The sequence below is a fragment of the Sarcophilus harrisii genome, chromosome 2, assembly GCF_902635505.1.
Source record: "Sarcophilus harrisii chromosome 2, mSarHar1.11, whole genome shotgun sequence".
In the NCBI taxonomy this organism is placed as follows: Eukaryota; Metazoa; Chordata; class Mammalia; order Dasyuromorphia; family Dasyuridae; genus Sarcophilus; species Sarcophilus harrisii.
Genome location: NC_045427.1, coordinates 594,289,146 through 594,433,324, shown reverse-complemented (window position 1 = coordinate 594,433,324; position 144,179 = coordinate 594,289,146). Strand labels below are relative to the sequence as shown.

General features: G+C 36.5%; 2 protein-coding genes across 2 annotated transcripts; both read left to right on the top strand.

Annotated features, from left to right (window-relative positions):
- The first annotated feature begins 32,097 nt into the window (after positions 1 to 32,097).
- On the top strand, positions 32,098 to 35,018 carry SLC18A3 (solute carrier family 18 member A3). The gene has a single exon (XM_003759273.3). The coding sequence runs from the start codon at positions 32,666 to 32,668 to the stop codon at positions 34,301 to 34,303; it is 1,638 nt and encodes a 545-aa protein (XP_003759321.2). The 5' UTR covers positions 32,098 to 32,665; the 3' UTR covers positions 34,304 to 35,018.
- A 3,070-nt stretch (positions 35,019 to 38,088) lies between these two features.
- CHAT (choline O-acetyltransferase) lies at positions 38,089 to 143,064 on the top strand. Its single transcript, XM_031956270.1, has 15 exons — positions 38,089 to 38,297; positions 43,353 to 43,488; positions 58,173 to 58,364; positions 64,439 to 64,557; positions 81,284 to 81,337; positions 82,936 to 83,116; positions 84,284 to 84,461; positions 106,494 to 106,663; positions 109,766 to 109,866; positions 120,853 to 120,981; positions 128,517 to 128,639; positions 135,033 to 135,174; positions 135,351 to 135,413; positions 138,077 to 138,214; positions 142,771 to 143,064. The coding sequence occupies exons 2-15, from the start codon at positions 43,426 to 43,428 to the stop codon at positions 143,038 to 143,040; spliced, it is 1,923 nt and encodes a 640-aa protein (XP_031812130.1). The 5' UTR covers positions 38,089 to 38,297; positions 43,353 to 43,425; the 3' UTR covers positions 143,041 to 143,064.
- The last annotated feature ends 1,115 nt before the right edge of the window (positions 143,065 to 144,179 follow it).

Genomic DNA, 144,179 nt, shown 5'->3' with positions numbered 1-144,179 from the left:
AGCTAGCCTTTTTTTACAGCTTTAAGATTTGTAAGGCATCTTATTTATTTTAATTCATTTTTTTCTCACAACAATCCTATGACACAAGCAATCAAGAGTAACAGAGTACAAACTTTTGGCCAGGTTTCAGGAAGACCTGATTCCTTCTGAACTTTGTCTTTCTTTCTCTTAAAATTCTGAAATAGATACTTCAGATAGAAAAATGATTCCATCCTCTTCATAATTATCAATGCTTTTTTGCAAGTAAAATCCTTAATCTAATTTTGAAAAATATGTTACATCTCCCTTTAAATCCTCCTCATATTATTCTGAAAGAATCAGATACTTCAAGAATTTAATCTTAGAAACATAAATATATAACTATTAAAAAGGCAGGATGGTGATGGTGGCAAGATTAGGAAGTTATCAAATTCAAAATGGGAAAAAACACTTTTATTCAGTCATACTTGCATTCCATTATAATAATCCAGAAGTTTTAGGACTACTAATTGATTGTGGGTCCTAAATATTTAGGACATAGCTCCAATTGAAATGCTTTAACTGGCAGAGACTTCCAATTTTCTAGGACTTAATTGTAAAAATTTGCTATGAAAGAAACAGGAAGGGAATAGTTATGATGATATGAAGAAGTCACAGCAGGAGAAAAACTGCCTTAGCTTATCTACCATAAGGGATAATGAGAAGCTCTAATCAAAGCTCCACATTGTTCATTAGGTATCAAAAGTTTGGCTCAAAAATATCTAGGTGGGAAATTTACCTGTTGAGAAAGGAAGTAACTGGTGGGAAACCAAGTCAAGAGAACTTTACCTTCATCTTCAAAAAGTTGCTCTCTCAACTTTCCTTCAACAAAGGATTATAAAACATGGCAGGTCCTAGAATAGTGGATTATTGGCTTTGCAATTTTATAAGTATATCTGAAATAAAATACTCACAACTATATTAAAGTCCCAAAATATTCCATCTTAAAGAGCAAAACTTCATTAATCATATGTTAGAGCAGGATATATTTATTGTGTTCCTGTGACAATAAACGTTAATGGTATTGCTTCAAGTCAAATAATCTTAACTAATAAAGTTTTCTTATATTCAATATAGTTGTTGGAGACAAAATTTTCCATATGCACATATGTTTTTTGTTTTGTTTTGTTTTGCTGAGGCAATTGGGATTAAGTGACTTGCTTAGCATCACACAGCTAGGAAGTGTTAAGTGTCTGAGATCAAATTTGAACTCAAGTCCTCCTCACTTCAGGGCTGGTGCTCTATCCACTGCACCACCTAGCTACCCTCATATATTCTTTTTTTTTTATTTTAATACATTTTATTTTTTCCCCAATGACATGCCAAAAACAATTTCTTAACATTTAGTTTTGGGGAGTTATTAGAGGTTTTTTTTCAAATTTAAATTTATTTATTTGAAATTTTGAGGGCCAAAAACTATCCCTTCTTTCTTCCCTTTCCTCCCCATTCCCTGAGATGGTAAGCAATCAAATATGGGTTATACAGCACATTAATTATAAAGTATAAATATAAAAATACATGCTAGGTTTTAATATTTAGATATTCAACTTCCCTCTTGGACTGCCCTGTAGATAGAAGTCATATATACCTGGTCATTTTAGGTGAGACAATTAGTTTTAAGCTTTAACCTTTTGAGTAAGTTGAAAGGAGGCTTCATAGTGACTAGAAATCAACAGAGAGATGTTCACTTGAAGTATAAGGTGAAGGACAACTACCATAAGAAATGGTGGACAGGCAAAATGATTAAATGTTTGATAAGTTGAATGACCAGTACATATACATATCCCACATTCTCTAGTTTTACAGCATGCTCTCATTAGGACTGTAAGATCCCTTAACTTAGCTCAGGTAGGAAGTTCTAAAGAATTTTAGAGGCAAAGATCTCTTCAGAGCATTTTACTATGCTTTTCTCCCAACAGCAAGTCATTATTATTATTATTTACTAATTTAAAACAAAGTATAACCTGTTAAACAATTATTAGTTTTCAAACATATTGTAATATTGCATAATAAATACATTTATAATCTAACATTCAGATTAAAAGAGGAAGTAACTTATCTTAACATCTTTTTTTCAGCTTTTATGCTGCAAGAAAAAATTTTATATGCCCAATATCATAAATTTAAATCATGAAAGTTAATACTAGTCAGAAGACAATAATTCAGTGGAATTCATTTTTAATTATCTTACAGAAAACATTCATGCTATCTTCTTTGGTATTTTACTGATCACATTCAATGACATCTAAAATCTAATATGGAACTATTCAGTATGGAGTAATTAAAGTCAATTAAAGAAGTAATACTAGTTCATTTATACAGTGTTTGCCACATGTGGAGTTTTTTTTTTTTATTCCTCAAAGATTACTTTAAAGGATTTCAAAGGCTTGCTTTCTGTAGTACTTTAGAATGCTTAGGGTTTTTTTTTATTTTTCAGTTATTATTTGAATCACTTCTTAACTTATATTACAAGGTAGTTATAAGTCTTAAGACTGAAATATTTTTCTTTAGGAGATTAGTTTGGAGAAAAAGACAATAATTGGCTATTTAACAATTTTTTTAAATCTTGCTGTCAACAATCCAATTCATAAGAAATAAAGCTTATTTAGCCAAATAACGTCAGTTTAATTGATTCCAAAGTAGTCATTGACTGTTTTAAACTTTTACAAAAATTCTTTCACAGAGTCAACAAGATATTATAATTTTCCTCAAGCAGTTAAAAATTTAGATCACTATTTTGGTAGGAGAGGTCCTCAAATCTCTTATTAAATTATAAGAATTCTACATTTTAAGACGAGGTACTACTTCATTGTTACAGCTTTTTCCCAAAAATTTTTGTCACATTTATTGTATTAACCCAATAGGGAAATGGCCCTTCTAATATCATTTCACAATAATTTAGAAAATTTTCACATAACAGCATGTAATTAAAAGAATATTCTCCTAATTAAAAGAGAATTTACATTTCTGTTTTTAAAGGTCTACCAGGCCTTTTTTATTTAAAGTTTTGAGCTCCAAATTCAATTCTTACCTCCCTTCTTCTCCTATCCCTTCCCTGACATGGTAAGTAGATAAGGGTCATATATATGCAATTATATTAAATGTTTCCATATTAGTCATTTTCTTCACAAAGACTGAAATAAAAGAAAAAAATGAAAGAAAGTGAAAAATAGTATTCTTTAATCTATATTTAGTCAATATCAATTCTTTCTCTGTAAGTAGATAATATGTTTTAGCTTTAGTCTTTTAGGATTGTCTTATTGTATTGCTAACAGCTAAGTCATAAATAGTTCTTTTAACAATATTGCTGTTAACATGTACAACATTTTTCTGATTCAGTTCACTTTGCTATTATGCATCAGTTCATAAAAGTCTTTCTAGGTTTTTTCTGAAATTATCTTGCTTGTCATTTCTTTCTTTCTTTTATTTATTTCTTTTTTTAAAAAAATCTATTCATTTATTTAAAACAAATACAAAATAAAAAAAAAAAAAAAGAAAATGTTTCTTGCAAACAACATATTATAGGATTCTGCTGTCCATTTCTGTTTTATGGTTGAGTTCATCCCAGTCACATTTATATATATATATATATATATATATATATATATATAATAACTATGTATTTTATTCCATGTTATTCTCTCTCTCTCTCTCTCTTCTCTCTCTCTCTCTCTCTCTCTCTCTCTCTCTCTCTCTCTCTCTCTCTCTCTCTCTCTTTCTTTCTCTCACATAGGTTTCCCTTCTGGCTCATCCTGGGGAGTGGAGCCTCCTGTTGACTTCCACTGGCTATGGGGTTCAGCAGCTGGCCTACCCCAAGGTTGGGACCTTGCTATTGGGTTACTATGGTCCTGGACCAGGGATGTTATTGCTGGTCTACCCCAGGGATGGGCCCTGCTGCTGGGCCACTGTAGAAACAGGGTTTTTTTTGCTGATTGAGACTCCAGGGGCGAAGTCTCATTCTACTCCTGATCAGCAATGGGGTCATGGCTTCGCTAGTGCCTTATGGTGGGTGTGGAGTGTCTAGGGTGAAGCCTTATTGCATTGCACAGACTACTCACTTGCCTAGGGTGCTACTTTGCAGGAGGAGGAAACCTCTCTGATGGATTGCCCCAGGCTGAGAGCCTTGCTGAAGATCCCCTGCTCTGAGGCTGGCTGCCGGGCTACTGCTACTCTTGGACATTGCTCCCTTCCCAGCGAGGCAGACTTTTGCTGATGAGGTAGTAAGTAATTTCTCTGCTTGTAGATCAATTCTGAGGTTGTTTTCTATTTATCTGGAAGGGAATTTGGGAAGGCTTCAGAGAGTTCTTTCCTCATACCACCACCTTGCCACCAAAAGTCCAAAATTCACATTTCTAATGGCATGCCTTACTGTCTTCCACATTCCATAATACAAGAAAAACTGAAAGAATATCATTTCAAAAAAAAAAAAAGAAAGAAAGAAACCAGACTTCTCTAAGTCCTCTCAAGTCAAATGTCATCAGTGCAGGTAGACAAAATCTTACCTTATCCTTCTTAGAAAATCACTCATGTAAGTAACTTTAGGATGTCATTTAATTAAAAACCCAATAGTCAACATTAATACATAAGCTAAGCACTTTAGAATCATGTTATTCCTCCAATGAACCTCGGAAGCAGGTACAATTATTTATTAATCTCTTTTATATATAAAGAAATGGGCAAAATTCTCTGATACATCACAATTATAATGGAATTTCAAAACAAAATTTTTACAAGATCAAATCCAGGTTTATAATCCCTAGAGATAATAGTTGTCTCATTCCTTTCTAAGAACCAACTGTTTTCAACTAATTTCCATTTTACTTCATTCTCTGAAATGCCTGGCTTTAAAACAGTAAAGATTTTCTATATTAAGATTTTCTATATAGTTCTTTTATAGTTTATTGCATAGTTCTCCTGTGTACTCTTGTCACATCTTCTTTTTCTGTTAAGTCCCTACCATTTCTGTCTTTTATCAAGGTGTTTTTTTTTTCAAAGAGATCTCTTGTTTATTTCATTCTGTTGTTTTCTTCTATTTCTTTGTATTGCTCATTTAAGAAAATCTTATCTCCCTTTTTAGTTTCTGGAATTCTGCATTCAGTTGAGTATAACTTTCCCTGTTTCTTTTTCTTTTCTCTTTCCAAACCTCATCAGACAGACATTTTGTCTACTTGCTCTTCTTTTTGGGGGGGGGGGGTAGTTGCTGCCTCCTATGCAATAGTGCAAACTTCTGTCCATAGTTCTTTAGACACTCTATCTAGAAGATCTAGTCCCTTAAATGTATGCATCACTTTCCCTTCCTATTCTTTAGGAATGTTAGGTCTTACAAAGGTGGTCAGATAGTTTTCCTTATTTTCTTCAATTTAAATCCAAATTTTTCAACAAGAGGCTCGTTATCTGAGCTTCAAATCTTGTTTTAATATGGAGTTTCTCCACCTTTAGCTTGAAATAGAATGAATCTGATTTCAATACTGACTATCAGTAATGTCCATGTATAGAATTACCTTTTAGATTGCTGAAAAAGAGTGCTTGCTATGCTAACAAGTTATCTCCACAAAACTCTATTAGTCTCTGCCGTGTTTCAAACTTGCCTCTTATTCCAATTTTCTTTTGATTTCCTACTTTAGCATTCCAATCTCCGATAATGAGTGTGACATCTTTGGGGGAGTGTTATTTTTAGTAGACATTGTAGGTCTTCATAGAACCAATCCTCTTTGGTATCAGTGATTGAAACACAGACTTGTAATATCATTCTGTCATTTTTGAGATTATACTCCAGCTGACATATATGCAAATTCTTTGATGTTTAAAAAGACCATTAGATCAATTTCACTAGCTCTTTGATAGTGAAGCAAATTATTATCCTTTCTGAGGCACAATTAAATTTTATCAAGCGCTCAACAATGATTTTTACTAACCTAATTTCATTTTATAAAATGTCAATTTGTTTTAGTATCCAAGAAAATGAGGCAAGGGGTATCCAGAAATAATATATAAATTTTTTTTTTGCTCTTAAAGCTTCTGTATTGCATGCTAATATTTATAAGCATTATAATACTAATGGGTAATATTTATAACCCATTAGTATTTACAACCCACATACTCTTTCCATGTTTTGTAAAAATGACTATCCTCCCTGAAAGCTGAGTTCACTTTAATTGACTTTTTATAAGTTCCTAAAATGCTATGTTCTTGTTTAATTCTATTTTCAATTATTCTTATACTAACTTATAGTCTTACTTCTGTTGAAATTCAATTTTGAATTAATTTCTCTTTCACTAATTTCAGCTCAAGTTTACATTTTAATTTAATTAGACAATTAATTTAAATTATTGGTATTATTAAATTTGAATTACTTTTCAATTCTACTCCATCACAATCATATGCCATAGCTTGTTCAGTCATTCCCTAATATCAATTATTGAATCCCCCAAATTTCTAGCTCTTTGTCACAAATACATGCAGACATACACACACGTATATGTATATATTTGTATGCGCAGGTCCTTTTCCTATTTCTTTGATCTTTTGCCTAAAATCTCTGGAATTAGAGATCTCTTTTAGAAGGTGATCAACAGATTCTCTCAATTTCTAAGATATCAGGGCATTTTTTCTAGATAATTTCTTGAAACATGATGTCTAGTCTCTTTCTTTGTGATTTTCAGGTAGACTAATAATTATTAAATTATCTCTCCTCAATCTTTTTTTTAGGTCAGTTATTTTTCCATTCTTTGACTTTGATTGCTTTTTGAAATCTCATGAAGTCATTAGCTTCCATTGTCTAATTCTAATTTTTAAGGAATGATTTTTTTCAATGTGTTTTTGAGGCCTTTCCCCTCTTCAATCACCCCCCCCCCCAACCAATTTGACCTATTCTGCTTTTTAGGAGTTCTTTTCTTCAGTGAATTTTTGTGCCTCTTTTACCATTAGGCTAATTTTAGTTTTTAAAGTATTATTTTCTTCAGTGTTTTTTGTTGCTCTTTTACCAAGATGTTATATTTTTTCCATAATTTTCTTATATTACTTTCTTTTCTTTTCTCAAATTTTCCTTGACCACTCTTTTTTTTTAATTTGGTTAGCTCAGAACAATTCTTAGTTGGCATTGGGTCCAAATTGAATTTTCCTTGGAAACTTTGTAGCTTTTTTGATGTTGTTGTGTCTTCTGAGTTTGTCTTGGTCTTCTCTTGCTACCACAGTAGCATTGTATTTTTTAAAAAATTGTTTATTTTTCCAACCTATTTCTTGACATTGAGCTTTTTTGTTGAAATTGGGCTCTGCTCACCTGGGGTGGAAAGGGACTGTCCAAAGCTTCAGTCTTCATGCTGCTCTTCTAGAGCTAGTTCTGAGGACCTGTAAGTTTTTGGTGCTTCCAAAGTAAAGTGATCCTGAGAGACATGTGATCCCTGAGCTCTACTGGTTCATGCTCTAGTCAATATTCAGAAAAAGCTCCTTTGCAGTCACAAGTGCTAGAGCTCCTCTTTATCCTGGAACTGTTATGGGGCCCCCGCTCTCTTATGACCAACACCAGCGCTCCTCTCCACACAAGAAATGTGACCCAGAGAGTTGCTTATCAGTGCCAGCTATACCCAATGCCACAAAGGGTCCCCTGCAACCTCCTTCTGACTAGTAAAAGACTGAATCCCTTACAGTCTCTGGACTGAGACGGCCCATAGTTGCTGCTGCTGTTGACAATGTTGTAGCTGTTATATGTGTGGTCTCTGGACAGACTTTCAGACTAATGTCACAGACTTTTCTTGCTGACTTCCCAGGTTTTCTTAGGCCAGAAAAATGCTTCACCCTAACCTTTTGTTAACTCTGATTTGTAAAATTTGGTTTCAGGTCTTATTTTAAATTGTTTGGAGGAGAATGTTGTGAGATTTCAGGTGGGTTGCCTCTAATCCACCACTTTGGTTCAGCTCTTGCTTTTCTTTTCAAGAATATTGCTTACAAAGGTGTCCTCTCTGTCTATATTTCTTTCTGATCTTCCTTTTGCTTTCTTCTTACATACTTTTTAAAGAAAACTCTTCAATGATTTTATTTTTTCTTTCTTTTCATTTTGAATGACCTATTCTTGATCAAACCATGCTGGTTTTTTGTAATAGTTTCTCTGTTTAACTAATTAGTTTTCTTTTTTTCTTTTGAAAATGATAAGAAAATAAATTCTCTGATAACCACTTTGATTTTATAGGTGCAAGAATTAATACAATAATAAGACATCATATTTGCATAGATTCCATGTCATAGAATATTGTGATTTTCTATTTTCTATTTATTATTTCCCCAAATACATGAAAAGATAGTTTTCAACATTCATTTTATAAGATTTTGGGTTCCATTTTTCTCCCTCCCTGTTCTCTTTCCCAAAGCAGCAAGCACTCTGACATATGTCATACAATATACAATCATGTTAAACATATTTCCATGCTAGTTATGTTGTGAAGAAGAATCAACAAAGAGGAAAAATCATGAGAAAGGGAAAAAAAGCAAAAAAGTGAAAATGGTATACTTTGATTTGCATTTAGAGTCTATAATTCTTTGTCTGGATATGTATATCATTTTCCATCATGAATGTTTTAGAATTATTTTGGATCATTATATTGGTTAGGAGAGTTAAGTCTATCATAGTTGATCATCACACGATGTTGCTGTTATTGTGTACAATGTTCTCCTGATAGTCCTGAATTCACTCAGCATCAGTTTCTGTAAGTCTTTCCAGGCTTTTCTGAAATCAGCCTGTTCATCATTTCTTACAGCACAATGATATTTCATTACATTCATGTACCACAGCTTGTTCAGCCACTCCCCAATTTATGGACATCCTCTCAATTTCCAATTCTTTGCCATAAAAAGAGCTGCTATAAACATTTTTGGTATATGTAAATTCTTTCCCTTTTTTTATGATCTCCTTGGGTTACAGATCTAGCAGGAGTACTGCTGGATCAAAGAGTAGGGCATTGTGATTTTCAAAAGTACTTTTACATATACTGTGTAATTTGGCATGTGAGGTAAATTGTCTCTTAGTTTAGATGGGTTCTGTTTAATTCTTTTAAAGATGAGGAAACTGGAACTGATAATAATAAATGATTTGTTCATGGTTCCATATCTTATAAGAGTAAGAACCAGGACTAGAACTCAGGTCCAGCATTCTTTCATGAGCCCTACATTCTGAAATGGACAAAGGATTGGCCCCTCCTCAGTCCTGGGTCAGGGTGGGCCTCAGGCTTATAAGAAAATGTTGCTTAAACTAAATTAAGGGAAGTGTTTTTACAAAGTGCTTGCTCAACTATGTTCAGACAGAATGCTTGCCTAACGATGTCAGCCCCTTTTAAGTGGAAAGTCTAGTCACTGTAACTGCAAGGCTGAACAAGGATGCTTATAAGTCTGTCTCTACTTCTGTTTGAGACGGTACTCTACTGAGAGTCTGTCCTGATCAGTAATAAATGATTTCAAAATTACAAACACCTTGGCTATCTTGAATCTTATTGCCTGGGCTATCTCACTTGAAGGTTTCCACTGAGATAAGCCTTTGGCTCGGTCTGATGGCCAGTCCCTCTCCCTGGAGGGCGAAAGAGGTTATGGATCCTAGGGGGTGGCCACCAAGAGACAATCCTCAGCCCCTAGTATCCAGCAATCTCTTTCTGTGGACCAGGAGAGTGAGACCCAAATTTTTGAATTCAGTTCAAAATTAGCACAGAGCATCCTAAAAGCCAGTTCTGGTTAATAAGATTCTGAGGGGCCCTTGCAGCTGCCTAACTATCCTGCAACTACCTGTCTGGTCTGGTGAGTACTCCTGTATCTGTAGCAAGTGGCTAAGCTGGACGCAGCACTGAATGTCCTTGCTGACTTCCCCGGGATGCTGTGTGATGGTCCTGGGTGTCTTAAGACACATCTGGTTCTGGTGCCAATTGGCACAACTCTGGGTGTCCTAGATAATAAATTTGGACACATCTGGTATGTGTTCTGTGTTCTGTGTAATTTATCTGTTTTGTTAATTTAAGATCTCTGTTAAGTTTTAAGAACAATGATTAAGAAATTTGGAAATTGGTTATTTGAAAATTTGCTTGTGATTTTAAACTTTTTAACCTGTTGTACTAATTTGTTTAAAAGTAAATGGAAGTTGGCCATTTTAAACTGACAGGAAAGTTTTTCCCTTAAAGCAGTTTTCAGAGCCTGATAGAGTAGAGTTCAATAAAACCTTATCTAATTGAAACTCAGAAAGGAGAAAAAAAATTTGATTAGGAACTTTGGGATGATTCTTAAAATTGTGAGAAATACTTTTGCTATTGCCTTTGCATGCTAGATCTGTTTATTCTGAGGATAAGATCTTGGAATTTGTTTAAATGTTGATACATTTATTACTAAAGAGGAAAAAAAAGCAGCCTGATTTAGTTAGAGAGGAAGGGAAAGAGCAATAAAATTCAAGCTCTGCCTGGACAAATAAGAGAGATGCTAATTGCTGTCAGGCAAACACTCAGGCAAAAAAATAAAAATAAAAAGAGGTTTTGGTTTGATTCAGTTTATTTGTTAACATTGTAAGTTAAAAGCTTTGAAGAGAACTGGAAAGAAGAATGTAGGTGATTTATGAAGGATTGGTTTGTAGGAACAATTAAAGGTTTGCATGATTTTAGGAAGTAAGAGAAAGGTTTTTGGCAGTAGGAAGAGGTGGGGGAGAGAGAAATGGGAAGAGGATCCTTTGTCTTCAAAGATAAAGATTCAACTCACCCATCCTCCACTGCCTCCTGCTACTTTAGCAGTGGAGCATCTAGTTAGGAAAGTTGTAGGAGATTGTTTAAGTATGTAGCATGAAAGAAGAAGAAAGTTGGGAATCTGGTAGACTTGGGAAGAAACTGATGGGCTACCTCTTGAAAAGGATTCCTGTGTAAGAAATTGAGTGGGGAACCTGAAGAAATTTTTGTCTAGAAGTGCAGGAGTGGGGGAAGGGTGGCCACATGGAATCCTCTCCTTTCCTCACCCCCCTAGGTGTGTTCCAGCCATTTTTTTTTAAATCAAGTTACCACTACTGCAGCAAACTGATTTAAAGGGACAGGCTTACTTTTAGGTTAATTGATTGAATATTTGTTTCTTGATTATATAATGGTTTTCTTGTTTGAGGAATATGGTCATAAATTTGATCCATACTTTGGTAGGATTATTTCTGAAAGTTTAAAGAATCTTTCAGATTCTCTTATGTGGTCTTTGGACATTCTGTATAAGTTTTAAATTGATTGTATTGGGACATCTTGAGGTTATTTAAAGGGCCTCTAGAAATAATAGTTTTTTTTTCTTTGTCCTTTTGAAAATGTTTCTGTTATGGACAATATGCAATTTGGGATATTTTTCTATGTATTGGGTACTTTAAAAGCAAACTGATTTGTATGTATAATGTTCACTTATGAAACATCTACTTGGATAATTGTTTAAGTTGTGAACTTATTGGGACAAATTTCTTATTGTTATCACTATAAGGTTATGGTAAATATTTGTTTCGGATTTACCAGAAATTTGATTAATGGAACCTGTTATTGGAGGAAAAATTCTTGGGCTAATAGTTAATTAGTTAATGCTTTATGGGAGTTTTAAAGCTCCACCCTCTGTCAGTTAGTGGGACAATTTATTGGAATAAAACTGGGTTAAAGCTATTTTATCCTGTATGTGCTAAAGGTTGAGTTTTCACTGCTTATGTTATGCTATAATTAAGTTCTTGCAATTTTTCCTCCTGTAACTGATCTCTATGGTCAGAGCAATGGTCAACAGGATTGTTAATGCAATTCAATTATGTCATACCTTGCTGTTTTCAGTCTGATTATATGTAATGATTGTATCCTAAATGCTTAGGCAAACAAGTTTTTAGCCTGGTCATCTATCCGTTATTGGGTATTTGTGTTTTGTTTTTAAGGTTTCTAAATGATGAGAGGACAATTAACAGTGGTCTGTGAGACCTAACTGCTGTTAAGACTTGAGACTACAACTGGTGCCTGTCCTGTAAAGCAGTCATCTCTTCACATAGGAAGCTGCTGGCTCTTCACATTTTGCAGCAGTCTTGTGGACCAGTCTTTTTATCTCAGACTGTTCTAACCTTTATTTGTTAGATTTGTGTCAAATCACGGATAGTGACTTGATTCTGGGATCTTGATCAGCTTGATTGTCAGCATGGCAAACCCACCCTCTGCATGGACTGAGAGTCACCGTCCATCTTCGCCAGGATGCAGTTTTGACTCACACCTGATGGACTTATAGGGGGGACTGTAGGAATAATTGATGACTGACTGTTAAACCTTGACTGGGTTATCTGTTACTGTGTGTTTGAGATTTGGGATGGGAGTTGTTAAAACTATGTAACTATTGCTGTTATGTTTGAGAGATTTTTAGGAAAACTACTGTACTAGTCTGTTATGTATAGGGATTTTTGAGTCACTCTTGGGATTTATATGTGGAATGGTCATTTGATAATTCCTTTCCATGAGGAAAAAAAAACAGGGGAGGAAGAGATAGAACATTGGGGAAATGGGTATATTTTTCTAAAAAATATTTGAAAGAATAGGAACCCCTGGCTCCTATTCACTTTGCCTTGGGCATTTCTGCCCCACCCCTTATCTCACTAGTTCAGATTGAATTTGGAAGTCTTTTAAACAGTCCCTTTTTTTTATTTTTATTGGCTTTGAAACCCCTTATTCTGTTAGAATTGGTAGACTCAGTCCTTGGGATTATTTTTTTTTTTTTAGAAACAACCAGAAATCATACATCTGTCTTGGGACTGGCCATCTCTGATCTGTTTTTTTTTTCCAGTCCTGTAACCCCAATTCATTAATTAGTATTTCAGCAATCTCAAATGACCTTGTAGTTTGATATCAGGCATCTAAAAGTTTGGAGTTTGCCTGCCTTGATGGTCTAACTGTGCATAATCTGCTCTGCAATCTGATCCTTTCTGTAGCCCTGTCTGTTCCTCTGGGCGGGGACAGGTGAAGCTACTCCAAGCCTCCCCCTTCTCCCATGGAGAGGATTGCCCCTCTGAATTGGCCTTGAGCCCTTGAGCCCTGCTGCTCTGTAAACAGAGACTGAGTTAAGTGCACAAATAACTGCAGACCACCTAACTCACAGTGAACTGTCCATCTCAAACTGGATTCTCTGGCTGAGATGGTGCTCCAACTGCAGAAGACCTGACATGCTTGCAACAGAGAGCCTTTGTACTGCTGTTAATTCTAGGATTATCAGGGAGAGACTTGTCCTTTCATTTTTTCTTTTCTAGTTTTCTTTGCTTCACATAGGATTCAGAAGAGAAAGTGTGGAATGTTGTGCCACAGTCCTCTTTAATTGTCCTGACTCAGTTTCCCTAAATTGATTCTGCCTCAGTTTCCCTAAATTGTTCTGCCTCAGTTTCCTTAACTGTTCTGCCTCAATCCTCTTAGTTGCAAGAATGAGGGCCACTTGCTCTAAGGTTATAAATTGTTAATGTGAGACTCAAGATAAGGGGGAGTTCAGACTTCCTGGCTCCTATCAGAATGTCCAGTGTCTCCCACCATGCTATCAGAACCAAATTGATAGTCTGTTCCCATTCTCAATGTTCTGCCCCTGCCCCTGCCTTGGTCTATCGCTATAGCTGAGCCATGTGTGTATACATGTCATTGAGAACTCACATTCACCATTGGATGCTTTGAGAATAGAGTCCTGTCTAGTCAATCAAACTCTCCAATTAATAGAGTGTTGAAAGTTCTCTGATCTCTATCTTGCCTCAGTTTCTCCGGCCTTCCATTTGCCTTCTTAGTTCTCAGGTTGATACAGATACTAGAGTCTCATCACCCATTTAGAAAAACAGATCCTGAAACTTTTCACCCTCAAGATGACTTATTCCCCGTTGGCCTCAGATGAGTCACAACTATGAACATGAAAAGGGGGGAGTGAAATGGACAAAAGATTGGCCCCTCCTCAGTCCTGGGTCAGGGGGAGCCTCAGAGCCTCAGACTTATAGGAAAATGTTGCTTAAACTAAATTAAGGGAAGTGTTTTTACAAAGTGTTTGCTCAGCTATCTTCAGACAGAATGCTTGGCTAACGATATCAGCCCCTTGTAAGCAGAAAGTTGAGTCACTGTAACGGCAAGGCTGAACAAGGATGCTTATAAGCCTGTCTCTACTTCTGTTACAAACACCTTTGCTGTCTTGAATCTTATTGCCTGGGCTATCTCAATTCCAAACATCAAGACAATGTAATGTAATGTAGCTTTTTGCAGCCTAGTCATGTCAACTGGCAAACTTGTGCAGTAGTTACATGAATTTGGGGACCACTAAATAATCACTTTGAATTTCTTTTGTCAGTGACACAAAAATGTCAGCAAAGAGAGGGATATGGTTAGTAGGTCATCGTGCCTTTCTGGCAATCTTCCTAGTCTCAATTTTCTAGGAATGCCATCTGTTGAGGGCCCACATTTTTTCCTAGAAAAATATGGCACAGTGTACTTATTTTAAGGACAAAATCACTTTTAAATGGAAAAACTAGATGAAATTCAGTGGTGCTAGGCTCAGGAGGCTAAAAGTGGCTTTATATTAAGAAAGGTTTAATTTGGGAGAAAAATATTAGACACAAACATTTACCTCTTTAGAGACTGCCTATTCCCTCTGGTGTTGGAATCCAAATAGGTTTATTTTCCCTTATTGCAAATTAGGATTCCTTAATGTCAAACCCTCCCTCTAACATCTGATACCACACCCATTGGGGAGACATAGAAATAATAAATTGGGGATTGGGTGTAGAGTAATAAAATGAATTCTGTATTTTAAGCCAAAAGATTTTAGCTCATATCCTAGCTCTGTCATTTATTAGCAGTGACAAGTTACTTAAAAGCTCAAGGCCTCAGTTTCCTTATCAGTAAAATGAGTTAAATAGGTTTTCTTTCAGCTCTAACAACATTCTGTGTGCAACCCTGCCAAACATACTATGCCAAACATACCAATTAAATTCTTCATGATACGTCTACCATTTCAAGATTTTGGGACAGATATTTCAATGAAATTACAAATGGTAATGTCTAGAAACTAATGCTATAATCCCTATTATAATTTAAACTTATTAGGAATAAGGATTGTTTCATTTTTTAAACTTAGTATCCTCAGCATCTGGCATATAAGTGCCTAAGTGCTAGAGATAGCAAAAAGTATTCTTTAAATGCCTACCACATAGTAGGAACTGAATAAATTTTTGGTTGATTGACTGTAACCTTCTCAAAAATAATTCAGCCTCTCTCTCCTCCCTCTTTCTCCCCCTCCCTTCCTTTCCCCTCCTCTTTTTTTCTGTCTCTTTCATCACCATCCTTCCTTCTCTCCCTCCTTCTTCTCCCTCTTCCTTTCCCTCTCTTCTCTTTCAAATTTTCTCTCTCTCTCTCTCTCTCTCTCTCTCTCTCTCTCTCTCTCTCTCTCTTTCTCTCTCTTTCCATAGATTGCTGAGATCTTCCTCCACAAAAACTTTCTAATTTTTGCCATCATTCTCACAGACCTTTTGTTTATCCAGGGCCAAAGGAATGCATTCTCTGGCAAGTAGGAAATAATTTTTTTTGGTTTTACTGAGTATTGTGGGATTTTTTGTTAAATACAGTAAGTAAATCTACAAACAAAGGAAAAGCAAAGCATACCCTCTCAAAAGAATTAAGTAATGTTAACACATAAAAGTAATTGTGACTGATATTACAGGCTACCATAATCATTTGTAATTTATCATTTGCTCAAAAAATCTGTATGCTTTAATTTGAACAAGGTTTTACCAATGCTGTCCATCATATTTAACTTGAGTTCTACTGCTATTTAATATTATCTTCATATACTTAACTATAGTATGCATATTATTCTTTTGCATCTGTTTTCTTCCTTTGGCATTACTCCTTAAGTGGATAGTGATAATTTTTCATGTGAAATCCAGTATTCTTATAAAAATGATTTCATCAAGCTCATCATAGTCTGTGATAGCATATACAAAAGATGACTGAGGAAGGAAGTTCTTCATTCTGGGATCATTAAGTGGACAGCATCATCTCTCTTTTGCAGTTTTGACTTGAGTATAAGAAGAAGAAGTTAATTTCTATTTTTCTAATAGGACCAGATCCTGCTAGCTGGTACATTCTCTCTTGAATGTCATTAGATTCCTTCTTACTAATGATAGGAACTGATATTTATATTATATTCCATAATTTACAAAGCTCTTTACTTTTATGATCTCATTTGATCCTGACAAATGAAGAGAGTAGTGTCTGTTATTATCCCCATGGTATAAGAAACTGAGATAGGGAGAAGTTGTGACTCACTCCATAAATGGCATATTTGGAATCCAAAGGCAAATCTTCTGGATCTACAGCCATAACTCCTGCCACTAAACTACAGATACCTATAGTGATTGATGATTGATATTCCTCTGCAGTGATTTAATTTGCACCTAATTCAATGAAGACAATGTCTCCTTAGTAAAATGGAAGTGGAAGGAGAAAGTAGTCAGAATAAGCATTTAATAAATGCTCTGCACTTTATAAATATCTCATTTGATCATCAGACACTATTATCCCATTTTATAATTGAGGAAACTGAGGTAGACAGAGTGTTAAATGCCCACAGTCACACAGTTAGTAAGTATAAGAAGGCATTTGAACTCAGGTTTTCCTGACTTGAAGACCTATACTCTATAATAAGGATCTTTCAATTTGCTTGGTTAGCCCCATTCTAAGGATAGAATCCATCACAGATCAAAGGACCTTTGCCCTTGTGAGCTATGATCTACTTGAAAAAGAAAATCATCTTCAATGCAAAAGTCATTAAAATTCATATTATAGAATCACATAAAATCTCAGCTTTGAAAGGGATCTTAAAAGTCATGTAGTTCAACCCATGGAATGTATGGCGTATTCAGGAAGGACCAGTACCTCTTGTGTGAGGGACCTTTTAGGGATGCTCAGTCACTTTTGGTGTCCACTTTCATCAAACTCTCACCTGTGATTCCAAGAAGCTGAAGCATATGCAGCAGCCACACTATGGTCAAGTGTCTCAACAGAGACCAGAGTGAGGGTAACTGACAGACCAGAAACCCACTGGTGAAGTAGAGGGATGTCTACACCAAGCATGTGAAGACCTGGAGGAATTGTCAGATGAGAACAATTTTTTTCAGTGTCCATGAAGGCAGCTGAAGCAAGTGCTATGGAGCCCTTGACATGGTCAGACATCAAGGATAGCAAAGATATCCACTGCATCTTGAGCCTTTACCACTTTTGTTTTTCCACTAACTTCTATGACTCAGGAAGAAAGAGTGAGGCTGACTACTTCATGCAACTCTGCCTCAATTAAATTAAATTTACAAGCAAGTCAAGACATCACCCTATGATGTCACTGATGCGCTTTGAAACTGAAGGACAAACAACTTGTTCAACCCATATGTGAACTTGAATGCACCTGACTCCTTACTTGACAAATAAATGGTCATCCAGTTGTTGTTAGAAGACCTCTATTTGAGAAGAAACCATCTACCTCCTAATTGTTAGGAAGATTTTGCTTACATTGAGCTGAAATCTGCCTCTTATTTCTTCTAATCTTTCCCTTTGAAACCAAACATAACAGTCTAACATCTCTAGAAATACTTGAACACAGTTATAATGTTCTCTTCCTCAGTCTAAATATCCCAAGTTCCTTTGAATCATTATCATTTCACATAATCTCTAGAATATTTATCACTTGGTTGCCCTCTTCTTGACACTTACTATCTTATCAATATAATTCCTAAAATAAGGTTTCTATAACTGAACACAATATTCTAATTGTGATCTAAACAGGTTCAAGAGAAATATCACCTTCCTCATACATACTATACCTTTCCTAGTGAAGCCTAAAATGTTATTATCTTTTTTTATCTGCCATGACAAGGTGATGAAAGATCATGTTGAGGTTGTAGTCCACTTAAAACCCGAAATCTTTTTTTTAAAGATGATCCAGTGTCTGGCTGCACCTCTACCATCTCGAGAAATTGAAAAGTCTGTGTAGTAATTTATCTTTATTCCCATTCCCTTTCACTTTATCATATTCAACACAGCATCCTAGCCTGTCATGATTCTAACTCTGTCATCCAGTATTTTAAGTATTCCTCCCAACTTGGAGTTATTTTCACATTTGAGGAAAATGCCATCTGTTCTCTTTTAAAAATATTTTATTGATTGTGTGTGTGTTTTGCTTGTATCATTATCACTTCCCAACAATCTTAAGCTCCATAAGACTCATCATTATAACAAAGAAAAATATTTGTGAAACAATCCATGTTAGCAATGTAACTGACAGTTTTCATAGCATTCCACATCTGAAATCCATTACCCTGTATCCCAAAGAAATCAGCTGTTTTCCTTCAGAATTAAAATGTATTTATTTTAGTATCACTAATAATAATGATGATGATGATAGGGACAATTAGCATTTATATAGTGCTTTAAAGTTTACAAAACTTCCTTTTGATTTTTTTACTTATGTTATTGAAATTATTTCATGTTTTTCTGCTTCTATTCACTCTGCAACTATTCATCATTTACATGAATCTCCAAATTCCTTATTTTTCTCATTTATTATGTTAAAATAAGATTCTATTCTATTCACATACACCCAATTTCTTCAGTTATTAATAAATTGTTTTCAGGTTCTTTTTTGTTTCTACAAAAGTGTTACTATGAATATTTGGTAATATACATATAGATTCCAGAGTCAAAAAATAGTTTAGTAAATTTTCTCAAGGAATTCCAATACTTTTTTCAGAATTCATCGGCCCAGTCGACAATTCCACCAAAAATATATTAGTGAACCTAACTTCTTCCATATCAACTATTTTCTTTCATCATTTTTGCTAATTTTATCAATTAAAGTAAAATCATAAAATTATTTTAATTGACTCTTATCAATTGGATTTGTAATATTTTTCACATGTTTGTTTATAGTATGTATTTCTTCTTTTGAAAACTCTTGGTAATATTTTGCTATTTGTCTATTTTATCTCTTTTTTTCAGATCATTGATAAGAATGTTAAAAGACAAGGTCAAGCATAGATTCATATGAGAGATACTTCACTAGTGACCTCCTTCCAAGTTAATATTCAGTCATTAATAACTAATTTCTGGATCCAATCATTCAACCAGCTGTGAATTTATCCATGTTCCAGTTTAAATCTCAGATACAAAGTCTATGAGACCCTGAACAGTAACTTAACTTTTCATTATTCTAGGAAGTTCTTTAGCTCACACCAGTAAAATTCTAGGTCCAGTCCCGATTTTTATCTCTATCTGTTGTCCTAGTTTGGGGACTTTTTTTTTTTTTTTTTGCAAAAAGTCAAATTGAGTAGTTATGCTAAGTGTAAGAGGTTTTCATTATCAGCACATAACTCACCAATGGGATGATCCTAAACTTTAAAAGATACCCTAGGACCTAAACCCTGAATAGCCTGAGGTCAGCAAGGAAGAATTAAACAAGAAAGGTACTGAGATCTGTGGTTTTTGAGCCATAGCAAGAAAAGGGAGTTCAAAGATAAATTCACCCATAAACTCACAAATCCAAGTCATTCCATAAATTCATTGTCCTTGGGTATTCTCACTTTTATCTTTTTGGCATTCCTCCTTGTCAATGTTAGAATATTGTCTTCTCAACTGGTTAAGCCTGAAAACCCACTATATTGGGTGCCAGAAGTTGAAACTAGGTCAATGGTCTAATAATATGGAGCCCATAGTAGAATGGCCCATACACTAGGAAAGCCTAACGTAATTCAACTTTTGTGATAGCAATGAAATAGGCAAGGGCCATGGATTTAGATTACAAGACAGGATCTTACTCAAATTTATTAGTTTCCTACCTCTAATATCACAAAAAATGTAGGTTCCTTTCTTACTAAGCAAGAATTGGTTAGTAAGGCCCAAATGAGTATAACATGATAAAAAATTTACTTGACATATGACTTTTCCTGCCCAGCTTTGCACAAGATTTTATAAAAGGGAGAAGGTATATCTAGAGCAGAGACCATTTGTCACAACAGAATTTTAGAAATCTCAAAAAATATTCCCTCTCCAAAAAAAGGGCGGGGTTTTTCTGACTATCAAAACCTAACTTCTAGTCCACATTTCTCTACTTCTTCCATACAAATAGTATGAGACACTGTCCAATTTTGCTAAAATCTAAGTAAACTAGATCAATAGTATTCCCCAGATCAATCAAGTAAGACTGTCAAAAGAAGAAATGATGTTAACATGATCTGTTTTTTAAGAAGTCACTCCAGCCATTTGATGATTGCTGCTTCCTTTTCAACTACATTCACTAACTATTCCTTTAATATGCTCAAGAATTTTGCCAGGAAATGCCTAATTCATTCTATTTCCTTTCCCCCAAATCAGGAGAAAATTATCTTTTTTCTAGCCCTGAGGCACCTCTTCTGATCTCTGTGACTTTTGAAATATGAAATAATAGTAATAATTTATGTAATGCTTTATTATTTGCAAAGCACTTTACATATATTCATCTCATTTGATCTCTGCAATAATTATACTAAATTAAGATATCTCCATTTTACAGATGAGGAAACTGAGACATAGAGATGTTGGTTTACTCAGGGTAGCATAAATAGTAAGGATCTGAAATAAGAATTGAATTCAGATCTGTCTTGATTTTAGTTCCAATATTCTGTGCACTGCCCCCACTAGCTGCATCAAAGATCAGTCCACAGTCCTATTCTCCTGTCCTTTCAGTAATCTGAGATGTTGTTCCTACTTGAACTCATCAAGGTCAACCAGTACTGCCTTACTATATCACTATTTATCTCATTTGTCTTTTTAGCCAATTTTGTTTTGCGTCTTCCAATTTAGAAATTATTCTTCTTGAAACAGAAACAGAAACAAAACCAAAAAGAAAAACATTGAGCATTTTTGTTCATCACCCATTATCATCATCCCGTTTGCCTAAACAGCAGTTTCTTAAATCCAACTCATTTTATCCCATATTATTTTTTAAAAACCCATTTCCATTGTATTTAGCTTTTCTCTCAAGACTCAGATAAATTTTTAACTTAAGTCCTTCTAATATATGCTAACAGAATTATAATATCTATTTGTACTTATCTTCCTTTATGGACCTCGCCTCCCTTTTTCTGTACATACTTTTCAAAAATTAAAGTTGATCAATGAATCCTTTGTATATTCCCACTAGAAGAGGAAGCATTGTCTTAGAGGGAGAGTTCTCATCCCTAACTTTCTCTAGTTAAGGTGTGTGGCCCACATGGAGAACTGGAAATGGTAAAGGGAGTAGCAGTGGGTTAGTTATTTATAACAATGCTCATTATATGAATGTACATGTACCCATTAATAATGTACAATGTACTCAAGGTACCTATTAGTGTAATATAATATGAATTTTTATTATGTACATTATTCTTATATAAATTGTTACATTTACAGTTGGATTTATTAATGCAAATAGCATAATTTCATGTCTTCTCTTGTAATTGCTTTTTTTTTCAATATTCCATTCCACTTTTTGAAATCTTTAGTTGATAGTCAATAAACATTTATTATGTACCTACTATGTGCTGAGTGCTGAGGATACAAAGTAAAGCAAAAGTTAGTCCTCAAAGAACTTACACTCTAATGAAAAAGAAAACTTACAAACAAACAAATATATATATATATATATATATATGTATATATAATCTATGTTCAAGATAAATAGAAAATACTTGACAGAGGGAAGGCACTAGAATTAAGAGGGACTGATTAAAGCTTCTCTTCATATAAATCCCCAATTACACTTTCTATAAATCTCCACCATCTTGGGCTTAATCTTTTCCCTAACAAAATAATTCTAATCCTTCTTCCATGCTAAAGCTTGCCAAATGTCATGATAGACACTTCATCACCCATCACTTTTATACAAGCTATCTACAATAGTTAGAATGCACCTCTCACCACCAGCTTTACCTCTATCTCTCAAAACCCTGGCTTCTCTCAAAGCTCAGCAAAAAGCATTCTTGCAAAAGAATTTTCCTGATTCTCCCCTCCTTTAATAATTACGGTTCTTCCCCCCCCCAAAAAAAAAAAAACATTTTTCTTTACTTTGTACATATTTTGTAACTTCGTACATTTCCATGATATAAGTAGATCATATACATTTGTATGTTTACATTTTAGCTCCTTGATGTCAGGCATTGCTTTGTTTGTAACTCTGTATCCCCAGAAGCTAACACAGTTTCTGCACAGTAGATACTTAATAAATGTTTGCAGGTTGATTAAAGCCTCAATTCACCAAAATTTCAATAGACCACATTTTTCCTTCTGCAGTCACCTTTTAATGGGGAAAGGAAACAATTGAGTCTGAAGATTGTCAAGAAATCATCTCTCCCACTGTGGCCCTGCTACTCTCCCACATCAGTCCACCAGTCTCTTATATCTTCTTGGTCTGGACGTTTATGTCTTGACTTGGATGAGGATGGTTGATATTCTTAGTGTTGATTCTGAAGTCCTAAAAGATAATCAAAGAAATAATATCAACAATCTACATACACACATATATAATATGTGAAGGTTTACAAATTACTTTACCACAATGTATGTTATCTCCATTTTAGAAGTGAAGAAGGTTAGGATCAGTTTCCTGAACTAAATGACTTACTCACAGTAACACAGTTGAGAAAGACTAAATCATATTCAATCAATCAGTCAAACATTCTCTAGACTATGATTATAATGGTAGGAAGAGAGATTCAGATAGTTTACAATAATTCTTCCCAAAAAAGGTTGAATTGATTATGAATGGGGACAAGTACACTTGGTTCTTTGGGTACTTGTTGGGAAAGATCATAATTGATCACAGGAAATAGGGTAGCAATCATACTTTAACATAATATTATATAATTTATATAATAATTTAATATAATATAATAGACCAGCAGTGTTACTACTGGGCTTTTTATCCCAAAGAGATCTTAACGAAGGGAAAGGGACCTGTATGTGCAAGAATGTTTGTGGCAGCCCTCTTGGCCAGAAACTGGAAACTGAGTGGATGTCTATCAATTGGAGAATGGCTGAATAAATTGTGGTATATGAATATTATGGAATATTATTGTTCGGTAAGAAATGACCAGCAGGATGATTTCAGAAAGGCCTGGAGAGACTTATACAAACTGATGCTGAGTGAAATGAGCAGGATCAGGAGATCATTATATACTTCAACAACAATACTATATGATGATCAATTCTGATGGACCTGGCCATCTTCAGCAATGAGATGAACCAAATCAGTTCTAATGGAGCAGTAATGAACTGAACCAGCTACACCCAGCGAAAGAACTCTGGGAGATGACTAAGAACCATTACATTGAATTCCCAATCCCTATATTTTTGCCCACCTGAATTTTTTGATTTCCTTCACAGGCTAATTGTACAATATTTCAGAGTCCAATTCTTTTTGTACAGCAAAATAACGGTTTGGACATGTATACTTATTTTGTATTTAATTTATACTTTAATATATTTAACACATATTGGTCATCCTGCCATCTAGGGGAGGGGTGGGGGGAAGGAGGGGAAAAATTGGAACAAAAGGTTGGCGATTGTCAATACTGTAAAATTACCCATGCATATAACTTGTAAATAAAAAGCTATTAAATTTTTTTTTTTAAAAAAAAGAAGAGATAGAGACAAGCTCAACAAGAGTATCGAGGATGATGGCATGAGAATGGTGGGTAAGATGAAGGAAGACTAGCAGCATGGGAAAGGGGATCGGGAGAGGAAGAGGCAAAGAATGTCACTCATATAAGCATGGATTAAAACTAGGACCATGTAGCATCATGGTCCAATGAAGACGGAAGAGGGCTGGAATGGGGAGGGGAATCTGAGGTCTCAGTTTCCTATGATTTGGGGGGAAAACAGATTAACTCATAACTGTGTCACCTTGGGGTTCATTAACATAGACAAATCATCTCAGTTATAGATAAAATTTCAAAGTCATTATCCCAAAGTTATCAGGACCTTTTTGATATTCTGTGGGTCTGGAGCTGTGGAAATCTGGATTTTGTCTGGAATTTACATATAATAGGTCTAGGAACCTTGACAAGCAGTGCCATTGTTCAGTTCATGAAGTATCATGACCTCATTTGGGGTTTTCTTGACAAAGATACTGGCGTGGGTTTGCCATTTCGTTCTCCAATTTATTTAAACATAAAAAAAAAACTGAAGCAAATAGGACAAAGTGATCTATCCAGGGTCACACAGCAAGTGAGTATCTGAGATCGGCACATATTATCAGCATGTAAATTTTGATTAATATATGATACAATTTATAAAATGTGTTCCTTTGATCTTTTAGACAGTTTGTATGTGACTTGAAGGTAGTTTTATATAATCTTATTTCCTGTTCCTGCCAATTTATGCTGGCTATATATAAAAATTTAGTTATCATACTGACTGGGGTGAAAGGAGTAGTCAGAGGGACCAGAACAATTTATAATTTTAACATAAAGATGGAAATAAAATGGGGGTAAATGCTTAAAAGATTACTCAGAAAATTCAGTGATCCAATACAGTCCAATATTCCCCAACTACTGTGATTTATAGGGGCTTAATTTTATTTAATTCATCTCTCAAAAGATCCCAAAGCAGTTACCTGAGCTTTGGAACTGCTCTCTAAGTAAAGACAGTTGAGAAAAGAGGAATCAGGTGGAAGCCAAAAAAAAAAGTATTCTGGTAAAATTCTTAAGAATAATTATGAACTCTGAAAATAAGCAGCCTAGGGGGGGAAAGGTTCATTATTTCATCTTCAATGTGGAAACTTTCTCCTTAACTGACCTTTAATATTTTCTGGCAATTTATGTTGTAGGATTTTAATGGTTATTCTGTCTTAAAAATATAAACAAGAGAGCAGCAAAACAAACCACACCAAGAGCCTAAAATAATCTTATTTCTGTCTAGGTAGAAGCTGGTTTCTTTAGAGCCATTAGGGGCACAGTCATATTCAGTAATGGGATCACAGAAAAATAAAGATTTTACTGTCTTGTCTTATTGCCAGCTCAGCTTCCATACCTTTATGCCTCTGCCAATTTTATGCCTATGAATATAAATCCTTCTTTATTTTTGTGGCTATCCTCTTTAGTGGGATTTCCTTTTGCTAAAATTCCAAAAGGAAATTTGAAGGAAATCTAGCCTACTTTTGGAGACAGCAGTAAGTCTCAATACTACAGTGTTATGTTACCCACCCCTTCTGATGTAAAGCACAGTGTTTAGTAAGAGGGCAAGAATCAGAAAAAAAAAAAAAAGCACTTTGGTTTTTTTCCAAGGGAATATAACTTTAAACTATATTTTTTTCTTTTGAAAAAAATTTCTTTACAACATTATCCCTTGCACTCACTTCTGTTCCGACTTTTTCCCTCCCTCCCTCCCCCCCTTCCCCCAGATGGCAAGCAGTCCTATACATGTTAAATATGTCACAGGATATCCTAGATACAATATATTTGTGCAGAACCGAACAGTTCTCTTGTTGCACGGGAAGTATTGGATTCAGAAGGTAAAAATAACCTGGGAAGAAAAACAAAAATGCAAACAGTTTACATTCATTCCTTTACATTCATTTCCCAGTGTTCTTTCTTTGGGTGTAGCTGCTTCTGTCCATCATTAATCAATTGAAACTGAGTTAGATCTTCTCTTTGTCGAAGAAATCCACCTCCATCAGAATACATCTTCATACAGTATTGTTGTTGAGATATATAATGATCTCCTGGTTCTGCTCATTTCACTTAGCATCAGTTCGTGTAAATCTCTCCAAGCCTCTCTGTATTCATCCTGCTGGTCATTTCTTACAGAACAATAATATTCCATGACATTCATATACCACAATTTACCCAACCATTCTCCAATTGATGGGCATCCATTCATTTTCCAACTTCTAGCCACTACAAACAGGGCTGCCACAAACATTTTGGCACATACAGGTCCCTTCCCCTTCTTTAGTATCTCCTTGGGATATAAGCCCAGTAGTAGCACTGCTAGGTCAAAGGGTATGCACAGTTTGATAACTTTTTGGACATAATTCCAGATTGCTCTCCAGAATGGTTGGATTCGTTCACAACTCCACCAACAATGCATCAGTGTCCCAGTAGAAAAAAAACTTTGAATCAACTCAATCATGAGACAGCTTGTAAATGCATATATATTTACCTCATTCCATTCAATAAATATATTAAAGCTCCTCCAACATGTCAACACAATGCTAGCTTCTGGGAATTGTTAAGTTGTTATTTTTCAGTCATGTGATTCCATTTGGGGTTTTCTCAGAAAAAATACAAAGTGATTTGGCAGTTCTTTCTTCAGCTCATTTTACAGAAAAGGAAACTGAAGCAAACAATGTAAAATGATTTGCCCAGGGTTACACAGTTATAAGTCCAGATTTGTATTCATTAATTTGAGTCTTTCTGATTTCAAGCTCAGCACTCTGTCAAGTGGACCACCAACCTGTCCCAACAATCATGCATATTTACATCATAGCACCCTACTTTCCCAAACTCCAAGATGCTGCCATAATGCCCAGGGTTGTAACAATGGGAGAATTTAAAGTTTGGAATATAAATTTTTAATGCATATTAATGTCTGAGACCTACCATATGCCATCAGTTTTTGCTGCTCCGTTAACTGAAATTTAACTCTACTTTAATCCCTAAATTTATAACTTAAATTTAATCTCTCAATTAAAGTTTCTGAGATACATAATTGATCTTTTTAGGACAAATAGGTGTAATAAAAAGGCATATTTTATGTCAGTATGAGGACTTTTGAATCACATAATCAACAAAATGGAGACCTAGACATTTTTTCTGCTCCTCATGACCTCTCAAATATTTACAAAATAGACATGCATGTTTCTCATAGATATTTTTGATTTTCTTGATTTCTCTAAGGAGGGTGATATGCGAAAATAAAAGGGAGAAAAGGTAGTTTTTTTATTTAACAAAATAAAATTTAATTTTAAAAGATTCAATTCTTTATTTGATAATGAGAATGATGATGTACAAAGAACATCTGATATGTCTAGATATTCCAAGATTCAGGTGAAAAAAAATGATATGTCCTTAAATTTTGATTTAGGAAACAAGAATAAACATAAAATATGTAAGGGACTGAAAGGCAATCTATAATATAGTAAGTAACTAGGTATTAATTATAAGGCTTTAGTCCCTTGTCCTGAAGAAATGAACTATCTGTCAAGGCACTTCTACATGTGATTGCCAGAAGTTATAATTTGTTCCAAGTCTCCTGCCTCCTATCAAGTATTATTACCTTCAGGTAACAAGTGTTAATTTGTGGTTAAATTGACTATATTGTAATTAGATTATAATATAATAATATAAATGTTACAGTATGACATTACATTATCACAAATATGTAGACATATATATCATAATATAAATACTGCATATATAATGTAAGGATATAAATATATTGTAATATAAATGAATAATAGTATAATAAAATAAATATATTGGAATAAATATGAATGAACAAACACATATGGTATAATGATATAAATATATAAACATTCTATGGCTCAGGGGAAGCTCTTATTTGGTCAAGGTCACAGGGAGCTCCTACCTCCTGGTACAGTTTTTTTTTTTTTTTTTTTTTTTTTTTTTACATTGCCCCTACAGGACCCATAAATGGGAAGGAGTGAAATGTCACAAAGTGGCTGAGAGGCTGCCAGGGAGCAAAGTGGGGGAGGACTTCTTTTCCAGGCTGCTGCACTTAGGTTATTACAGTGGTTTGGCACCAAAAGGGGGCGGGGGCTGCTGCTGTCTTTAGCTCTGATTCATTGCTTTCCATCACCTCATCCCCACCGCATCTCTTTCAAGACAGGGAGGGAAGCCAATTTTCCAATGACCTCACTGCTTCTGGCTAGCCAGGCTAATGCACAGAATAACAACCAGAAAGTTCCACCTCTACAACTTGCCCTTCCTTCTTTCCCAAGACTTGAAAGCTTAGAGATGATGGACCTGACCAAGGAAATAAAGCAAGGAGGTAACAAAGTATTATAGTAGCTAAAGTGCTGGACTCCACATAAGGAAGATCTGAGTTCAATGCTACCTCTGATACTCACTAACTGTGTGATCTAGGCAAGCCACTTAATACCTCTTAGGGTCAATTTCTTGATCTGTAAAATTAAGATAATAGCTTTTATTTCACAGAGTGATTATGAGAAACAAACAAGATAACATATATAAAGCTTTGTGAACCATAGTGTTTCATAAATGTTGCATATGATAATTATGATGATAGAGCTATATTTGCCCTGTACCTTTTCATTAAAGTTGGGAGCTAGTATCTAGTGGTGTTACAAAGGCCTCTGGCTAAGAGGAAAAAACGAGACAGTCTAAACAGTTTCCCTGAGCAGTCTTCTTTCTTTTTCCAAAAAGAAGAACCTCTAACAAAAAAAAATAATGTTACTATATCAAGCCAGAAAGAACTTTCTTATGCATGATAAGTTATAGAATCATTAAACTTTTCAAATGAAAGGTACTTTGGGAATTAAAAAAATAATAAAATTTAAAATATAAAATCATTTCTTAAAAAAAGTATAGTGTTATGAAAATACTTCCATTAATTCAAAAGGAAAAAAAAAAGGAAAGGGACCTTAGGGATTATCCAACTCTGTTTCTTAAAAAAATTCCAGAAGCATTTATGAAACTCCTCCTTACTCAACCTTGCTCTAGGTGTCACCAGGAATATAACAACTTATAAGACCTTACCTCACAGAGTTGTCATAAGGAAAACAATTTGGAAACATTCACGTACTCCCTAATCATCATTTTGTTATTATTATCTATTGCCCTTGCTCCCAAGGAGTTCACAGACTTCTAAGAGAGGAAACCAAATTAACAGGGACCCCAGCTCTGTTATTTCACTAACTACTATATGGCCTGTCACTCAATTTTCACTGTTGCTTCATCTGTAGAATGGGGAGGGGACAGAAAGTCCTAGATCCTATAAAATTAAACCTCTAGTAGTTTTGTGTCCATAAACAAATCACTTAGAGAGATTGACTTCTTTTTTTTCCTTTATAAAAAAGGGATAAGAATAATGTCACTCAGGACTGGGAATAACAAATGGGATAATTCATGAAAAAGCTTCACAATCTTTAAAAGGAGATCTAAATGCCAGCTAATTTTTATATGGCATGTCAAATAAAAAGGAGTAAGGTGTACTAGAAAGAGCAGATCTTAGACTCTGAGGTTCATATCTTACATCTGATGTATATTTATCTCTCTCTCTCTTAGAATTCCCAATTTCCTTCAACCTTTAACTCAAGACACACCAGCTATACTAGCCCACTTGCTGTTCTTCATATAGAATAACTCCATTCCCCAGCTCTTCATTTGCACTGCTAATTCTCAGACCTGATTGACTTCCCTGGATTCCTTCAAATCTAAATTCAATTCTACCTTTGGCAGAAGACTTTTATAAGTCTGTCCTCCCTCATCCCATCCCCCCGTTGAGATGAACTTCTATTTTTTCCGTCTATCTATCTTATCTATCTATATCTCAGAGTTTTGTAGAGCTACATAGTCTTCCCCATTAGATATGAGCTCCATGAAAGCAAGGACTGTGTTTTTGTTCTTTTTTGTATATCCAGCATTTTGCATAGTGGCTGGCACATGGTTAAGTATTTAATATATGCTTGACTGACATGAGACTTTCCCGATAAGAATCTCACCCAGTGCCTTCCCCTTTCCCTCCCATCAGCTTGTATCTATTTTAGATATTGTAAGCTCTTTCACTTTTTTCATTTTCTTTTCCCTTTTGACTTTGCATCCCCAGGGGTTAGCATAGTCCCTGGCACATTGCAAGAGCTTAATAATGCATGTCGACCACTTGGCTGTATGACCATAGGTTTAGGACACTTAAGCTCTTAGTATACCAGACAGTTCGAAGACTATAAATTACAGACAAGTTTCTGATCCACATCGGTGGAAAATTTCCACGCTGGGAGTTCCCCCAAAGGTCTGGAATCGAGTCCCCACCCCCAAGTTCTGTTAAATGAGTAGTGTGTTCGGGGAGTGAAAGGGTAGAGAAGTCAGAATACACTGGGCTTCTCAGAGCCAGCTTCACCAAAGTGCTACTTGATAGCAGTCTGAAACAAAGACTTGATGAAATTAACCCTGAAAGGTGCTCTCCTCACTCTTCTGAAACTCCAGGCCCCCGGACAATTTTCCTAGGAAGTTTGAATGATCAGTTTTCGAAAGAATTCGTTTTGGTCTCCCCGGAGATATGTGCTTGCTTCGGAGAGATCCAGACACCCCAGCTTTTACCCCTGGAATCCCTCCATTAATACGATATCTGAGATGTCACACTGTTCAGCTCTCCTTCCCGATGCCAGGAGAGAAATAGGGGGTGGTAAGGTTTGAATGGAAAGGAGGGTCAGGCGAAGAGATTCTCCGGGAGGTGCCAGGATCCGACTCAGAGAGAGTTTGAGGTGCTGGAGAAAGGGGCCGGTTTGGGGCAAATCTGTTGACTACACAAACGCACACCTACATACGCAGGCATTTCCAGGCTCACAGTTTTGAGGGAGGGAGAAGAGCAGCACCTCCTAGATCTCAGACTTGACTTAGCTTGTTCTGCCGGGGTACCACAATCTGTCACCAAACTCCCTCCCCGCCGCCTCGACCAAGCCAGACAGAAATAGTGTCCAGACTGCCGATGTCCAAGGTGTCGTTGTCCAAGGAAGCCTGCAACCTTGCCTCAAACCTTCGGCTGTCTGTGACGGGATGAAGGGTACAAATTGAATTCAGTTCTTTCAAGGACAATGGATTAGGATCATTGATGAGCCTCCACCCACTCTGCTCTCTTTCGTACTAAGTGATCGACATCCACACAGACATAAACACAGCTTGGCCCCCTTAGCACTCGCAAGGGGATATGTGCAGGTGTCTGCAGGGGGCCACCGCGGCTCACTGGAAGTCAGCCTCCCCTAAGTCACCGATTCCGTTAAGCAATCTCCAAGGACCTTCGTCCCTTCACTAGCAGCAGCAACCACCAGTATCCCAAGGAAAAATTGAGAGTGGCTGATCCGTATTTCTCAAGTCACCCCTTTGGGGTGTAAGTTTACGGTCAATCGGCCAACAAGCGGCTATTAAGAGCTTTACTATGTGCCAGATACTGGGGCTACAAACAAAAGCAAAAACATTACGATCCTTGCTCTCGTGGAGCTCACATTCTGATGCATATTCTAACAACAAATAGCTTTGAACATCCTTGACAATGCATGTTTGCAGCAATGATTATGTAACACGTATACATACCATCTATAATATATTATAGGCATTGTAAATGGAAAGTCATTTAAGAGAGAAGTCACTAGCATTGGGTAGGATAGAAGGTTGGGACCAGGAAAGACGTCCAGAAGATGGGCTTTGAGCTGAATCTTGTAGGGAGCCAGAGAAACCAGTATTCAAAAGATACGGAGTCTTGGCCTGTCATTCAGCCCCTAGGGCAGGACCAGGTGCCTAAAACCAACAAGTCTCTCTCTCTCTTCCAGAAGTCACACTACTAGTTTCAGGCATCCAGAGATTAGTTCTTTTCTCTTTTTCCCTGAAGCCAATCCAGGCCTCCTCCCTCATCGTCTTCCTCAGTCTGGTGGGGGGGGGTCTCCCTTATGGGTGTCGCAGGGAAAAGCAAAAAGAAAACCGAGTCTCCCCTTTTAAACAAATGCTTTTCCTCCTGTCTTCCCTTCCCTTCTGCCTTTCCCTACCCTGTTTAAAACCCCAAGGAAAAAGAATGGGAGGAAGGGCCAGGACAAGGCCGGGGGGGGGGGGGAAAGTAAGAGGTAAGGGAGGGAGTGGAGGAGGGTTTCTCTCCTCTTGGCCCTCCATTGGCTCCGGCCCCTACATGTGCCGCCTCGGAATGAGCAGACGCAAGCAGACCCGGGCACCACTCCGGGGCCGGAACTCACCGCGTCACAGCCCAAGTAGAAGCCCAAAAAACCGAGAGATAGATAGAGAGATAGGGATGGGGGAGGGGGAGAGCAAGAGGAAAAGGGAGGGGTAGAAGGGAGGGGGGAATTGCTAAGTGAGAGTAAAGAAACAAGAAGCATGCAACTCGGTCTGTGCCCAGGGCAACAAAAGCCGGCTCCGCGCAGCTTGGTGGAGGGCAGAGCGCACAGGGTCTCGGTCCCTGCCAGAGATGCGCCCGTGGCGATAGAGCGCACAGCTCCCTGGGGCCCCCTGAGCCGCAGGGGCGGTGGCGGCACCGAGAGCTAAACGCTGCTCTCTACCCGAGGGGCTAGGTCCTGAGACGACCCCCTTGCTGTGGGGGAGGTGAAGACCGAGGCGAGGGGAGTTGGAGTCGAGCATCCTTTCTTCGGGAGAGAGGCTTTGGGCGGCGCACCAAGAAAGCTGGGGCCCGTGCGCCCCCCTGGACTATCTGGATATCGCCCACGTAGGGGGCACGGAGCCTGCCCCGACCGCCGGCTGAGACTCGGAGGCTACAGCTTCGCGGAGAGCGGAACGGTCCCGCGGGGAAGGCCAGCGGGGGGAGCCAGGCCGGACGCCTCTGACTCTGCCTCTCCCCATGCCCTGTGAGTCTCGGGCTCCTGGGAGCTGAAGCATCCGCAGGAGGCCCTCACGGAAAGGAGGGGGACGATGGCGGCGCCCGCGGGACTGGCCAAAGCGGCCGCGGGGAAGCTGTCCGAAGCGGTGGGCGAGCGCACCCGGCGCCTGGGCTCGGCGCTGCAGGAGACCCACCGGCAGCGCCGGCTGATCCTCGTCATCGTCTGCGTGGCGCTCTTTCTAGACAACATGCTCTACATGGTCATCGTGCCCATTGTGCCCGTCTACATCGCGGGCATGCACAAGGGCAGCGAAGAGGACTCCCCGCACCACCACCACCACCCGCCGCTGCCGCCCACGGCCAACGCCAGCCAGCCGGCCAATGCCACCAGCGCCCCGACGCCCCCTCCCAAGTCCAGCGCCAAGCCCACCTACCCGACCGAGAGCGAGGACATCAAGATCGGCGTGCTGTTCGCCTCCAAGGCCATTCTGCAGCTGCTGGTGAACCCCCTGAGCGGGCCCTTCATCGACCGCGTGGGCTACGACGCGCCCCTGCTCATCGGCCTGGGCGTCATGTTCGCGTCCACCGTCTTGTTCGCCTTTGCGGAGGACTACGCGACCCTGTTTGCCGCCCGCAGCCTGCAAGGGCTCGGTTCGGCCTTCGCCGACACGTCGGGTATAGCCATGATCGCAGACAAATACCCGGAGGAGCCCGAACGCAGCCGGGCCCTGGGCGTGGCCCTGGCCTTCATCAGTTTCGGCAGCCTCGTTGCGCCCCCCTTCGGCGGCGCCCTTTACCAGTTCGCAGGGAAGAGGTATCCTTTCCTGGTGCTGGCCGTGGTCTCCTTGCTGGACGGCTTCCTCCTCATGCTGGTAGCCAAGCCTTTCTCCGTCAAGGCGCGGGAAAACTTGCCTGTGGGCACGCCCATCCACCGGCTCATGCTGGACCCGTACATCGCCGTGGTGGCCGGGGCACTGACCACCTGCAACATTCCGCTGGCTTTTCTGGAGCCCACCATCGCCAACTGGATGAAGGAGAGCATGGGGGCGAACGAGTGGGAGATGGGACTCACCTGGCTCCCAGCCTTCTTTCCGCACGTCCTGGGCGTCTATCTCACGGTCAAGCTGGCGGCGCGCTACCCCCACCTGCAGTGGTTCTACGGGGCTCTGGGACTGGTGGTCATCGGAGCCAGTTCCTGCACGGTGCCGGCCTGCCACAACTTCGGCCAGCTGGTGGTGCCCCTGTGCGGCATCTGCTTCGGCATCGCGCTCGTAGACACCGCGCTGCTTCCCACGCTCGCCTTCCTGGTGGATGTGCGCCACGTCTCCGTCTATGGTAGCGTCTACGCCATCGCGGACATCTCCTACTCCGTGGCTTACGCGCTCGGGCCCATCGTGGCCAGCCAGATCGTACACACTCTCGGTTTCCCCCAGCTCAACCTGGGCATGGGCCTGGCTAACTTGCTCTACGCCCCGGTCCTTCTGCTCCTTCGCAACGTCTGCTATATGACGCCGTCCCGTTCCGAGCAGGACGTGCTTCTGGACGAGTCACCCAAGGGCCTCTACGACACTATCCGCCTGGAGGAGCGGTTAGGCAAAGACAAGCCTCGCCACGGCCTGCCCCCCGAAGGGGAGGTTTCCCTGGGATGGGAGGGGGAAGGCGCCGCCCAGGACCGTCCTAGGGCGTTGTCCGGGGAAGAGTCCTCGGACTACGACTACGAGTACAGTTAAAAAATATTTGGGAGGAGCGCGGGAGGACAAGTCCTTTAAACCCCTTGTTCCTCTGCCTCCTCCTTTTCTTAGAAACTTGGTATAAAAAGGGTTAAACTAAAGAAAATAGACCCATATAACACTGTCTAGGCTAGGTGGGTGGTGCTGGAGGGCCTTATTGTTTGTGCAACCAATGTATGTCCCTCTCTCCGCTCTTAGGACACGTTCCCAGTGTATTCTGCTTCCCTCCCGTTCTCTCGGTAATCCTCAATGTCTCCCTTCTCTTTCGCTCCGCTGTCTCACAGATGTTACCCAGTACCCTTTTCCTGTGCCCAATTCCGTCCCAATAACTGGCCGGACCCACAGTTCTCCGGCACCGGGAGTGATCTCCGTGGTAAATCGGAGACGCGATTCCTGCTGGGTCTTCCGGACCTGAGGCAGTCTGAGGTAACGACGCCTTGCTAGGGTATAACGCTCCCAGAGACTACATCGCACCCTTCCTCCTCAACCCTAAAACTTCTCGGCGGGAGTGGGTGGGGTGGTTTCTCTCATCTCTGCCTATCCCATTTAGCTGGAGTCTCTGTGTGCAAAAGTTTGTTCGAATTTGAAAAAAACAAAACAAAACAAAAAAATGTGTGTGACATACTGTGTATTTCTGTACGGGGAATAAAACCCGTGTAATGTCATTCAAGTTGTATATTCAGGGACAGGAACTCAATAAAGTGTATATACCGAAGCCTCTTCATTGCTAGGTCTCTAATTCGCATTGCGAGAGAAGCCAAGGTCTGGAGAGCCGGCTGCCTTCCGGAAGGGAGTGGGTGGGAATTATTTTCACACACACACACACGCACACACACACACCACGGACCTGGACAGTACCTTCGAAGTTGGAGGCAGAGAAGGATAAGGAGCCTCTGACTTATCCCTATAGACTCAAGTGCCCAAACTGTTCCCTTGCAACCCTTTAATTTGCCTACCTAAGACTAACTGGGTTCCGGGAAGCCGAAACATTTCCTTTTCTTCCCCACTAGTAGGGCCACCCCCTTCAGCCACACCACACACGCACACACACACACACTCCAGACATACACGTGCCTGCACCCTCGTACCCCTCCACACATCCCTAGCGCTTATCCCAGCTCAGCGTACACACATCCTTCTTCTATACATGTCTGTACTTCTACTCTCTTGCACATTTGCTTTCACAAAGACACTCCCTTTTTGCGTTCGCGTTCGCGTGCTACACACTCACGTATGTACCCTGTACACACTACTAAATATATCAGCTACCATGCACAAGTACCCTTGGGACCCTAGATGAGATCTAAGCTTCCTCTCCACACGAACACACACGTGTCCCCCTCCCCATCCTCACACCCACAACCTGTTCTCCGCCTCTTGCCCACACAGCAGATTTCGAAACACAGAATCCTTCTGTACTATTACCTTCCCTGCACCTACACTACTACCTCCTCATCCACTTCTAAGCTTTGCTTCTTTCAGGGCTGGTTCTGAAGCACCCGGAGTAGCCTCCTGGTACCAGAGAGGACAGCCCTTCCATCACCACCACCCCCTCCACACACACACACATATCTTTAAAATGCAAGGTTAGCACTTATAAACTATCTTAAAGGCATATACTCATCACACAATGAACAAGGCTATTTCCAGCTTACCCGTGCTCACGCCTCAATTTTGAATCTCCATCTACGCATTTAAGCCCCTGGCTATGAGGGGACTCTCTGACTTGGGAGAAGCCAGGTAGGGCCCAGGGGGAGGCCCCGCCTGCTTGGGCAGGGGTTCTGGTTCCAGACTCAGTTTCACAATCTTCCCACAACTTCTCCACTAGATGATTGAGTTCCAAATAAAGAAAAATAAGGAAGCAAATGGTAAGTACATGGATGGCAACGATCCAGTGAGAAGGCAAAGAAGAGACCCAAGCCCTTTCAAAAGTAAATTCGTATGTGTTTCCAGGAGAATTTTGTCTCTTTGTGGGTTTATATATCCTCCTCTACAAGAAGGAATAGGTAACTGTCCCTGTGTCAAGTTGGGTTCCTTTAATGATGTGACTATATTTCGGTGTGTGTTGTTGTGTATTCGTGAAGACACTCGGGTAAGAGAGAGGGAGTAGTTCTCAGCTGCTTGTCTCCCTGGAATATGTAAGTGTCAGTCTTCTTTAGGTGGTATTGTGTTTTTGTGTGACTGGGAAAGGTATCTTTTTATGTGTCTCTGTGCTGCCTATCTGAGAGCTCCTGCATTCAACTTAGCTAAGGAAAAATCTATTGGGCTCATCATGCCAGTCTTTACTAGTCCAGGCTCTGATCACTGAGTTCCCAGCCTTCGAGAGAGAGAGAGAGAGAGAGAGAGAGAGAGAGAGAGAGAGAGAGCCAAAGAGAGAGAGAGCCAAAGAGAGAGAAGCAGAAAGACACAGAGAAAAATATAGACAGAAACAGAAAGACACATACAGACACACACAAAGAGAAGTAGCAATTATTTGGTCCTGAGATTTAGAAGAAAATTTTTATGAGTGTTGGTGAGTACATATCCACACAAGTAGAACCTATGACTGCATCACATATGTGTGTACTGTGACTGCATCATATAAATGTGCACAAGTGTGTATTCAGTTGTGTCTAATGGTGTTCTGCTGTGTCTATGGATATGAATGTCTATGCATGTGTCTCCATGTATGAATCTGTGTATTCATATGAGTGTGAATCTGTGTCTATATACAAATCCCTGGATAAGTGGATGCAACTATATTTCTGCCTGTGTTCCTGACTGTGTGTATTAATATCTGAGTATGTTTGTCTATGCTAAATGGAGCACTTATATCTGGGGGGACTATATACAATTATTCATCATAAATGGGGGTGGGGACAATCATTCTAATCCATCATCCAGGGCTGGACCAAGGTTGGGTTTTCAGGATTTCCCCAAGATCCAGATACCAGCTCCCATCCTTGGTTTAGGATTCCCAGCTTCCCTCCACCATTCTCCTGCGGCATGTCCCTAAGTCAGCAAACAATCTGAAACCCTAATGCAGGAAGTATTTTCTCCTTTGTCCTTCGGCCCTCCAATCCTGACTGTGCCTGTATGAGTCGAGTTTATTTGTGTTAAAGTGTAAATGTATGTTTCCATGTTTTCTGCGTGGGATGTTTTCCCTTTACACAAAATGCTCAGAAAAGGGGAGCCCACATATCCAATTAGGTTTAAAGAAGCTGTCTGTGGGTACCAAAAAAATATCCTAGAAGATAGAATGATAAAGTGTGAAACAATAGAGTGAGCAGAAGGTATAAGCCAGTGCCCTTCCCTGAATGCCAATCTAACCTTGCTTTGAGAGCCATTTCCAGAGCTGTCTTGGCTACTGGAAATTCGAAGGGGAAGCCAATTTGACTGACAAGAAAAGGTGACAACAGGAGAGAGGAGATGAAGGTGAGAGACAGAAGTATAGACAAGGAAAAAGAGAAGGAACTTAATGGTGGGGAAGAGACTAAAAGAAGGTGGATAAGAAGAGTGGAAAAAGGGAAATGAGAAAGAATAGGCAAAAGGAAGGAAAGGGGAAATAAGGGGAGAAGGACAGAAGGAAACAGTGAAAAAAAAATGGGAAGACAGCAAGAGGGTAAAGTGGGTAAAGAAAAGGGAAGCAAAGAGTAAAGAACGAGAAGAGGGAAAGAAAGGAGAAGGTGAGAAAGGTGAGGGAGGAAGGAGGGGAAAGAAAACGAGAGCAAGGAGGGGGAGGAGAAAGAAGGGTTACTCAGGGGAGGGGAGGGAGGGGAGGGAATAAGTGAGGAGAGGCGCGCCGGGCTCGCTCGCAGCCAGTCCAGTGGCCGCGGGGAACTGGGCGGCGCGTCGGGACAAGCTACCATGGACAGAGCCTGCCGCTCCCGGGAGCAAAGCTGATTCCTCTGATTGCGGCAGTCGGCCAGACGCTGGCTTGTCAGTAACCCTGCACCCTAGCACCCTGGCAGTCGCCTTCTGACACCCACGGTTGCAGCTGCGCCAACTACAGCAGGTAAGGCGAGCAGGAAGCAGAGTGGAGTTGGGTGGGGTAGAAGGAAAGGACTATTAATGGCAAACGAGTGCTTTCCTTGACCCTGGGGGCAAAGGAGGCACTAAAGACAAGAGGAGAAAGTTTGGGGATTGTCCCCCAAGTCCCCGGAGGTCCCACGTGGGCATTATTTAGAGGCTATCACCAGATCTGTATTGTGCATGGAAGAAATGTTTGGGTGATATCCACAAACTCCCCTCCGAGGATCTAGGTGTCAGTTCTGTGAGTAGTCCCAGTGATCCCTGACACCTGTCTTAAAGATATTCTTGTATGCATTCCCCCGGGCCAGGGTACAAGATTCCCTGACCTTACCTGGACTTTCCTGAGCACATTCGGATTTGATTTCTCTTCTAACCACTGCAAGCTTCCCTTTCTTTTCCTTCTGAGTTCCAGTTCCCCTGGGTTAAAAGAAGATTCCTACTCAGTGTATCTCCCCAAGGTAGTTGCTTCAGTCAGTCCTGACTTTACCGTCAAGGGGCACTCCATTCCCAAGGAAACCTTTGAACTCAGTATAGTCGAAACAGACTCTCTTTTTGGAGTAGATGGTACCTCACTCCTCTCAGGACCCAGAGGAATAGTATTGGAAGCCCTGTTCAGATGGGAAAGAGGAAGAGGGAAATTGGAGCAGGAATGTGTGGGACAATGCCAAGGCCTATGACTCTCCTGGGAGCAGTAGGCACCCATGGACCTGTAAATGGACTGGGACAGACAAGATCCAGCAGTCACTTGTATGATTTCTATTTCGAGAGACAGGAAAAGAAAATCAAGCATGACTATGATACAGAGTGTCAGCTTGTCAAGAGCTAAGAAATTAATAGTCCAAGCAAAGAGGGGAAGTTTGTTTTGAAAATCTATGTGACTCATGGCTGCCCCAGCCCTGGAATCTCCCCTGAATCTAGAAGATTTAGTTCCCCTCTTCTTTCTGGATAGATGTTCTCTTCCTGAGTAGAGTAAGGATTGGGAAAAGACTATTTCAATAGCTAACATTTATATAGCACTTTACATATTATTTCTTTCATCTTCACAATAACCCTGTATGTAGGTATATTACTATGCCAATTTTACCGATGAGGAAACTGAGGCCGAAAGAGTTTAGGAGGATAAAGGGAAGGATCATAATTAAATGTTCCAGAAAGGAGTAAAAAAAAAAGTCAGATGGAAAGGGGAGATAAAGTTATTGGCCAGGATTAGTGTTGCTGACAAAAGGAAAAGGACTTTAGGCATCAGAAGGGAATGGGGAAAAACAATCTAAGAAGTGTGAATGAGGAGTGGGGAGAGTGGAACTCTGATTACAAATAAGGTATTGAATATATAATTGTGTTGGAAAGCCATTTTTTGATACAAAAGTAGAAGAAGGTATAAAAACAAAGGGGTGTCCTAGTTTGGAAAGGTAAGAAGAGGATCTTAAAGCCTGGAGATGCCAGAACTTGATATGAAGGATAAAGACTTTCAATCTAAATGCCTTCTCCCCCTACTTTCCTGACCTATTCATCTCTCTACTCCTGATATGCTAGTGTTTAAAATCATGAATCCAGTTACTTTCAGATCTCCTCAGTAATGTAGTAATAGTAATAGTATCAGCAGCAAAAGCAATCATTATTATTATATTATAAAAAGAACCATGTCATGATTAGAGAACAAGCATTGGAGCAAAAAAGGTCTAGTTTCAAAACCTGTCTCTGATACATAATATCTATGTAGCCACAATCAAGGCACAACTTCTCAGAACCCTAGGCAACTCTCCATGACAATATAAGAGATTAGAGATGAGTTGATAACCTGTATTAGTGGATAAAGTTTACACAACAAGAACTTTTCCCCATAAAATCACCTGTCTAGATTATGCATATGTATATATGTGCATATATTATTGCCCACTTATAGAAAGGGAGGAAAATTCCTAATGATTATACCATGGGCCATGGGTAATGGAAAGTTAGAGGATCACAAAAGATCATAGAAATGATCTAGTTCAATTCTCTCATTTTACAGTTGAGGGAGCTAAGGATTAGAAAGATGAAACACATGGCCTGAGATCACAGAGGTAGTAAGTAGCAGTAAACAGGTAGTAACCTGTAGCCCTGTGACTCTATGTTCAACCCAGGTTCGTGGTTCTTTTCACAGTAGTAGCAGACTGCTTAAGGGTTTCATGCCCTAAAAAGTGAAAAGAATCTAAGGTCTAGATGATAGGAACAAAAGATTGAAGCCAGATTTTACCTAAGGGGAGAATCAGCCTTAAGAAATTGTTAAAAGATGTCTTCAAGATTATTGAATAGACACAAATATGGGGGAGGAAAAATAAGATAATTTCCAAAGTAAGAGCCATAGATAGATAATCCAACAGAGGAGTGTGCAAGATCCTCTAAGTCCAGTCCATCTGAACCCAGGGAGAAAATCTTTGACATTTTGAGAGAGAAGGATTTTTCTTAACTATACTTCTCCAGATAGGTTATTCACATGGGGGTTAGAAAAGGAGAGGGGGCAGTCATTATTATTGGCCAATCCATATGTACTAAATTGCAACTATTGCAGGAATCTTTTCTGGGGACATTGGTCCTCCCACTGTACACAGCACAGAATTATGTAACTCATTAACTGCACTATTCCTCTTTATATTTTCCCTGTAGCCACCCAGTAAAATACTTTTAGAAATATCAGCTTTGCTATAATTGTGATAAAGAAGTGTCTACACTTTAGCTAAGAGATTTTGAAGGAAAATCTGAAGTCTCCAGAAGGCAGAAAAATATCAGTGGCTATGAAAACACAGAGGTTACATCAATCACAGATAGATATGGGATGTTGGAAAGCATGGTAGAGTGGATAAAATATCCAATTCATAATCAATCCTGGATGTTCCACTCAGACATTGCAGGACTTTTGGGTAGGACTGTTCTGGCCTTTGATTATCTCATCGTTAAAATCATGGGGTTAGATCAGATGACTTCAAAGATCCTCTCCAGTAGAAATATTCTGTGCTTTATAATAAAGAATAAGGAAAATCTTGGGGAAAGTATGCAAGCTTCAGTTTCAACTGCTATCTCTCCCCTTTCTGTCTGGGGATCTTTAGAAGACTTCCCATTATCTTTGTTTCCTCTCTCATGACACTAAAAGCCTGATCTATCCAAAGTCTCAACCCCATCACTCAGGGCTAGTTTACCTATAGGCAGTTCCTATAAGATTTTGATTTGAGTAATATCAGAAAATACTCAATTTGGTTAAAAAAAAAAAAACTCCTACAACAGTCTGCCATGGCACTTTCCTGATCTTAGTTTTTTACCTTTTAGGGCAACCAAGGTGTAAATTCACAGGCATAGATGGGCCTCTTGCTCTTATTTCAGAGTAACTTAGAATTTTATAAGAGCTTATCCTCTCTGAATGTTACTTTGCATTTATTTCTAAGGCTTCCAAACAAGGTTTTTTTCCTCTCTCTTTAGACACAGTCAGACATATATCACTATATATGGTAGATAATCTATCAAAGCTAATGCATTCCACTCTTAATCTGATGAAGTTCCTGATTTAGGTTTGACTGCACAGGCTCTGTCCCCACTCTGTCTCTTTTCCGTCCCCACTCTGTCTCCTTCCTGTCCCTTATTTATCCCCTCCCTGTCCATCTCCCTAGTTGCTGCTCAAGATTTGGTTTGATCGGACTTCAGACAGAGTTTGGCAGCTGGTTATATTATTTTGAATATAATCTTAATATATACATAAAAATAAATGTAGATGTTTGGTGCTTGTACTTTCACATATGATTTCATTTTGAAATTTTGCTTATTTGAATCTTGATTGCTGTTGATACTTTTAAAGTTTACAATTTAAAGACTGCTTTTCCAATGGGAAGGTTGGGCTATGATGTCTAAACCTTACTTTCAGCTCTAATCATCTTTGACTCTAAAAGAGGAAGTCAAGAAGCTCAAGTTTCAGTTTTTACTTTTTCCACTAATATTTGCATATCTTTGGGAAGGTATTTTACTTCTCTGGTGCTTAGATGTTATGGAGGAGTTAGAACAGTTTACCCAAGAGGTTCTTTACATATATACATTTATACACATACATACACACACACACACACACACACACACACATATAATAGCTATCTTATGTACTTTTGATTTTCCAAATTATTACTGTCCCTACTATTGTTTATCTTGAGGCTCTGTAGGGAGAGTTATGAATATCTCTGAATGGACATAGACCAGAAAATCATAGATTTAAAGCTAAAAAGAGAGACAAGTTAAGTCCAACCTCCACATTTTACAGATAAGGAAACTGAGGCACAGAGAGATTTGATAACTTGCTTCTGCAAGCCCTTTTATTTTCTGTGCATTTTAATTTTCTAGAATTTTACAGTTAATGTGTCTATTTTTCAGATACCACTCTCCAGAAAGAGTTTCAGAAAGACAAAGTGATTTATCTCAAAATCACACAGCTGGGCCAGAAACCAGGTCACTTGGCTCCCAGGTTATTGCTCTAAACTCATACCATTCCAGAACTAGACAGGCCATAAGAGTTCATCTATCTAGTCCAATTTTCAATTTCCCATAGAAACTGAGGTTCAGCAAAGTTAAGTGACACAAAATAGAGGCAACACCTGGACCAGAAACCAGATATTGTCACGGGTACAGATTATATTTCCCCTAGAGCTTATCAGGAAAATTTCAGGTACTCTTGAGTATTTCTACTTGGAATACAGCTCCCAGATCATTTTAGAAGGTCAGTGAGATCAAGAGGAAAGATTCTTGGAATAGGAACCAATTAATGGCTCTGGACTGAACTATGTCTTATTGTTAAGTACCCAGGGAAACCACAGCACTGGCTGTAGCTTATTTTCTCCATTTCTAACATAGAAAGAACAATTTCTGCCCCTACCTTCCTCAAAGTGTTTATGGAGCATCAGTTTGTTTAGGTTTGGAGAGAAGGGAGTTAAGGGGACTCAAAACTCTGAGGATATTTTCAGGTCTGGTTTGCAAATGTATACTGACTTCCCCTCTCAATCACTTCTTCTCTTTTCATCCCTAGTACTTGGTGAGTATCCTCCACAAGTGTTGAATCCTGGACTCAAGGCAGAGGGGTGAGCAGCTAGAACTCAAAGATGCCTGTTCTGGAGAAAAAGCCTCTGAAAAAGACTGAAAAGGATGCCAGCAAAGAGGAAGTAGTAAGTGACCACATTTCTGTTTTTGAAATTTATTTTTAAAGTTTTTTTATTAAAATTTTTTTATTTTTCAAAACATATGCATGAATAATTTTTCAACATTAACCCTTGCAAAATCTTGTGCTCCAGTTTTTCTCTCTGTTCCCCCACCCTCTCCCATAGATGGCAAGTAGTTCAGTATATGTTAAATATGGTAGAAATACATGTTAAATCCAATATATGCATCCATATTTATATAATTATCTTGCTGCACAAGAAAAATTAAATCAAACCAGGAAGAAAATGAGAAATAAAATAAAATATAAGCAAACAACAACAAAAAAGTGAAAATGCTATGTTGTAATCCACACTCAGTCCCCACAGTCCTCTCTCTAGGTGTAGATGGCTCTCTTTATCACAAGATCATTGGAACTGGTCTGAATCATCTCATTGTTGAAAAGAGCCATGTCCATCAGAATTGATCATCACATAATCTTGTTGTTGCCATATACAATGATCTCCTGGTTCTACTTATTTCACTTAGCATCAGTTCATGTAAGTTTCTCCAAGCCTCTCTGAAATCATCCTGTTGGTCATTTCTTACAGAACAATAATATTCCATATCATTAATATACCATAACTTATTCTGCCATTCTCCAGTTGATGGGTATCCACTCAGTTTTCAGTTTCTTGCCACTACAAAAAGGGTTGTCACAAACATTTTTGCACATACAGGTCCTTTTCCCTTCTTTAAGATCTCTTTGGGATATAAGCCCAGTAGAAACACTGCTGGATCCAAGGATATGCACAATTTGATAACCTTTTGGGCATAGTTCCAAATTGCTCTCCACAATGGTTGACTCCATTCACAATTTCACCAACAATGTATTAGCATCCCAGTTTTCCCACATCCCCTCCTACATTTGTCATTATCTTTTCCTGTCATCTTAGCCAATGTTAGAGGTTTGTAGTGGCATCTCAGGGTTGTCTTAATTTGCATTTTTCTAATCAATAATGGTTTAGAGCACCTTTTCATATGATTAGAAAGGGTTTCAATTTCTTCCATCTGAAAATTGTCTGTTCATATCTTTTGACCAGTTATCAATTGTAAAATGGCTTGAATTCTTATAAATTTGGGTCAATTCTCTATATATTTTAGAAATGAGGCCTTTATCAGAACTCCCAAATGTAAAAATTTTTCCCAGGTTATTGCTTCCCTTCTAATCTTGTTTGCATTGATTTTGTTTGTACAAAAACTTTTTAATTTAATATAATCAAAATTATCTATTTTATGATCAATAATGATCTCCAGTTCTTCTTTGGTCACAAATTCCTCCTTCTTCCACAGATCTGAGAGGTAAACTATGTTCTTCTAATTTGTTTATAATATCACTTTTTATGTCTAGATCATGAATCCATTTTGATCTATATATACAATGTTAGCTGTGGATCAACATCTAGTTTCTGCCACTAGTTTACAATTTTCCCAGCAGTTTTTGTCAAATAGTGAATTCTTGTCCCAAAAGCTGGGGTAATCATATTCCTAAACTCATTTGAACAGAGTGAGAGAGTGCTAGACTCTGAATTACTAGTGATCTAAATTCTACATAAATCATTTCCCATGGAGTCTTTCAGTTCTTATTCCAAACATTATTCATTTCTTGGGGGTGCAGAGGAAGTGAGAAACATCCTTCCCTTATAAAGAGAGATCAGCTAGTACAGAGTTAAAAATGGAAAGATGGGAGAGTAATTCATGGAAACCATAACCCCAGAAATGGAACCTGTTCCCAAAGAAATAACATGGTCTGGTCATCATTGCTTCTATTCCAATCACCCTCAAAGTTAAGGGTAAGTATATAGAGGGTAGAATTATGAGTCTATAAAACACCTGGATTTTCCCTGCTGACCTCTATTTTCTCCATCGAAGAGATGATCTCTCTTTTCCCAAGAGGCAAGAAGCCTTAGACTAACTGACCCCAAACTTTCCTTAAATCTAGCAAGGCAGAAGAAGAGCCTGGTGTTTGAGAGAACTGCTGATGCAACCTATTTCCTATGCTCAGCCAGGCCTTCCTGAGGGGTGCTATCTAAGTAATTGGACAGTCCTCATCTCATTCTGCAAATTCTTTTTTTAAAAACATACATATTTTATATTCATTTATAATCTATCTTTCCCTCTGTATCCCATCATTGAACAATAATGACAACAACAAAAAGAAAAAGAAAACCCTCAATGTAAGACACATAATCTAGGAAAACAATTCCTACATTAGCAATACTCCAGAATGCTCTCATTGTATTTTAAGGTCGCCATGTCTCTGACACGTTTCATCTTTAGCCTTGACTATTTAATTTCAATCTTATTTCATCTTTCGTCTTCTGGGCTTATGGTTTGTTATTCCATTGAAGAGAGTTCTAAAGTCTTCCAAAGTTGTTTTTCTCTATAATGTTGTATTTTAATAAATAGTTCTTTTAGTCCTACTCATTTAATTCTCTATCAGATCATAGAGGTCTTCCTAACTTCCTCTGAAACTGTTCATTTAATTATTTCTTCTGGCATAATAATACAAAATATTTACTGTGGTGTTCTCTTCTTTTTTATAATATATGATGGTTCTCTGTGGGAGCAGGTTTCTTGGGGAGGTTTTCAGAGGCAGCCTTAGTTTCAGTTCTGAGTAATAATCACTCCAAATGCAGCAAGCTGATAAAATCCAAACATTTATTTTCTCCTTCCAAGTCTCATCTCTTTCCTTGGGCCTGGTTAGCTTTCTTAGAGGCCTATCTTTCAGTGGAGAAGTGAAGGTGGAGAGCCTGCCACCATGGTGGTGTGAGATGGGATGAATGAATCTGGTTCTGCCTCTGAGAGTGGGCTTCTTCTGAACTAATTCATTTCACTAACTCAGCTCCTTTTTATGCTCTTTTAGAGGTGTAAACTCAAATATTGACTCCTCCTCTGAGAGAGTAGGATTTTGGGTTTCTGACTTGTGAATCTCATACTGAATACTGACCAGTGAATCTCCCAAAAGTGTGAACTCCAATGAGTACTTAAATACATTAGTGAACTAGAGAATTTGCTAAGTACCATGCTAAATTAAGCAACTGACATCATTTTGTAAGGATTCTAACAATTTATAAACAATATATGTGTATATTATGTACATATTTACAATAATATAAAATAATTCAAATTGATATAACATAATTTGTTTTGCTAATTCTCAATAGGAGGACAATTGCTTAATTTTCTATTTTTGTCCTTTCTTTGATTTCTTCAGTTTGAATCCAAGGATATACATTATGGAACTTCATGCACTTATGGAACTTTTTGTCACCCTGTAATTTTTTTTTTGTTTCATTTGAGTTCCAAGTGGTTTTCCTCCTTCCCTCTAAATTTCACACCAGGGAAGAGCAACATTTGACACAAATATGTATATATATATACATATTTGTGTCAAATGTTGTGAAACTATATCATATATAGCTTCATATATCAATTCTCGGTCCTCTCCAATACTTCCTGCCCACTGTCAAAAGAAAATTAAATATATTTAAGAAAAATAAAATATGCAAAACTCAGCAAAATAAATTCTCACATTTGCATGTTCAAAAATATGTCTCATATGCATTTTAATTACATTAATAAGAAGTGCATAGACTCAGTTTTCAATTCACAAGATAAACCTTCCAAAACTATGGCTCCCTACATGTCACTCCTGTCCCACACTTCCTCCCCCCCAATACTACCTTCACAAATATATTCAAAACTTCCAGAAAATACACAGGAAACTACATTTCCAGTTTCTGCTTTGACATTGATCTTGGGCAAGTCACCGCATTTCTCTGAGCCTTAGGCTCAATTTCTTCATCCGTTTAAGAGAATGTTGAATAAGATGTTACCTAAGTTCCCCTCCAGCTCTAACAGTCTAGGATTCTGATTCCCTTGCTTCCGAGTGCCTAGTCCAGAGTCATAAAATACCCTCAATATTAGGGATTCTCTATACAAAGCACTTAGAGGACAAAGAATTGTAAAACCTTAGATTGTTTGTTTTGGAAGACCAGAAGGATTAATTCTTGCTACTCTAATATGCCATTATTAGCCTCTCCTCTCCTTGATGACAAAGGGAGGCATTTCATAAAATTGCTGATATCAAGACATCTGTTTCTACACATATCCCCACACCCCATTGCAGGCATATCTTACAATTGTCCTCCCAGGATAGATAAGATTCCCAGAAGGTACCAGAATACCCAAATGTTTGATCAGCAAACCATTTCTTAACCAGGTCTCCCTAGATTCCTTCAAATTGGAGATGGTATATTTGAAAAAAAAAAAAAAAAGCAAACATTCCATTGGATGACAAGAGACTTCTGACCATGGGGAGCTCACTACCTCATAAGACAGTCTATTCCATGGAGACAAAAGTGATATAGAGGAAAGCATTACATCTAAGATCAGAAGAAATTTATTTAGATGCCATCTTTGCTATTTATTATTTGCATGATGAACAAGTTGTTTAATCTCTCTGAACCTCAATTTCTTTACTTACAGAATGAAGTTGAATTAGACGATCTCTTAGATTTCTTCCAGCTCTAAATCTATGGTCATGTCTGAGTACGATATTTAAAGAGTCCTCTAGCTTTAAAGTTTCTTCTGGGGATGGCTCCATTAGTTAATAAGTTTTTTCTTAAATGGACCCAAAATATATTTTTCTGTATTTCTAAATAGAGACCAAAAGGTTCCTCTCAAAAGCCATGCAGAACAACTCCTTCCAATTTTCAGATTCTATGATTCTATACCTAATTATCATTTTTTTGGAGCTAATGAACTTTGGACCTGTCCTAATTTGTTTGTTCACACAAAGACCCTTTGCAGTTCCCATCTCTTTTCTTTAAATGATGGGGGCTCTGCTCACAGGTCAGAGGAAATTCACATCTCTAGGTTACCTACTTTCACTGGGCAGGCTTCCTCTGCTACCTTGGGATAGGAGGAAGAGGCTTTTTTATGCTTCATGCTCGCATATCCCTACTAGTTAGTTTTACCTCTAGGAACTGAGCATTTACAGCTGGCAGGAACCTTGGAGGTGACACTAAATTTAATGCTTTTCAACTGTACCAATCTTCTGATCTATATAGCACCATAACATTCCTTCTCTAAGTATCCATGAGAATAATCAGGCCAGGGGAATACACCTGACCTTTGTTTCTTTGGTACTGCTTCACTTAATAGGTCTCATTTTAATTTCCCATTGGGCAGAAAGGTTCAATGCAAAATCAGGATTAGAGTCCATTTGGTAGGATGCCACCCAAAGTTGCTTTCCCTGATTCCAAGCCATTATCCCCCAAGAACTCCTTGCTTCCTTTCCCTTGCTCTCAAGGTTATTTAATGTTCTTTACTGCTTGATATTGGATGATAGAGCTAGGATTAGGCAAGTGGGGGTAACATATAAACAGGGATATCATAGTATCTTCTTTACACAAGATCAAAGACTGCAACTTCTGCTAATTATGCTAGAATATAAGTGGATAGTTTTGTCTCTAGTTTCTGGTTTTCAAAAGTAGATTAAAGATATGATTTCAGTGAGTTCTTCCACTGACTTAGAGAAGAATGGAAAATGAGAATAAATGCTCATTCACTACCTGGAAATCTACCTCCTCTGTACCAGTGAGATGTCAACTTTCTTTTGCTGTAGAAATGTGCTTTGTGTCAAACACTCATTTGGCTTTATGGTAATGGTAAGGAACCTTTGTTTATTTTAAGAGCCAATAATCCTAAAGTGTTGGAAATCCTTTGAAGGACACATACAAATAAAAATCAACTTAGTTTAGGGCGGATTTTTTTTGAATGATATATGTCCCAAAACTGTGGTAGTGACCCCATATGGGATCTTATAACTGAATGTGGGAGTTGTCAAATAATGATTTGTTATCAGTAAATGTTTGATTTGTATACCTGTTTTATATACTTATATATCTGGAGTTACATAAAAATTTCTTAGGTGAAAATGGATTATTAGTGAAAGCTCTGACATATGCAACCTTCAATTCATATACTTTGAATTTTTAACAAAATAAAATTATACTCAGGGATTTTTAAAAATTTTCAGTTTCATGTTATAACCAGTTAAGGGACAAACAATGAAGAAAGGACCAGAAGGAGAGGAAAGAAAGAGGAAAAAATCAGAGGAAAAAGATTAAGGGAGAGAGAAATGCAAATAGAAATTGGAAGGAGAGAGACTAAAGGAGAGGAGGTAAAAGATAAAGACATATACAGAGTATGAAAAAAAGGAAAAATTTAGGAAAGAGGCTCAGTAGTTTCTGAATGGAGAACAGAGTAATAGAACACTCACTCCAGAAAAAAAAATCTGAGTTTATATCCCAACTCTGACTTTTACTATCTGTTGGTCAACTACCCCAACCAACTTATTTACTCAAAATGTATCTTTCTTGACCTTCCTACAAGGTTTGGTACTGATGATCTCCTATCTTCCTGGATGTTCCATCTTTCTCTGGGTTGTTGTTATTCTTCTATTCCTTGGTTCTGCTCTTACATGTATGAATGTTGTTTTTTTTTTAATTTTATTATTTTTTTTATTTAATAGCCTTTTATTTACAGGATATATGCATGGGTAACTTTACAGCATTAACAATTGCCAAACCTCTTGTTCCAATTTTTCACCTCTTACCCCCCCCACCCCCTCCCCCAGATGACAGGATGACCAGTAGATGTTAAATACATTAAAATATAAATTAGATACACAATAAGTATACATGACCAAAACATTATTTTGCTGTACAAAAAGAATCAGACTCTGAAATATTGTACAATTAGCTTGTGAAGGAAATCAAAAATGCATGTGTGCATAAATATAGGGAGTGGGAATTCAATGTAATGGTTTTTAGTCATCTCCCAGAGTTCTTTTTCTGGGCATAGCTAGTTCAGTTCATTACTGCTCCATTAGAAATGATTTGGTTGATCTCGTTGCTGAGGATGGCCTGGTCCATCAGAACTGGTCATCATATAGTATTGTTGTTGAAGTATATAATGATCTCCTGGTCCTGCTCATTTCACTCAGCATCAGTTCGTGTAAGTCTCTCCAGGCCTTTCTGAAATCATCCTGTTGGTCATTTCTTACAGAACAGTAATATTCCATAATTTTCATATACCACAATTTATACAGCCATTCTCCAACTGATGGACATCCATTCAGTTTCCAGTTTTTAGCCACTACAAAAAGGGCTGCCACAAACATTCGTGCACATACAGGTCCCTTTCCCTTCTTTATAATCTCTTTGGGATATAATCCCAGTAGTAACACTGCTGGATCAAAGGGTATGCACAGTTTGATAACTTTTTGAGCATAGTTCAAACTACTCTCCAAAATGGTTGGATTCGTTCACAACTCCACCAACAATGCATCAATGTCCCAGTTTTCCCGCATCCCCTCCAACAATCATCATTATTTTTTCCTGTCATCTTAGCCAATCTGACAGGTGGGTAGTGGTATCTTAGAGTTGACTTAATTTGCATTTCTCTGATTAGTAAAGACTTGGAGCATCTTTTCATATGACTAGAAATAGTTTCAATTTCTTCATCTGAGAATTGTCTGTTCATATCCTTTGACCATTTTCAATTGGAGAATGGCTTGATTTTTATAAATTAGAGTTAATTCTCTATATATTTTGGAAATGAGGCCTTTATCAGAACCTTTGACTGTAAAAATATTTTCCCAGTTTATTGCTTCCCTTCTAATCTTGTCTGCATTAGTTTTGTTTGTACAAAAACTTTTCAGTTTGGTATAATCGAAACTTTCTATTTTGTGATCAGTAATGATCTCTAGTTCTTCTTTGGTCATAAAGACCTTCCCCTTCCACAGGTCTACGAGGTAAACTATCCTGTGTTCCTCTAATTTATTAATAATTTCATTCTTTATGCCTAGGTCATGAACCCATTTTGACCTTATCTTGGTGTACGGTGTTAAGTATGGATCAATGTGCAGGGCTGGTTCAATATTAGGAAAACTATCAACATAATTGGCCATGTTAATAACCAAATTAACAAAAACCATATGATCATCTCAATAGATGCAGAAAAAGCATTTGATAAAATCCAACATCCATTCCTATTAAAAACACTTGAGAGTATAGGAATAAATGGACTTTTCCTTAAAATAATCAGCAGCATTTATTTAAAACCATCAGTAAGCATCATATGTAATGGAGACAAACTGCAACCATTCCCAATAAGATCTGGAGTGAAACAAGGTTGCCCACTATCACCGTTACTATTTAATATTGTATTAGAAACGCTAGCTTTAGCAATAAGAGCTGAGAAAGAGATTAAAGGAATAAGAATAGGCAATGAGGAAACCAAATTATCACTCTTTGCCAATGACATGATGGTATACTTAGAGAACCCCAGAGATTCTGCTAAAAGTTATTAGAAATAATCCACAACTTTAGCAAAGTTGCTGGTTATAAAATAAACCCACATAAGTCATCAGCATTCTTATATATCACTAACAAAATCCAACAGTCAGAGTTACAAAGAGAAATTCCATTTTAAGTAACTACTGATAATATAAAATATTTAGGAATCTATCTGCCAAGGGAAAATCAGAAACTTTATGAGCAAAATTACAGACCACTTTTCACACAAATTAAGTCTGATCTAACCAATTGGAAAAATATTAAATGCTCTTGGATAGGGCGATCAAATATAATAAAGATGACAATATTACCTAAACTAATTTATTTATTTAGCGCTATACCAATCAGACTCCCAAAAAACTATTTTAATGACCTAGAAAAAATAACAACAAAATTCATATGGAAAAACAAAAGGTCAAGAATTTCAAGGGAATTAATGAAAAAAAAAAATCAAATGAAGGTGACTTAGCTGTACCAGATCTAAAATTATATTATAGAGCAGCAGTGACCAAAACTATTTGGTATTGGCTAAGGAATAGATTAGTTGATCAGTGGAATAGATTAGGTTCAAGGGATAAAACAGTCAACAAATATAGCAACCTAGTCTTTGACAAACCCAAAGACCCCAGCTTTTGGGATAAGAACTTACTGTTTGATAAAAATTGCTGGGAAAATTGGAAACTAATATGGCTGAATGTTGTTTTTTAATCTGCTTTGCTAGGATCATCCTCCCTGTCTCCTTGTTCTCTAGCTGGGCGTGTACTCAAGGCTCTGTCCTAGATTCTTTCCTATCTTTATCTATATCTTGCACTTAATTTCCTCATCTTGTGTATTTAACTATTGTATCTAGAGGATGATTCCTAGAGATCTATATTTATATTCATATCTGAATCTCTGGTTATCCAGTCATAGTCTTTCCTGAGCTCCAACTTCAAATCAACTACTTATTGGACATTCAAACTGAAAGTCCTGTAGGCTTATCAAACTCAACATGCTCAAAACAGAACTCATCATCTTTCTCCAAAACCCATCCCTCTTGTTAACTCTCCTTTACTGTCAGGGTCGTAAGCATTCTGACAGTCATCTAGGTTCATATCCTCAGTATCATCCTAAATTCCTAACTCTCACTTATCCCACAGATTCATCAGTTACCAAATCTTAGCATTTATTTCTTCTTACAAATATTTTATTCCCTCCTTACTGTAAAAAAAATTAATATTCTTTTTTAATTGAGGTCCACTCTGATGGACATGACTCTTTTCAACAACAAGGTGTTTCAGGTCAATTCCAATAGACTTGTGATGGAGAGAATCATCTGCATCCAGAAAAAGGGTTGTGGAAATTGAATGTGAATCAAAATACAGTATTTTCACCATTTTTTGTTGTTGTTTGCTTGCTTTTTTCTCTTTCTCATTTTTTTCCTTTTTTGATATAATTTTTCTTGTGCAACATGATAATTTTGGAAATATGTATAGTAGAATTGCACATATTTAACACATATTGGATTGCTTGCTATCTAGGGGAAGGAGTGGAGGGAAGAGAGGAGAAAAAGTTGGAACACAAGGTTTTGCAAGGGTGAATGTTGAAAATATTCTGCATATATTTTGAAAATAAAAAACTATTATTAAATTTTTTAAAATAAAAATTGAGTTCCACATTATATACAGTAAGAACAAGATTATGTGATGATCAAATATGATAGATTTAGCTCTTCTCAGCAATGCAGGAATCTAGCAATACAGCAATGCAGTGACAATTCCAATAACAATTCCAATAAACTTGGGATATAAAATGTCAGCCACATCCAGAGAAAGAACTATGGAGATCAAAGCATAGTACTTTCACCTTTTTTCATTGTTGCTTTCTTTCTTGTGGTTTGTTCCCTTTTGGTATGATTTTTCTTGCACAATATGATAAATATGGAAATATTTTTAGAAGGATTGTATTTGTTTAACCTATATCAGATTGCTTGCTGTCTTGGGGAGGGAGTTGGGGGAGAAGGGAGAGAAAAAATATCTGAAACACAAAATCTTAAAAAATGAATGTTGAAAACTATCTTTACATATATTTGGAAAAAGAAAATACTATTGAGAAAAAAAAATTGAGTTCTAAATTCTTTTCTTCCCTTATTTCCCCACTCCCTAAAAACAGTAAGCAATTTGATATAGATCATATTTTTGTTTTCATGTAAAATATATTTCCATATTAGATTATGAAATAAGACACAGACTACAAGAAAAAACTACAAAAAATAAAATGAAAAAATATGTTTTGAATTGCATTCAGATTCTATCAGTTCTTTCTTCTGGATGTAAATAGCATTTTTCATCCTGATTTCTTTGAAATTGTCTTAGAACGCTATTTCTGAGAATAGCTAAGTCATCCATATTCTACAATATTATTATTATTGCATACAATGTCCTCCTGGTTCTGTTCACTTCAGTTTACATCAGGTCACACAGGTCCTTACAGGTTTTTTTTAAATCAGCCAGATTGTCATTTCTTATGGTACAATATATTTCATTACATTCATAAACCATAACTTTCTCAGTCATTCCCCAAGTCATAAACATTCCCTCAGTTTCCAATTCTTTGTCACCACAAAAAAAGCCACTATTAATATTTCGGTATAAATAGGTCCTTCCCCCAAATTAAAAAAAATCTTTTGGGGATACAGACCTAGCAGTATTACTAGATCAGTGGTTATGCACACAGCCCTTTGGGCATACTTCCAAACTGCTTTCCACAATGTTTGGATCAGTTCTATACATTAGTGTTCCAAAAATCTTACCATTTCCATTGCTACAAAATTTCTCATAGCTATCTCCTTCTTTAGACTCATAGTTACCATTCTAGTTCAGTCCTCATCATTTCTTACCTAAACTATTTCACCAGTCTCCAAATTAGTGTCCTTAACTCAAGTTTCTTCCCTCTCTAGTCCATCATATCTTAAAATGATTTTCCTAAAGCAGTTGTTCTCTTTTTGTCTCAACACTCCTTTATACTCATAAAAATTGAGGACCTTTCCAAAGAGCCTTTGTTTAAATATCAACTGATATTTACCTTATTGGAAATTAAAATATCTTAGTATTATTATGAAAATAATCCTGAGAGAATTATAAGGACCCCCCAAGTATTCCCAATCCACACTTTGAGAACTGTTGTTTTAAGGTATAGAGCTGATCATGTCACAACCCCTTAGTGAACAAACTCTAGGGGATTCATCTTCAGTTCCTCTCAACCTGACCTTAGCTCATTCTTATAGGTTTATATATAATTTTCCTTCCTGTACTAAACAATATAATTAAATTGGCTTTTTTGGTTTCCTTATGCACAACACTACATTTCCTATTTCTGTGCCTTTGTATTGTTTGTCTCTCAAGTGGTGATTCACTTCTTCCTCATTTCCAACTCTTAAAATTCCTAGTACCTTCTAAGTTCAGCTCAAGCACCACCTTCTATATAAGGCCTTTCAAATCCCAGATTGTTCCATCCTCAGCAACATTACTATGTATTTGTCTGCATGGATCTATTATTATATATTATCTCCTTTAGTGGATTATAAACTTATTTAGTTCAGAGATGGTTTTTTGGTATCACCAGCACTTAGCACAGTTTCTGGCATATAATAAGCACTAAATTCTTATTTATTAACTGACTAATGAAGATCCCAAGGTCCAAGGTTGTTATTTGGCTAATCACCTCTTGCTGTTAGGATCATGGAAGAGGTAGTCTTGATGACCTAGGCCTTGATAGAGATGGATTTCCACAGGATATGAAGGGAAAAGCTCCTTCAAGGCATGAGATAAAGCTTTTGAAAATACACAGAGTGAAATAAGACACATTGAGGATCAATAAATAGTACAATGTGTCTAGAATGTATAAGATATAAAGGGAGAGTAAAATAAAATTAAAATAATGTTTCATGAGAACTAAATTATTAAGGGTCTTGAGTGTTCACTTAAGGCTGCATCTTATATGTGAAGCAATTGTACCACTGGAGATTTTTGAGTAGAGAAATGACATGATTAAATTTATGCACTAGGAAGGATAGATTGGAGGAAGGAAAGATTAGAGGCAGGAAGACTTATTTTGAGACTATTATAATAATCCAAGTTGGACTCTATGTAATTATAATATAAATAAATTGATACAGTGGAAGCAGAAAGGAGGGGATAGATTTGAGAAATATTTCTCAGGTAGGAAAAAAGATCTTGATAACCAAATGAATGTAGGAGATGAAAGAAAGGCAAAATGTACAGATGACTCTTTCAAGTTGGATGAATAGAAGAATAGTGGAGTCAGCAACAGAAATAAGGACTAACTTCCATATATATAGATATAGATATATAGATATATATTATATATATATATACATATATATATATAATATATATCATTATATGTATGGAGTAAAATTTGAAGGAAAAATGATGGCTACTTATTTTAGAGATGTGGAACTTGAAGTATTAATAAAATATATAGGCTGAAGTGTCTGACATGTAACTAGAAACATGAGACTGAAGTTCAGAAGAGAGCCCAGCACTATAAATATAGTCCTTTATAGATATAGTCAGTCAGGAAAACATTCACATAATGAAGATATATAAAGTCATAATAATAGACAAAATTGCCAAAGAAAAGAGTAAAGAGAGAGTAAAGAAGAGGGTCAAGAACTTTAGGATTCATGTTTAATGGATGGGAGGAAGAGGAGTCCAACAAGGAATAGTAAGTGAAGCTGGTGAAGAACTCAACAAAGAATATGTCAAGGAAGTCTAGAGGGAAGAGCATCCCAAAAATGCTGTGGATGACAACATCAACTTTTATAAAAAGGTGATAGAAAGTGGGAGCTAAGAAAGAGTCATTGAATGTGGCAAATAGGCAGTCATGGAGGAACTTGGAGATGGCAGTTTTAGTGAAGGCAAAAGACAGTTTCCAGGGGATTAAAGAGCAAGTAAGAAAGTAGAGGAAGTAAATATATATTATTCTTTCCAAAATTTAGTCAGGAAGATTGTTTAATGTATTAGTAAAATTAAGTGTTCTTTTTTAGAACAAAAGCTACCTGAGTGTGTTTGCAGGCTGAGGAAAAGAAGGAAATAGAGTAAAATATGTTTAAGATGAAGGGCAAAATAGATGGTATGTGGAATGAAGTATTAGAAGAGACATGAAGGAAGCAAAGTCTCAGGTAGAAAAAGTTTTGTCAAGGGGAACCACACCTCATTCTCTGAGACTGGAAGGGAGGAGGAGACTTGAAAACACACAACTTCTGAGCTAGGGATAAGATCTAAGGTAGCTCATGTCAAATCAGCTCAATTTTCTACTTTACAATTCTTGTGTCATCTAGAGAGGGAGAAGGATAAGAACTGGAGTGTTGAGGAGACTGTTGTTTTGGTATATATTACCATAAGGAATATCATAGAGTCAATGACAGATAATAAAAGTGAAAGACTATTTGGAGTTAATGAGCTTTTGTATGGCAGACTTCAGTCAGCACAGCTTTGTGGCTTGTGTAAACAGTGTTTCCATATTAGGGGTACAAGTGGATGAATAAAACAGATTAATCAATCAACAAATATTTATTAGGTTGTGCTAAGTGCATTGTACTAAGTGAGAAGAAAACAAGTGGCATTGTGCTAAGTGACAGGAAAACAAAGACAAAGATGAAATAGTCTCTGCTGTCAAGGAACTTACATTCTATCAGAAGAGAGAAAACATATATATAAAGGAACATATACAAAATAATTATACAAAGAAATACAAAGTAAAATCTTGATTGATAAGAGTTAATCAAAGTGTGTGACTAACAATGCAGGAAAAGTAGAAAAGGTGCATTCGGGAGACATTCAAGAGTGGCAGAAAGTACAATGTTGAAATAGCGAATCACTGGGTCAGGATTGTGAAGAGAATTGAAGCCAGAATGGGGATTTATGGTGGAGTTTGGGGGGATCCGAATAAAGGCAAATAACAGGATCTATAAGAATGAGGGAACAAGCCCTTGATATCTATGGATGGTAAGGTAATACCTACATGGATGAGAACAAAAATGAAACCTGAAGAGGAACATTGGCTAAAGCCAAAATTTCACTGAGAGCTGTCTTCTCTTTGGTGGGAGTGGGGATGGGAGACAACAGAGGAAATAAGGAAAAAGAATAGAGAAAAGGTAGGCTCTTAGCCTGAAATGATGAAGTCCCATATTCTCCTAGTCCATGCCTCAAAGGCTGGGATCCCCACACAAACCTTCTTGGTCTGTGCCATCAACCACCTTGTCTTCTGCCCATGCTCAGGTGTTGCCCAAACTTCCTGTGCCGCCACTGCAGAAGACCCTGACCATGTACCTGCGGTGTATGAAACACCTGGTGCCTGAGGAACAGTACAGGAAGACCAAGGTGATTGTGGAGCAGTTCGGTGCCCCAGGGGGCCTTGGGGAAGTCTTACAGCAGAAGCTCTTGGAGAGAAGGGAGAAGACAGCAAATTGGGTAAGAAATTAAACCACAATATAAAGCCCAACTGGGACAAGGGGAAGAAGTGGTAGAAAGAGGGCATGAGAAGTTCATTATTTCTAACACTACTGGTACCATAATTTGACTTACTTTGGTCAAAGTCTGTATCCCTCTAAAAGCCACCTTGCACCCATGGTGATTGGTGACACTGGACTTTCCCCATCCAAAGAATATCATAATATAGCTTCCTTGTCCATGTGAGGACTTCACATGCTCCTTTCCAATGTTTTCCCATATGTATTCTTTGTTTTCTTTTTAGCAATAAATGTTATTAAGCACAGTTAATGATAGTGCAAGGCTAGTGTTGATAAGTATAGACAACTGAAGAGTTCCACATATAGAGAGCTGCCTAGAAAACTGACCCTGGAGTCAGGAGGACTTGGGTCAGACTCCTGTTTCTTCTACAGATTGTGTGACTCTGGGCAAGTCCATCAGGGTGCCCCTTCAAGAAACCCTCTGGGAGTTTCATGCAAGGGAACTGATATGCCAGTTCCCTTACAGAAAAAAGAACTGGAGCTTGCCACACTAAGATAGGCACACATGCTATTATTTTTCCATGAAAGCTTTTTTTGAAAATGTTTTTGTTGTGAACAATATGTAGTTTGGGATTTTTCTGTGTACTGGATATTTTAAAAGCAAAATGATTGGTATAATATTCAACTTATTCAAGATTCAACATCTACTTGGGTATGTAAGAATTGTGTGAATTTTCTGGGATAAATTTCTTATTGTTACCAATATAAGGTTACGGTAAATATCTATTTAGGATATGTCTGAAACTTGGTTAATAGAATTTGTTATTACAAGTAAAATTCTTTGGGCTTATAGTTAGTACTATCTGGGAGTTTTAAAGCTCTACTCTCTGATGTGCTGAAGGTTGAATTTTAACTGCTTATGTTATGTTATAGTTATGTTCTTGCATTTTTTTTCTTCCTGTGACTGATTTCTAACATCAGAACAATAGTTAATAAGAACCGTTAATGAAATTCAAATATGTCATACCTTGTGTTTCCAATCTGGTTTATGTAATCATTATATCCTAAATACTTAGGCAAATGAATATTTATCTTGGTCATCTATCTGTTACTGGATATTTGTGTCTGTGGATATTCAGGGTTTTTTAATGTTTCTAAATAATGAGAAGACAATTAGCACAGTGGTCTATGAAACCTAACTGCTATTTATTGGGATTATAGTTATCTGCTTGTCCCGTGAAGCAAACTTGTTCCTTCACATAGGAACTTCTGGCCAATGTATATTGGCCTCCCCACATGTTGTAGCAGTTCCAGACTGTTATAATCTTATCTGTTAGATTTGGGCGTTTTTGTTCCAGATTTTGGTCATATTACAGCTACATTAGCCTTTTGGGACCTGGATCAGCCTATTGATCGTTATCAGCACACCATACCCATCCCCATGCTTGGACTGAGAGCCAATTCTCCACCCCTTATCAGAATGAAGTAGTTTTTGATGAGAGACCATCACCCATCGTCCTGATGTAACTTGGACTGATATGGGGGACTTGGGAATGGTTGATGAATGACGTTAAACCCTGACTTGGTCATCTATTACTGTGTGTTTATGATTTGGGATGGAAATTGTAAAAATTGGTAACTGTTGCTGTTAAGGAAGTTAGAATATGTTTATAATATCTATGTTCACTTCAGAATTGAGGGATTTTTTTTAGGAAACTCCCCTTGTACTAGTCTGTTGTGTGTAGGAACTTTAATTTACTCTTGGAATTTATATTGGGATAGTTATTTGACTATTTACTTTTTTTTGGATGATTCCTTTCCATGAGAAAAAAAGAAGAAGAAGAGATAGGGAACTAGGGAAATTTGTGGATTTTTCTCAAAATACCTAAAAGAGTGGGAATTCTTAGTTTTCTATTCATTTGGCCTTAGGTACTTCTGCCCCACCCCCTATCTCAACAGTTCAGATTGAATTGAAGTCCTTAAGCAGTCCTTTTTAATTTTTACTATGCTTTAGCTTTGAAACCCCTTATTCTGTGAAATTGCCTTAGCATACTCAGTTTTTGGAACTATTTTTTTTTAATAACCAGAAATCATACACCTTGAGACTTGGCAGTCTCCAGTCCTGTAACCCCAGTTCCTTAATTACTATCTCAGCATTCTCGAAGGACATTGCAGTTTTGAGATTAAGCCTCTAAAGTTAAGGGTTTACCTACTTTCATGGTCTAACTGTGCATATTCTGCTCAGAAATCCTTTCTGGATCCTAGTAGCAGCTCCTGTTCTATCAGAGGGGACAGGTGGAGCTACTCCAGGCCCCACTCTTTCCCTCCTTTGGAATCCCTGAAAGACTTGGGGTGCCCCTCCTAACATGGGCAGCATGACTATCTTGAGAACTGCTACTCCCATTATAAGCAGAAACTGAGTTAAGTGCACAAATGACTGAAGACCACCTAACACAGTGAACTGTCCATCTCAAACTGGATTCCCTGGCTGAGACGAGGGCCTTTGTACTGCTGATAATTCTGGTGTTGTCAGGAAGAGATTTGCCCTTGCCATAAGTCCTTGCATTTTCTAGTTTCATTTTGATTTATTTGCTTCACATTGGGTTGGCCAAAATTATGGTGCTGAGACCTCCCAAGTATCTAGGGGAGGTAATTCAATAATTAAAATATTCAGAAGAAGAGTATGTAATGCTGTGCCTCAGTTTCCCTAGATTGTCATCTTTGTTAATTTATCTTTATATTTTTATGTCTGCCGAATGCCAATCTGTTCTGTGATAACTGTTTCTAAGGTAGTTGGTGGAAGCAATTCTTATGGTATGAATTTATTGAAATCAGTGGTATTATCCTGTTGCCACTATGTCTACCCGGTATAATTACATTAGTAACCAGAATAGTTCAACGGTCCCTATCAAAAATGTTACATACAGAGGATGCTATTAAAATGATGATTCTTCAGAGAAAAGGTTGGAATGTATTAGAGAGAGATATTCTTGATGGTGAACTTAATAAACAATGTATAGATATGTTAACTGATTTTGAGCAGTGTGTAAGTTATTCATAGAAATATGATAAAAATCATTTACATATTACAAGTATGGAATGGAGAGATAAGGCAAAGAACTTCCAGGAATGTATGAATTCTTTTTCTGTATTTTATCATTCATTATTTCTTTGTCTCTGTGACCTGCATAAGTATGTTGTGTGTTAGCCAATATTTACTTAAACTTTAGCTATATTTACTTAACCTGAAATGATGACATCTATGACTATTCAATGTTATCAATATTTAGACTATTAGTTGAATGTTGTTAGCTTAGTAATCTAAATTTTGAAGGTCTGTTGGCATCCATGTCTAACATTCAATTAAGGGGAGAGGGTATCTATTTTCTTAACGCTCCCCAACCTATGATGTAATCCTTTGTAACCAAACCTATAAAAACTGTATATCTTTCCTAATTCTTTAGCCCTCCTACCACGAGCTTTCTTTTTCTTATCTCGTGATGAGGCGGCTCATCCTCTGGATGTTTTAATAAACAACTTTTCTGCCTTCTACTGAGTGATCTCTGAGTAGTCATTTTGGGTAAGGGTCTTCTATATCCCTCATAGATAAAATGCAAAATAATATCTGATAAGTGCATCATAGAAGTGAAAAAAAATAGAAGTGAAAAAAAGTGAGGGTAAAGAAATAAAGGTCATTGGTAGGAGAGAGATAAAGGAAGGTTTTATGGATCTTGATGGAAATGCCCTTTCTTCTATATAACCATCTTTTAAATCCTAATTCAATTGGGTGGGTTGACATTTTAAAGATATAGGGAAGTATTCTGGCACAAGCAACAATGCAAAGATATGGTAGCAGGAAATCAGAAATATAAGCAAGAAGTAGAAGTTACAAAGAAATAAATTTAAACTTGACTTCAGGGGAAATGACCTGTTCAAAAAACCTGTTCAAAAGTTGACTGAATTGCCTCAGAGTTGGAGAAAGGGTTTCAAGTAGAAGTGAGAAAACTACTGGACAAACTATTTAATCTGTCTCAGTCTCTATATTCTCATCTGTAAAAAGAAGGAGTTGTATAAATTGGTCTCTAAGGTATCTTCTAATTCCAAATCTATAATTTCATGATTTTTTGTTATGGGGGGATGGGAATGGATTGCATTCAGATATGAGTAGCTATAAAGGTTCCTCCTAATCCAAATTCTATTTTGTGAATCATGAATCATAAATGGGGGAGCAAGCCACAGAGTTTAACTGAAGCTTAGAGTCCCTAGAGAAGAACAGTAAAACATAAGTAAGTAAAAGATAGAAGATGATACCATATTTTGAAGGACTATAAATGCTAGGCTAAAAAGTTTGAACTTTACACCTATTATAGGGTATGTTTAAATTGGGTTTAATCCACCAGATCAATCAATCAACAAGCATTTAACAAGCATTTGTTATGTTCCAGGCACTATTCAAGGTTTTTTCATTTTTAAAAATGCATCCATGAACCATAAGCATTGGGAGAGAACCTTGGACTCCACAGAGTCAAGTTTGGACAACTGTTTCCACATAAAAAAATAGACTGCTTAAGTTATTCTCTGCTTATAGGGACTTATCTCACTTAATCAAATTTATGCCATTGAGATATTACTAGCTCTATGGGTTTCTCTTTCAAATAGGTAACAATAATCAAATAGATCACACAATACTATAGTAAGGATATTTCCTGACTCCTTTCAGTTTTGAACATGTGTTATGGGAATGAGGAATCTCTTTAAAATGGGAGATCAAAAATTGTGCTTTTTTTTCTTCTTTGCCCCTGCTGAATGAATACCTTTGAGAATGCCATTCATATAAGAACATCGATTAGAATATTAAGCTCCCTGAGTGTAGACAATGTTTATTTTTGTCTTTGGCAGCAACTGGCACATTGTAAGCCCTTGATAAATACTTATTTAATTGAACATTGGCTTTAGCAGGCCTTGTGCACAATAGAAAAAACTCTTCTCATGAGGATCGTGAGATGATGCTGAAGAAACTACCCCTTGTATCATCATATTTTTATATTTTTCCTACTACCTTCCCAAATATTATTTCGTTCAACCTTCATAACCACCCTGTGCTTAAATATAGATCAATATGATTCTCATCAATTTGAAAATGAGGAAATAGTTTGCGGAGGTTCCATGATTCATCCTAGGTCAGATACATCATTGCAGGGGCAAGATGAATCCTTGTCTGGTACTCATAATGAAGTGAATTTGAGATATGTGTCAAGGCAGTGGGTTAACAAACACCAAACTATTGTCCCAATTTATCAGCAGCTGAATGATTAAGGACCTGAGTTCAAGGAAAGATAATCTATCTATATTCATCAAAGCCAATAATAATGTGTCACATGTGCACAAATGTTTTGTAGTGGCTCTTTTTGAGGTGGCAAGGAATTGGAAATTGAGTGGATGCCCATCAATTGAGTAATGGCTAAATAAGTGATGATATATGAATGTAACGGGACACTATTGTTCTATAGGAAATGATGAGTAGACAGATTTCAGAAAAACCTGGAAAAACTTACATGAACTGATGCTCAGTGAAGTGAACAGAACCAGGAGAACATTATACATAGTAACAGCAACACTGTGCTATAAATGAAATACTTAGCTTTCCTCAGCAATATGATGATTCAAGATAATTCCAATAGACTTGGGGTAGAAAATTCCATCTGCAGCCAAAGAAAGAATTACAGAGACTGAATATGGATCAAAGTATACTATTTTCATCTTTTTTGTTGTTTGCTTTTTATCTCATGATATTTTCCCTTTTGGCCTGATTTTTCTTTCACACTATGACAAAAAAAGTAAATATATTTACGATTTACTGTACATGTATAACATATATCAGAATGCTTACTGTCTTGGGGAGGAGGGAAGTAAAGGAGGAAGGAGAAAAAATTGGAGCTCAAAATCTCAGAAAAATGAATGTTAAAAACTCTTTACATGTAATTAGAAAAATAAAAAAAAGAATAGTGTGTCAGTTCATGTCAGTACTTCTTCACCTGGCTGAGTTACAATGTGTGCCCCACTTTTTTCCTATAGGTTTTTGAATACTGGCTAGATGACATGTATCTCAACAATCGATTAGCTCTTCCAGTCAATTCCAGTCCAGCTATAATCTTTGCTCAACAGAATTTCCAGGATGTGAATGATCAGTTAAGGTAAGGCTTCTTTTAAATTCTGGGGGAAATGTTACACATAGTCATTTCTCTCTCCACCCCCACATACCCACATATCTACATAGAGAGTCATCTGCCTAATATAGTGTCCTGAGAAGGAGGGAAGGAGAAACCATCCCTTTCTGGCTTCACAGCAAAGTTGTCAGGCATGTTGCCCTCTTGCAGCCTTGTGGAGTGAGACCCAAATGAGATTAAAATGTAATTGTGAGGTGTTTAACAAAATAAAACACAAAAACATAATAAAAGACAATACATTTTAAAACTGTCAATATGTAGCTCACAGGGATCCTTATGCAGGGATTTGCTGTTGTTCTTAAGGCATTTCATTCCTGTCTCACTCTTCATGACCCTTTTGGGGTTTCCTTAAATGAGATACTGAAGTGGTTTGCCATTTAGTTTCTGATATCTCTATCTGAGTTTGATACTATTGCTATAAGGAATATTTGGGAAGTGTTTTCTCTGTGAGTTAATATAAGGAGATGGTCATCAAGGAATTTAGTGACCATTCACTAAGGATCATTCCTTTGGGGAGGCTCATGTCTAGACCTGGATGTCAGAGTTGGAGTAAGGCATTTGTGTGCTTTAAACAAGGCTGGAAAATATCACTACTACCCTTCCCCTACAATTCCTCCACCATACATTAAAATGTGCTCTCACTGTGTTTTACTGCTCACTAAGGATTTTCAGATTTGACTCTAACACATGGAACTTAATTAATCACAAAATAAATGCCTATATACTATGAAGAATAGAATTTTATTGCATTAGGAATATATTTTTATAAAAATTTTCCCCATTAAACCTACACCTTAGATTGAGTCCTAGTCAATTACCTACTTTGTCTATCCCTAGTCTTGGTGCTGAGACCTTGACAACCCCTAATAACAGGTCATATTCTATTCATAAAAGAAAATTGCCAAGCTTTAGGCAAAACACTGTCACAATATACTCAAAACCATCTATCCCAGAGTGTCCCCAAACCAAAGCATTTTATAGAAGGGATTAAAAAATCATTCCTTCTTTTCCACAAAATGTCTTCCATATGCTACAATTTCAGAGCTCACTGAGCTGTAATAAAAACCTCTGTGCTAATTACCCCTGTCTGAGGTATGATTTACAGGTAAGAGAAGAGATGAAATGAAGGAGAGAGAAGAGAGAAAGACAGAAGAAAAGGAGAGAGATGGAAGGAAGAAAGAAAGGAAGGAGGGGAAAGAGGGGGGAAGGAGAGAAAAAGAGGGGGGGAAGGAGAGAGGAAGAGGGAGAAGGGTAATCTCTCCAGTATTCCAGAGAAAGGGAAATTTCCTTACATTACTGGGTTGAGCCTCCATTGCTGTTAATACTTTTACACATTGCTTTCCTGGGCATGTGATTATGAAGCTTCTTTTGGATACTTTAACTTCCTTTGCAAGATCCTTTTATAACACTGGGACATATCTTATACCATCAATTCAATTCACCTAAAATTTATCAAAAAGGCCAGCTACAGTGTACTTTCTAGGCTAAGTGGTAGGAATGCAAAAACAAAACAAACAACAAACAAAACAAACTAAAAAACAACCTATCCTGATTTTAAGGTAGAACTATTTTACCTTGGATGGTAATTGTGTTGAAAGAAATTTGGGGTCTAGAGCCTAAGGTTAGGAACTAAAGTGGTAAAATGCACTTGCATAAAATTGTGTCTATATTATCATCTCTGTTAGAATGTAAGCTCCTTGAGTTCAGAGACTACCTCGCTTTTATTTTTGCATTCTCATTGCTTGATATTTATTTAAATACTAAATGATTTATCAGTCAAATAGAAATGAGAGATAAAGGACAAATATAATTGTATAGGAAGAACATGTTTCTTTTGATCTGTGCCAGTCTTCACTTCAGTAAAATCTGTGACAGAAATTATCCAACAATCCATTGATAAATATTCCTGCCAATTATAATCATCAACAATACAGATATGATAAAAAAAAACCAGTTTATTATGCTAAAAGCATAAACTCACTAAATATAAAAATCAATCAACCCTGAGCAGCAATTTCATTACTTTTTATAAGTTTTAGTTACATAGTCTAGAGGGGCTAAAATGGAATTTCACAGAAAGCAGAAGAGGAAGATGTGTATCAAGTAAAATAGGATATTAGCAGGCAAACATTTGTGCCAGAAATCTCAAGTTGTAAATTTTCAGACAGAACAAGAAATAACTAGATAATAGCAGGGCTATATTTGAAATCTAAGCTTGATCTTGCAAATTCAACCTAGTGATATGATCTAGTCATCTTAAATAAATGGCAGTAAGAAGGTTAAACCAGAAATGCTCTTCAGGAAACTTTTTACTCCTTTCTCAAGAAAAAAAAATAATTAATGCACTTGGTTAATTGGGGTTTCCACTGACTTTAGTAAATTTAGTAAATGAATCAAGTATTTATTAAGCATCTATTGTGTGCATATCACTTTGAAAGATACTTAAGGAAATGCAAATAACCATATAACATCAGGCATCCCACCTTTCTGTAGGATTCAGAAAAGTGTCTCCAAGTTCAAGGTACTATGAGGGTCTGAATCTATTAAAAACCCATGAGATTCCATGTATATGTTTACTTTTACTAGTCATCCAGAGATCACATAATTTCAAATAAAAGGTATTTAATCAAATGGTAATAGAACATAAACCTGAATCACACTCTCCCACAAATATATGCATCATCAGTGGGAAGAATGTATGGCTCTAAAGATGATCATGCATCTGGGAAACTAAGGAGCACTAAAACAGGCATGTGTGGAGGGGAACATATTGCCAGGGCATGCATGTAGAAGGGCTTACAGGTAGAAAACATATGTGGACACATTTATCTTGCTAAAGAATTGCTGATATCTTCTGCTGATGTCATCACCATGTTGCTCAAGTGAGTCTATTCCCCTGCTCCCACTGGCTGTGCTACATGTAATCTCTACTAGAAACTACTTCATCAGGCATATGGTTGTGAAACTTCTGGTTTCTGCTGAACAACAAAGCCAATATGCTTTTTTTTTTCTTTCTCCCTTTTTTCCTATCTCCCTTTTTAGCTGAGAGCCCAGAAATTTAAGCTCCAGGCTCTTCAGTAAGGAGAGAGGCAGGTTCTCATTATGTCAGGGTAAAATATCAGTTGTTTTTTCTCAAAAGGAATAGAAGGAATTTCTCTGTGCCAGTCTATCTGACTGCATCAAAAAGTCTCCTTTGATTTTTGTCTATTCCTTATTGCCAGTGAATACGCCCTTCAAAAATCTCATTTTGGGAATGTCTTTCAATAAATTGCAAAAGACTATCTAAATCTGAAGCCTTAAAATTTTTCTCAACTCTCCAAGAGCTCTCAGGTTTCTCATACAAAAAAGGAGGAGGTAAGAAACGTTTATTAAGCATAGCGTTAATACAGCTTTTGGGGAATACAAATATAAATGTAAAAACAGTCCTGCCCTCAGTGACCTTACATTCTAATAGAGGAAGACCATATACATTGAGGAATATTGACTACTTTGTTTAGTAAAGCTACATGGATGGTGAGTAAAGCAGATTGACAACTTGCTTCCAGGAATGATGGAGGAGTAAATGATTTGAACATTGTTTCAGACCTGGAGGGGTTGGAAAGGGAAGGTTCATATGTAGTAAAGGCAAGATAACTGGCTGGTTTATTTACAAAATGGTCAATGTTTGAAAATGAAATCAAGCATGTCTGAAGTAGTGGATTAGGTGAAGTCTTCACAATTAGCACATCAGGCCCCAAAGAAGAAATTCAAAGGAGAACTAAAACCTTCAAGCCCTGGTGTCCTACCTGGGCAGAACACAGCTGTGTGTGGTGTGAGCCAAGGGAAATAAGAAGCAGGTTGAGAAAGCAGGAGCTTCGAAGATAGCAATGGAAGAGCAACCAAGAAAAATCTGGCAAATAATAGAAAATGTTTTGCAGAATGATTTTTGAATGAATCTCAGACAGCATCCAATAAGATCTTTTTTTCCCAATATACAAGTTCATCCTCTAAGGAAGACAAAGACAACAAAAAATATTTTGATATATATTCTCTGGCATTCTATTTTTCATTTTCCCCCTTTAAAAAATGTAGGTTAATTAGCGATTGGGTTTTTTGTTTTGTTTTCCCTCTGTTGTTGATTTCTCAGATTCCTAGAGGCTGGGTAATGCAAAACCAGGTCGTCATCGATTTTTTGAAAGGATTCAAAACAAAAGCCTTTTTTTAAAAAAAATGTAAAATTTAAATGTTTTGCATGTGCAGCAAGCTAAGGCCTTCTCCTGTTTCCCATTATTATAATCCTGGTCCTATCTGAAAGACTGTTTTGCATTTACACTGAAGGCTCTTCCGTGGGCAGCCTCCCTTGAACACTGAAAGAGGGAATGTGACTAACTTGGCATTTGCTTAGTCCCTAATGGTAATGAGGGTTGGGCAGTCATTAACAGGCTTGTTAAACCCCCACTCTTGACCCCTCCATTTCCCTTTAGTTTCTAACCATACAGCCTATTTTAATATCCCTAGGAGAATTAAATAAAAAATTGAGTTTTATAGGTAGAAAGAGTTTTAGAAGGTACCTAATCCAACATTCTACACTATGACAGGAGCCTAATGCCTTTGTTTGGACATCTCCATACTGAGTGAATGTCAAGGTTAATGATTGTCTGGAATGTCTTTAATATTTTATATCCATGTTTTATATATATATATATATATATATATATATATTGGCATATCTACATGTACACATTTCCACATATATAAAAAAATGTGTATGTGTGTGTATATATCTATATATATAGATATACACACACACACACACACACACACACACATACATTCATCAAACCCTTTTAGCAGTCCTGATGAAGCCAATGGACTTTGCAGAATAATATTTCTTTTTTGAAAATTCATAATTTAAGGAAATGCTTAATTTCAGTTAGAGGCTAGTGAAAATAAAGGTGCATATTTGTTATAAAGATTTTGTTTTTTCCTTTTTAATGAGGGAAGAATTGGGAAGGAGAGAAAATAAATATTTGTTAACTGAAAAGATAAGTTTTTAAAGATCCAAAAATAAAAATGCATTTTTTCCTATCCAAGTCCACAGACCCTTGAAATCTACCCACAGAACCCTTTAGAATTTGTTGATCCAATGTCAAGAAATTCTGGCATAGATAATGAACATATAATTGGAAGTGCCAAGGGGAAAAAACGTATTTTTTATTGCCATAAAGATGGAAATTCCAAGGAATAATGCAACTCCTCAGTAATATATCTTTCAGACAGAAAGCCTTTTGTTACCTCATAAGAGAGAAAAGTTGCTTGGGAAGTCTGAGCTTAATCCATTCTTCTATAATTTTTAAAGGTTTGCAAATGATATATTCCAAGTACAGTGTTTCTTTTCATCTCAGACTGCTTTTATAAATTATAAATTATTTTAAAATTGAATTTCTCTGTCCCTGAATTGTAGTCTGGATAAAATTCCCTATTGACAGATTTGCCCCTTTCATTTGCTGCGTCAGATATCTATGTATCATAATGAAAAAAAACAAGAAACAACATGCTTCATTGGATCTTACCCCTAGTTTCACATTGGATTACTTATTTAAACTCTATTACCTATTTTCCAGCTGTAGAATAGAGTAGCATTTAGAATAATTATTGCTTGTCTTTACCATTCCTGGACCTCCTTTTTTTAGTCTTTTCCCAACTTTATTCAATATGTGTGAAGGGAACCACTAAATATTTCTTAGAAAAAAATGTTATTACCAAACCTATATAGAAGAAAGAATATTTTGGTAGTGGTATATAATATGGATTGGCAAGAAGAGAGAATAAAGAGAAAAAAAAGCCTATTAGCAAGTTTACAGCAAAAGTTCAAGCCAGTGTACTGAAAGCATTTACTAGGGTGGTAGTATGGCTAACATTGGAAAGGACAGTTTTATTAGAGGTGGAGCTAGAATTAATGGGGCTTCAATTGTTTAGATATTATAGGTGAAAGAGAAGGCAGTGAATGAGAAAATCCTAAGATCGAGAATATGAGAGAATGATGAATGGTAGTCTCATAGAAAGACAAAGAGAAGTCAGAATGAGGAAGATGTTTAGGAAGAAAGATGATGAACTCAATTTTTAGACTTGTTAGGATGAAGAAAGTAGGAGATGCATAGATGGAACTTAGAAGACAGGGTTCTAGATATATAAATTTTGAAGTCATTTGCATAGATGTGGCCCTTGAAGTCAGGAATTGCATGAAATTGGTAAGCGAAATATGTAGAGTAAAAACATAAGGCCAAGAATAATCTCTTGAAAGAATATTTAAATGAAGAAAATGAAGAGCCAATGAAGGCAGAAGAGAAGTAGCATTAAGAAGGTAGCATAAGAACCAGGAGAAAATAAGTGTTTCTGAATCAGGAGCAAGAAAGAGTATCCAGAAGAAAGATATGGTTAGCAGTACTGAGTGCTGCAGAGAGATCCAGAAAGATGGGGACTGAAAAAAAGACGAGTATTTTTTAAAGATGTTGGAGAGAACAGCTTGGGTAAAGTACGATTGGAAGAGGTTGAGGATGGAGTGAGTAGTGCGCAGGTGGCAGTATTAGTATAATAATTAGTTGAGGAGCTCAAGTTCAAAATTGGAACAAAATATGTCTCATAGTCCACTAATAGTTAACAAAAAGAAGTTTCTTTGGCTATAGCAAGGAAAGGAGAGAATACTAAAATGATGCATTTGAGTACAGCTTGTCTGTGGCAGTGCTGATGTACCATTAGTCTACTAATCAGAAGTCTCAGGGAAAAGCTGGAGATCCTTATGCCCTGACATATATTATACTTTTAAGAAAAAGACCTTATATAGCCTACATGATGTTTCACTGATAGACTCCTATATTAGCATAGATAATGTTTTCAAGATGTTTGTCAGTGAAGAGGAGTGAGGAAAGAAATAATATAGTAGTTGAATGGCTAGGATTGGGAGAAAGTTGAGCATGTTTATAGAGTGTTTGTGAAGACCGTGTATTTTAAAATCAGCCGGAGTCAGGAATTCAGGTTAGGGGAAAATCGTCAATCTTTATTCTCAGTGAAGAAAGATCGGAAGTGGAAGAGAATGGGCAATAGCAATGTGTGCAGCTGAGTCAAGAAGCTAGCTAGACCAGCAGCTACCAGCATAGAACCCAGGCCCAATCTCTCCCCACCTCTCTTCCTGTCTCTCTGCTTCTACTCACCAAAATCGTCATTTCCTATACAACACATCAGGACTTACACAGAGAGTGGGTGGGGGCCATTCTTTATCCAAGCATGTATATTAGTAGAGTATAGTCCAATTATTATTTAGCCTCATGTGCTTGGGACCTCAGTGCATCAACTCAAGCCTCAGCCCATTACATCTCCCGCTTTCTTTTGTTTTAGAACACAGGTGGTCATGCCATCCCTGACTCCTCAGGGAGCTCAGAGCCCCCAAGGGGAGGTGATCACAGCCTCCCTAACTTCTCAGGGAAGAAGGTGAAAGCACCAAAAAGGAGGTGATCACGACCCCCCCCCCCGACTTCTCAGGAAGGGAGGTGAAAGCACTAAAAAGGAGATGATCACACCCTCCCTGACATCTCAGGAAGGGAGATGAAAAGCGCCAAAGGGAAGTGGGGGTTGCTAGCGGATTTCTGGGATGAAGGGTCTTATTATGCACAAACCCATCAGCATGAGAGGTATTACACAAGCACATAGCAATAACACAGAGGCTATTAGGGATGACACTCCCCACAGTCAGTCAATGTGGGCTCGATGTGGTATGACAAACATGAATTGTACATGCAAGTAGCGGAATAACAAACAATATAAATCAACATGGTGTTGTAAAAGATCACCAGAAGTCCTAGAAGGAGAGTATGTAAACAACAGTCACACATACACCTTCTTCAGCAGCCAAGAGATAGTCCAAAACCAATCTATTGTCCATTGCTTCACATGTCTGGGAATCCAATGATCCCCCTGAGTTTTTGAAATCCTGCAAAAGTCTTTTTATGTGTTAGGGAATCCAATGATTGCAGCAGATTTTGAAGTCCTATAACAGTCTTATCATTTCTCAGAGAATCCAATGATTCCTGAGAATTTTCAAGTCCTATATCTCAGAGAATCCAATGATTCCTGAGGGTTTTGAAGTCCATAAATCTTTGATGTCCATGAGTCAAACGCCATAACTACCACACTCTTTCAAGGGTGAGCACACATCAGCAACAGAACCATCCGATACTTCTTGGGTCTTCTCCTTTGTTTCAAGGGTCTGCTCCGTCTCCCTCTGATGGACAAGGCAAATATGGCTCGTTGGCACCCATCTGATTCCTTCTCCACCTGTAGAGATACAAGCAAACCCTCTCCCCCAAGCAGTTAGCCTATCTGGTCCTTTCCATTTACCACTTCCTGGGTCTCTACACATCACCTGGCGATTATCTAAAGATAGTGGAGCTGCTCGCACTGGACACTGTCCTTCCGGTGGGTTATAAAACCTGTCTGCTAGAGCCAGTGCATCTTTGTCAAAAATCAAGAAGTTAATAGTATAAAGGGTTAGATTTAGAAGTTCTCTAGGATTACCTGTGGCTCCCCCTTTCTTTTGTTTTTGGAGGAGCGTCTTAATATCTCTGTTTCTCCTCTCCACTATTGCCTGTCTTTGAGAATTAAAAGGTATGCCAGTGGTATGCAAAATCTTATACTGTGTACAAAAGTGTGCAAAATGTTTCAAAGTATAAGCAGGACCATTGTCTGTTTTTATTGCTTGTGGCACACCCCTAATGGAAAATGCTTGTGTGAGGAATTCAGTGACCACTCTGGCTGTCTCTTTTGCTGCTGGTATTGCAAAAGTGAATCCCAAAAAGGTGTCTACCACAACGTGGATGAAAGACAGACGACCAAAAGGTTTATAATGGGTCAAATCCATTTGCCAGATTTCATTGGGTCTCAAACCACAAGGGTTCTTCCCTGGAGGCAGTGTAGGAGCATGGAAAGGAATGCAAGCTGTACAGGCTTTTACTATGCTCCTAGCTTCCTCTCTTGTTATTCCAAATTGTAAACATAAAGCTCGAGCAGCCTGATGATATTTAGAATGAGATGCTGGGCTTCTTGGAATAAAGGAGTATTGACCAACATAGTTAGAAGGCTATCTGCCTTTAAATTGCCATCAAAAATGGGACCTGGAAGTCCACTATGAGAGTGGACATGTAATATATAGATCTTACCTGGATGCTTTCTCACTTGCTCTTGAAGTTTCTTAAAGAGCTGATATATATTAGGGGCTGCAAATTTTATTTGGGCTGTGGCAATTCTTTGTACCACACCTACTGAATAGGCCGAATCAGATATTATATTTATGTCTCCTGGATAATAAGTAAGAGCTAGAATGATCGCGTACAATTCATTCTGCTGAATGGACTGAAAAGGAGTTCTGACTACTCTCCTTATAGTTAGAGCATGAGAGTACACAGCACAAATATTATGTTTGGATGCATCCGTGAAGATAGTTGGTCCTTTAAAAGGAACTTTAGAAACTTTTTCTTCAAGAATCCATCGCCAATTATGTAATAGTCTGGTTATCTTTAATGGAGACCCATGTATAAAATTTGGAGCCATGGCTAATAAAATTTGCCACTCTGGGATGGTCTCACAACACACATTAATTTGTGTATTGGTATAAAAGATGTATATCTTGTCAGGTCTTGTCCCAGATAATTGCACTGCTCACTTAGTGGCCTTTAATAAAATTCTAGCCACAAGCACTGGGTAGGGAGTAAGGCTTTGTTCTGGTTGTGCCGGGAGGTTCACCCACTCTATCACACTCTGTCCTTGATGAAGGACTGCTGTGGGTGCCTCTTGTGTGGCAAAAACTGATATTTCCAAGGGTTTTTGAGTGACTCTTTCAACCACATTGGATAAAGCCAATTCAACTTTTCTCAAAGCCTCTTGAGCTTCTTTTGTAAGCTGGCATGGTGAATTAAAGCACTGTCTCCCCTTAAAATGTCATATAACGGTTGTAACTGATAGGTAGTCAAACCTAACACTGGTCGCATCCATTGGATATCTCCTATCAATTTCTGAAAATCATTCAATGTGTTTAGCTTCTCTGTTCTTAAGGACAGTTTTTGAACTGTAAGCACCTTAGGGTATACTTCATATCCTAAATATTGAAAAGGAGCATGTCTTTGAATCTTTTCTGGCGCTATGTATAATTTGTAATTCCTTAGTGTTTCTATGGTCTTTTGTAGACATGCTTCTAACATTTGTTCCTCAGGTGCACATCCCAAGTTATCATCCATGTAATGTAATAGCATAACTTTTGGGAATGCTTTTCTTACTGGAGCAAGAGCAGCAGCAACATACATTTGACACATAGTAGGGCTGTTTTTCATTCCCTGTGGCAAAACTGTCCATTCATATCTTTTATAAGGCTCAGCTAAGTTAACGCTGGGCACTGAAAAGGCAAATCTTTTCATATCCTCCTTATCCAGAGGGATAGAATAGAAACAATCCTTAATATCTATGACTCAAAGAGGCCATTCTCTAGGCAATTGAGTAGGAGATGGAAGTCCAGGCTGAAGAGTTTCCATAGTTTCCATCTGTTCATTTACCTTTCTTAAATCTGTTAACATCCTCCATTTTCCAGATTTCTTCTTTACAACAAACACTGGGGAATTTCAAGGACTTAGAGAAGATTGTAAGTGTCCTTGGTCAAGCTGCTCCTGTACTATATTTAATAAGGCCTGAACTTTATCATTACCTAAGGGCCACTGTTCTATCCACACTGGTGTATCAGTTTTCCATTGGATAGGAACCGGTGAAAGTGTTGGCAGGCCTTCAACAGCAGCCCTGCTTAAAATACCGAAGTACTCATTTTTAACCCTAATTGCTGTAAAACGTCTCTTCCCCACAGATTGAGGGGAATTTTTTCAACTATAAAAGGAGTAAAAACTCCTGTTTTGCCTTCAAAAGTCCATCTCATAGGGGTAGCACTAACTTCAGCTGCTATTGATCCTCCTACGCCAGAGATGTAGGTGTCTGCTTTAATCTTTGGCCAGTGACTGGGCCAATTGGCACCTCTAATGACTGTACGATCTGTACCTGTGTCTACCAATCCTTCTAATGGTAGTGAGCACAGGTCGGTCAGTTGTTACAGCTGCTGTCCAGTATATTGCTGGAATTTGTGATCTGGAATCAGAATCTGGGTGACTATCACCAGGCTGCTTATTAGGATTCTGTATGAGTAAACCTGATGCTACTATTTCTCCTGGGTGATAAGTCACACTTTGTCTGCGTGTGTTGGTGACTGGGATATTATCTACACATTCCCCAATTTCCCACATCAGTGTGTGGATGGACACTGTTTTGTACGTACTCTCAGGAGGTAAAATGGTCAAGCCTACTGTGCCTGGAGGCAAAGGATCCGTAGGCTGGAGAGGAACAGATTTCACCTCTCCAAGGGGTATCTCAGTTGTATCAGCTGCATACAACTCTATTCTCCCTAATTGTAATCCCTTTCTCCCTTCATATGGCTTCCTGGCTGGTTGATCTGGCACTCTCTGGGTGCACCATTGGCTGCCATCATGCCCCAAGTGTTTTTTGCCTGGGGCCCTGAGGCTGGGGCCCTCATCCCATTTCCCTGAACCTGTCTACATTCTGAGGCCCAATGGAAACCTCTGTTGCATTTTGGACATGGGGTACTGGGTCTTGTTCTCCCACCATGTTTTTTCACTCTGCCTCTATACCAACATTGAGCTTTCAGATGTGCAATTTACCACACTGAAAGCATTGACAAGTCTCTCTGGAAGTCTCTTGCCAGAAGGGACCCTGTCTTCCCATTTTGGGATCTTGGGAAGTCTGCATCATAGTCTGGCTATAAAAGGCATTTGTGCCCACTGTGGCACAGTGTCTTATGAACTCCTCTAAAGGAGCATCCTTGTGCAGTCCTAGTATAATTCTTCTGCAGACCGCATTAGCATTTTCCTTAGCAAGTTGCCTTATTAAAACATCTGTTAATGCATTTTCCCCATTAGTTCTTGTGATAGCAGTTTGTAAACGTCCCACAAAGTCAGCAAAGGGTTCATTTGGCCCTTGTGTTATTTTTGTGAAGGCCTCACCTTTGTCATTTTTATTGTGAATCAAAGCCCACGCTTTGTTGGCATTGATAGCATTAGCAGCAATTTGCTCATATGCTGCTATGGAATAATTAATCTGTACTGTGACATCTGCATAGGGACCTGTACCTGTTAGTAGGTTATAGGTGATTGTAGCATGAACTGCATTTTTACTATTTTGTTGGGCTTGTATCCTACAGAGCTCACTATATTCAGAAAGCCACAAGTAGTTTTGTCCAGGTTCTAGGCATACCCTTGCTATAGATTTCCAGTCATTAGGGGTCAAGATTTCAAAAGCCAAATTCTGAAATAGCATCTTAACATAAGCTGATGTAGCCCCATAAAGAGTGCAAGCCTTTTTCAGGTCTTTGAGGATTTCTGTTAAAAGGAGCGTATCTTCGACTTTCTTGACCTGAGGAATTAAACTGTTGTATTATGGAAAAATGTGGGTTTGAAGTTCTGCCACATCTATGCCTTTCTCTTTGGCCTTCATTAAGCCCTGTTGCAATCTAGTCATAGGAGTAGTTGGATGCTGAGGGGGAGGTGCTGGTGCTGTCACTGCCCCCCCCCACTGCCCCTCCTCCCTCCATCCCAGAGGGTAGAGTTGATGGAGGAGAGTCAATCACTTGCTCCTGAGGTGGGGCTGAAGCTGCCTCCTGAGGTGGAAAGTCACTACACCCTTGCTCACTTAAGTCTCCATACCCTGTGGGGATATGGTCATTAATCTCTTCATTGTCTTCCTCCTTAATATCAGGCTTCCCCATATGGCTATTCCAAGCAGGTTTTTTCTTTCTTCTAGGGATAGGATTTCTTAGTGCTAACTGAATTATATTGTATAAATAGAATGCCTCAATGGAAATTGAATGAGGACCGTTTTCACTGTAATATGTGGACACTGTTGTCCAACCAGGCACCAGTTATCTCAAGAGATCTGCTCCTCCTCAACGAACCAAGGGGAGATGCAGTTTAATGTACCCAGAAGTCTAGCTACCTATTCCCAAGTTATAAGTAGCCCTTGTCCTTCTATCAGCTTAAGCATCCTTTCTATAGCGCCACTCCTGGGTGGGATTGAAGGGATTGCGGGCAGGGATGGAGAGTCCTTAGCTAGCATTTATCCCATTTCAGCCAAAAAAAGATACTAGTTTAGTTTTTAAGAAAATAAGTTCCCTGTTTGTCTATTAACAATACTCACCCAAGTTCCTGGTCACCGGAGACTTCTTCAGTGAAGGTAGGGTTCTTGGTTCCCACACTTGGGCACCAAACATGAAGACCGCATATTTTAAAATCAGCAGGAGTCAGGAATTCAGGTTAGGGGAAAATCATCAGTCTTTATTCTCAGTGAAGAAAGATCGGAGGTGGAAGAGAATGGGCAATAGCAATGTGTGCAGCTGAGTCAAGAAGCTAGTTAGACCAGCAGCTATCAGCATAGAACCCAGGCCCAATCTTTCCCTGCCTCTCTTCCTGTCTTTCTGCTTCCACCCACCAAAATCGTCATTTCCTATACAACACATCAGGACTTGCACAGAGAGTGGGCGGGGGCCATTCTTTATCCAAGCATGTATATTAATATAGTCCAATTACTATTTAGCCTCATGTGCTTGGGACCTCAGTGCATCAACTCAAGCCTCAGCCCATTACAAGTGTTGAGGAAGTCATTCAAGCTACATGAGAAAGAAGGGATGGTTGTTGAAGTGAGGTCATAAAGTGGGACTGAAGGAATGGATTCAAGAATACAAGTAGAGGAACTAATCCTAGTGATTAGTAAAGCTTCTCTCTTGATTAATTGAAAAAGTTGATAGTAAGACATTGTATGGGAAATGTGAATTGTAGGGAATGGAGAGAATTGTAAGCATAGGGGTATGTGTGGGACTTACAAGATACATCATACCCCGCCCAAAAAAAAGAAAAAGGCATTATGTTTTAATTTAATTTCATAATATTCTCCTTTCTAGTTTATTTTATTTTTCTGAACTTAACATAAAATAGGCATTTCCCTATACATTGTGGAAGAGGAATAAAAAAATTATAAACGGAATTCCAAATCTCTAACATAAAACTTGCTTTTATTTTAAAGTATGTAATAAATTCAACATGTAACTTTCAAAGCTGTTATGACTGTGACTCACCTTTGGCTTTTATTCTGTTCTCATATTTTGGAGGAAAAGGGAGGATACTATCCCTTTCTCTCTCTCCCATCCACCTCTATTTGAGAAAAAGAAAACCTTGGTAATAAATATGCATAGTCAAATAAAACAAATTCCCAATTTGATCACGTAAAAAATGTGTATCTCATTCTGCATCTTGAATCCATCATCTCTCTGTTAGGAAGTGTATAGCATGCTTCATCAGTTCTCTGTAATTATGGTTGACAATTGCATTGAGAAGAGTTTTTTTTTTGAGTCAGATCTTTAGGATGTGGTACCAATTGGCATAAGATTCTTTTTTTAAAAATAATATTTTATTTTTCCCCATTAAAGACACTTGCTATAAAAACAATTTTAGTATTCATTTTAAAAATTTTTTGAATTCTAAATTTTCACCCATCCTCACCTTTCCCCTCCCTGACACAATAAGCAATTTGATATAGGTTATACATGTGAAATTATGCAAAAGATATTTCCATATTAGTAGTATTGTAGAAGAAGACACAGACCAAAAGAAAAAATATGAAAAAAATAAAGTGAAAATTTGTATATTTCAATCTGCATTCAGACTCTATCACTTCTTTTTCTGGATGTGGATAACATTTTTTATCACAAGTCCTTTGAAATTGTCTACGATCATTATACTTTTAAGAATAACTATATATAAACTTTGATTCCACCAGACATTTGATGTTCTGCTGATCTTACTGTGGATGTCTAGAATTTCTCTTGAGATTTATATTTAAGACCAAAAGTCCCTGATAGCAAATCAGTTCCCCTGATTTGACACATATTACCAGGATGTGATTTTGGGTTAATATACGATACAAATTTGTAAATTGACCTTTCTAGGTTTCCCTCTGTAATCTTACTTCCTACTAATTGTTATTTTATATTATAACTTACTATACCAACTAGAAGAATGGGGAAGGGGTAAGAATAGTCAGAGGAACCAGAACAACATATAATTTTAACATATTAAGGTTATAAGTAACCAGTATAAAGTAGCAATAGTAGGAAGTTAAAATTGAATGAATGATTCTTTGTGCTTCTCTCCCCCGAACTCTTCTTCCACCTTGCCTGCTATCCTCCATCATTTAATTTCATCCCTACACAGTCTGTCTCTGTATTTTCTGTATTTACTTTCCCATATACCTTTGTACTTTATTAAAATGTGACCATAACCTTACTTCCTAATTGTCCTTACATAAGTCTTTTCTAGGAAATACTTAAAAAACTGGGAATACCTGCCCCATTTCATACTTGCATAAATTAATTAGTGATTCAATTACTATACTGACTAGAAGGGAGTGGTGGCCCAGGGGACCAGAACAAGATACAGTTTTAATATGGTCTCACACTTTATCTCTCTGCTTATTTGGAGAAAGACTTCCCCCACTTTCCACCAACCCCACCTCCCTAGATAGAGAGGACAATTAGGAAGTGAGGATGTAGGTTATACATGTGAAATCATGTAAAAGATATTTCCATATTAGTCATATAGTAGAAGACACAGACCAAAAAACATGAAAAAATGAAGTGAAAAATTGTATATTTCAATCTGCATTCAGACTCCATCAGTTCTTTCTCTGGATTTGGATAACATTTTTATCACAAGTCCTTTGAAATTGTCCTTATTCACACTATAACTACTCTTATTCAGGTCTTCATCACCTCTCTCCTGGACTGGAGAGAGTTCTCACTTCAAGTGGCACATCTTCTCATATAAATTTGCCCATCTGATGTGGGGAAGGGAAGAAGAGAGGGCAGAAAGGGGATCTCAAACCTATGGAGGAAAGGGGTCAATACACACTTCACAAATGCATAGGGACTAGGGACAGGGACATGAAAGCAGGAAGAGGAAAGCAAACTGGGGCCAGCCATGTGAAGGCCTGGCCAGAACTATTTCGGGGCAGACATATGCTGGAGACCACCTTTGCCCCACTTTACCCTTTGCTCTTCCTGTGTATTTGTCTGTGTATATGCTTGTCTGTTCCCCAAGCTCTCCTGTCTTGTCTGTGCCTGGTCCTCACACGTCTGGCACTAGGAGCAGTGATGTCAGTCTCTTCATGATCTGTTCTGCTTTCACATGGAGGATTTTTTATTGGGAGTGGGGGGTAGGGGAGTCATAGAGAGCCAAGCAGAGGGACAGGAGCTGAGAGACCACCATAGTATCCAGTAAAGTTAACATAGGTGTGCATCCAAGCTGACTGGATATAAATCTTAGTTTCATGGACATTCTGTCAGACTGGACTTTGAAGTACTTCATCAATGGCATTCATCTTTCCATCTGTGCCTTTACACAGGTTGCTCTCCATGCCTACAACAAACTCTTTCCTCATCTCTACCTTCTAGATTCATTAGCTTTTTTCAAAGAACAACTTCAAGTGTCATCTTTTACATGAGAGACCATAATATAGTTCCCTGGAATGGAAGGCTCTGAAAGTTTTTGATGTCCTTCTCTTTCAGGTTTACAGCCAACCTTATCTCTGGAGTGCTTGACTATAAAGCCTTACTGGACAGGTAAGTAGTCTTGGGGAATATGAAGTCTAAGCCCAGATGTAGTAAGTAGCTAAGCATTTCCTTACAATATGCATATTGGGAGTTCTAATTAATATTTGATAGAAGTTGTCAGTCTTATAGAGTTTAAATGATATCTTCATGGTTATAGAATTAGTGAGTCTCAGATTCAAACCCAGGTCTAACATTTTCTCCATTGACCCACACAGCCTTGTGGCCTTTTACTTTTCTAGATAAGGCAACTCAACTGGAAAGCCCATGGACAGAAGCTGAGACTTGAGGATTGAAAGTTCCCTATCCAAAAAAATATTCATTTGTTGTGGCTTATCATTGTCAGAAATTTAACCCAATAGGTTAAGCACTTCCCTCTACAGTTAAAAAAAATCCTAGAAAAGAAAATCTGAAAACATTTCAAACTTTAATCATTAACACCTTAGTCCACATTTCTTTATAGAAGATTAGTGAACCAGTTATGTGACAAGCTGATAAGGTATAGTAGATATTGATGTGAGAAAGCAAAAAAACAAATCTGAAGCATATGGAGGAACAGATGTGGGAATGGAAAGGTCAATAAGCATGAAAGGGACATCATGAGGAGACCAGGCACTTGGGATTAGCAGCAAGTGAGACTCCAAAAAAGGTAGATTAAAAAGTCATAAAGGATATACTTTACAAAATATAAGCATCTCCTTCATCACAATTTGGGGCCACCTTTCAGTCTACAAACCTTTTCTCTTACCCTTCAAGCATGGTACCTGGGAGAAATGTCAATAGCCTGTCATAAGACTTGTAGAATTAACTGTCAAAGAGATATGAAAAACTACAGAACTGGGACCACAGTGGCAGAGGGCAAGTTCTATCTACAGTCAATCTTTATTCCCAATTGGAAAAGAATATGAAAATTTGGTTCAGTGGGGCTTCATGGTTTAGCAAATATGTAGGGAGTTAGTTCTACAATTTTTCTGGGGCACCAGGGCAAAAACTGACTTCATGGCAATAATAAACATAGCAAGTTGGTGATTATTGGGATTGGCAGTGCCAGGACAATATTAATGCCTGTGATCTGCCATGTCAGTCCCTTCAGCCTCCTACTAGAATAAAAGAAAGGGAAAAGAAAGGAATCTGAGGTCAATTTTGAGCACCAAGACAGAGATTTCATCTAGACCATATTAAGTGTGAGCCCTACTCTCAGCTCTTACAAAATCTACAGCAGGCCCTTTCTAGCCCACCTGCCCTATTTTCAGACACATGTACACAGACACACACAATATATATATAGAGAGAGACACATACATACATAAGTATCATATATATTCATATATATTCACCTATTTACATGAAGATTTCCATGACAAATCATTGGCAACCATTCATTTGTGTAGATGGCAGTTATGGTCCCCTCCAGAAATCATTTCTACTATTTGATAAACTCAGGAATGGCTTGTAAATTGGGGTAAAGGAATCGAGATATTCACTTGACCCTATAAAGAAGCTATGATTTTTTTCATGTACTTTGTCTTATCTAATCCATTGTCTGTACTCAATATTAATTTTCTTTCCCTGTCTGACTCGTCCCTCTCCTTTCCTTTCTCACCGTCTAGCCATTCCATACCTGTGGACTGTGCCAGAGGACAGCTATCCGGCCAGCCTCTCTGTATGAAGCAATACTATGGGCTCTTTTCTTCCTATCGTCTTCCAGGACATGTCAAAGATACTCTTGTGGCCCAGACAAGCAGTATCATGCCCGAACCAGAGCATATCATTGTGGCTTGTAACAATCAGGTAGGTTGGTTTCATTGGCTACTTGAAGAAACTGTAAGTTTGAGAATTACTTAAACTAAGAAAGAACCTTATTTTAATACTTTGACTTTATAGAGTGCACTCTATTTTTCAAAGCACTTTCACATCCATGAATTTGTTTGATCTTCACAACACCCTAATGAGATAGGCACAGCCCAATTCACTTAATAAGGATTAGAATCCAGTCTTCTGATGCTGACTTATTGCTGTTCTTTTGCTATTAAGCTATGGTGCTTCTCACAACCTAAGAATTGTTTTCATGTTTCTAGAGAGTTAGCAGGTAGAGAATGTTCATCAATTTGTTCTTCTGCAGCTTCACTAAGGACAGAACACAATGACAAAGGGGCACGTTTGAGACCAAGTGTGCTGGGTGATGTCCCATCGGTGACATTAATTAAATTAGCAGTGGTAACCAAAACTACACTTTGGAATTTCCATGGTTCAAAAAGACATCTTCCGTACCTAATTCAGGGACTCACAACAAAGTCTCATGAATTGTCCAATTGAGTAACTCTACAACATGGACTTTTCAGTCCCTTCTAGTCTTCCTTGGCTTTATTCGAGGGGGAGAGGGGGAAATGTGGGGTTTTGGAGTTTTTTGGAGTAAATCATCTTGAGTCACCAGTTGTGTGTTGGGGGGAAAGATACCTCAGTGTTTATCTGATCATGAAAAGTAGGAGTATCAAATAATTAAGAAAAATTGTTAAGAAATTTGGAACTACACCCTGAAATGAGAATCCCTAAAGAACAGAGGAAATTAACAAGTATATGTGTGCTCCAGAATGAGGTCTTAAACAATTCAAAGACCCTCAAGTATTCATAGCTACATAAAAATAAAATTATAAAAGTTTTATCAGATCTAGGTATAGCAAACAAATTTTTACTCAGCCGAATTCAGCCTACCTACTCTTCTCTATATGATGGCAATTTGGAAATTAGGACATCCAACAGTTTTAACACTAGACTTGAATCACATTCTACTGAGAACTACCAAAAGCCACACCTACAAGGTTTATGGAAAGCTGAAGTCCCAGAGCTTCCATCTTCTCTGGGACCCTCCCTCAGAATTAAGTGAGAGCCTGGTGCCTTAAGGTCGCTGTTTAAGCTTAGTTTCCATGAATTAAAATGTTTGACCTGTTTCCCCCACAGTTCTTTGTCTTGGATGTGGTCATTAATTTCCGTCGCCTCAGTGAGGGGGATCTGTTCACTCAATTACGAAAAATAGTCAAAATGGCTGACAATGAGGAAGAAAGGTTGCCACCGATTGGTCTGCTGACGTCAGATGGGAGAGCAGAATGGGCTAAGGCCAGGACCATCCTTGTGAAAGGTTAGCAGCAGCATTCCCAACTGTCTCTTCATCCTCATCCTCATTGCCTTTCTTTCTTTGATATTGTGGTGGCCACTATTCTTCAGGGATTCAGGGGAGAGAATGAGGATAGTGCCACTAAAAACATCCCCATCATTCATATCTCAAGCCTCCATTCTGCTCATGATGGAACTGGAAACAATACTGTCAATATTAGCAATCTCTGAATATGAAGAACAATGTCAAATCCATTTGCAGATATAGTTTTCAACCAATAATATTCCTGTTTAAAAAAAAAAAAAAGAAACTAGCACTTGGAGATACAGGATTACACAGCACGTGAGTATTTTTGTTCAACTGGAAACTTTTAATCTTTGTTTCAAAGCTGGCAGTAATTATCGAATATTTCATTAGTGAGCAAAAAACAACCTAACTATGGTGGTTAAAAAAAAACTAAACAGCTTCAAAGCAGAATCCTGGAAGTACCCAAATATTCATTTCAGTCTCTCTAATTTTTACCTTAGTGAGAGAGTCAATTTGCCAGCCACTTCAATGCCTGTTCTGGTCCTGTACTTCAGACTAATAGTACCTGGTATTTCTCTTGCATACTAGCCATTGTTCTTTGTTAAATTCTTGAAACTTGCAAAGAGGAGAAAGTCTTTTTTTAAAAAATAAAGTTGAACCCTCTAGAAACTGCCTCCTTTATTCAAATCCTTATCTAGTTGAATAGGACTGACTTGTAGTGATTTTTAATTCTGATTCCTGGGTAAAGGAAGAATGATTCCTAGGAAGACAAAGCAAAAGGCTCCAGAAGTATCTATCTCCATCACATGCTATATTCAAATCAACTTGACAAATGTCAAGTGCTAAGGGAAGCAGGATGGTGAAGTGGAGAGACCAACAGTCCAGAAGTCAGGACACCTGAATTCTTATCCGATCTTGACATTCCATTATAATTCATAAGATTGTAAGCTCTTTGTGGGCAGGAACTGTCTTTTGTCTTTTTTTCCCTCCCTAGCATTTAGTACAATACCTGACCTGTAAGAGTCACTTAGTAAATGGTTATTAAATGACTGATTAGCCACTGACTAATAATGTGACCTTCAACAAGTTCCTTAATGGTTCTCTACTTCGTCTGTAAAATGTTGATCTTGAACTAGACTATGTTATAAGATCTTTTTCACCTCCAGACTCATGTAAGTCAATAAGTCCTATGCACCAGCCACTGTATGGGTTACAGGTTTTAAAAGTGCAGTCCCTTTCTTAAAGGCATGTACAAGTATAAATCAAGACATGACATGATAGCTGATAATAACAAAAATATTTACCTAAGTACAAATAAGACTCTAAGTGTTGTAAATGTTCAGAAGTATACAATATTGCTTCAGTCTAAATAGGAAAGTCTTCTTGGAAAACATATGAAGATTGATCCTTAAGGATATTTAGAATTTAGGGGCAGAAAATACTGGGGAAAGCATTACAAATTAGAATTTAGAGGCAGAAAATACTGGGGAAGGCATTACAGATGGAAAATAGTATGAATAGAGATGCAGGGACATAAATGTTTAAATCATTTTCCAGCTAAAGTGAAGTCTTGTGGAAAACTGGAAGAAAAGCCTGGGAAGTAATATTAAGTCCCATTTCTTTATTGATAGATCAGTATTACTGTTTTCATTTGATTCAATCTTATTTTTCTGGGATCATCAATCAGTAAATATGTGTGAATGGAATCCCACTTCTGACTTAGGAAATATGCTGAATACAAAGAAATATGACACATAGTCCCTGCCCTCAGTGAATTTAATAAATTGCTGAGATCTTGAAAGTTAATTAACTCTCTCATGGGGGTATTATTACCTTCTGTTATTTTCCTTCTTCATGAGAAAAATAGGGTCATCAAAATAATAGGTTATGCTATTATTCTCAATTTTGTTTCTAATTTAATGAATGCTTTGGCCTATACCATTGCCATCTCCTGAATGGTCAAGATCTGATATCAGGTTTAAGTTCTTAATCTGCATTAATTGAAAATCATTAAATTACATTTCCTAGAATCACAACATAGGAAGGCAAGAAGAAGCAGTGTAGAAAGTAGAAGGATCAATGGTTTTAAAGTCAGCAGTGGCTAACATTTATTGTCTGTGTAACTTCTCTGGGACTGTTTCCACATTTGTAAAATGAGGGATTTTCTAAAACTAGAAAACCTTCTAAAGACTATGTCTCCAAATCAATGATCCTATTATACTTCAACTTCAGTGTAATCCAAACCTTACACCAAGTATGAATTCCATCTACAGCATCTTTAACAAATTGTCCCATCACCATTTAATAAATGATAAAGTCTATCCCCAAGAGAGTTCATCCAATTTTGCTAATATTTCTTAATTCAAATTTGGATTTAATTTAATAATTAAACATTTAACATTTAATAATGATAAAGTCTATCCCCAAGAGAGTTCATCCCATTTTGCTAATATTTCTTAACTGACACAGTTCTTCTGTTGGAAGAAACAAAAAGGAATGCAGAACTTGGAATTCTCTTGCATGATTAGTCCTTTCAATGATTCCTGTATGTGTATATGCGTTAACTTTAAGAACAAAATCAACAGGAAATCCATCACTAGACTTCTCTGATTTTCTTGATAGCTCTTTTGCATCAAGTAGGGATCAGAATCTAAGGCTCAGGCTCAATATTTTTAAAAATTCAGATATTTCTCTCACTCCCTATTGTTAGCCATCTCCTCTCTGTCTTCACCTTTCATAGATGTGTCATGGCTTCATGAATGAACAGGCTAGTATTTTACATTCCAACTCAAAAGCCTATTCTCTTCTTTTTAGTTTCATTTCTTGCCATTGATTTGAAAGAAAAAAGCGTTTATTAAGCATCTACTTTGTTCCAGAAACTGTGCTAAGCAATTTACAAATATTATCTCAAAACCACTGTCTGGGAGGTAGACAGTACTATTACCCCTATTCTATGGCTGAGAAAATTAAGGGAGGCAGAGATTAAGTGACTTGCCCAGAGTCACACAGCTACTAAGTATTTGAGGCCAAATTTGAACACAGCTTCCTGATTTCAGGGTCAGGTCTCAATCTACTATCCCACATGATAAAGCTTTTCTCTGAAGATAAATGGATGTTCCCTACAATTGTATTTTCTTCCCAAATCTAATATATAGATTTGTGATAGCAACCTTTTAGGTCAGTGATTTCTCAATCTTTTCAAAGCTATGATGCCCTAAGTTACATGTCAGATTTTATGAACCAAACCAAAGATGTCTCCCCCAAAAATGTGCTAGATAACATGAAGATTTATATATGCATATACACAATATGCATACACACAAGTGTGTGTATGGATTTCAGTTAAATTATTTAAAATTTCATCATTTCCCTAGAACTGATATTTAGATCCTTTGAGGCTACAGAATCTAGAGGTGAGAATCATTGAGTCAAATTTCAGAAGATATATGTTTATCTCCAGATTCTTCTACCAGAATCGTCCGTTCCACTGACTCTTCTTGTATTTCTAATTCCATGGAATCAAATGCATCTTTCTGTCCAAGCAACTATACGTGCTTCTCTAAAGCAATGACATATCAACATGGTGGTTAAGTCCTAAGTAAGCAAAAAACACTTGTGAAATTAATTCACACTGAAACAAATTAAATTCCATTTATTCTCTTTTAGATGCCTCCTCTCCCTAGCCACAGGCAATTTATTTCAGGACAAGTATTTATTTAATACCTTCTATGTCCAAGTCCCTAAGCATACAAAAATCAAAATGAAACCCTCCCTGCCTTGAAAAAGTTACACTCAACCTGAAGCTCTGACAAAATACTTTTTCCTCAGATAAGGTGCTCTCAATAAGTTTTCTTCCTGAAATCCTGGTTAACCTGTTTAACTGGCAGAGGAAGATAAAACATTGAGTATTATAGAACATAAAAATATTCAAGAGGAGAAAGGCAGTTGAAGATTTCCTGTAGTGAAAGTTGGATTTGTGTGTGTGTGAGTGAAGTCATTATTGAAATTAAAGTATCATAAAATTTAGGGCTGAAAGGCACTTTGAGGTCAGTTAAGCGCCAGTCCATGGTTATGTGGGATTCAGAGAGGTTAAGAGACTTGGCTACACTCACAAATAATGGAGGCACCAGAAATACAACTCAGGTCCACAGATTTCTAAACTTTTCCTGTTTACATTCCCTAACACTGAAAGAGAAGCTTGCCCTGCAGAGCCACTTTATTAATTCAAACAGAAAAAGGAGATCTTCATTTTTAAACCTTTTGATTATACAATTCTGCATTTCCCAAAATAATGGGAAAGTAAACACTCATACAGAGCCATAATCTCACTGATTTAGAAGTCTACACCAACAATGCAGATTGCCATTCAGCCAGGACTTTCTCTCCCGTGTAAGTCTTATCTAGGTTCTCTATAAATTTTTCATTGTAAGGCCTACCTAACTTGCTCAATTTCTGACATCTCAAGGGTACCTGTGAAGTGCTCTATCAGTGCAACCATTATTCTTCACAACCAGCCCAATGACACCTTTGATGACTGTTCTTTGGAAGTTCTTGTTGACCAAATGTGGCAGCCTACTTATATCTATTGCCCTCTGTATGATATTCATTCTAATTCTTGGGAGACTGTTTTATTCCATATTGGATTATGAAAACCAAACATTTATTTAGCATCTATTACATGTGGGACACTCTGATAGGTTCTGGAGACATTAAAAAGTGCTCTCAGTAAGGCAAGCAAAGAACAGCAATAGCTTGCTACTCAATGCTACTTGAAGGCTTCATCTATTTCCAATACTCCACTGATATCTCAAATGATAATGAAAATCTGCATAGAGAACATTATTCTTAGACCTATTTTACAGACAAAGAAATCTAGACTCATAAAGATTATGTGACCTGTTTACTATTATGCAATTAGGAGGCAGAGTTAAGATTCTAAACCATTCTTCAAGTGCCTTTTCCACTATACCATTCTGTCTCTCTAGACAAAGGATCCTAAACTTGGAATTCTCAAATTCCCCCTTTCAAGGGGGGAGGGAAGTTAAATTATTATTTTGATAATTTACGACATAACTGGCTTCCTTTGTAATCTTATGTAGTTTATTTTGGGCATTTACATACCTCATTCTGAGCAACAGTTCTGAGCTTTACCATATGGTCAATGGTGGCTATGATAAAGAAAAGGTTAAGAATCCTTGCTCTAGACTAAGAGCTATTGGTACTATATCATATATATGATATGATATATTATAACTGCTACTAGCTAGATTCTCCCCAACTATATTGGCCTTGGGGCAGACAATTTTCCCTTGTTTAACACATGAAAGGTTTTTTTCAGAAGGAAATTTATTGGTTAGAAGAAAATAAGATAAAGTAAAACAAAATTCTGTGCCTTGATTTTAGGAAGCCATTTAACAAAATCATTCATGACACCTTAATGAGCAAGATAAAGACATAGCAACTGCATGATAATAGTTAGACTATAACTGGATAAACAATGAGTATTGAGTAATGGATTGATGTGAAACCAAAAGGATATTTCCAGTAGAATGCCCCAGGAGTCTGTCCTGGATTCAGTTCTGCTCAAGATTTTCATTCAAGATATAGATGAAGACATGAAATCTATGGATGACATGAAACCAGAAGGTACATCTAAGAGGAAATGAATGTCATAATCAGGATAAAAAAATATCTCAGATTGGATCTAATATAGTGATACTTAGCTTAGACAAAGAATATAAAATTTTATGCATGAGTTTTAAAATACCAAATACAGAATGGGAGAGATGGTTAGGCAACAATTTCTCCAAAAAAAGACCTCAAGGTGTTGGTTGTTTGCAAGATCTTGACCTTGCAGGTCACATACTTTCAATTCCTTCCACCAGTCCTCATAAGATGATTATCAGTTCCTCATCATCCTGTTCATATTCCTTTGGATGAATTCCATCTTGTCAATGTTCTTTCTAAAATATGTACCCAAAATTAAATGTAATAGCCTAGATGTGATCTGAAAAAGGCAAAGGATAATGGAAACATTTCTTTCCTTGTTTTAGATTCTACTATTAATATAGTCTAAAATTGCATTAGGGTTTGTTTTGGGGTTGTCACAGAACAGTGCCTGGAACATAGTAATTATCTGACAAATGTTTGTTGACTTAAATTCAAGTAGGGAAAAATCACTATAGGTTTGGATCACCTGGGAAAGTTTCAAGAAAGGTGAAATTTGAAATGCATATAGGACCAAGATAAGTAAAGATAGAAGGGAACAAAAGGGAAAGAGATGCAACAATGTTGTGAAGAAAGGTAAGAAAATATAAGTCATGTTCATCATAGAGTTACTAGACTAGTAACATAGAGTTACTATGCTTCTCACTGAAGCATAATATGTATAAGGGAGTATTGTGAGAAAAGATTGGAGGGATAAATTAGTATAGATTCTTGAGGAATTCTGGTCAGTCATTCCATTTATCATACCTGCTCCTCTCTATTTCCATTATTTTGAAGTCTTTTTCAAATTCTGTGATGTTCTAAGCTTGTTTTTACCATCTTAACTCTGATAGCTGCCATTCTATCTTCTACTATATAGTACAGCATTGTATTCTATCTTCTATTGTATTTAGTTTTACTTTTAATTATATCCATTGATAATTTCAAATATTTTCTATTTTCCATTTTGCTGAATTTTGTATTAACTTTTGATGGAGTTTTATTCATTTTTCCTTTTAATTCCTCTCATTCCTACCCCACCCCTTCATTTTATTTCTTAACTGCCTGATAATGTATTTGATAGTATTCTTTTTTTTTTTTTTTTTTTTTTTTTTTTTTTTTTTTTTTTTTTTTTTGCTGAGGCAATTGGGGTTAAGTGACTTGCCCAGTGTCACACAGCTAGGACATGAACTCAGGTCCTCCTGACTTCAGGGCTCGTGCTCTATCCACTCTGCTACCTAGCTGCCTCTTGATAGTATTCTTTGTGGATTTTTCTGGTGATACTCCTGATTCTGTTTTGGTATTCCTTTCTTCCAGTATTTCCCCCTACTTCTCTTGATCCATATTTTTATTAATTGTATGGGATTTTTCAATTTGATCATTTTTTTAGGAATTTAAATTTTACTTCAAGAATTTTCTAGCAATTTGCCATTTTTTTGTCATTTCAATTGAGATTTTTGAGAAAAATCATGAAGGACCAAGCTTTCTACTTGTCATTCTTTCCTCTTCCTTATACTCCATTCTTTCTTCTGTAAGAAAAGGAAAGCTCCTGTATCACTATCATAGAGTTGATATATTTTTTTTACCTTTGCCCCTCCTCAAAAAATTGTTTGATTTTTGATCATTACTTCTCTTAATCTACACTTCCTCTTCTCTTTTAGCCCCTTCCCCTCCTACTTGCCAGTTGAGTGCAATGAATTTCTATATCCAAACTCATATTTTAACTCCAAGTCTAGAACTCTCTCTAGTCCCTCACTACTATGTAATTTATTTTCCAGGTCTTATGTCTCTTTGATGATATCTTTATGTCATTTTTGTTTCATTGGTAACATTCTGATGTCTATGTATATTCATATGCATTTCTCTGTTGTCCTTTGGGTGAACTGCAACTTGGATTCACCAGAGATTATGGTATTCCATGATTTGTAGCCATTTAGCATCAGCAGAAATATATTGGTGTTTTAAAAGATAGGGTTTTTTTTTCCCAGGGAGAAGCTTGTAGTCATTAAAAGCACTACACAATTTCCGTAATGCAATCCAGTCCACTCTCTTCCTTCTATTCAATTCTGGACCAGATTCACTGTCCATCTGCAGTAACTATCCTGTTAGAATAAAATTAAATAGATAAAATTTGGTTTTGGCATCCTTCCTCCTCCTCTTTCAGTCCATCTCCTACTATCTATTTGTTACAATTATAAGTAAAACTGATAACTAATTCTTGCTAAGATATTAATGATCGATGATAAATTAAGATAGAATAATAATAGCTATTATAGTGTATAATATATAGTATAGTATTAATAACAGCTAGTATTTATATAGCACCTTAAATTTTACAAAATGATTTCACATGGTTTTTAATATATATTTTCACAACTACTCTGTGAAATAGGTGCTATTATTGTTCTCATCTTACAGACAATAAAACTGAAGTAGAGAAAAGTTAAATGCTTTCCTATTAATCCCACAAATAGTATTTGGGGTAGGATTTCAACTCAGAACTTCCTTATTCCAAATCCATTACTATATAGCTACTTGAGATGGGTATCACTAATTAATTATTTTACTTTTTCCCCTTCTCAAAAAATTGTTTGATTTTTTAAATCACCACTTCTCTTAATCTACCCTCCCTCTTATATCTTAGCCTCTTCCCCTTTTACTTGTCAGTTGGATGCAATGGTTCCACACACACACTCAACTCTGTGTGTGTGTATATACATGTGTATGTGTGTGCGTGCTGGTGTGTTCTTTGAACCAGCTTGGATAAGAGTGAGTTTCAAGTGTTTCCTGCTCTCCTATTGCAAAAACTTCTTCCTTGATCACTTCTTTTATGTCAAATAATTTTCCCATTCTTCCTCTCCCTTTCGCCTCTCCTGGTGCATTTTTCTTTTTCACTCTTCCATTTTTTTTAGATCATTCCAACACTCCAAGTACTCTGTGTAGTCAAGAAAACTAAAGGAACTACATTTTGTCTATAATTTGTCTTGTCCTTGGTGCTGTTTATATGGCAACCCCTAACTTGTCGGTGACATTCCTTACTGCTGAAACACAGACTGTCCTACCTATTAGGATAAGATTATAAGAAAGAACTAACCCAAAGAAAAGCCTTTCCTGTTAGAAGCCCAGCAACAGACCTATCCCATCAAAGGATATCACCTTCCCTATTCCTATTCTGTGCGTCCCTCCAGAAATTGCCTTATTCAATCCTAAAGTACCCCTTACTCAATTCACTTCCTGCCAAAACTGAAACCAATGTAAGCTTTGTCTTTTTGTTCCTTTGGATACTTATTTCTAAATTTATGGTATTTGGTTTGGGTATGGCTCTAGGTTTGGGATTTTAGTTCTGATTCTAGTTGCTGTGGCACAAAAATTTTATTCACAGTAAACTAACTGCCCTAATAATAATTAAGGTCTTCAGAGTTACATGTATTATATTCCCATCTAGGAATGTAAGCAGTTTAATTTTATTAAGTCCTTTATGATTTCTCACCCACATTTTACAACCACATTTTTTATATTTCTCTTTAATCTTATAATGGAACGACAAATTTTCTATTCAGCTCTGATCTTTTCATCAGGAATACTTGAAAACCCTCTATTTCATTAAATGTTCACTTCCCCCATGGGATTATACTCCGTTTTGTTGGATTAATCTCAGTTAGTTTTGCTTAAGTAATTAGCTCATTTGCCTTCTGGAATATCATATTCCAAGCCTTCTGATTCTTTATAGTAATAGCTGCTAAATCTTGTGTGAACCTAACTGTGGTTCCACATATTTGAGTTCTTTTTTTTTCTGGCTGCTTATAGTATTTTCCTCTTGACCGGAGAACTGTGTAATTTGATCATAATATACCTTGCAATCTCTTTCAGAGGTGCTCATTGGATTCTTTCAATTTCTATCTTGCCTTCTAGTTCTATAATATCTGAGAAATATCCCTTTATAATTTTTTGAAGTATGATGTATAGGATTTTTTAATTTTGGTTTTCAGGTAGCTGAATAATTCTTAGTTTATCTCTCATCAAGCTATTTTCCAGGTCAATTGTTTTTCTGATGAGATGTTTAACTTTTTTAAAAAAATTTTCCTTCTTTTGAACTTATTTTTTGTTGCTGTCCCATGGAATCATTAGCTTCCACTTGGCCCATTCTGATTTTTAAGGAGTTATTTTTCTTCAGTGAGGTTTTGTATGTCTTTTATCAACCTGTCAATTACTTTCTCATAATATTCATTGCTCTCATTTCTTTTCTTGATTTTTCTTCTATCTTATTTGATTAAAAAATATTTTTTGCTCCTTCCTGTTTCTTTCTCTCTTCTAGTAATTCTTGCTGAACTTGTGTCCAAACCACATTTTTCTCTGAGGCTTTGTTTACAGATGTTCTCAAGTCTTTGTCTTATTCTAAGTTTATATTTTTAGCTTTCCTATCAACTTAAAAACTTTTTATGATCAAGTTCTTTTTTTGATTGTTTGCTCATTTGATTGTTGATCTATATTTCTTGTCTTTGGACTTTATGCTAGAGTTATTCTCTGCCCTGGGAGGATAGACAGCTTGAGCTTCTGTAACTCAATCTGAGGACTTAGAGATTTTTTCAGTGTGGGGAGAGGTTTGGTCACTGTTATCATACTTGCACTTTGGTCCTTATCCAGTAAGGTTCCTTACTCCCTTATGACTGTGACTATTCTCTGCCCTGAAATTATGATCTGGAACTAAGTAATAAGCTATAGCTGCCAAATGGCACTGGATCCTGTGTCCAATGCTTGCACAGGGGCCCCTTGGAATTTTTTCTGACCAGTTTTTAGTTTTCCAACCAGTTGCTTAGTTGCTGTATCATCCCTGTGCAACATGCCTGGAAGTCCCACAATTAATGCCATTCCACCTCAACCAATGTGTTGTGCTCCTGGCCAGTTCTCACTACAGTGTCCGAAGACATTTCTTAGCCATTCTGGGTGGGGAAAATGACTCACTCTGAGCACATAGTAAGTGCTTCATAAATGCTAATTGACTGACTAAAGGATACAAATACAATAAAAAACAAGGAGCTTACCCTACCCTTAAGGAGCTTACATTCTAATGAAAAAGGCTGAATTTTGTTGGCTTTTCTGCTCAGAATTCAATTTGGTATTTTCTGCTTTGATTTTTTTGTTTGTTTTGGAGGAAAATTGTATTTGTAACCCTTCATTCTGCCATGTTGACTCCATTCCTGGTATTAAGAAATTCATAAGAGACTCTTGAAGATTAAAAAAAAAATCTTTGAAATCAAAGAGAACAAGAGAGGTGGCACATCTACCAATCTTTGAAATCAAAGAGAGCATGGAGTGGTGGCTTATTAATGGAGAGGCTGAGGCTAATAAATTTCTTCGGTTGTAAATTTCTGAGCTATAGGAGGGATAAATATAACTGAATGCCCATATTAAGTCCAATACCAATACAGTAAACCTCCAAGAGCAGAGGAGCTATCAAAATACTTAAGAAAGGATGGATTGGCCCAGGTCAGAAATGCAGTAGGTCAAAATTTCTATGCCATTTGGCAAATGGGTTTGGGTCTATGAGTGATCAGTACACTTCTAATCTGAGGGAAGGGGGGAGGGAGGGAGGGTAGGAAGGAAGGAAGAAAGGAAGGAAGTTGGGAGGGAGGGAACAAAAGGAGATAAGGGGAGAGTGGGAGAGGGAGAAGTATACATAAAGATAGAGAAAGAGAAACAAAGACAAAGAGAAACAGAAACAAACAGAAAAATCTAAAAGAATGATCCTCAAATTTAGAAGTTCTGGGATATTAAAGATCAGGGAGATTTTCTTGATCACTCACACCATATCCTCTTGATCACCACCTATTTATAATGTTAGTTCTAATTAGATTGTCTTAAATCATTATTGTTTTTTTTAATAGCCCAATATTGCATGTGATCTTGGAATTTATAAAATTATACGTCATTTTGGAAGGAAAAAAAATACACTCACTCCTCCTCTTTGCTCCATACAGGCAGTTGATACAAGGCTGGTACAGCTGAAGACAGAGCTCTAGACTTCTGTGGCCATCATTTGAAATCCTGAGTATTGGTCAAGCAGATCATTTTAGGTTTGGAAAGTCACCAAACCCACTGATTTTAGTGGTGAGCATTGAGGTTTAGGGCAAAGTGATAGGAAACCCCATAGAAATCCGAGAAGGAATTTGAAACCCCTGAGTAGTGGGTAAATTTCATATAGTGTCCATTGCCATCTAACCATGAAGGCCAGGCAGCTTCTGGTTTGGATATTTAATAAAGTAATTTTTCCCTGAGTCTGGAAGATAGCAGTGTCAATTTACAGCAGAAGGATGAAAGAAACAGAAAACCCTTACAGAATACACCAGTATTTCCTGGAAACCTGCCATGGTGATCCCTATAAAACACATATTTTTGAAGCAGATGCCTTCTGGGTTACATGATGTCCCGTAAATATTTACATCAACAGAAGCCAATTATAGCTGAGCCACTGCTGGCAAAGGTCCATAAAAAAGCAAAGAAAGAGAACTGATAGAAAGTGAGCCATAGATACCTTTAGTAGGACATAACATCATAGCATGGAAACTAATCAAGATGAAGCTATATTATTTTATGGTTTTATGAATTTAATTCAGAGGCATGAATGACAACTATCTTTATGGTAAAATCCTTGGACAGAATAAATGAAATTCTTTTTTTTTCTTTTTTTTTTAATTTAATAGCCTTTTATTTACAGGTTATATGCATGGGTAACTTTACAGCATTAACAATTGCCAAACCTCTTGTTCCAATTTTTCACCTCTTCCCCCCCACCCCCTCCCCTAGATGGCAGGATGACCAGTAGATGTTAAATATATTAAAATATAAATTAGATACACAATAAGTATACATGACCAAACCGTTATTTTGCAGTATAAAAAGAATCAGACTCTGAAATATTGTACAATTAGCTTGTGAAGGAAATCAAAAATGCAGGTGGGCATAAATATAAGGATTGGGAATTCAATGTAATGGTTTTTAGTCATCTCCCAGAGTTCTTTCTCTGGGCGTAGCTGGTTTAGTTCATTACTTCTCCATTGGAAATGATTTGGTTGATCTCGTTGCTGAGGATGGCCTGGTCCATCAGAACTGGTCATCATATAGTATTGTTGTTGAAGTATATAATGATCTCCTGGTCCTGCTCATTTCACTCAGCATCAGTTCGTGTAAGTCTCTCCAGGCCTTTCTGAAATCATCCTGTTGGTCATTTCTTACAGAACAGTAATATTCCATAATATTCATATACCACAATTTATTCAGCCATTCTCCAACTGATGGACATCCATTCAGTTTCCAGTTTCTAGCCACTACAAAAAGGGCTGCCACAAACATTTGTGCACATAGAGGTCCCTTTCCCTTCTTTATAATCTCTTTGGGATATAAGCCCAGTAGTAACACTGCTGGATCAAAGGGTATGCACAGTTTGATAACTTTTTGAGCATAATTCCAAACTACTATCCAAAATGGTTGGATTCGTTCACAACTCCACCAACAATGCATCAATGTCCCAGTTTTCCCACATCCCCTCCAACAATCATCATTATTTTTTCCTGTCATCTTAGCCAATCTGATAGGTGTGTAGTGATAAATGAAATTCTTTATGGAATCAGTTCAGCATACAGTTCTCATATTATGATTGAATGCGCATTTCTTCATATCTTTGGGAAACCAGGGTCTGAATGTCTACTTTTCCTGACAAGGGAATGGAATTATAATTATATGTGCACTAGAAAATGAGCATCCAAACCAAATCTGTGGAAATCTGCATTCGTCCTTTTCTGAACTTTTTAAAAAGATATTTAGTATTACATGTTAGTATTACATTTCCCAGTGTCAATAGTAATCATTCTTATACCTGTCACCTAACTCACACCTGTAGCTCTAATTAGCTGTAACATGCACAGCAGTTGTACTCTTTTAAACTCTTTTAGACAGATAGGCTAAACCAGGTTCTCAATATTTTACAAACCTTCCTTTGGAAGCTCTGACTTCCTGAATAGGATAAGGACAAATGAGATCAAGTTAAGATGGCAAGTGAAGTGAGATCATGGACTTTTTAGAATTTTTTTCTTGCTGAAGCTATTATACTTAGAATGTCTTTTAGATCTTCAATACTATCCTCTCCTTCCTCCTGTGTGAACTTGCTCTTTCAACTATTCCACTTTTGCATCTCTAATTTTCTCTTTCTCTACTATTGTTGCTTCCTCCTGGCCTACAAACATGCTTACAGCTTCTGAAGCCTTAATAATAGATTTTCCTTAAATCCCCAAATCCTCTCAAGTTACCAATTTGCCAGACTTTTAGAAAACAGCCTATACTTGCTGACTTTACTTCTAACCACTTATTTCTCAATCTTTCCTCCCCATTGCTCTATTGAAACTACTCTCTCCAATGTTCCTAATGACTTCTTCTAAATCCAATTTCCTGTTCTTGTCCTTGACATCTCCACTACATGATGCTCTTGACCACGCCTTCCTTGACACATCTTCCTTTGGCTCCCATGGCACTGCAATCCCATGACTGTCTGCCTAATTGTTTGACTTTTCCTCTGTATCCTTTGCCTTCTCCTCATTGTCTTTTTGCTTCTTTACTTGTGAGTGTTCTTGGCCCTATTTTCTCTCTCCATTCCTTCCCTTGGTAATTTCATTAACTTCTTCGTTTTTTTCTATCACCTCTCTGAAGACAATTTCCACATTTACCAAGACATTCTAAATTCTTCACCTCTGAGGATCAGAGTTTTACATTTCTATTTACTTTCCAAATGGATCTACTAAGACGTTTTAATAAAAAATCGAGCCAAATTCATGTTCAAAACTGAACTCAGCTCCCTAGACTTCTCCATTTCTTTTGTGATACCATCATTCTCTCCATCACCTAGAAAGCTAAAAACTTGAGAGCCTACTTTGAAACATCCTTTCCTCTCTCCAATCAGATATCTTTCCATTATATATATATTAACATTAGCTCTTGTTTTCCATTCCCGTAGAAACCAATGGTTTTTAGGCCTTCATCTGCCTTATTAGGCACCTGAGGGGTATATAGGTTAGAGTGCTAGATCTGGAGTCAGGAAGATATGAATTCAAATCCAGCCTCAGACACTCACTGAATGACTCTAGGTACCCTAAGTTAGATTGCTTAACTCTCAATGTTGTGAGGATAAAAAACAAAATTGTAAAGCCCCTCTCTGCTCAAGAATTTTCAGAGATTTCAAGTTATTTGCCAAATAAAGCATAAATTCCTTATATTCGAAGTCTTCCATAATCTGACTCCAACCCATTTTTTCAGCTTTATTTTCTATTGCTCTCCTTCACATATTTTACATCCTACCCAAATCAAATCACTCATGGTTCCTTATTCTTGTCCTGTCTTCTTCCATCTCCATGTTTTTACTCATATTCTCATATTATCCTCCATGAGAGAGGCAATGTAGTGGAGTAGGAAAAGTCAAGATCTTATATTAAAATCCTAAAACTGTTCTTCCTAACCCATGTGGCTCTGGTCAAGTCAAACCAGATGTCAGTTTCATGATATGTAAAACCGATGAGTTCAAATAAATGACCTTCAAGGTAATCCAACCATTTTTTATCTACCATCTTTGTTGGAGCTCCTTTATTACTTGAAGACCTAAGGTGTCATCTTCTCCATAAAGTTTTCTCCACGACCCTTAAGTTGAAAGTAATAGTTTTCTCTTCAGCACACCCTTCCTTTATCATAGTTATTCATATATATATGTGTGTGTATATATATATATATATATATATATATATATATATATGTGTATGTATCTTCCCTCAATATTTCTATTAAATTCTAAGCTCCTTGAGGGCAGGGTCTGTGGTATACTCATCTTTGTGATCCATGTATATAGTGTAGTGCTTACACATACTAAATAGATATTAAAGATTTGCATCAGTGTAAATAATTCCTGCATTGGTGCAGATTACACTTAGATTTTACAGCTTTAAAAATATGCATCATTCTATGGCAAACTTGAGGCTAAATCTTTTCAGTCTCATCTAGGTAGATCCTTGGCTGCCAAACCTGCAATCAGTCTTTTCCATTTTGTGAAACTTTCCAGAATTCCTAAGTTTTAAGAACCTGGTATCACCTTCATGGCATTGGAAGAAAATTTTAAAGAAGAATATCCATAGAAGAAGCTTGACATTTTTTTTGGAGTGGGGGGGGGGGGGGGGGGAGGAGCGTTCCCAATTGAATCAAGTTGAACTGGTAACTCCCAGTGCCCTTTTCCTCCTATTTCCATCCCAATACCTCTTCCTTAGCTAAGCCCTTTTCTTAGTTATCCTAGATTTAATTTACATTGTTTAACAATGGAAAAGTCTTTATCTCCTTGAGTTCTCTCCTCCTGGAATAATCATATTAAATCACATGATTTTACATCTCAGTCCAGAAGTACAAGTGCCTTAAAATAGAAAGCACTGCCAGCCCATATTGTAGCCATCACTTTCATATCAATCCCCAAATCATCCCTTCCTTCTCTTCAGGTTTAAAATCTCTTCTCTCCCCACTCCCTGCACTATTTGAACATCAAGGTGCCAGTTTAGTGACATCTAAAAGATTGTTTCTTATGAGTTGAACATCAACCCCAAAGGAGGACTAACAATACAGCAGAGTAATCGCTATATTCCTACTTATCCTATGATTTTTCTAACTTCACTTCCACACAGAAACAGAGGAAGCCATTTCTCTTTCTAATTCCCCAATGTTGTAGTTTGAAGAATCTTTACTTTCCATTTGAAATAGAGTCGTTAAATAATAGTCTCTGCTCGGAATTGAACTGGGATCACGAAACCCAAGTGGTGGCTGAAATCTTTGTATTGAAAGGATCATTTTTCCTCTTGTCACTTAATCTGGCTCTGATGGCAGAGCCGATAAGCCTGATATTACTCAACGCCCACCTCTTCCTATTAAGCAGTGGTTCTTTGAGAGAAGATTGATTTACCATATTAAATGAGACTCAATATGCCAGATGAGGGTGTAACAAGAAAAACAGTTCTTGCTTCATTTTCCCTTTTGCCTGCCCCTTGTTTTCATTATGCCTGGATTTTTTTTTCCTCTGGCCCAAGTCACGGTGGGTGAGTTTGGGTGCAGCTCATTTTCTTCTTTACATGATAAACTTGTCAGCACTTGACTGATCTGCTCCCTGTGTATGTTTGGGTTCATTTGCAAGGCCATTTTGCTTTTCCATTTCAGGCACAGAATTCAGATTTTTATTCCATCTGATTAAATTGGGGCCCTGTCAAACCTTCATCCACATTACCAAAATTTGTGTAATGTTGGCTTCTGCCTATTAGACCTGGAATGCTGGGACCACCCCTAAGTTATTCACATCCTAAGGGAAAGGAAGGAAAGAGGCCTCTCCACCTTATTCCCAAATATGCCCACAGAATATCCTTCTTTCCCAAGAAGTTATCATGCTTTGTTTTTCTTTCCTATAAGGGCTTGCCCAGAACCCAACATATTGTCTGGTGCAGAAATGGTCCTGCATTAATGAGGGTTCTAAGTTTACTGCAGGACCTTGATTATAGGCACCATTGATATATTTGCAAAAGGGCCAAGAAAAGTGGCCTTAGCTCTCAGATGCCTGAAGGGCTTGGTTGGACTTTGTCCTTCTCCTTGGACCTGGTTTTGAAGGGCACATAGCAGGTCCCAGAGCTAGAATTTAATGGCTCATTACACTCCCATCAGGTCCAGGCCTGGCCAGGTTGTTATTTGCACATGCAATGTCAAAAGGAGTTCACATCAAATACATGCTCTTAACACTCCACCTATACATATCCATTGGAGCCTAGGAATTCATTCCAGCATGCATGATGCAGCTTGGACCACTGCAGCAGCCTCCTAGCTGGTCTCCTTGCCTCCAGTTCACTCTGCAGATCACACCAGATTAAACTTCCTCCCGTTTTTGTCATGTCATTCTCCAGCTCAGGATAAATCTTAAGTGTCTTAGGTTAGTATTCAAGATCTTCTGCAATCAGTTTTATTCTCTACTAGATCTTAACAAAGACCGTTGACTTTATCTGTCACCTCCAAAGAGACTTTGCATTTCCTCGGTTCCTATGTCTCATGCTATCCCCTGTCCAGGACACCATGCCCAACACCACATCTCCACCTAAATGGGTGGAAGCAACATGTGTATCCTAGTCCTTAACCGAGTTCTGTGACTATGATTATGAATCCTACCCAGGGTAAGTATAGCACAGTAGAAAGAGCACCAGCTCTGAAGTCAGATCACCTGGGATCAAGTTTCCTCTCCAAAGCTGACCACTTGGATGATGCTGAACAAGTCACTTCACCTCTACAAAGCTGGATGGTGAAAGGGTTACAGCCTTGGAGGTTCCCTAACTAGTTCTGTGGTCTTAGGATCCTTTAAGATCCAACTCAAGCCTTATCTCCATAGTCACAGTCCACATTGATCCCTCCTTCCTATGAATCCCTAATGCACTCATCTATAGCTGATAGCTTAATGTTTAGTCATTCCTTCACATCAAAAGGATCAGAGAATGTGAAAACTGTAGTTTGCCTTAGAGACAAGTTCATCCAATCCCCATTTTACAGATAAGCAAACTGAGGCTTTGAACTGTAAAGGGGCTTACAAACTCAGAGTCATAGAGTTAATCAAGGACAGATCTAGCACTTCAGCTTAGATCTTCTGAGTCCAGGTCCATTGTGCTTTCTTATATATCAGAAGGAAAGGACCATTAATAATAAACAACAAATTTTTAAATAATATCTCTCATTTATATATGCTTTAAGATTTATAAAATTAAAAAAAATAAAATACTATTTAATCTTTACAGTAATCCTGATAAGTAGATGTTATTATTGTTCCCTTTTTACAAATGAGGAAACTGAAGCAGATAATGGTTAAATTACTTACCCAGAGTCATACAGCTTATACATAACTAAGATTGGATTTGAACTTAGATCCTGACTGCAGGTCTAGTATTCTATCTCCTGTATTAAATAGCTATCAAATAGAAGTTCTTATTATCCCTAGTGTTTCCTTTGTGTAATCCATTTCTCCAACACTACTGGAAGCATTTGAGAGAAAGAACTCTGTCTTCTTCTCTGTTCCCCAGGGCACAGAGGAAGCACGCAACACCAACTTGTTGATGAAAGCAGAGAATACGGCCCATGCTTTAGGCAGCATTTAACAAAGTCAATTCATCAATGCTCTTTAGGTGTTTCCTATGAATAAGCCACCATAATCAACACCAAGGAGATAAAAATGAAATATAACACAGTTTATAGACTAGTAGAAAAGATAAACCATCTGTAGAAATAAATAGAATACAAGGAGGGATGTGCTAAGGATAAAAGAGCGGTCCAGATAAGGCATTACAAAAAATTTGAGGCAACAGAGATCACTTTTAGCCAGAAAGATGAGGAGAGTCTTCATTCCTATGAGAGATGAAACCTGAGCTTGGTCTTAAAGGATTTCAGTGGGCAGAAGTATGTCACAGAAGTCCATTCATGGGAGCAGCCCGAACAAATGGATGGAGGTATGAGAATGCAAACAGGAGAGTATCTTCAGTTAGTCATCTGCTTTCAAAAGAATGCAAATTATGGCAAGGGGAATGAGGTGAAACTGGGCAGAAAAGGTAGAATAGAATCATACTGTGGAAGCTTTGAATTAAGGCATTTATATTTTTTCCTATAAGAGGGAAAGAACTTAAGATTTTTTTAGCAAAATGAACAGGTCTTTGCATTAGGAAGATTAATTTAGCAGTTATGAAGAATGGTTTGGAGAAAAGAGAGCCTGGAGGAAAGAAAACCAGTTAACTAGCTAATATAAAAATCTAGACAAGAACTAAACTAGAGTGGTGGCCACGTGAGCATAGAGGATGGGAAAAATATTGTGAAGGCTGAATCAATAAACCCAGGGCACGTATTAGGTATAGGAATGGAGGATGAGAGGAGAAACAAAAATGAATCTGTGCATCTAACCTGGCTTGACAGGAGAATATCATCACAAGAAATAGGAAATTTGGGAAGAGAAGGAACTTTTGAGATGAAAGATGATGTGTTCAGTTTTGGACAGGTTGATTTTAAAGCACCAATAAGGCAACCAGATGGAGATGCCCTGTTATTAGCTTGAAAAATGATTCTGAATGTTAGAGGCAATCTTTCCTGAGAGTGAAGAACTAACCAGAACCCAATCCTCCATTTTGTGTAGAAATGACTCTGCATTAAGCCATTGACTATAGAAGCCATTGAGGTTTGTCAAAATTGATTGATCTGGCTTGTAGAGCTATCAGTCCACTGAAACTGCTTTCTCCAAGGTAATCAGTTATCTCTTAGTTTAAAAATCCATTTACTTTTTCCCATTCAGTTAGTCAGCAAATGTGTGCCAGACACTAAGCACTAGGGATAAAAATACAAGCAAAAAAACAAAAAACAAAAAACAAAATTTCTGACTTCAAGGAGCTTACTTTTTTTTCTAATTCAAATTTATTTTATTTTCAATTCTGAATTATCTCCCTCACTCCCTGCTCCTTTTTGAATTGAGAAGGCAATAAACAAGCAAATAAATAAATGAATTTGTTCCAAATGTGTATACTCAAGTAAAACAAAAAAACCACATTAGTCATATCCAATAAAAAAAGAGAAAAGAAAAGAAAAGAAAACTAATGGAGCTTCCCGGATGTACTCTGAGTCTATTAGTATGTTCTCTCCCTCCCTCCCTCTCTTCCTCTCTCTCTCTCTCTCTCTCTCTCGCTCTCACTCTCTCTCTCTCGTTCTCTCTCTCTTTTCTCTCTCTCTTTGGAGATGGAGAACATGTTTTATCATGGGTCCTTTGCATCTCTGATTGGTCATTTTGTTAATCAGAATAAGGAATTGACAATCTAGTGGGATCAGACAACACATGAAAGAAAGCTGGAAAGAAAGGGATTAGAGCAAGGTACTTATTGGTGGATGGATAGGTCAGAGTCGACACCTAGAGTCAAAAGCAAAATCACAAGAGGAATACAAGATAGATGGCCTGAGCCTTTCCTCAAAATTGAGGTTCAGGAAGAAGAGTGATACAGAGGCAGAAGGATGTTCCAGAATGAGGAGACCATGAAAGATGAGGAAATTTGCAGGACAAGAAGACAGTTAAGATATGATGAAGACAATGTCCAGAGAGTCTGAAGAGCCAGTACTTTCATCCTATTTGCAGGCCCAATCTTTTGATTCTGTAATACTACCTCAGACACCCATTAGTTGTGTGACCCTGAACATTTAACTTTTCTGAGCCTCAGTTTTCTCATCTATAAAATGGAGGTAATAATAGCACCAATCTCAGAAATCTGTCATGAGGATAGAATGAAATAAACCACTTATATAAAGTATTTTGCAAACCTTAAAGCACTATAGGAATACTATTCATTCTTTTTCACCATCCAAAAGCTAGCACCTTTGAGAAACAGAAGAGAAAGAAAAAAGGGAAGAATGAGGGCTTAATACTACAAAGATCTGGACTGACAAGGGTGAAGATCTAAAAGAATGTTGTAGCAATGTAGTTGCCCTTCTACCATTAGCATTCTATAGGGAATCTGCAAAGAAGGCACAGTAGTCTGGTAGGAAAGCTGTGCTTTTATAGGTCAGCTCCTTTCTTATATAGACTTGGCCTCCCATTGTAACAAGACCAACCACAACAAAGGAAAAGCTGCATTGGGATCTGCAGCCAGTTGAAGATTTGAACTTGATATTGAAGATGTTTCTGTCCCAGGATTAGGCAGCAAAGATGGAGTGGGATGTTCTTGCAGCAGCTGGTAGACATCAAGACCTGGCGTTAACAAAGTGAAGTCACAAGGCTTTCCCCCTCTGAGTCTTATTTAAAAATAATTAAGTTATTAATTATTTAATTAAGAAATTATAATTATTATAAATAATAAAAAGGTTGGACAAATGGTCCCCAAATTCTTTCCCAACTCTGACAATTCCGTTGCCTTATGGTATTTAAGAACAAGATCAATCTCCACTTGTTCGTGCGATGCTGCCTGGAAGTTGGAAGTGATGGTGGTAAGTTTAATGACCTCTGAAGGTTAGAAGCAATTGGCATAATCCTAGGGATGAAGTCATGGCTCATTCTCTGTATCAAAGCATCTTCTGACCTTTCAAACTAGTGAACACACAATAATGACAGACTGTGTCAGATGCCAGATGGGTCAAAAAACTCAACCACACCTCTGGGGAGAAGGTACTGGATCTGACCCTGTTTGCTGCTGTATCTGGGGCCCTGGGGGTATCAGGTTTGGGAATGAGTATGATGTGCTGACCCATGCCCGTTGTCCCTCCCAGATTCCACCAACCGGGACTCCCTAGACATGATTGAGCGGTGTATCTGCTTGGTGTGTTTGGACGCCCCAGGAGGCATGGAGCTCAATGACACTAACATGGCCCTTCAGCTCCTTCATGGAGGGGGGCATGGCAAAAATGGGGCAAATCGATGGTATGACAAGTCTGTGCAGGTAAGACTCCGAATGGGATTGCTGCTGGCCCAGAGAGGCAGCTTGATAGAGTGGAAAGAGTACTAGACTCAGAGGACTTGGGTTCAAATCCTGCCTGGAATGCTTATTGCAAAGCACTTTACCTCCTTCCGTAGGTATGTAAAATGGATTAAATGGGCTCTGAGCTTAGGTGTTCAACTATATGATCTAATTAAATCGATTATTTTATCATATTATATACATGTTATTATATAATATAAATATATTATAAATATATATAATTAAATAATACATCCTCAATTGTCACCAACAGGGTTTGGCAAAAGTATATGTAATTAAGAATTGTTCTCCAAGATGAGTTCTGAAGGACACTGGGTTCAGGGCAGTTTCTAACAAGAGCATTATAGCTCCCACCCACAGTTTGGAATAGGTCTTGGTTCTCTTTCTTGTTGTCAGACTCAAAGTTTAGAGATATGACTCTCAGTTTTATTAATAATCTATTTTGGATCTATCTGCATAAATTTATGAAGCTATTTCAATCAACAAATATTTATTAAGTGATTATTATGTACCAAGCACTATGCTAAGTACTAAGCATACAAATACTAAAATAAACCAGTTTCTGCCTTCAAGAAGTGGAATATTCTACCATATTTATACACCCTCTAACCTTCAGTTTCCTCACATGTAAAATAAGAATAATAATGTTTGTTCTACCTACTACTCAGGGTTGTTGGGAGGAAAGTATCTTGAAAAATTTTAATGAAAAAATTCAAAATGTTTGTTATTTCATCAGTAGGAATTCTCTCCCCCAACACAGTCTGCAATATCTCTATGATTTATAAGTGTAAACTATTAAGAAGGCATGCAGTGTTTCAATAATTTGCCTAGTCATACAACTAGTACATGTCAGAGTTGGGATATAAACACAGGTCTTCCTGATTCCAAGCCCAAGACTGTCTATTACTTCACAGGATCTCTCAGTAAACCTTAAGGTACCATATAAAAAATATTACTGTTATTATTCCATGACAGGGTTTCTCCTCTTCTTTCTTAATTCTCTGGAGTTTGTTATCCAAGTCCTTATTTATCCTACTTATCTATGTTTTTTTTAAATAATTTTACAGCTTGTGGTTATTTTTCCTCTTTCAAAATAGAATGCTGAGAGGAGCTTCCTGGTGATTTGAGCCCAGGGAAGATGCTTTGAGGAACAGTAGCAACAGCATTCATAACCTGACTGGGCTTTAAGCCTGACTAATACAAAAAAGTTCAGATCTTGAACATTTTCTGATTGGATTTTAGGAGAAAGATTCAAAGATTGTTGGAGAATGATGAACACTTTTTAACCATTAAAGTACCCCATAGGACTTTTGACACATATAGAACTGAGGTAGCCCAATTAAAGAGACTTATTTATTCAATTTACTACAGAGTTGGGAGCAGAAAATCTCCTCTCTCTCTCTCTCTCTCTCTCTCTCTCTCTCTCTCTCTCTCTCTCTCTCTCTCTCTCTCTCTCATCTCAAGGAATTTCTTGCAACCTTTTTTTGCCTTCGAATTGTGACTAGACCAATAGGGGGAGAGAAACTGAACCTGTAAATTCTGAACCTGTAAGAAACTGAACCCATAAGTACGGGGAACTCCCAGGCAAAATAAAAATTGTCTACAACATATACCTTCTGATACCTTTCTTATAGCCTATAGTCTTAGAAAGTTGCCTAGATCACTGAGAGATGAAGTGATTTGCTCAGAAACACACAGCCAGTAGGTGTCAGAGATGGGACTTGCATTTAAGTCATCTTGGTTTCAGTGCTTGCTCTCTATATACTACATTTTACTGACTATACCAATAGGCACTTTTATTCAGCTCCTGCACATTCACAAGAGTAATGAAATTTAACTGTCAGGAAATTAGCTCTCTGCAAGTTTGAGTGATTACTATTTTGTCTCTAAGTGCTGGTCCCAATAGAGTAGAACTAATTCAGTATCTATAGAGTAATATAGAGTAATAAGTGTAAAAGAGAGTAGAGAGAGAGGAGTAGGGAGAATATCTTCCCTTTTAAAATGAAAATTTATATATACATATATATATTCATTTAAATCACCATTATGACCACATTATGACTTATGACCACAAAGCAGCAATTCCAAATAGTTATATGGACTTGAAGAAAAATACCAATGTTAAAAGGGATATATAGACATATCTACAGATATACATACCCTTTAAGGCTTATATACAAAACTTCAAAATTAAAGACAAATTTTCATTTAGAGCTGGAAGTCCCCAAATAGTGTCCTGGCTCTGCTGCCCATTGTGGATGAGTCTAAGTTCCTTCTCCACGAGCCCAACTTTCATGTGTATAATAGTCTTGGATTTGGTATCAGGAAGACCTGTGCACTAGGTAAGTTGGATAGATCCCTTGAACTCCAATTTCCTCATCTGTAAAATAGGGAAAAAAACTAGCACCAGCTTGACAGAGTTGCTGTGAGAATCAGATGACATAATATGTGCTAAGCTTAGGTGTGTTATTATTATTGTTGGTATTATTGTTATATGTACACTATTTACCCTATCATTCAGAGTTGGGATGACAAAAGTGCTTTGCTGGGAGCGTCATGCAGATCAAGTATTCCAACAGTTTCATTTTGGGGTGGGAGAAGAAGCAAAGAGGTTAAAAGACTAGCACACAGCTAATAAATGTCTGAGGGTCAAATTTGAATTCAGGTTCTCCTGACTCCAGGGTTGGTTCTGTTCTCTCTATTCATTATGCCACCTAGCTACCCCTAATTTTATTTTACAGATGAAAAAATTGAGGCTACACCTTAGGGGCATAAAGGAATTTGAATTATTATTATTGCTGTTGTTAATTATTGTTGTTGATTGTTGTTGCAATTTCCCAAGCTTAGAAATAGAATTGTTGGTGTGAGAAGGATCTTTTTATTATTATTATTTCTTTTGACAATATGCTCTGAGACATATGGAAAAGAGTAGTTCTTAGAGGTAAATGGTGATTTCTGGCATCCCAACCCAGCTGACCCAAAAAGAGAATCTGCCACGCTACAGAGTCTGAAACAGCAGACATCATCTGGGCAGCTTGTAACTTTCCCTATTTCCCCTTCCAGTTTGTGGTGGGTCGAGACGGAGTCTGTGGCACGGTATGTGAACATTCCCCATTTGATGGAATTGTCCTGGTACAGTGCACCGAACATCTGCTCAGGCACATGTGAGTTTTCTTTTCTTAATAGGATATTGCACCTTAATGATTCTGCACTAATCTCCCAGCATTCAGCCAAGAGTAGGCTCTGAGAGCAAAAGAAAATCAGCTATTCATGAAGCTGTATTATATCATTTCATCTCTCATGTTCAGACAAAAAATCTACTGAGCTGAACTCATGGTGATGAAAAACTAATAATGGTCCTAGAGAACCCATTGTGAAACTTCCCTCCCTACTCAGTGTAGAAGGTAGGGGGTGTCTGGACAAATGTGGTCACTATGTAGTTTGCTGCTGTGGGTTAATTGTGTTATTATCTTTGTTACCAAGGAGGATTCAATTGAAGGAGGGGAAGCACGTGATATAAAAAATAACCATAAAAAAGCCATACATAATCTTTATTTTTAAAAATAAAAGACCAGGGGGTAGCTAGTTGGTGTAGTGATATCAGTTTAAACATGAGTTTAAATAGAGTTATTTAGTATTAAATAGAGTTTATATTGTTTTAATTTTTTTCATTATAAGGTTTATAGATGGAGTATTGTCTCATAGTTTAAGGAGGTTTGAGGAAGCCTTCAGCCAGATCAGAGAATATTTTTCCAGGCAAAAGCCACTGACTCCTATGGAAATATAACTGAAGTCAAGAGGACCTGAGTTCAAATCTGAATCAAAAAAACACTTCCTGTCTGTTTGATCCTAGGCAAGTCACTTAACCTCAGCAAAAAATAAATAGATAAATAAATTTAAATAAATAAATAAATGGAATGAAATGAAATGAAATGAAAGAGCAACATCCTACGGCCTAGCCTAGAACATAGGTTGCATGTGTTGAAGAGTAAACAATCTAGAAAATATTTTAGTCTCTTAATTTTTCTGGCTTCTCATCCCTATATCCCCTCCACTCTAAATGGCAGATGCAATTGTTGATTGTTATTAATATATCAGTGTAAAAAATTTCTACCTTTGTTGTTCCCTAGACTGATAGACTGATAAAATACCCCCAAATTCATACATACACTCATACATACACACATATACATGCATATAATCCAATTAAATGAGATAACAAATATTCCTTTAGCCTTATGTAGAAAGGTACCAATTACTTACTGAACTAATTAAATTTTTCTTTGTCGCTCTGTGTCACCCCACTCACAAAACAAATATACGAATAACACTGGCTAGCCTGAGATGGGGTATTGACTTTTTTTCAATTTAACCTCTCTAAATTTAATGGTCCTTCTGGTCTAGACTATCTGAAGTAAGAGCAGTAACTAGGTTGGGGTAGCTGAGGTTTTGTGCCTGGATGCCAATATTTAGACAGAATTGATGGTACTTGCCATCCTTCAGCAGCAGAGAAATAAGGTTTGCACCCTGTTAGAAGAGCAAGTGATTAAAATGAGAATATATCCCACAGACCAGGCCCCAAGTGAGTTCTTGTATAGCTTCTGGCCTACAACCCCCACCCTAAAAAAATATTTGAGGTAAATTTTGCACCATTTGTCCAAATCTCTGAAATTATTAGTTGTGGCAATTTCTATTTAAGATTCCCGTTTTTTATCATACTGATCTATCAGTTGAATTTGGAACAGCCAAAGATTCCCTTTTCTTTGGACATTTAAGAACATATTTTGCTGTCTATGAATAGAACAAGCTTCTTCAAACCATTTGTTTTTCCTTTCTTCTTCACTGTTTATGTTCTCCAACTAACCATAAAATGAAGAGTTGTCATAGACTGTGTATTCTATCTGCCTCTCATTTTCTTCCAAAGTTAAATTGATGAGAATAATCTCATTGGGACTCAAGAAAGATAATATAGTATTATTCTCCCATGCTATGCTTCCTCAAATGCTCTTCCTGGTTCTCTAAACCATATGTTAAATAAATAGGCACTATATTTACATATTTATCTTAGGGCCACAACTCATGATCCTGATTTTTCTTAATCTTTTCCATCCATAAGGCAGCTAGGTTGTATAGTGGATAGGACTGCACTGGAGTAAGAAAAACCTGAGTTCAAATTCATCTTCAGACACTTATTAGCTGTGTGACTCCAAGCAAGTCACTCAACTTCTGTCTGTCTCAATTGCTTCAACAGTAAAATGGGAATAATAAAAGCACTTACCTCATAGTGTTATAAGAATCAAATGAAAAAATATAAAGCACTTAGCCTGGCACATAATAAGAACTTAATAATGAATATTTGTTTGCCTTTTAAATATTCCCAGGAACTAACAATAACAAAGGAAGTAGCTCTTATCTCAAAAACAATTTTGTCCTAAGGGGTTTATGGGTGATAAATTGAAATGTTGTTTCTGCCAGCAGTGTTTGAGTTATAAAAAGAGGCTTTCTAAAGACAATTCTTTAACTCAAAGGAAATGAATCTGTAGTGGTTGAATTTTAGGAATTTGGCTAACTCAGTTGAGGTGATTATTTGGGGCAAGAGTAAGGAGCATGACAAGATTACCTAGTTAAAATGGTTTAGAGGTGGAAGGGAAGAGTCTTAGATATCATCAACAGATCAAGAAATACAGGCCCAGAGAGTTGCATAAAGTCACATAGACAGGAGGTGGTAGAGCTGGGATTCCATCTCAGGTCTACTCTAGCCTTCTCTATTGCCCTTTCCTATAAACTACACTTTCTATGAAATGAGAATCTAGTAGTCTGATGGACAAATGCCATTCTGGCCACCAGTCATCCCTCATTCTCCAGGCTTATCATGGAGAATGCTCCCCTAGGTCCTCCCTGACTCTGGGAGCTCTTTAGTGAGCTCTTCCCAGAACCTCCATTGAAATAAGAGTCCCAAACTAGTAATCCTTCATTATCTAGATTTAGTCACCATCTCCTCAACCACCTCCTTTTCCTCCACTCCTAGGTTTTTAGCATCCTTTTATGTATTATCTTCCTGCATTAAAATATAAACTCTGGGTTAAATTTTTTCCTTGAATTTATATCTTTAGGATTTAGCAAAGTGTCTGGCAGAAGTAAATGCTTGATAAATGCTCATGGATTGACCAACTATTACAGATAATTGTCAATATGCATTAATAGAGGGAGTTTTACACCAGGAATTCTTAAACCTAATGGAAGACTCTCCTTCCTCTACCCTTGCCTAAGAATATGCATTTCCTTAGCTCTATAAGCTTTTAATAACTTTGTGTGTGGATAAGTAAGAGAGGTTTAATAGGTTTTTCTTTATGGTCATGTTTAACAGTCTAATTTGGAGAAACCAAAGACTTGCTTTTAAAGTTCAAAAAACACTTCTAAGAAAGACACTGGGAGCCATTGCAAGCAGCTGCTGGGAGAATCAATGATCTGGAGTAGGGATAATGAAGACATTCCAAGAATGTACTAGACTGAATCTGCCTTGCTCATGAAAGCTGATATAAGTGGATAGACAAAGAATCTTCTCCCCTCTTTTCTTTTCTGTCTAAAAGTTAAGATATATCAGCAACAAAATTGTTAATGAGCAGCAAAATGGACCAGACTTTAAGTTTACTTAATTCACAGATTTTATATAGATGAAAAAGAAGAGAGAATTTCCTTTTTCAAAGATGAGAAATATTTGTCAATTGAGCTGAATTGGAGGCTGAGTCCGGTAGAGCAATGTGAGAAGAGTGGGCAGCATTTGACTTTTGCAAGCTCTGTAAAAGTACTTGAAATATCCTTTGATTTTTTTTCTCTTTTAGGAAAAGAAAGCAGCAAAGTAAAAGCATTATGACACAGGGGAACAAAAAACACTGCTTTTGTAAGAGTTACTTAAAGCTTTTCCTCCATGTTTCAAAGTCTCATCTTAGAGGGGAAAGGAGGCAGTGAAGACAATACTCACGAACAGTATGAAGGCATCAGCTAATACATAAAATTGTTCATGTTGCAGCCTGGGTTGGAAATTGAATTATTTTTTCAGATGTTTATTTCCTGTCTTAAATAAATACCATGATAAAAACTGTGGGTTAACAACAAAATTACCCAGAATATTTATTATATTTTATCTAATGTGCAGATATATAAATGAGACCAGGTAGGGAAGCAGGAACATTATCCTTTCAGAGAGGAAACGTTATTTGTTCAGGTAAGCTGAACTAGAGGCTGAACCAAAAGAATATGTGACAAGGAATATTGAACTTTCTCAAGCCTTGCAAAGGTATCTGAAAAACACCCTAAATTTCTTTACTTTAGGTAAATGATGAAGCAAGCCAGAAACAATATGTTATGGGGAAATAAAAACTGATATTTCAATGAGAATGAGTTAAGACTTTCCAGCCATGATGCAAAACCTAACCTCTGAGGAGGGAGGCTAGTGAGGATGCTATACATCTAGCAGTAAAGGTAGTTCAACTGTGAATATGCAGTTGGCAAAATGACTCCACCATAACAACCCAGTAATGCTTCTAGAGCTTAAACTCATTCACAAGCTCCCCCCCAAGTGGTTAGATATGCCACATAAATATAAGGTAAGTTATGGGAATGAAAATACCATTTGGGGAAAATCAGGGAAGATCTCATGCAGTAGATGACATGTAAGCTTAACTGTGAAACAAACTGGGGATTATAAAACATAGAGGTGAGGTGAGAATGCATGGTTCCTGTGGGGGAAAAAATCTTATCTCTTTCTGATCCAAATAGGGAGGGAAAAAAATCTATCCTTAAAGCTATCTTCAGTAGTAATTTAAGCCCTGAGAGCTGAGGTGAGAATGCATGGTTCCTGCGGGGAAAAGAATCTTATCTCTTTCTGATCCAAATAGGGAGGGAAAAAAATCTATCCTTAAAGCTATCTTCAGTAGTAATTTAAGCCCTGAGAAGTTAGGAACTCATTGTTATACACCATACTCTGGTCCCCACTCTTACAAACCAAAAATGGCTTTCATTTTTTTCTTAATGTTCTCACTGTATATTCTAATATCCAGCTGAGTTTTGCAAGGGTTTATGCATAAAAAAAGAAATAATCCAAAAATAATATGAGTCCACCAAAATAATCTGCCCAATGCAAAACTAGGCAACTCATAATCTTAAAAATTCTCTTAACTGGTCACCAAAATTTCACACCAAATTTAGTTACAAAGCTCTCATGACAGCAACCAGCCAGAGCCTGTAGTTATTTCCCCTTGATCTCTTTCCTGGGAATCATGTTTTTTCCTTCTTCCTAGTATGCACAATTTTTGGCTTCTTAGGATTTATCCAATTGATCTAATTTAAAATCTACTACATACACTCAATCAATTGGATATAATCACCACCCCCTAGAACTCTGCTCACAGATTCCCAGGAGATAGCATTGTTTGTCTTCTTGCCTTTGTAATCATTCTCTCCTTTATCTAAGAGGGCAGAGTTCAAGTAGAACATACATATAATATTCCATCCTCCAAAAGAAATAAAAGAAATACCATATTCTTCTTAAGAAGTCCATTCCAAATTGTGGTATATGAATATTATGGAATATTATTGTTCAGTAAGAAATGACCACAGGATGATTTCAGAAAGGCCTGGAGAGACTTACATGAATTGATGCTTACATGAAATGAGCAGAACCAGGAGATCATCATATACTTCAACAACAATATTATATGATGATCAATTCTGATGGATCTGGCCATCTTCAGCAATGAGATGAACTAAATCAATTTCAGTGGAGCAGTAATGAACTGAACCAGCTACACCCAGTGAAAGAACTCTGGGGGATGACTAAGAATCATCACATAGAATTCCCAATCCCTCTATTTTTGTCCGCCTGCATTTATGATTTCCTTCACAGGCTAATTGTACACTATTTCAGAGTTGGATTATTTTTGTACAGCAAAATAACTGTTTGGATATGTATACTTATATTGTATTTAATTTATACTTGAACATATTTAACATGTATTGGTCAACCTGGGGGAGGAGGGAGGAGGAAGGAGGGGAAAAATTGGAACAAATGGTTTGGCAATTGCCAATGCTATAAAATTACCCATGCATATAACTTCTAAATAAAAAGCTATAATTTAAAAAAAGAAGTCCATTCCAACTCTAAAAGTCTAAAGTGTTTCTAATGATCTATAGTCCTGAGCTTGAACTCCCCCCCCCCCCGTATCTAAGTCTTCTCCACCAAATGCTGCCAGAAGAATACTTCTCTTCCTTCTAAACCCTAGGCCTTAAAATAAGTTTATCCAGAGATTTTATTTCCATAATGTAAGATTTAAATTTTCAAACATATCACCCAAAAGGATTACCAGAATGCTCAAAAATGATCTGATCAGTAAAACAAGTAGCCACAGTAATGATTCACAAATGTCCCTAAATAAAAAGCTTGCCCTATTCTCAAAGGGCTTTCAAACTGTACATACTCTTTGATCCCAAAGAGATCATAAAAAAGGGAAAAGGACCCATATGTGCAAAAAAATGTTTGTGGCAGCTCTTTTTGTGGCAGCAAGGAACTGAAAACTGATTGTATGCCCATTACTTGAGGAATGGCTGAATAAGTTATCGTCTATGAACGTTATGGAATATTATTGTTGTATAAGAAATAATCAGCAGAATTATTTCAGAAAGGCCTGAAGAGACTTATATGAACTGATACTGAGTGAAGTGAGTCAGTTCACATAAGTTCACAAAAAAACACTGTACACAGCAACAAGAAGATTATGTGATGATCAATTGTGATGGACTTGGCACTTTTCAACAGTAAGGTGATTCAGGCCAGTTCCAATAGGCTTGTGATGGAGAGAGCATCTACATACCAAGAGGACTATGGGGATTGAATGTGGATCACAACATAGTATTTTCATCTTTGCTGTTGTTGTTTGCTTGTTTTCTTCTTTCATATTTTTTTCTTTTTGTTCTCATTTTCCTTGTACAGCATGATAAATGTGAAAATGTGTTTGGAAGAATTGCACATATTTAATCTATATTGGATTGCTTACTGTCTTGAGAGGGGGAAGAGAGAGAAATTTGGAGCACAAGGTTTTGCAGGGGTGAATGTTGAAAACTTTATTTGCATATATTTTGAAAAATAAAAAGCTATTACAAGAATAAAACTTAAAAATAAAATAAAAGTAAAAAGCTTCCCACAAACCTCAAAAATCTTTTTAGAACTTTTGTACAGGACAGCACAAGTAATATCAGCCATCATGGTAGGAAGATCCCAGTATGGAAGACTCTCCTACCTCAGCTTCCCACCAGAACTCCTTCTTCCTCCTACTTTTCTCTCCCCATTCTAACTTCAGCCCCATGTCTTGGCTATACTCTTTAGTAATGATAAATTAGTTCCTTCTTAACATGTTTTAGCTAATCCATAAATCATTAAGAATATATTAAGTATGTACTTGAAGGAAATAAAAATTATTTTCATGGTCCTATAATTATTCTACCCACATAAACTAGAAATGCCATTTCCTTAACAAAAAATTTCAAAACAAAGGTTTTATTAAAATACAAAATCTATTTTTCATTATTATCTTTGGGGATTACTCACTAATGGTGGTCACTTCAGAGAAAAGAAGGTATTCATTTCACTTCAGAGAAAAGAAGGTATTCCATAATACATAATATGTAATAGTACATAATTTGTACTATTTTAAAAGTTATTGTTCATGCTTCCAAAGAAAATAAAGTGTTTAAGGTAATTACATAATATGTAATAGTACATAATTTATACTATTTTAAAAGTTATTGTTCATGCTTCCAAAGAAAATAAAGTGTTTAAGGTAATTTTATTTTTTCAATTAAGAACAATTTATTTTCTTTTATCTCTCCCAATCCCTACTGAGACGGAAAAAGGAAAAACATTTGTATTGTTCAAATTACATTTGTAACATAATGTAGTTACAACATGTATCACAAAGGTTTTATGTTTATATATATATGCATATGTACTCATATGTGTTTATATATAAATGTATGTGTATAAAAATGTAACCATGAATATATATGTATACACATGCAAAACTCCATCAAATTCCCATATTAATTATGTCCACAAATCTATGCCTCATTTGCATAGAGTCCATCATCACCTTCATCATCATTATTCCACTGGAGTCATGCTATTCATTATACTGATCAGAATAAAGCTTTCAAAGTTGTCCATTTTTAATACGTTTTTAAATTTTATTTTATTTTTATTTTATGGAATAAAACAAGCATTTCCATAACATAATATAATAAAAATAAGATCACACACAAAACTGCAAATGCACAGCATATAAATTGCTATGCTTTTAAATATACAAAAAAGTTATGTAAAATTTCTTCCCCCCCCCATCCCATCCTAGAGACGATAACCATTAGATGGTTAGATAACCAATTAGATTAGATAACATATATATATATATATATATATATATATATATACACGATATATTTAAAATCATTCTATACTTCTATTTATCAGTTCTTTCTTTGGATACAAATAATATCTTCATATGTCCCTTATAGTTAGTTTGGATAGTTATAAGTCAGAATAACTTATTTGCTTAAAGTTGATCTTAAAACTTATAGTTACTGTATGTGTGTTTTTATATGTTTTCATATATATATGGGGGAGGTACTCATCAATCAGGGACTAGGGAAACAAATGGTAATGAATTAAGGTAACAATACTATTATGCAGTAATGACAAAAATGAATGGTTTCAGAAAAATACAAGAACTTGTAAAGTGTTTCAAGTACCTTCTTGAAATGGTATTGGTTAGTCTTTGAGACAGTATCAAACTTTTAGTGCTCAGAGGATCTAGAATGTAAGCTGAAGACTGAGGCTATTTATTTTGTAGTTGTATCCCTAACATTCTTTCACATATTGAAGGTGCACTAAATGCTTACTGAATTGGACAGAACTGAAAATTAAAGGTTGAAACTCTTTCTCTCCAGGATGTTTCAATATGAGGCAGTTGTAGATAACAACACTGCTCTGTGGATCTATCTTTCTTCCTGGCTGGGAAGAAAAGACCATATTTCCTTTTGGAAAATCTGGAGGATAGAAGCCAATGAAACAGCAATTTTGGTCTCTTTTTTAACCCCCTTTTCCATTAGTGTGACCCAAGAGGCTCCTTTTCAAGCCCAAGTGTGTAGAATGAGGAGAGTGCATGTAAGAATACACAGTTCAGGGAATTAGGAGTTGTCAACAAAGTAGTCTCTGGTTTATTTTTAAAACTCTTGGTCCATTTTACTTTTTGTAGTGTCCTTACATTTTTCTTTCTCTGAGAAATAATTTATCATTTGTTTCTGTTTCTGCCTCTCTCCACTCATCCTCTTTATTGTTCCCTTGTCTCATTTCCTCTTCCATTCTCTCTTAAGTGACTAGGGTAGTGGAAAAAGCACATGATACAGTATATAAAGAGTCAGAACACCTTGGTTAAAATTCTTGTTATAAAATTGGCAAGCTGTGTGACCATAGGCAAATTCAATGTGCCTCTGTGATTACTGTAATAAAGCTCACATTTTTTATTTCACAAGGTTGCTGTGAAGAAAGCATTTTGCAAACCTTAATATAAAAATATGAAATATTATTCGTAATTCTTTATGAATGAATTAATGTCATGAATGAATGAAAAAGCATTTAGCCTGTGCTAGTAACTGTACTAAGCACCATGGATACAGTGTGGTATGGTTAGCTGAGCAACAGCAAAGTGGGCTTGAGACAGTAAAAAAGTGAATTTAAAGTCTACTAATAAATCGATCTTTAATTAATCACCTTCTGTGAGCCAAACACAAGGCCTAGATAGGCAATGAATGAATGAATGAATAAACGAATGAAGAAAGATTTTGTTAAATACCGTCCAAATCACTGTGCTAAGCCAAAAAGTGCATAATATATAAACTTGGAATAGAAGGTAGGTTGGGGCCACCTTTTAAAGGGCTTTGAGAGCCAAATAAAAAATCTTATACTTGGTCCTAGAGATAGAAGGGAACCATTGGAGTTTGTTAAGTAGAAGAGTGATTACTTTGGCAGCTGATTGAGGGACCACAGCTCCTAAATGTCATCACACTATGGAAGTGACACAAAAGGCTAAGCTAAAGGCATACAAACAAAATTCTAGATATTCTAAATGTGGGTCAGTTATTGGTTGCATATGAGTGGTCTGAGGACCAATCTAGAAAAGTTCAGATAAACTCATGCTCAGTCATAGCTCTTCGTGAAGACCATCTGCCAGGTACTAAAGATACCGGCATCTGTGAAGTATTATCAGGATACAACAGAGCTCTATTTAATTTCTTGTTGTATTTGCTAAATAGAATTGTGTTGATTTATGGTGAAGCATTAGAAGGAAGCTATAGGTGGGTTTAAAAGGAAGTTTATTTCAGTTCATCAAAATGAAGAACTTCCTAACAATTAGAACCATCTGAAAATGGAATAGGTTGCTTGTGAGATAGTAATTTCCTCATCTCAGGAGGTGCTCAAGCAAGGGCTCTATGACATTTTCATCAATATTGTTGTAGAGAAAATTCTTGCATTGTTCAGGGCATTGGATAGGATAACATCCTAAATTACCTTAAAACTCAAAATTTGGTGATTCCCTGCTCATTGTTTGTAACTTTTAAAACAGATAAGCATAATGTTTTATATTTTTTCTAAAAAACAAAACTACAAGGGGTGTGTGTGTGTGTGTGTGTGTGTGTGTGTGTATTTCTACAGGACTTTCAGTTGAGTTTCCATAGGAGTCAGTGGCTTTTGCATGGAAAAATATTCTCTGATCTGGCTGAAGGCTTCCTCAAACCTCCTTAAACTATGAGCCAATACTCCATCTATAAACCTTATAATGAAAAAAAATTAAACCAATATGAACTCATGTTTAAACTGAAATAATTATGTAGATAAAATTTTATGATTAAAAATTCTGCTATTTATGTACATCTTCCATAAAAGGGAAGAAAAAGTTTGGGAAAGTTTTTTAGCAGTAAAACCACTGTGAACTTGCAAATATATGTGACAATCATAAGAATTCCAGAAGGCAAGGAAATAAAGGAGAGCTATTAATTAACTCATTAAAGAACTCAAGATATCTATCTCTTTGCACTTACAGGAAAGAAAGCTCAAAGAAACTAGTTAGAGCTGATTCTGTCAGTGAACTTCCTGCTCCCAGAAGATTGAGATGGAAATGCTCCCCAGAAATTCAGGGACACCTGGCATCATCAGCAGAAAAACTTCAACGGTAGAGAGAACCACTGAATTTCCTTAGAGTGATTGTTCTGGAGTCTCACAGATTTTTTTTTTTTAGCATTTTGGTTTGAGATATTTTGGAAGTCCCCAAATATTACTGTTATAGTACATACTACTATGTTCCTTTCATTTTATTGCAGTCAAATCAAAGATTAGGTATAACACCTGAGGAAATAAGTATACTAAAGTAGCCATCATTTACATAAAATACAAAAGTTGTGTGTGTGTGTGTGTGGGGTGCTGTTGTTTTGGGTTTTTTTTTTTTAAGCAGGTTTCATCTGAGAGAACATAACAAAGCCTAAGGAACATGATTCACTGAATTCAGAGGGAGTTATAAGTAACTAGTTTGAATAGGTTATTTGAATCCAACCTATTCCAATTTGCTTAAATTTATAGAGTAATTTAACACCCCAGGATAGGGAGTGAGCCACATCAGGTTTTAACAGAACTTCAATACAAGTTTATATATGTCTACAACTCCTTTTAGCTCAAAAATTCTGTGACTTTATGACTCAGTGGAAAATTACAAGATACATTCCCACTCTATTGTGAAATTTTAAGTCATGCCATTCTTCCAAAAGATGATAGAAGTCTTTCCAAAGTCCCTACTATGTGTCTAGTTTTGTCCCCATCTTTAAAAGAAGAACTATATAAAAAACTTATAATCTATTTGAGGGGACAAAATGAAAACACATGTCATAATTGAATAACAATAAAATAAAGAATAAAATTTATTAACAAATTACGATTTCATTTTATGATGTGTGAACAAAATAAATGACAGACAATAAGAAAGAATTAAAGGAAGTCGAAGAAACACTAAAATAGCTAAGGAAAATTTGAACTAAACTTTTGAGACATTCAATAGCTTCAGCAAAACAATAGGGTACAAGATAAACCCTCAAAAACCAAAAGCATTTCTATATAATAGTAACAAGATTCAAAAGGTAATAGTAGAAAGAGAAATGTCATTCTAAATAACTACAAAATTTATAAAGCGTACAAAATACTTGCTTGGATTCAATCACAATGTGCTCCTTAAAGAAATAGAAAACAACTTATATACCTGAAGGAACATTCAGTACTCATTAAATGGCAATCCTACCCAAGTAAATTTATACTTTTTAATACCATACCATACCAAATATCAAATTACCAAAGAAATACTTCACAAAATTTGATAAATTACCAATGATAATATTCTTTTGGAGAAATATAATAATGAGCTAGGATATTAAATGAAATGATTTTTTTAAAAAAAGGTAGGAGTCAAAGGAGAATATTATTTCCAGACTTCAAATTATATTATAAAGTAGCAGTCATCAAAAACCATTTAGTATTAGTTTAACAAGGTAGATAGACCAATGGAACAGACTAGACAAGGGAGGATCAGAAATAATGTAACTCAATAATCCAGAATTCAATAAACCAGAAAATATAAATTACTTGGACAAAACTATTTAATAAAAATCTATTGGCAAAACTGGTAAGGCAAAAACTAAGCTTAGACCAGCATTTCATACTGTATTTCAAAATATATTCTAAATAGATATACAACATTAATTTTTAAAATCCTACTATAAAAAATTAGAAAAAGAAGCAAATCATATGCCTTTCACAGATATAGGTAGGATATGTATTGTTAACCAAAGAATAGATGAAATTACAAAAGATAAAATAGATAATTTTGTTTATATAAAACTGAAAAGCTTCTGCACAGATAAAATTAACATATACAGGATAAGAAGGAAAATAATTAAATAGGGAAAAAATTTTCTTGATATGGTTTAACCTATATATACATATATATACAAAACTACATATATATATTATCTATATACATATTTATGAACAAAATCCATTCCCCAATTGATAAGTATTTCAAAGATATGAAGGAACAGTTCTCAAAAGAATTGCAAACTATGAACAGTCATATGGTTCCAAATCACTATTTGCAAGAGAAATGTGTATCAAAACAATTGTGAGGTCTCACTACAACAAAAGATGGCAATAAGTTGATCTTGGAGGGGTTGTGGAAAGACAGACAAATTAGTACACTGGAATAACTATCAATCCATACAACCATTTTGGAAATCAATTTGGAATTATTCAAGCAAAGTGACTAAAATGTCCATATTCTTTAACGCAGATGCCATTGATAACCCCTCTATACATCAAAATATTTATAGCCCCATTTTTTGTAATAATAAAGAAGAGAAAACAAATTAAATGTCAAATGATTGGGGAATAGCTAAACAAATTGTGGTACATGAATGTAATGGAATATATGAAATGATATCATATGATATGAATAGAAACGATAAATGTGATGAATATAGAGCAAGAAAATTGATATAGAATATAGATATGTAGATTGATATAGAATAAAGCAAGCAAGGCTATGACTATAACAATGTAAATTATAAGAACAACCAAAAATAATCAGTATATAAAATATATATCAATAAAAACATTGTTAAAATATTAAATGGAGATAAGTAAAAAATTCTCAATATGGATATAAAAATCAGCTAAAATTTCTAGTCTCAAACTTCATTATGGAAGGGAGATGACTCAAAATTCTCTAAGATTATACTAGCGGAAAGTAAGTTCTGATAGGTTTGACAAACTGAAGAGGAATTTAGTTCAACCTTGGTGTCTGTTGTCAGTAAACCAGCGTAGCTATTTATAAAGAGGTTTATCACTAGAAAGATACGAGTACATTAAAAAGAATATACTAAATAAATAAAAATTTACATAAAATAAAAACTAGGTGATTTGAGTAAGGCAAAATGCCATCTACAAACTGTTGCAGGTGAAGAACCTTATCATCTACAGTGTTTTCCATCTTTTCTGAGCTCATCCTTCATAAGAGTGGTAAACATTTAGTTGCTGTTGTCCCCATCCTCATAAATTGCCTTGCATCGGCTGTGTGTGTGTGTGTGTTTATCTACTTACATATGAACATTTAACATTGAAAAACAAGGGATATCTGGGATGTTCAGGAAGGACTAGCCTCTTTGTGTAAGGGCTACTCATCCCCCTTTGATGGCCACCTTTCACCCAATTCTCACTTGTGGTTCCAAGAGACTGTAGTATGCACAATGGCCATACCCCAGTAAAACCCTCTTGGCAGACAGGCTAAACTAGGTTGAGGATAACCAATAGGCCTCAAACTCATCAGTGAGTTAGGGGAATGTCTACCCAAAGGTGTGAAGAAATCCCTCAAAGGAATAGATGGAAGAGACAATTTGTTCCAAAGATCATGAAAGTGGCTGACAGGGCTTATGATCGGCTTCGAGCCTGTTTAGATACCAAAGACACCAGAGTGTCATTCACTGCATCCTAGGTCATTGCCAGGACTTTTGTCCTGACACTAGATTTTGATGACTCTGGAGAATGAAGCTGACCACTTTGTGCAATTCTGCCTCACTAAATCCAGTTCACAAACAAGTCCATTAGTCCTTTTTGAAATCAAAGAGCACTTTTTTTCTAAAATGTTATTGTATGGTGAATGGATTAGTAGAAGAATATATACACTCTTCCAGAAGCAATGTCACAATGCATTTGATTCTACTTTTATAACCAAAGAAAGGTCCAGGAAAGTAGTTGGGGAAAAAAAAAAAAAAAGAAAAGCCAGGGAGTAGGGAACAGAGTGCAGCACAGCTGAGGCCTGCCTTAAATAATAAACTAAATGAATCGGGGTCCAGGGTGCACATTCCAGAAACCTCCAGGGCATAGTTTTCAGTTCCAATTTTAATGTAGCCTTTTATTTGATAATTATTATTTTTCAGTTTTTTTGCCAGGAATTAGATTAGTAGCACTATTTAAAAAATCAGTAATAGATGCTGAATGTTATGCCAATACATATTCTTAAATATGGCACAAAAATCGTGTTTTAATCCTAGTCACATATTATGAATACTTATTGAATTTTTATTTTCAGATGAAATAATTTATCTGCTAATTCAAATTCTATCCTCTTTCCCTGATTATTCCTGTCTACAGTGATCAATTCTCTGAACTGTAAAACACTGGTCATCTGTACAATACAATCTAACACAGAGATGTGCTGGAGACAGCTCCTACTGTCTATCAAAAGTCAATTGTTAAATTTTCAGTGAGAGCACTTGGACCTCAGAAATTGGCAAATGCTTCAAATCAAAGTCTTTATATATTATTTTGTTGTCTAGACTTAAGAAAGTATTGGAGAAAATGTTAATAATGAGGATCAAATTTGTAACTTTTTGTTGTTGAGAAAACAAGTTGTTAAACATTTATTAGCAAATCTCTGGATATGGGATATACTTAGTTCATACTCAGAGTAGACATTGAGGAAATAAAACAGATAAACAGATAACAGCAGCTAGGTGGCACAGTGGACAGAACACTGGGCTTGGAATCAGGAACTCATCTTCATGAGTTCAAATCCAGCCTCGGATATTTAACTAGCTATGTGACTCTGGGTAACTTACTTAACCCTAGTTCCTAATTAGTTCCTAATCTATAAAATCAGATGAAGAGGAAAATGGCAAACAGCTTTAGTATCTTTGCCAAGAAAACCCCAAAATGAGTTCACAAAGAGTTAGACATAACTGAAATGACTCAATAAAAAAACAGAGAATTAAAAACAAAAGTAATTTTGAGAGGGAAACAACATTATTTAGCAGCATCATGAAAGCATTTGACCTGTTGTTTATCCTTTGTTCTCAAAAAGGACCATAACTTCAGGGAGGTGATTTCATGACATGCAAGTGAACTGGATTTAAATGAGGGATGGTTGTGCAAAGTCATCAGGATCACTTTATCCTCTGAAGTCATCTGGGGTACAGTGGCCAGAAATAGATGATCAGGATATCTGGAGACAACCCTAGATGCATCTGAACTATGCTTTAAAAGAAGCTAGGTTTTCTCCAAGACAGAGTTAAGGACTATAAGCATTTCAAAATGGGGGAAGGTGAATGTAGATGATAAAAAAAAATCATTAGACATAACAATATGAGATCATTAGTAACTTTGGGGAGAGCAGTTTCACTTGAAATATACAATCAGAAGCCAAACTATAGAGGAATAAATATAAAATCCAAAGTGTAGAAGTGAAAGCACCTAATCTAGATAGCTTTTTTCAAAGAGATTGGCCATAGAAATAAGATATAGGATGTTAATTACCAAATATTGTTTGGTTCAAATGAAAGGTTTTTTTTTTTTAATGGAGAAGACAGTGGTATCTGTGGGCATCAGGTAAGAAGTCATTAGCGAGGGAAAGATTAAAAATTGTGACAAAGCAAAGATAATAGAGGGGGTAAATCTGCTGGAAAAGGCAGTAAGGAATGGGATGACTTGTAAAGGTAGAATGACTTGTCTTGGCAAGAAAGCTACCTCTTCATGAGGTAGAAATCAAGGAGATAGTGAGAGAAGTCCTCTGGTTGATGTGAGATAAAGAGGGAAAAAAAGAGGGAGCTCTAAAAATAATGACTCAAATTTTTTTCATGTATATGTGAAGTAAGATTCTCAGCTGAAAGGGTGAGGAGAGGAATACCATGGGAGGATGAAAAAGCTTTGTAATGGCCACTGTAGCAAATGGAGTAGTGAATTAATTAGGGAAGTGAGAAATCACTGCCTTGCTGCAGTGAAATCCCAGTTGAGACTATGTAATATAAATTTATAATAGACCCAGTCAGCAGAGTTTTGTAGTTTTCTTCAGCTTTGTGTGAAAGTGAATAGAACTGAAGATGGTAGATGATGGGAATAAATCAAGGTTCAGGTTTTAATCACCTCAGAACAAGGAGACAGGGGATTTGAGTGTAGAGGATAGTATATAGTGAAATTATTTCACCAATGAATAGAGATGATGGCCTGGGGAAAACTGAATAATGGAGCGTTTGGTGAGAATAGTAGAACAGGATTAAGATATAGAGAATTAACTCTAATTTATAAAAAATCAAGCCATTCTCCAATTGAAAAATGGTCAAAGAATATGAACAGACAATTCTCAGATGAAGAAATTGAAACTATTTCTAGTCATATGAAAAGATGCTCCAAGTCATTATTAATCAGAGAAATGCAAATTAAGACAACTCTAAGATACCACTACACACCTGTCAGATTGGCTAAGATGACAGGAAAAAATAATGATGATTGTTGGAGGGGATGCGGGAAAACTGGGACATTGCTGCATTGTTGGTGGAGTTGTGAACGAATCCAACCATTCTGGAGAGCAGTTTGGAACTATGCTCAAAAAGTTATCAAATTGTGCATACCCTTTGACCCAGCAGTGTTACTACTGGGATTATATCCCAAAGAGATCATAAAGAAGGGAAAGGGACCTCTATGTGCACGAATGTTTGTGGCAGCCCTTTTTGTAGTGGCTAGAAACTGGAAACTGAATGGATGCCCATCAGTTGGAGAATGGCTGAATAAATTGTGGTATATGAATATTATGGAATATTACTGTTCTGTAAGAAATGACCAACAGGATAATTTCAGAAAGGCCTGGAGAGACTTACACGAACTGATGCTGAGTGAAATGAGCAGGACCAGGAGATCATTATATACTTCAACAATAATACTATATGATGACCAGTTCTGATGGACCTGGCCATCCTCAGCAACGAGATCAACCAAATCATTTCCAATGGAGAAGTAATGAACTGAACCAGCTACGCCCAGAGAAAGAACTCTGGGACATGACTAAAAACTATTACATTGAATTCCCAATCCCTATATTTATGCCCACCTGCATTTTTTATTTCCTTCACAAGCTAATTGTACAATATTTCAGAGTCTGATTCTTATTGTACAGCAAAATAACGGTTTGGTCGTGTATACTTATTGTGTATCTAATTTATATTTTAATATATTTAACATCTATTGGTCATCCTGCCATCTGGGGGAGGGGGTGGGGAGTAAGAGGTGAAAAATTGGAACAAGACGTTTGGCAATTGTTAATGCTGTAAAGTTACCCATACATATAACCTGTAAATAAAAGGCTATTAAATAAAAAAATTTTTTAAAAATTAAAAAAAAAGAACAGGATTAAGGATTTGTAAAATAGAAGGAAAATGAAATTATAAAAGATTATGATTACATAAAGCAAGGGTCCTTAATCTTTTTTGTCTAATGGACCCCTTGGTGGTCTGGTGAAGTATATGGACTCCTCAAAAAATGGTTTTCAAATACATAAAATACATCACATGAGATTACAAAGGGAAACCAATTATATCTAACTATACTTATAAAAAAAATAAGTTCATGAACAACAAGTTAAGAACTTTTAAGATAAAGGAATTTGGGGATTCATGAAAATGGAGGTGGGATGCTTATGGGTGATAGCAAAATAAAGAATAAATCAATCTCTATCTATAGTTTTCTATAAATGAGGTAAACTGAAGGAGTAGGTTGTAAGAACTAAAGGGATTGAGAACTGAGAAGTTATAATATGTAAGATAGTATTGATATGTATGTTGAAGAACTGAAAATATAAATCATATTTTATATGTTTTGACATAATTTTCTTTTTATTCTCAGGATAGTTAAGAATCTTGACTTCACTGTATTTAAGTTTGAAAATTATGGGAAAGAGTTCATTAAGAAACAAAGGACCAGCCCAGATGCTTATATTCAGTTGGCACTCCAGTTGGCCTTTTATAGGTGAGTAAAAACATAGTCAAAGAATAGACCTTTTAAAAAATAAAGATTGAGTGAGTCCTCTTGCTTCAAAAGAAATGAACTTAATATATTTTTTCTGTTTCATACAATAAAATAGAACATAGTGTTCCTATACCTAAAATGGAACATATAAACCCTCTAAGAAAGGAAGCACAATGTTCCTGGTGCTTATAAAATGACACTAATAAAATGACATTTCTTAAGTAAAAGAAAATTACTCAACCAAACTATGAATTCAGGTTTCCTATTAAAAATTCAGATATGTTTTTTTTTAATTTAATAGCCTTTTATTTACAGGATATATACATGGGTAACTTCACAGCATTAACAATTGCCAAACCTCTTGTTCCAATTTTTCACCTCTTACCCCCCATCCCCTCCCCTAGATGGCAGGATGACCAGTAGATGTTAAATACATTAAAATATAAATTAGATACATAATAAGTATACATGACCAAACTGTTATTTTGCTGTACAAAAAGAATCAGACTCTGAAATATTGTACAATTAGCCTGTGAAGGAAATCAAAAATGCAGGTGAGCATAAATATAGGGATTGGGAATTCAATGTAATTGTTTTTAGTCATCAGATATGTTTTAAATCACTAACAAATTAAGTCTGTTTTCTTAGACTATTTGACAAGACACCTTTGGAATTGTAGACATCTTCCAAAGGCTTTTTATGGTTATGGCTTTATCCACACTAGGTTCATATGAATATATTTACATATTATATTTATATTTTAAATATATTTTTATATAGAGAGATTTATGTATACATATATATACACACATGGGTGGGAGGGAGAGAGAGAAAGAGAGAAAAATAGACAGAGAGAATCAGATGACATTTGATGGGGATAGAATTCAGGCAGATTATCATCTCCCTAATTCTGGAAACAATGTTCTCTTTTAATGGCAGTTCAAAATTACATTAATTTTCTGGGTCATAATATCATACCATTGATTCATATTAAGCTTGCACTCCAAGAAACTTCCAGAATTTTAAAAAATTATTTATTTTTTAACATTTTTTCTTTTTAAATTTTAAGTTCCATACTGTCTTCTTCTTTCCCACCCTATGCACAATGAAGAAGGCAAGCAATACAATATCAATTACATATGTGAAATAATGCAAAACCTGTTTCCATATTAGCTATATTTTAAAACAAAGCAAGAAAAATAAGGTGAGAAAATTATAAATCTTACACTCAGAGTTCACTTCTGTCTTTGGAGGCAGACAGCATTTTTTTTGTTATGAGTCCTTTGGAATTGTCTTGAATTGTTGATCAGAGTACTCAAGTCTTTTGCAGTTAATCATCATTAAAATATTGCTGTTACTGCGCACAATGATCTTTTAGTTCTTCTCACTTCACTTTGCATAAGTTCATATAGATCTGAAACCACCCTCTCCATCATTTCCCACAGTATAATAGTACTCTGTCACCATCATATATCACAAGTTGTTCAGCCATTTCATGAGCATCCCCCTCAATTCTAATTCTTTGATGTCACAGAGTTGTTATAAATATTCTGTATTTATATTATATATGTGTGTGTAATATATGTATATGTATATATCTACATATTTATGTAGTTATATACATATACATACACACACACACACACACACACATATAAATCCTTTCCCTTTTTATGATCTTTTTGGGATATAGACCTAGCAGTGATATTTCTGGGTATGCACAGTTTTAAAGTTCCAAATTTTTCTCCAGAATAATTAAGCCAGTTCACCACTTCACCAACAGTTAATTAGTGTACTTATTTTCGCTTCATCCTCTCCAGCATCTGTCGTTTCTGATATCTATGAAGTGGTACCTCAGAGCTGTTTTAATTTGACTTTAATCAATAGTGACATAGAACACTTTTTTCATATTTCTATAGATTTTCTTTTATTTCTTTTTCTGAAAATGGCGTGCTTTTACTCTTTGACCATTTATCAATTGGAGAATGCCTCTTATTTATATTTATTTATTTGCTGAGGCAATTGGGATTAAGTGACTTGCCCAGGGTGACACAGCTAGGAAGTTTTAAGTGTCTGAGAGCAGATTTGAACTCAGATCCTCCTGACTTCAGCGCTGGTACTCTATCCATGGGGTTCTCTAAGTATACCATCATGTCATCAGCAAAGAGTGATAATTTGGTTTCCTCATTACCTACTCTAATTCCTTTAATTTCTTTCTCAGCTCTTATTGCCAAAGCTAGCATTTCTAATACAATATTGAATAGTAATGGTGATAGCGGGCAATCTTGTTTCACTCCTGATCTTATTGGGAATGATTCCAGTTTATCCCCATTACATATGATGCTTACTGATGGTTTTAAATAGATGCTACTGATTATTTTAAGGAAAAGACCATTTATTCCTATACTCTCAAGTGTTTTTAATAGGAATGGATGTTGGATTTTATCAAATACTTTTTCTGCATCTATTGAGATGATTATATGGTTTTTGTTAATTTGGTTATTAATATGATCAATTATACTAATAGTTTTCCTAATATTGAACCAGCCTTGCATTCCTGGCTTGATCATGGCTGCTCCTATTTTAATAAATTTTAATAAATAGTTAGTATATATTTGAGAAACAAAGTTTTTATCAGATCTAAAAATATTTGATATTATTTCATTCTCATTTTTGTGTCTCCTTTACCATTAGAATAATTTTGTTAATTATTCATTGTCTTCCTAATTTTCTTGCCTTGTTCTTTCTTTTCCCAATTTTTGCTCTACCAAGCATATTTATTTAACTGTTTCAGGAATTTTTGCTGGGCTTGGTCCAATTAGCACTTTTCTTTGAGATGTTGGTGTAGCTACTATTTTTACACTGTTATCTACTTCTGAGTTTATGTCTTGGTCTTTCTTGCCACCATAGTGGCTTTTTATGATCAAATTATTTTGTTATTTGCACATTTTTCCAGTTTATTTCTTGACCCTGAACTTTATGTTCAAGTTGGGCTCTGGTCACCTGGGAGTGGGGAGGCACTGACCCAAGCTTCAGGCTGTTTTCATGACTAGTTCTGGGAGTCTGCAAGTTTTTAGTGCTTCCAAGGTAATGTGATCCTGGGAAACATGTGATCACTGCTTTTTTTAAAATAAAAGCCTCCTTATGATGAAATAAGGATACCCATTACACCTAATATCACCACTATCATTTAATATTATACTAGAAATGTTGGCTCTAGCAAAAAGAAAAGAAAATGAAAGTGAAGAAATTAGAATGGGCAATGAAGAGAGATAAAACTATCATTCTTTGCAGATGATATGATGGTATACTTAGAGAATGCTAGAGAATCAACCAAAAAACTACCTGAAACAACAACCATTAGCAAAGTTGCAGGATATAAAATAAACACAGAAAAATTATCAGCATTTCTCTATATTACCAAAAAACCCCAGCAGTAAGAGATACAAAAAAATTCCATTTAAAATAACAGTAGATAAAATATTTGGATGTCCGCCTGCCAAGACAAAGCAAGGAACTATATGAACACAATTATAAAACACTTTTCACACAATCTAAACAACTGGAAAAATAACATTTGTTCATGGGGAAGCCAAGCTCATATAATAAAAATGACAACTCTACCTAAATTAGTCTACTTATTCAGTACCATACTAATCAAACTGCAAAAAAAAATTCATAAAGCTGGAAAAATAATAACAAAATTCATATGGAAAAAGAAAAAGTCAAGAATATCACAAGAATTAATAAAAAATGCAAAAGATAGTACTAGGCCTTAAACTCTATTGTAATGCAGAAATCATTAAGATTATCTGATACTGGCTGAGAAATAGAGTAGTAGATCAGTGGAATAGGTTATATGCATAAGACTCAATAAACAATGACTATAATAATTTACTGTTTGATAAACTCAAAGACTCCAGTTTCTGGGATAAAACTCACTATTTGTCAAATAATTGCTAGGAAAACTGGAAAACAGTATGTCATAAACTCAACATAGACCTACATCTCACATTCCATACGAAAATAAGATCAAAATCAATACATGATTTAGGTGTAAAGGATAATACTATAAGCAAATTAGGACAGCAAGGGATAGTTTCTCTAAAAGATATTTCGAGAATAGAGGAATTTACGGCCAAAAATGAGCTAGAGAACATTATGAAATAACAATAATAATGTTAATACAAATAATTTTGATTAAAAAGTTTTTTCACAAACAAACCAATGTAGTCAAGACTAGAAGGGAAACAGAAAGCTGGGGGGAAATTTTTACAGCCAGTCTTTCTAATAAAGGCCTCATTTCTAAAATATATAGAGAACTGAATTAAATTTATAAGAATGTAAGATTGATAAATGATCAAAGAATATGAACAATTTTCAGATGAAGAAATTAAAGCTACCTATAGTCCTGTGGAAAAATGCTCTAAATCACTATTGATTAAAAAAATGCAAATTAAAACAATTCTGAGGTACCACTCCCATGCCTATCAGACTGGTTAAGATTACAGGAAAAGATAATGGATAAATATTGGAGGTGGAGGGAGATATTAGAAAACTGGAACACTAATGCATTATTGGTGGAGCTGTGAACTGACCCAACCATTCTGGAAAGCAATTCAGAACTACGCTCAAAAGGCTAGAAAACTGCATATTCTTTGATCCAGCAATGCTACTACTGAGTCTATATCCAAAGAGATCATGAAAGAGGGAAAAGGACCCGTATATGCAAAAACACTAGTAGCAGCTCTTTTTGTGGTGGCAAAGAACTGAAATATGAATAAATGTCCATCAATTGTGAAATAATAAGTTATGGTACATGAAAGTAATGGAATAGTATTGTTCTATAAAAAATGATAAACAAGATGATTTTAGAAAAGCTTGGAAAATTTTACATAAATTGATGCTGAGTGAAGCAAGCAAAGCCAAGAAAGCGCCGTACATAGCAATAACAAGATGATGTAATGATCAACTATGATAGATTCAATTCTTCTCAGCAATTCAGTGATCCAAGGCAATCTTAATAAACTTTGGATGGAAAACGCTATCTGTAGAAATCTCTAGCCAAGATAAATAGAGATTCATTAGGTCCTAATATATATTCAAAACCCAACAGCCTTTTTTGTGGGTAGCAAAGAAATGGAAATTGAGGGAATGCTCATCAACTGAGGAATGGCTTGCTAATGTGTGGTATATGAATGGAATACTATTGTGCCTTAATGGTAAGTAACTTTTTTTTCCCTTTTTGATCTGATTGTTCTTGTGCAGCATAATAAATGCGGAAATATATTTAGAAGAATTGCACATATTTAACCTATATTAGATTACTTGCTGTCTAGGTGAGGAAGGAAAGGGAGGAAGAATAATCTGGAACACAGGTTTTGCAAGAGTGAATATCTTTGCATGTATTCAAAAATAAAAAAATATTATTTTTTTTAAAAAAGGAAATAAATGATGAGTAGGTAGATTTCAGAAAAACCTGGACTTACATAAACTGATGCTGAAAGAAGTAAGCAGCACCATCAGAATATTGTACACATGTAACAGTTATATTATATGATGAAATATATAGCTCTTCCCAACAATGCAAGGATCTAAGACAATTCAAAGACTTATGGTAGAAAAATGCTATCTATGTCCAGAGGAAAAACTATAAAGTCTGCATGCAGATTAAAGTATTTTTTCTTTCTCGTGGTTTTTTCCTTTTGTTCTGATTCTTTCACAATGTGGCTGTGAAAATGTTTAATAATGATTGTACATATATAATCTATATCAGATTGTTTGCCACCTTGGGGGAAGAGGAAGAAGAAGAAAAAAGATTTGGAACTCAAAATCTTATAAAAGTGAATGTAAAAAAACTGTCTTTACATGTTAAATAAAATTCTATTGGAGAAAATAATTAAAAGAAAAAAAAAAAAAAACCAGTAGCTGCCTTCTGGAAAAGAACTTTTCTTTCTCCCCTTAGCCTAAGGACTCTCTCTGCCTAGAACAAACAATAAAGTATGCTTGTGAGGTTTTTAATAAAACAGATTTCCAGTAAGGGCAAATGATTAATTACACAATTATTTCATTCTACTATTAATCATTCTTCCGATCTTTCAGCAAATTCTAGATTTTTACAATGGATATTCTTTTTTAGGCATCAACCAATGTTTTTTTTCTTTTATCAGCTGCATAACAAATATATGTTACAATATTCGGCCCTTCATATTAGAAGAGCTTTAACATTCATCTTTAGGGGATTTCTTACAGAACTCTACTAACATTAAAATGAAATACTATGCCACATAAAATCAGGATTGTAAAAATGAAGCCTACTGAGATTATTTTTCTTTCAACATTTATGATTCCTCCCAAATAAATTATTTGCCATTCATACTTCATTCTGTGCAGATACCACCAGAGACTTGTCCCTACATATGAAAGTGCTTCCATTCGCCGATTCGAAGAGGGACGAGTTGACAACATTAGGTCGGCAACTCCTGAAGCACTGGCTTTTGTGAAAGCAATGACTGAAGAAAAATCATCTGTACCAGTAGGTGTAACTATTTGTTAGACTTCAGAAACAATCTATGCTGCTTCATCTCCAAGGAGAAATTGCACAGCAATTCCATGAAGCTCAGTCACTTTCTGATAGCCTTCTCTGTGCTGTCCTTTACTAAGTAATGCTTTAAACCTCTTATATTTCACATAATTCTGATCTGTTGGCAGGACTCAGAGAAGATGGTTCTTTTAAAAGAGGCCATCAGGGCTCAGACAGAATATACTGTGTTGGTGAGTGAGAATTCTGCTTTTGTTCATTTGTTTTTTAAATGACCAGAATTAGAAACAGTGTTTATTAAGAACAATTTAATTGAGCTTAGCCATTAAACACATCCACAGAACCTAGCAAACCCTGGTGCTAATAGATGTACTTTCACTGATCAGTTTAGATATGTAGGTACAGGGAGATACATATACAAATTATATGTATATAGTTAGTAATAATTTAGACTGGCCTGGACAGAAGTTTACCTTTGTGCTAGCTATAAAAACAGCATTTTCAAGCAAATTAAGGGAGTAAACAAGATTTAACAGAAAAGGTCTTCCTGCTTTATTTTGCAATACTTTGAAAGAACTCACCTTATATATAAAGTACATAAACTGAAAACACCCACTGTTTAAGTCATTTCTTTATTAGGTTCTACTTTTTAGTTTAGTGCCTAAAACATTCTTATCTATTCTTTAAATAATCATTCTAACTAAAAAGCATATTGTTGATCTAATTAAGACTACAGATGTGTGAGAAAGTAAAAGAGCTTAATTTCTATTTTAAAATTTTATTCAAACTTTTCACTAATTCAGACACAATGAATTTTCCTCCAAATTCAACCAAATTAGTAAAGTTTTACAAGATTTATAAAGATTGAAATACCTTTTCCTTTACTAATTGCCATTAATGAATCTAATATCAAACAATCATCAGCAAGTATTCATCAAGAATCTGCTATGTGCTAGGCATAGAGCGATGCCTAGTAATATAAGCTGACCCAGTAAAATAATCTTTACTGACAAGGAATTTTAGATTCTAATGGAGAAGACAAACAAGTACATAATACATATATACATAATTTAAATATGAAGTTGATAAATTCAAATATATACAAAATGGATACAAGGTACTGTGAAGAGGGCAGGAGCTTAGAGTTGAGAGATCAAGGAAGGCTTCAAAAATCAAAACAGAATCTCTTATTTTAAATTAAAAAACAAATCTTGACATTAGAAATTTAAATAGAAACGGTGTCCCAAAAGTCTTAGTGCAATTTTAAAATAGCTCTAATAGCTTTAAACTACACTAAGACTTTAGGGACAACCTCTATAATTGATGAATTTACTAGCTTTTACAGTAGCTGCATGCCATTCCATTATTCAGCATAGAATTAAGTATTCTAGGCAGTTAGGTGGCACAGTGGATAGAGCACCAGTCCTAAAGTCAGGAGGCCCTGAGTTCAAATCTGGCCTTATACACTTAACACGTCCTAGCTGTGTGACCCTGCTCAAGTCACTTAACCCCAATTGCCTCAGCAAAAAACAAACAAAAAAAAAAAAAAACAATTGTTGAAGAGACAAAAGTTTCTAATTCAATTTTATTTTATTCACCCAAACCTTAGACAACCATTGTCAAAACCCCAACAGGCATCATAACATAACATCACATAAATGCAGAACTCATTAAACTTAATTTAGCACAATAATACCTTGGATGACCCCTCAGATGTTATTAGCTTGCTATTTCCCTTAAGACATGATATTGATATATTTGGTTAGGAAATTTATAAATCTTATATGATCAAAAAGACTTTTTAAAATTCATTAAATTAATTTTCGCCCTCAAGAAAAAGTTAAGCGAACCACTTTTAAGAACCTGGTTCTAGATTTAACCACAAAGACTTATATAAATATATATATAATATAAATAATACCTAAATAATAAATAGTTGCCAACAGTTCACCAAACAGATTAAATTGCCAACCATTCAAATGCTGTATTTCTGGATCATCATTAGAGAATAGAGGCTTCAACTTGGTGACGAGACTAAACATGTCAGAACTAAGTGATCCTATCCCATAGTCTTTTCTCTTGTTCCTGTAGTATAATTTCATTATTGCTAGAAGCAAGCCCATTTGGATCAATGATGGCATGATCATCAATGATAGCTTGATCAAGTTTTTCTTCTTGTTTATAGTGTGGTCTCACATTATATAAGAATCCCAATAACCTATTAGTGAAGTCTTTAGAAGCTCCCTCTCCAGTCTTATAAATAGAATTGCAGCTTCCCAGGCAGTCGTTCTAGAATTGAAGTGGAGACACAGCCACAATCCTTCCAAGTATCTGCTGGCTTTGTTACCGTCAAGGGGTACACCAACCACAGTTAATCAGACTGACTTGAAATTATTAGTTTCAGAATCATGCAGTAATATTTCTTTCCCTACTCATTAAAAACAGAAATAGCCTAAGTATCATGGAAGGGAATGTACTGATTGAAGAAGCAGAAACAATTTTGGAAACTAGTAAATCCTGAGTTTTACTGAATGGAGTGAAATGGAATGGAATAAGGAAAGAAAAGGAGTGGGACAAATTAAAGAAAACAGATCATTCTATAGAACAGAATGGAATCGAGTAAAATGGAATAGAAGAGAGCAAAGTAACAAGGGTCCTCAAACTACGGCCTGCGGACCAAATGCGGTAGCTGAGGACGATTATCCCCCTCACCCAGGGCTATGAAGTTTCTTTATTTAAAAGCCCACAAAACAAAGTTTTTGTTTTTACTATAGTCCGGCCCTCCAACAGTCTGAGGGACAGTGAACTGGCCCCCTATTTAAAAAGTTTGAGGACCCCATAGAATGAAACAACCTTCCACTTCACAGACTTTCTACTCTTATCTCATTCTACCCAGGCTATCACTGGTATGGCAATTGATAATCATTTACTAGGACTGAGAGAAATATCCCGAGGACTCTGCAAGGAGTTGCCAGAGATGTTCACAGATGAAACATACTTGACAAGCAATCGATTTGTCCTTTCAACCAGCCAGGTATGAGTTTAAAATCACCAGTTCACCCAAAAAATCAAACAGTTTTAGTGTTGTCTCCTTTTTATGAAATGCTATGCAACAACCCAATTTTGAGTTATTGTTTCAATTTTATAGCTCAAGTAAACCTACAGTGAAATTTAGGAATGGTGACATCCATCCAACAACAACCTGCTGACAATACTATTGTACTGGAAATCATTAGATCTAAATTCCGGTCTGGGCTTTATTACTGATGTTAAGCCCAACTGCAAGTCACTTAATTCCTGTATACCTCAGTCACACTTTCTATAAAACAGACCATGTTATATTTCCCTGCTAAGTCTCTTACAGGGATATTATTGGACTAAATGAAACAAACTCCTCCATTATAATTAATAGAATCCCCCATAGTTAAAAGGGACTTCCAAAGGTCATCTGGTCAATAGCTCTGCCTTTAAGAAATTTTATACCTAATTTGGTACTGGCTAAGAAAAAAAGTGGTGGATCAATGGCATAGATTAGATGCATACAACACAATAATCAAAGCCTATAGTAATATAGTAAAAAAAAAAAAAAAAAAAAAAAAAAAAAGCCAAACTCCAGCTTCTGGAACAAGAACTCACTACATGACAAAAATTGCTGGGAAAACTAGAAAATAATATGTCAGAAACTCGGCATAGAGCTACATCTCACACCCCATACCAAAATAAGGTCAAAATGGGTACATGATTTGGGCATAAAGGATGATACCATAAACAAATTAAGAAAACAAGGAATAATTAACCTATTGGATCTTTGGAGAAGAGAAGAATTCATGACTGAAGAAGAATTAGAGAACATTAAGAAAGGCAAAATGGTCAACTTTGATTACATTAAATTAAAAAGGTTTTAAACAAACAAAACCAACAAAAACAAGATTAAAAGGGAGGTACAAAGCTGAAGGGGGGAAGGTGAAATCTTTACAGCCAGTATTTCTAATAAAGGTCTCATTTCTAAAATATATAAAGAACTGTGCCAAATTTATAAGAAAGCAAGTCATTCTCCAATTTATAAATGGTCAAAGGATATGAACAAACAATTTTCAGATGACAAAATTAAAACCATCTTTAGTCCTATGAAAAAATGCTCTAAATCGCTATTGATTAAAAAATGCAAATTAAAACAACTCTGCTGTATCACCTCACACCTCTCAGATTAGTTAAGATGACAGGAAAAGATAATGATAAATGTTGGAGGGGATATAGGAAAAATTGGATACTAATACATTGCTGATGGAATTGTAAAATGATCCAACCATTCTGGAAAGCAATTTGGAACTATGCTCAAAGGGCTATAAAATTGTGCATACCCTTTAACCCAGCAGTGCCATTACTGGGTCTGTATTCCAGGGAAATCATAAAGAAGGGGGAAGATCCATGTGTGCAAAAATGTTTGTAGCCACTCTTTTTGTGTTAGCAAAGAACTGGAAAATGAGTAGATGCCCATCAATTGGGCAATGGCTGAATAAGTTGTGGTATGTGAAGATAATGGAATACTGTTGTTCCATAAAAAATGATGAAGAAAAGCATTTTATAAAGGCCTGGAAAGATTTACATGAACTGATACTGAGTGAAACAAGTAGAACCAGCAATATGTTGTACACAATAATAGGAAGAATGTGCAAAGATCAACTATGAAATACTTGGTTCTTCAGTGATCCAAAGCAATCCACTAGACTTTGGACAGAAAATGTTTCTACATCCAGAAAAAGAACTAAGGAGACTGAATATAAATATGAACACATGCTGTGTTCACATTTTTCTGGGTTTTTTTATCTCTCCCATGGTTTTTCCCTTTTGCTCTGATTTTTCTCTCCCAACATGATTAATAAAGCAAGATATATTTTTTAAAAGTGGAAAAAATAAATCTGATATCTAATTGAGCCCAAAAATATGAACCTTTAGTTTGCTTTCCATTCTCTGAGCTCCTATAAGTTCAATGTATTACATGTAATAATAATGACTAATGAGTCATTATTATTATACATTATAAAAATGATCATTATGTTCCTATTTCTAACAGTTTTATGAGCCACAAAGCAGATAAAAGCAAAAAACAAAATGAGAAAGAGAAAATAAAACTTTGATCTAATAGTTCCCAACTTAGTTTGTTGTGATGCTGTTTGAAGATTATCATTCACAACTAAAAAAATTCTATGTTTCCCTAGGGAATCAGCTCTAATAAGGGAGGGAATACCTAGAGAGTAATCAATTTATTAAAACTGACTCATCTACGTAAGAATGGGCATGTGCACTAAAAGGGACTGATAATACTGTGTTGGCACATAAAAACCTACTAAGTAATTTGATCTTGTCATAATGTCTGTGGGCTCGCAGACATGAGTAAATGCAACAAGAATACCACAACATAAATTTTCTGGGAAACCATCCATGGGCAAAAAGTGCTATTGAATGGCTTTATGGCCTTGGGCTATTGCACAGCACATTTATCTGACAATTCTATGACTCTATTAGCAAGACTAATGGTTTGTTCTACTCCATTTAAAAGCCAAGTGTCACTTCTGAAGGCCCAAGTATACAACTCCTGAAATGTACAGATTTAAAACAAGCCCCAAACACTATCACAGCAGAAATGCTTATTTCTGGTGCTACTAATAGATGTAATTTGGGTGTGACTTTTTTAAAACAATAAAATATTTGTTATATTTTGGACGTCTTAAGAAACATATTTCCTTATTTAATGGTTTCTACAGTATCCTCAGTTTCCAAATACCTGCTAGCTTTGTCACCATTGAGGGGTAGGCTAACTATCATTAATTAGACTTGACTTGAAATTATTAATATCAGAATCATATAGTAATATTTCTATCTCTAGTCATTAAAAAACAAAAATAGCCTAAGCATTATATAAGGAAATATGCTGATTCAAGGAACAGAAATAATTTGGAAACTAGTAAATCCTGAGTTTTACTGAATAGATAGAATAAGGAAAGAAAAGGAACGGGACAAATTAAAGAAAACAAATCATTGTACAGAGCAGAATGGAATAAAGAAAAATGGAATATAACAAAGCAAAACTTATCAGAATAGAATGCATTTCAATACGCAGAATAGTATTCCAAATCTCTCAGCATATTATTAGGGTAACTAAAACTCTAATTCATGGAAATCTTTGAGATTTTTAAAGCTGTGTCCAGAATCAAGCCTGTCCTCGAAAAGAAAAATAATCAGACAATACTGAGGTTAATTAAGTGTATAGTAAACAATCAACAAGCTTATATCTTCTTATTTTTAATTTACAGGGGTTATATTTGGGTTTTTGTTGATGGGGGGGGTGAGTGTAGTCATTACATCATTCAATAATAGTTATTCTTGAACTTTGACTATTACAAAACAGCTTGAGACAAGTGGGAAACATCATAAGCTTAAAATTGAGAATGTAATGATACATTGTGTATGAGAGATTAGTGAGCATAGGCATTATATTACATAGTTCAATAACTGATTTCCTTGAACCTTGATTCTTGAATAAAATTTTGCTATCCCACAAATTACTCCCTTTTAAAATGGTATTAACTCTTTACTCTTTGAAGCAACCAAAGTGCCTCCTGGGAAATTACTATAATGTCTGCAATAATGAATTACAATGCAACTTCCACTATGCCCTACTTATTTTGAATCAGAAGATTACACACTGAGAATATCTGACTGAACAAATAAAACATTTCCCAGTGGGTAGTGATTTTATTATTGCCTTTTCTATTGATAGTATTTATTTTAACGATTACAATTGTCTATGTGATTAAAAATTATACACACACACACACACACACATATATATATATATATATATATATATATATATATATATATACACACACATATATTATAATCTTCAGTAAAAGAGTGTGGAATACTATAAAGAGTTAGCCTGAGAAGGATAAAGTCCTGGGTTTACATGTCACCTCTGACCCATAATGGCTGTGTGATCCTGGACAAATTGTAACCTTTCTGTGCTCCAGGCAGTTCTCTAAGACTACAAAATTTTAGAGATGAAAATCAGCAAAATTGCCCAGCCAATGGTTTAAAAAATTGATAGTTAAATGATCTTATTGATATGGGTATTCTTTCTCTACTATGGTGTAAATTGTAAACCATATCATTGTAATCCTAAATGACTCTTGCCCATTTCCTCCCATTATACAAGCTTCATATTCCAAGTGCTTAGCACAGGAGTATGAACTTAGAAGTATGAACCCTAAGATCTATGAATAGATTTTGGGGGAATTTGTGAACTTGAATGGGAAAATATATATCTTTATTTTCACTAACTTTTGGTTCCCTTTGTAATATTATGCATTTCCTTTTATACATTTAAAAACACTTAAGAGTAGGGATCCATAAGCTTTATCAGTTTGTCAAAAAGGTTCCGTGATACAAAAAAAAAGGTCAAAAATCTCCTATCTAGGATATAGTTGGTACTTAATTAATGCTTCTTAAATTGAATCAAATTATATAAACTATTAATTACTTTCTTTTCAGAATCATCTAATTCTAAAATGTGATTCTTTCCCTCAGGTGCCAACAACAATGGAGATGTTTTGCTGCTATGGTCCTGTAGTCCCAAATGGTTATGGCACCTGTTACAATCCTCAGGCAGAGCATATATTGTTCTGCATCTCCAGCTTCCACGACTGCAAAGAGACTTCTTCTGTCAAGTTTGCTAAAGCCATAGAAGAAAGCCTCATTGAAATGAGAGATCTGTGTAGCAGACACAATAGTATGATAGCAAAGTCACCAACCAAACAGGAAAAAGCCCCCAAACCCCAAGAAGCCAAGAAGCTCTAATTCTTTTCTCTGCATCACTATGCAAGTTCTGCTCCTCCCTATGTTCTGCAGCTTCCAAACCCTTAAACCAGTAGCCACCCCAGCTTTCTGTGATTTCTAAATTCTTAGATGACACTGCTAAAATTATGCTGAGACATCATGAGAAGCTACAACATTGTGAAGGAGAAAATGCCATTTAGTATATATTAGAAGTACAAATATCTATTTAAAGTTCAAATCAGTCTGTGTCCTGTGAAATCTTCTATCTTTGCTCTATAGTCAGAAATCAGGGGTAGCCTTGTTAAGTTGAAAGGTGTCCTGCTGAGAGTGTAGAATGTTTATCTATGAATGTAGAGCCTCAGACTTTTGTTTTTTATTACTCATTTGAGTACAACACCCACCCAAGTAATATTTTACATGGCATAATATGAGTCATTCTATTCTAAGTGGCAACCATAACTAATTCCATAGCTAAATGAATAGAAATAACATCAGGTCATTCCTCTTTTTTAGGGATAAAGAGTCAAATTTCAAATGATTGATTCTCATAGTTGGGGGGGGGGGAGATGAGAGAGACACAAAAGAGAGAGAGAGAGAGAGAGAGGGTGCCATTCCTAAGTTATATGATACAATGATTCCCAAAAAAGTCCAGGTCTATTAAGAATATGATGCCTTGAAGCTGGAACTCAATCCTCCCTTTGTCTTAAGAGTAATTTGCAGTAAAATATTGAAAATCTAGATCTGCTGCTCATAAAAGAAAGGAAAGATTTCTCACAATAGCTCTCACTTCATTGCCTTTTCACTCCCACCTATGGAGAGCGATGGAAACCTAAAAGACATCAGAGCCAGCTGGAGATGAATGAAATGCAGAAGCAGGAAGCAAGAGTCATTTTAATGGGATGCTGTCTATTTCCTGAGGGAGGGAGAGATGTGCTGAAGAAGGGATGTGCTGAGGGAGGGTACTGACCATTAATACTTCTTCAAAGCACTCATCTCCCCTCTCTAAATTTTACCTATATACAACCTAAAATGCAAAAAAAAAAAAAAAAAAAACCAAAACAAAAACATAATAATAGTAATGATAGTGGTCTAGCTTTTTTGAGGGGGAGAGTTATTATTTGCTTCAGAGTTTGGGTTTTGTTGGTCTCAAATTTCCAAAT

What these genes read in the sequence shown, in the direction of transcription:
- CHAT (XM_031956270.1), top strand. Translation starts at nt 43,426, where the DNA reads ATGCCTGTTCTGGAGAAAAAGCCTCTGAAAAAGACTGAAAAGGATGCC. An exon ending in GGGAGAAGACAGCAAATTGG is followed by an intron (nt 58,365 to 64,438) that starts GTAAGAAATTAA and finishes TTTTTCCTATAG; the next exon opens with GTTTTTGAATACTGGCTAGA. An exon ending in TTGTCCTTTCAACCAGCCAG is followed by an intron (nt 138,215 to 142,770) that starts GTATGAGTTTAA and finishes TCTTTCCCTCAG; the next exon opens with GTGCCAACAACAATGGAGAT.
- SLC18A3 (XM_003759273.3), top strand. Translation starts at nt 32,666, where the DNA reads ATGGCGGCGCCCGCGGGACTGGCCAAAGCGGCCGCGGGGAAGCTGTCC.